The following is a 144,179-nucleotide window of genomic DNA, read 5'->3' on the forward strand; positions in this document are numbered from 1 at the left end:
GTGAACTCACATTACATAAAATCTTTATATTTGTACCAAGCTTTGAAATTTCCCAAGCATTTCCATACGTATTTTCTCATTTAATTCAGCAATCAACACTGTGTGGCTATTGGTAATTCTGTTTCACAGGAAAAGCAACTGATATTCAAAACTCCTGAGAAAGTTTTTCTCTTTCCGTAACTCTTGAAAGTGTGACAGAACTTTCAGAAGGTGTGAAATAAGTTACACTAGCATTTCTTCCTTAGGCGTCCCACGCCCCTGGAGGGTGCAGATATATTCTGCACCATCCAAGAGATCTTTACGAGAATACTTAAGTCTTGTGGCTTTACTTTGGTGATGATACAGTAAACATGTTTTAGATTATCTGGATGATCACCTTATAACCAGACTCTTACATTCATGACCGTGTTAGTACCAAGTGGCGGCTTAGAGTCACAGCTTTTACTTTTACTGTGGTGTTTCTCACGCTGAGGTGCACGGAACCATTCTAGGGGATCCGTGAGGTCTCACACTGACTGATCCTAAGCAAAGCGTGACAAAGGAAAAAAAAGTGGACACGGGAGTATTTGCAGAAGACTTTCCTCCTTCTCTTCTTCTAAAAGGAGAATGCTTTGTTGTTGAACAGGTAACCTTGGGGCTGTGAGTTTTGTTGTATTGATCGACATGAGGATACAGAATTGAAAGAAACTTAAAATAATTTATTCCTATTTCAAAGAGTAGAAAGCATTATACTAAAGGAAAAGAACAGATCCAGAAAGAGAACAGAAGCAGGTAGGGAGGAAGAAGGATATGGGGAGAGATGAGAGAGAGAGAACAGCACAGGAAGATGGATTGGGGGCTGCTGCTCTGTCTACCACGTAAGAGAAAGAACAGAGAAGAAATGATTCGAACAAGTGTGCTGCGTGTTATGAATAAAAATCTACTTTGGTAATTATTACAGACTGTTTTAAAGACTTAAGTAGCTTTGCAATTGCTTTGGATGTTAGACAGGTATCTGAATGCAATACAATGCTGATACAGCACGTGAAACATCCTAGCTTTATCTAGATTATTTTACTAGTTAACTTAGGTTCTTCTGTGTGTTTCAGAAAATTGAAAATACCAGTGAATTATGATAAATATTTACCTACATTTTTGTAAAGGCAGACCCAGGTCCATGGTCACTGGGGATTCAGGCCTCTATTTTGTGGTTCTGTCATCCTAAACATGTGGTTTCCACCTTATGAGCCAAGATGGCTGCCCCAGCTCCATCTATCACATCTGCATTCCAGCCTACAGGAAGAAGAAAAGTGGGAGAAAATGCAGCACAGGATGAACATTAGTGTATCTTGAAGAAGGTTCCTGGAAACTGCTACGTGACATGCTTACATTCCTTTGGTTAGTATTTAGTTCATAACTAAACCTAGCTGAAAAGAAAGCTAGAAAATGTAGATTTTGAGGGACCATGCGCCCAGCAAATAATCATATGACTACAGAAGAAGGGAAATGTATACATTGGGATCCATTTGCAGCAGCTCCGTCACCTGGGCCCCCTTAGCACTCACGTGTCCCCTTCTTTTCTCAAATAGAACGTTGTCTTCCTCTACATGACAAGCAAGCAAACAAAACTGTGTCCCACACGTTCTGAGCTGGTTTGCATCAAGTGTGTCTTTTATTGTCTATGTTCTGATGCTCTGCCACCTGGGCCTTGCTGACCTGGAGGGACTGCCCCTCCCAGGGCAGAGCCAGTTCCTAGAGACAGCAAACAATCGACCTCCAGGGAGCCTTTCACATGCAAACCGACCAATCCAGCCCCACCCACCGCCTCCCTACAGGGATCTCACAGTGGGGCCACCATCCCTCTGCCCTGACACCCCAGGGCCGGTACCAGACAACTAGGGACACCCTCTGCCCCAGAGCCCACCGAATAATTCAAACTGGCTAATCCTCAGCCTGCGCACCCTGCCTCGCCTGCTCCTTCCCGTGGAAACCACCATGAAGGTTCTGGCCCACAGCTGGCCCTTCCTCTGCCTCCCGACTGACCCTGGGGCTTTCTGTGTGGCCCCGTGGATGGCGCGCCCTCTCCTCTTGGGATCTGTGAGTAACAATCTGTCTTTTCAAGGACAGTTGTCTGCTGGTATGTACGCCTCACCATACCTAAATAATGATAAAACCTGTATTTTAAAGCATAGTCCAAAGTCTAACATCTCTGAGCGGTGCACAGTCTTTTTCCTCAGGCCAGGCACGCGCCTCCTGTTCTGGGGACCTATGAACAAAAGATGGAACGTCTCCCCCAACATACACAACACACAAGGGTGAGCAGGAGCATGGCAATCTCAGTACAAATTCTAGCAAAAGACTCAGTCGAGGGAGAATGGGAAGCGCCAAGCTCCGCTCCTGGAGACAGAGAACAAAAGTTCCCTTCTCTGCAGAAGGGTGTGTCCCCTGGTTAGCCCGGCTGGCAGACCCTGCTGCAGAGATAAAACAATGCAGGCAACGAAAGATCCCTCTACAGTAATACAGCAGAGAGAACACAACTTAATATTGAGTACGCGTTAATCCATCACACGCATGGAAGGGAGAATGAAAGTGTCTACAGAGTCTAGGTTGAATTTCAGACATTCTCACAGAAAAGTAGGGGGAAGAACGGTTAAGACTCCTCTCACCTGCTGTGATCGTCTCCAGTGCCCCTCGTGAGGGCCTTGGAAGTTAATATTGGAGCTAAGTATGTCCAGGTCCAGCCAGCCCTGGCGGTCTCGTGGTTAAGATTTTGTGCTCTCACCGCCATGGCTAAAGTTCACATCCCCATCAGGAAACCACACCGGGATCTCAAATACCAACAGGGTCACCCATGGTGAACAGGTTTGAGCGGAGCTTCCAGACTAGACAGGTTAGGGAGAAGGACCTGGCCTCCCACTTCTGAAAAAAATTGGCCATGAAACCCCTGTGAATAGCAGGACAGGGTCCCCAGGAGTCCAAGTCAACTCATTGGTGCTAACAGCAAATTCACCATTCCAAGGACCAGAAGGCTCACAACCTTGCATTATGAAATCAAAAGTTTGGACCGCTTGCTGGGCCTATTCTGTTTTCAAGGAGACACCCTAAGCAGGGTGGAGAAGCATCGTTCTCCCCTTCAGCCCCTTTTCTGCTCTCTGGGTGCGATCGCACGTCCCCTGTGCTCTGCGCTCCCTGATCTGCCTCCAGGGCTGGGCGCTCCCGGGCGTGTTGTCTTTTATGGCTGCCTCTGAAGGGGGCGTTGGAGAATGCGCCCTCCCACAGGTTGCACCTACTTCCAGCTGGGCCAGGTTTGGGGTTCTGAGAGCTGCTCAAGGATTGAACAATTCAGGCTATTTCAGGCCAGCTTTGTGGTTTCATAGTAATTCAATCTCCTTAAAAGTTTGAGCTTTCCTCCTATTTGGCTTCAATCAGTTTCTTGTGCAAATAACCACAAATGAGTATCTGTCTAGACAAAGTTTTGAACCTGAAGACTGAATTAACAGCCTGTGTGCTCTGCCCTTCTATTTCTCTTCTGACCCAATGGCAGCTCCCTTGAGGTCATCTGATGTTATAGGCTTAAGTGGGAAGACAGAAATCTTAAAATGACTTTGCTGCTGGGGAGGCTCCTATTGGCCAGCAGCGATAACCGAAAGGAAGTTGCTTAAAAAAATTTGTGGCCACAGGCTGTCACTTTCAAGTCTGTGCTCATCATATTGTAGGTTTGGGCTACAGAAGCAGTTTACATTTTCAGTGCAGAAGGTCTAAATGATGAACTCTCAGGGAATTTAGGTTACAGAACACAGGCAGAAAGAGTCTCACTTTGGGAAGTTATCCTCTTCATTTCTGCCGGTGGATACACAAGCTATAACCGGAGTTAATTTCTCTGGTGTAGGACGTTGTTGAAAGTGTCAGAAGCTGCTAACACTGCTGAGTATTTGAAATCTCTCCTGGTGATACGCCCTTGAATGGCATGAGTGTAACCTTACAGGCAGGGCTGGGACTGGCGTGAGGTGAGTGAAGCGCTAGCCTCACATGCAGAATTTAAAGGGGCACCAAAAAACAGCCCACCTCAGTGATAAAACAAATAATATTTTAATGCAATATTTTTAAAAAGTAAGTTCAATGCAAAAAATCTATGATGAACAAAATATTCATGTCTTAGATGAAGACAGGATCAAAATTGCTGATTTCCCCTTCCGATTCAGGCTCCAATATGGCTTAGCAGGGCATTGCTCACAGTTGACAGTTTGGCCAGATATTTTACAATTGAAGTAACAGGAGTTGCCAGCTTTCCAGACAGCAATATTGAGTCTTCACTACCTCCTGCCACACAGCTTTCAATAAACCACCTCCGGAGCCCTGCTCCTGGTACCAGTTGTGTATTAGCTACTAAGCTACTAAGGAGGTAACATCCAAAGTAGTAGGACCTTAAACAAAACAGAAGTTTAGTTCCCTCTCAGAATAATGTAGGCAGAGCAAGGTTGGTGTGGTAGCTCCATGATCACCAGGGACCTAGTGACATCCCAGCCAGCAAGGTGGACGGTGGAGAAGAGGCCAAGCACGAGCTCATGTTGACTCTGAGGAGCTTTCCTACAGACTACCATGCAACACATGTGCTCTCCTTCCACTGGTCAGAACCAACAAGGCTACGTCTAGCAGCAAGGGAAGCTGGAAAATGAGGTCTTTGTTCTGGGTTGCCATGTATCCAGCTAAAAATGCTATTGCTGTGGAAGAAAAGGAGCTCAGGCACTGGGACAACCAGCAGTCTTTCAAATAGGGAAGAACCTGCTGCTTCAGGTTCATCAGGGTTCCTATAGGAGAGGTCTACCACTATGCCGGCCCAGGAAGCACTGTCACTCCCAAACATTTTGTCACACTGTGCCTTTGACCATAGTTTTCATTAGTTAGCTCTGATTTAGATCTATTAATATCTAATTCTAACTATATTATTAAACCCATGAAGTGAGAGAGATATTTTGAAATATTACCTGATGCTTCCTTTCCTCCCTAATATATCCTCCTACCCAATCAGCTACCCATTTTTCAGAGAAGGGATAAAAACAGTAGAAAGCAAATGCCAAGAATAAAACTCTTGCCTTTTGAATTTTGAAAGCCTAAGGCTCCTGATAGATTTGGAAGTCTCCATCAGCAGCCAGAGCTAGTCTGTCCCCAGGGGTTCCTCTGCTCCTAGACAGGGGCACATTTTCCTGGACCGAGGGGAGGATGAAGAGCCAGAGGTGAAGCAGGAGAGTCAGATGCTGGTGTGAGCTCCTGAGAAGGGACCAAGAGTGGTGGGTGGGGAGTCGGGGATAGGATCACCTGGATAAGTTTAGGATCCGGGAACAGAAGACATTTGTGTCTTCAACTCACAGGGAAGAGCCCAGGAAGCCTAAAATATATCTGCCATGTAAGATGTCTGGGACAAAGAAATGCTTTCATGGTATGACCAGTATTTTAGTCAGGGTTCTTCAGAGAAAAAAAACAACAGAAGAAATATAAATATTTATGTTTATTGTATATATATTTATAAGAGATTTATTACAAGGAATTGGCTCACCTAATTATGGAGGCTGAGAAGTTCTACAATCTACCACGTGCAAGCTGGAGACCCAGGCAAGCTGGTGGTGGAGCTCCAGGCCAAGTCGGAAGACCTGAGAACCAAGAGAGCTGACGGTCTAAGCCCCAATCTGAAGCCAGAAGACTGACGTCCCAGCTCCAGCAGCCGAGCAGAGAAGGATGCCCTCTTCCTCTTTTTTGCTCTACTCTGGCCTTCAACAGATGGGACGAGGCTCAGCTACGTCTGAGAGGGCCATCTGCTCTACTCATTCTGCTGATTCAAATGCTAACCTCTTCCAGAAACACCTTGACAGACACACCCAAAAAGAACTTTTAACCAAATATCTGGGCATCTCATGGCCCAGTCAAGCTGACACATAAAATTAACCATGACAGCTAGGGCAAAGAATCTGTGTTTCCTGTAGTCAGACGTTCAATTCTATGTGCAACAAGATGCCATTGGAGAGTTTCATCAGGGAAACACAGGATGTGATGGACGCTTAAAAATGCTCACTCTGGGACCGGCCCCGTGGCCGAGTGGTTAAGTTCGCACGCTCTGCTGCGGCCGCCCAGGGTTTCGCCGGTTTGGATCCTGGGCGCAGACACAGCACCGCTAGTTGGGCCACGTTGGGGCGGCGTCCCACATGCCACAACTGGAAGGATCTGCAACTAAGATATACAACTATGTACTAGGGGGATTTTGAGAGATAAAGCAGAAAAAAAAAATAATAAAGACACATCTCCTGCTTGAAAAAAAAAAAAAGCTCACTCTGATGGTAAAGAAGCTTGGTCATGTTTAAATGCTGCTGGGAAAGACTGTCCAGAGGGAGAGCTGAGGATCAAGGAGTGAGGGGACAACTGAAGCAGATGTGGCAGGCTGGGGACGGGATCAGAAGCTAGAAAGGGGGTTAGTCTTGGGCAGAAGTGGGAACATGTCTTTCAACGTGAAGAAAAGGGTGGAAGAAAGAAAGGGGCAGTAAACTCTAGGAGTTAGGGGAGTTCCTGAGTATAGATGTGCTGAGCGGAAGGCAGAAGGTAGCAAGGTCTGGGTTTGAGGAAGGGGTAAAGTTAGTGGGAGTGGGATATAGGAGAGAGTGATGCCCAGGGGCACACGAAGTTTTGCAGGCCCAAGGGAAATTGGAAGGTAAACGTGAGACAGCTCTGTCTGTCCCTGCCAGACCCTGTGGCTAGGGACAGGTGGAGCGGCGGGAAGACACGGGGATTGACGTGGAGTGGCAGGCACAAAGGAAGGGCCCTAGTTCTCAAACTTGGCTGCACACTTGGGGAGCTTTAAAAATATGTTGATGCCTGGGTGCCACCCCAGACATTCTGGATTAACTGGTCTGGGGTCCAAGCTTGAGGAGCACTGGAGTAGAGGATACTGGCAAAGAATGGCTGCAATTGATGGGGCGGGGGGCACGCGAGGGTACAAGATGGGAGAAAGTAGAGGAGCGGAGGGCGGAGGGATCAACAAACTGGAAAAAGAGTTTTCTCTGAGATGTCCCAGAAGCGTAACCGTAACTACCGCTTTTCTCAATTTCTAGAGCTAAATTCTCCCCAGTCCCTTCCGTGGGTCACTGTTCATCTCTGCAGCCAGGGGAAGATCTCCGTCTGCATTCCGAATAGCCTTTCCCTGAAGGTCACAGGGGCTTTGCTCGCTCTGCTCTACAAGACAGAGCCGTACAAGCCAAAAGCAATTTAGATTTTAGACACAAAATATCTCCTTCCACCTGCCCGCCAGGGATAAACGCCCTCATCTTAAGCTAAGGCCCAGCCCTATCTTCCTGCCCCCGACCCTTTTCGCTGTGCCTGGGAAAGGATTGGGCAGGCCCGAGCAGTAGGGGAGCCCTTTGGAGAAGATGCCATTGAACAGCTGAGGAAGTGTTGGGGGGAATGCTTTAGACTCCCACAGGGCTGATATAAATTGTGTGGGCCTGGGGACCGTGTTTCAGATGTGGCCATGTTGTCTTTAATTGTTCTAAGCTTTAGAAGTCTGATTGTGAACCCCTCAGGGAAGTTGCCCTGGCCCCTGGCTAGCTCCAGATCCAGGTACCTGGGTGGTTTGACTCCTACAGAACAGTGGTTCTCAAACTTGAGTGTGCACCAGAATCACCCTCGGGGATTGTTAGGGTGTGGACTGCTGGACTCCAAACCCAGAGTTTCTAGTTCCGCAGGTGGGGCCCAAGAGTTTGCATTTTTAGCAAATTCTAAGGTGAGGCTTATTTGGCAGGTCCAGGGACTATACTTTGAGAGTCACTTTTGAGAAAAAAATGACAGTTGGAGGATGGGGCAGGCAGAGAACGGATTCTCTTCCACCCGAGGGGCCATCCCCAGTTTGACCCATGACCACCATCACTCGACAGCACAGTTTTACATGCCCGTGTGCAATACCGAAGGCTCTTATTCCTCAAAGTTTCTAAAGCTAAAGGGCTTGCTGGTGGTGATGACACGAGGAGCGGAGCACCAATGGGACATGGCTAGGGTACACCTCACCCACAGCCAGCATCCACTGAGTGTCTGCACGGGCTGGGCACAGCTCTGGGAGCCGCATGTATATGCTCTCTCTTATCCCTTCCGTGAAGGGGGTGGAGTTTTATCCCCACTTTACAGATGAGGAAACAGCAGCACAACACATCTGAGTAAATTTTCCAAGGCCTTCAGCCAGTTAGTGGAGGAGGGGCCCTGAGCTTGGGCAGATCTCCTAACCATTGCCCCCCACCAACGCTCACTCAGCGGCCACCCTTTGCTCCTTTCACTTCTGTGGGGACAGAGAATCCTTCAGGGAAATTCCTGGGACAGAGAAGCCATGCTCTTGCGGGAGGCAGTCGAGGCAGGCCTGTCCTGAGCGTGGCGGAGGGCACCCCCCTTCCCCACACCCCCATGCCAGGTGGCTCGGGGACAAGCCCAAAGTTCAAACCTCCAGGGCTGCCCACTTCCTTCCTGATGGAAGGTAGAGAGTGCTCTAAAATGAAGGTTTTATTATCATCCAGGTATGGTGAGGTCAAAGTTCAGCAGACGACAGCCACTGAAAAGACAGCTTGTTGTGCTCACTGACCCAAGGGGCAGGGTGTGCCACGACATGAGGGGCAAACGGGACAGCACCGGGGGCGGCCAGGAGGCAGAAGGAGACGGGGCACTGCCGTGAGAGCCCTTCTTGTGGTTTCTGTGGGAGTGAGTGTGGCAGGGTAAGCAGCCTCAGCACTGGCCAGTTCAAGAAACTTCAGTGGGCCCAGAACAGAGGGGCTGTTCCAGGTTGTCTCTCCCGGCCCTGGGGTGCTTAGGGCAGGGGGTAGTGGCCTGAAGTGTGAGCGTTTGATAGGAGGTGGTGGCAGGCGGGGCTCTGGTTTGTGTATGATAGGCACGCTCACAGACCAGTCTTCCACCGTCTCCAGGAACTGTCTGACCCTGGGAGGGACAGTCCCTCCAGAGTCAGCAAGGCACCCAGATGTCAAAGCATCAAACACAGAAACTGGAAAAGATGGTTCTTCTAGACAGCTCGTAATGCAATCCAGAAGATTGCATTATTGAGTTCTCATTCCAGCACCCCCAATACTGTTTTGTCTCCAGGGCTGTTTCTTTGGGGAGAGACTTATAACCAGAAAATGACAGAACGAGGAGGGCAGCCACAGTTAGGTATAAGTAAGACCTAAAGGGTATAAGCTTGAGCAAGACGCTCTTTTAGCGGGGGTGTTAAAGATGGCATCTCACCGTGAAGGTGGGGCAAGAGGAGACGAGATCAGGTTTGCCGAGGCTGAGAAGGGGGCTGTGAGCACAGAAGATGATCCAAATACACCCCTGGGTCAGGTTACGTAGACTCATGTGACCTTCTCTGTTCGCCCCCAGTTTCCACTTTTCTCAAGTGACCTATGTATCGGAAGTATCTGGGGGTTTCCTAAAATTGCTGGGCCTTGCTGGAGCAAATCTCTGCTCTGTGTCAGAACCCGTGAGGGCTTGTTAGCACAGGTTTCTGGGTCCCACACTCAGAATTCCTCATTCAGGGGGTCTGGGGTGGAGCCTGAGAAGTAGAACCTGTTCCTAACAATTCTGGGGCCACAGTTGGGGAGCCACTGACCTCGGGGCCCTAATCCAGTGGGTCCAAAGGGCCCCAGGCGGTTTGACACAGGTGATCTCAAGTCCACGCTTGGAGAAACACGGCTCTGGAATGCAGTGAGATCTGGTGTTAGCGTCCGAAGGTGCCGCCACAACGCTGTGGAGAATCGAGAGGAAAGTCGTTTGGCCCTGCTCAGGAGGCAGAGCGGCCACAGCACGGTGGGGGCAGCAAGGTATTTCAGAGGAATGGGAATCCACCCTTCGAAAAGTCCTTCCTCCTCTGGCCTGGCTGGAGACACCTCTTCTAGTGTTCACCCTACAGATTCTGGCTTTCTCCTTTTTATCAGGGAAGGTGGTGTTTTCTGAAAAGAAGATACCCATACGGCTAGGCCAGACCCTTCTGTCCTCGCCGGGTGTTGGGTGCTGGCAGGCCCCCCTTCTGGTGAGCCGTGCAGCCCTCCAGCAGGAGCGTGCGGAGCCTGGCAGTTGCCTCCCACATGCGCCCCTGGGCTCGGGTATTCTCCCGCCAGCAAGACCTGTGGTCCGCTGAGCGCCTTCTCAGACCCATGGGCTCTGCACTCCCTTCTAAGGAGGGTGGTGATCTTCCTTAATATTCAGATGTTTTACAGGTTTGACTGGAGTTTAGGTTGGAACAAGAATGTCTTTCTCAGTGTAGAGACTGTGGGACATCACATCAGATGACAGTATTCTATCCACATCTCAATGGTCCTTAACACTGTAGCAGGAACCTCTGACCGCCAGGTGAGGGAGGGAGAGACAGACAGCAGAAGCTGCTGAGGAAGCCAAGGAGCTCTGAGAGAGGAGGGCCGAGCCAGGAGGGCCCCCTGGCCTCCTTTGCAGTTTTGTGTAGAGTTGGCCTGGACTCGTCCCTCTAAATCCATCTTGGTAGCACCATTGGTACAAGTGTCTCATGCTGTTAAACGGTGCCTGTAGCCTGCGTTTTCTGACATAGTTCTTATTTCATGTGAGTTTATTGTTTTCAGAAGAGACAGTTCACTAAAGGTATGATTCAAGAGGCCCTCCCCTAACAAAGGGACATCCCCCACGGTGTGCAGCCCACCTGCGCCTCCTGTCTGCACCTCGAGGGACCACCAGCCTCAGCAGGATAGGTGTCGGCTGTCCAGCCCCCAGTCTCCTGCAAACAGCCATCTGGCCGCCCCTTGGGGATGGTCCTGTGTAAGGGGAACTTGTCCTCAGGTGGGACTTTCCCCGCGGCTCCCGGGATGCCTGGCCCTGTGAGGAGGGACGCATCCGGAGGAGGCCAGAGTGGGCTCCCCAAAGTGTGGGGCCTAGCTCAGGGGCCCCAGTCGCCGGGGTCTAAGAGTTATACCTTAAGAGAATATAGTTTTATTCTAATATTTTTAGGGCTTATCCAAATGGTAGAAACAAAACAAAACTTGCCAGATCGTCTGGACTCATCTTGAACTTGAAAAAAGATGAGATCACCACAGATAGAAAGATTATCCCCAAACTGTGAGCCCTCCTGCTGCTAGAAGGCCCCAGACCTAGCCCTATCCCCCGGACCCGGTGCTGTGGAAGCATGCGTGTGGGGTCAGAGCTGCAGAGCTCCTGCATCCGAGGGTGCCCTTGCCGTGGGAATCTCACTCTTTCAAGGAGACTTGGCTCCTCGTGCTTCAAAAGCTGCTTGGAAAAATTCAGGCAAAGATGAAAGCAAGCACCACCTTCAAACTTCAGCGTGCCCCTAGCTTTTTCACATTTGTCATGGCAGCTAAAAGGTTCCGGGTTAATTTTTTAAAAGGAGAGAATGGAGGGAAACTAATAACTTTGTTTTGGCCCTGTGATCTATAAATGCAGGTAACGAATTGAGATCAATTTCCGGTGCAGGAAGAGTTGAATGACACAAGCACTAAATGGAAAATCGGCTTTCTACTCACTTTCTGGACAAATGCATACTTTAGTCTCAGAGAGCTGGACTAGCAAACTCGCCATGGTGGGTGTCAGGCCAGAAAGCTGTTTGTGCAAGGAATCTGAATTTCAAAGGACAGCGTTGCCTGGAGAGATGCCACATAGAACAATGTGGGTTTAATTAAGGTTTAGAACCCCGATTTGCTCACTAGGGGTTGAGGGGAAGGCTCCAGGTAAGGTTTTGTTGGTAATAGACTATTGACCAATGGCAGAGGAAGGGTGGCCTATTTCCATATATTACTATTCGTGACCTCAGGACTAAAGGCATCATGAAGATAGCGGGCGCTATCTCTGTCAGCCTGCTGTTTCTGGAGGGCAGGGCAGTTTGGTAGGTGGATAAATAGATACTTTTTGTGTTGCCTTTTTCTCCTGGGCCTGATGTTCTGTCAAACCAAGTGTGGGAAATACTTCTCCAGGAAAAGGGAACACTTTGGTGAGATTAATTAACTCAACTGCCAAAGACCCATTTGTGGCACCAAGATATGGAGCCAGCGCAGACCCTGCTGGAAGAGGTGCAGGGTGAAGGTGCAGAGGGGCAGGTGGCTCCCAGAAGGCTGTGCGGGCTTCTCAGCCTGAGCCAGGTGCCCCGGCTTACACTCTGTCAGGAAGGAGGCTGGGGGGTTCCCAGCATATCCCAGCCGGCCTCGGTCAGACTAGGATGATGTGACGCCAGGATTCCAGGGTTATGGGTGCTGAGCTGTCCCTTACCTGCTCCCCAGGGTGAGGCTTTCTAGAAATAATGGAGTTATGAAAGGTGGCATCAGAAGACCGGGCCGGCAGAGGCGCAGTTTCGTAGGGTGGGGTGAGAGCGTCTCTTCAGGGGCCTCAGACTCCGATTTCTCCATTTCCCTCTCTTTCCAGTGACATTCTCTTCCACCTCCGCCCATGCACAACAAAACAACTTCTGGTGCCCAGTGCTTTCTCCCCACTTCCTCTTTCTAAAATTGCTCTCGGAAAGCCTCTACTACCAGTAATTCAAAGTTTGGGAGGATTTTAATTTAGAAATTATCTTCCATTTTTTAACATATGGATGTCCAGTTTTCCCAGCATTATTTAAAAAGACTGTCCTTTCTCCATTAACTCGACTTTCTTTCTTTGTCAAAGATTAGTTGACTGTCTTTGTGACAGTCTATTTCTGGGCTCTCAACTCTGTTCCACCGCTCAGTTTCTCTGTTCTTTCACCGGTACCATGCTGTCTTGATTGCCACAGCTTTACATGAAGTTTAAAGTCAGTAGCGTGCATTCTCTGACCTTCTTCTTTTTCAATATTGTGTAGTCTTTTACCTCCCCATATAAACTCTGGAATCACTTTTTCAACATCCACAAAGTAACTTGCTGGGATTCTGGTCATGATTGTGTTGAATTTGTAGATCAAGTTGGGAAGATCTGACGTCTTCACAATATTCAGTCTTCCTATTCAAGAACATGGAATCGCTCTCCATTCATTTAGACATTCTTTGATTTCTTTCATCTGGGATTTACAGTTTTTCTCATATAGATCCTATAAATATTTTATTAGATTTATGCCTCTTTCATTTTTATTTGGTGCTCATATAAATGGCCATGTGTTCTATTTTTTAGGGCAGTTTTAGGTTTATAGCAAAAGAGAGAGAAAGGTACAGAGATTTCTCGTATGTCCCCTGCTTCCACACATGCACAGCCTTCCCCATTATCAACATCCCCCACCAGAGTGGTGCATTTGTTACAACTGATGAACCCACAGTGACACAGCATCATCACCCAATATCCCTAGTTTACACTACACTTCATTCTTGCCATTGTCACCTACGGATTTGCACAAATGTATAATGGCGTATGTCCGTCACTATGGTATCACACAGTATTTTCACTGCCCTAAAAATCCTCAGTGCTCCATCTATTCATCCCTTCTCCCCACCAACCTCCAACCTCTGGCAGTCACTGATCTTTTCACTGCCTCCACGGCTTTGCCTTTTCCAGAATGTCGTATAACTGGAATCAGTATGTAGCCTTTTCAGATTGGCTTCTTTCACTGAATAATATGCATTTAAGTGTCTTCCATGTCTTTCATGACTTGATAGCTCATTTCTTTTTAGTGCTGAATAACATACCATTAACTGGATGTACCACTATTAATTTATCCATTCACCTATTGAAGGACATTTTGGTTGTCTCCAAGTTCTGGCAATTGTGAATAAAGCTGCTATAAACATTCTTATAGGGGGTTGGGCCAGTGGCCAAGTGGTTAAGTTTGCGCACTCTGCCTTGGCGGCCCAGGGCTTCACCAGTTTGGATCCTGGGCATGGACCTGGCACCGCTCATCAGGTCACGCTGAGGTAGCATCCCACATATCAGAAGCAGAAGGACCTACAACTAGAATATACAACCATGTGCTGGGGCTTTGAGGAGAAGAAGGAAAAAAAAAAGGAAGATTGGCAACAGATGTTAGCTCAGGTGCCAATCTTTAAAAAAAAATTCTCATGCAGTTTTCTGTGTGGACATACATTTTCAGCTCCTTTTAGTAAAGATCAAGGAGTGTGATTGCTGGATCATATGGTAAGATTATGTTTCGTCTTGTAAAAAACAGCCAAACTGTCTTCTGAAGTGATTGTACCATTTTGCATTCTCACCAGCAATGAATCAATGCCTGTGGCTCCACATCCTCACCAGAATTTGGTGTCATCAGTGTTCCAGATTTTGGCCATTCGAATAGGTGTTTAGTGATATCTTGTTGCTGTTTTAATTTGCATTTCCTTGATGACCTATAACGTAGAGAATGTTTTCATATGCTTATTTGCCATCTGTATATCTTCTTTAGTGAGGTGTCTGTTAAGTTCCTTGCCTAATTTTTGTTTGTTCACTTAGTGTTGAGGTTTTTAGAGTTCTTTGTATATTTTTTTGGATAACAGTACTTTATCAAATTTGTCTTTGCAAATATTTTCTCTGTCTGTGGTTTGCCTGCTCATTCTCTTGATGTTGTCTTTCACAGAGCAGAAGTTTTGAATTTTAATGAAAACTAGGTTATCAATTCTTTCTTTCATGATTCATGCCTTTAGTGTTGTATCTAAAAAGTCATTGCCATACCCAAGGTCATTTGGGTTTTCACCTATGTTATCTTCTATAAGTTTCATGGTTTTGCATTTTACATTTAGTTGCGGAATCCATTTTGAGGTAATTTTTGTGAAGGCTGTAAGATCTGCGTCCAAATTCATTTTTTGCCTGTGGATGTCCATTTGTGGAAAAGATTATTTTTGTTCTATTGTATTGCCTTTGCTCCTTTGTCAAAGATCAGTTGACTGTATTTCTGTGGGTCTATTTCTGGGCTCTCTATTCAATTCCATTGGTCTATTTGTCTATTCCTTCACCAACACCACACTGTCTTGTCTACTCTAGCTTTATAATAAGTCTTGAGTTTGGGTACTGTCACTCTTCCAACTTAGTTCTTCCCCTTCAATTTGTGTTGGCTATTCTGGGTCTTTAGCTCTCCACATAAGCTTTAGGATCAGTTTGTCAATATCCACAAAATAACTTGCTGGGATTTTGATTGGGATTGCATTGAATCTATATAGATCAATTTGGGACAAACTGATATCTCGACAATATTGAGTCTTTCTATCCATGAACATGGAATGTCTCTCCATTTATTTATTTCTACTTTGAAACTGTTCATCAGAGTTTTGTAGTTTCCCTCACATAGATCTTGTACATATTTTGTTAGATTTATACTTGTGTTTCTTTTTTCTTTTTGGTGCTAATGTAAATGGTATGGTGCTTTAAATTTCAAACTCCACTTGTTTGTTGCTGATATATAGAAAAGCAATTGACTTTTGTATACTAACCTTGTATTCTGCAACCTTGCTATAATCATTTATTACTGCCAAGAGTTTTTTTGCTGATTCTTTTGGATCTTCCACATAGATTATCCTGCCATCTGTGAAAAACAGACTGAAGAGAAGTCTGATGTAATTCTTATCTCTACTCCTCTATAGGTAAGGCCTCCCCCTCCCCCCACCCCTCTGGCTTCTTTCAATATTTTCTCTTTATCTTTGGTTTTCTGCTGTTTGAATATGCTATGCTTAGGTGTAGATTTTTTAGTATTTGTCCTGATTGGTGTTCTCTACTCTTTGAATATATAGTTTGGTTTCTGTCATTAATTTTTGAAAAATCTCCACCATTATTATTTCAAATATTTCTTCTGTTCATTCCTCTCTTTCTTCTCCTTTTGATATTCTTGTTATGTGTATGTTAACACCCTTTGTAATTGTCCCACAGTTCTTGGATATTATATTCCTTTTTTAAATTATTTTTTTTCCTCTTTGCATTTCAGTTTGGAAGATTTCTATTGGCACAGCTTAGAGCTCATTAGTTCTTTCCTTGGCTGTGTCCAGTCTATGAACGAGCCCATCAAAGGCATTCTTCATTCCTGTTACAGTGTTTTTGATTTCTAGCATTTCCTTTCGATTCTTTCTTAGAGCTTATTTTTCTCTGTTTACGTTAACCGTCTGTTCTTGCATGTTGCCCACTTTTTTCCATTCGAGCTTTTAGCATGTTAATCATAGTTATTTTAAATTTCTGGTTTGATAACTCCAAAATCATTGTCATAGCTGCATCTGATTCTGATGCTTGCTTTGTTTCTTAGGAATTTTAAAATCTTTTAGCATGCCTTACAATTTTACTTTGAAAGCCAGACATAATCTATTGGCAATAGGAACTGAGGCACAAAGACCTTTAATGTGAAGTTTTGTGTTTATTTGGCTAGGAGTTATTTTGTATTTAATGTAGCTGTAGCTATCAGAGTCTTCAATTTTCTCCAGTGTCCTTGTGTCCTCTGTTGTCTTGGGGTTTCCCTAGAAACCCCTTCCTAAATAGAGTCTTAGCCTTCCAGTTCTCTCAGCTGTAATCCCCTGTTGATATACAGAAGTCTGTTGATTTGGCGCAAGGTGTGGTGGGTCCTGTGATTAACACTCAGTCTTTTAGCGAGTCTGTGCCCCTGGGCTGAGGCCTCACAAGTGCATCTCAGTTTTTTATTCCCTCTGAGGTGAGACAGGAAGGCTGGAGGGGGTTGGAGGTGGGTTTTTCCCCTCCCTCACATTCGTTAAGTCTCTGGTAAAGTAGTTTCCTTTGAGGGAAGGCCTTTCTTCCTGAGAACAGATCTCTCTGGGCATATTTCAAATGGTTACTTTTCCCCTTCCCCTGTTGGAAGCAAGAGCGGTTTTTGTTCTGATCTTTACCCAGAGAACCTGGTGAGGCTCCTGGAGGTAAAACTCATGAAAGGGTGGACACCCCTCCCCCAAGACTGGGCCCCCAGGAGTTTTCGGATCTCAAGCTAGTCCACACTCAGCCTCAGTCAGTCAATTACGGTTTAAGTTTTCCTGTCCATTAGTTTCTTGCTCCAGTGGCTTCTGCTTCCAGTAAGTTATGATTCTCTGTATTCAAGCTGTGATTTTCTGTATTTACCTGTTTTAGGGGCAGCATTTTGCTCTGTGACCTCAATTCTCTGATAGATCTAAGAAGAATTGTGGATTTTCAGTTTGCTCAGCTTTTTTCTTGTTGTGAGGTTGGGAGTGATGGCTTCCAAGCTTTTTACACGTTGGAGCAGAAACCAGAAGGCTAGTTAACTTTTGTGTAAGACATGAGATTAGATGTTTATTTTTAGCTCATGGATGTCCAATTGTCCAACACTGTGTGTTGAAACCTACCCCTTCTTCATTGAATTGCTTTTGCATCTTTAAAAAAAATCAGATGGCCATCTGACAGTACCTACATGACCACCCTCCAATAAAATCCTTGGGCACTAAATCTCTAATGAACTTCCCTGGTAGATAACATTTCACACAGCAACTTGTTACTGGGGGAATTAAGTGCATCCTGTGTAACTCAACTGGGAGAGGACTCTTGGAAGTTTGCACTTGGTTTCCTTCAGAATTTACCCCATGTACCTTTTTCTTTTACTGATTTTGATTGTATCCTTTCACTGTAATCCATCATATCTGTAAGTATACCTATGTACTAGGCACAAAAGACTAGATTTTATTTGAGATATATATATATCTCAAGGCATACAAAATTTATATATATAAAATATTTATATAATTTATATTTCTCTATATAAACATGTATGTAAATTTGTATATATAATATTTTCCCTCTCTGTGGCTGCCTTAGTGGTGTCTTTTGAGAGAGAAATTTTTAATTTTAATATAGTGCATTTTTTCCTTTATGATTAGTGCATTTCCTGTTCCAATAGGGAATCTTTGCATGAGATCATGAAGGCCTTCTCATATATTATGCTCTAGAAGCTTTAGTGTTTTAACTTTCATGTTTAAATATAAAATTCTCTTGGAACTGATTTTGTGTATGGTGCAAGATAGAAGTTGATATTTACTTTTTTCCATATACATATTTGATAGACCTAGTAACATGTCAAAGACCATCATTTCCACACAGCCATGCAGTTGCAGCTTTGTCATATACCAAGTATCCTGTAAATGAGTATTTGTTTTTTGACTCTCCATCCTATTTGATTGGTCTATTTGTCTATTCTTGCACCAGCAGTAGTACCACAATATCTTACCTACTGTGACTTTATAAGTCTTAATAGCTGATAGTGTGGGTTTTCCAGCTTTGTTTCTTGATAAGATTGTCTTAGTTATTGTTAGTTGTTTGCACATGTATGTATAATTTTAAATCAACTTGCCAATTTCCCGAATAAATGAAAGGATAAACCATGTTCATGAATTAGAAGACAATATTGAAAAGATGCCGCTTCTCTTCAAACTGGTTCATAGATTCAATATATGCACTTAAAACTTTAAATATCCCTCTTATTGTGGCTTTAGCTGTATCTCACATGGTTTGACATGTCCTACTTTAATTGTCAATCAATTAATAATATTTTCTAAATTATTCTGTGATTTCTTCTTTGACCAATGGATATTTTTAGAAGCGTATTGTTTACTGTATATTGAGTATCAGGGATTTTCTAGTTACCTCTGTCTTTCTTGTTTAATTCTAATCTGGTCAGAGAACGTATTCTGTGTGATTTCAATCCTCTGAAATTTTCAGAGACTGTATGGCTGAGATCAACTTTGGGAAATGTTCAAAGTGCACTTGAAAATAACATATTCTATGGTTATTGAGTGAAGTATTTCACATGCATCACTTACATCAGCTTTATTAATTACATTGTTCAAATCCTTTACATAATTATTGATATTCTTGTTTTCTTGTTCTATTAATTAAAGAGAGATGTGTTAAATTCTCTCACTGTGATTATGAATTTATGTATTTCTTCTTATAATTCTCTTGATTTTTGATTTATGCATTTTAAACCTATATTTTTAAGCACATTCAAATTTAGAATTGTTGTGTCTTCCTGAGGGATAGATCCTTTTATCATTATTACATATTACTCTTTATCTTTAGCAATGCTTTCTCAGATAAAATCTACTTGTCAGACAATAGCATAGTTGCACTTGCTTTCATTTGATTAATGTTTGAAAGATGTATCATTTTACTCTCAAACATCCTGGTTCTCACACCTAACCATGTATTAAGCTGTCTCTCATAAGCAGCATGATGTTGCTGTTGTTGAAAAATCCAGTCTGACAATCATTGTGTTGTAACTGGAGTATTTATTCTATTTATATTTAAGATGATTTCAAATATATTTGAATTTAAATATACCATATACTGTTCATTTCTATTTGCTATGCTTTTAAATTTTTCTTTTTCTTTTCTTGACTTCTTTTGGATTAATTCATTTTTATTATTATTTATATTTCTTTCTTCATCATTCTCTCTGTAATGGGCCTAGAGATTACAGCATACAGCCTCACCTTATTATAGGTCTAATATAACTTATAATTTTACTAGGTCCTGAACAACTCTAGAACTTTACAGCATTTTAACTCCATTTACTCCTTTCCCACCTTTTGTACTATTTTATTCATATATTTTAATTTTGTATGTGTTTTAACCCCCTAAAGACATTGTTGTGGGCTGAACTGTGTCTCCCCCCTCAAATTCCCATGCTGAATTTCTAGCACCCAGTGCCTCAGAATGTGACTGTGTTTGCAGGTAGAGTCTCTAAAGAGCTGATTAAGGTTAAAGGAAGTCATGAGGATGGGTCCTAATCCAGTATGACTAGTGTCCTTCTAAGAAGAGGAGATTAGAACCAGACACAGAGGGAAGACCAGGTGAGGACCGGGGGAAGGCAGCCATCTACAAGCCCAGGAGAGAGGCCTCAGAGGAAACCACCCTGCTGACGCTTTCAGCTCAGACTTCCAGCCTCCAGAGCCGTGAGAAATAAATTTCCATTGTTTAAGCTGCCCAGTCTGTGGTATTTATTATGGCAGCCCTGGCAAAGTAATACAGACATCGGAATCATTACTGTTTTATTCTTGTATTTTCTCTATTCTTCTTTATTCCTTCCTACATCGTTCTGCACCAATCAGGATGATTTTCCTCATTCACGGTAAACTTCTTTAGTATTTCTTTTAGAATCGGTATACTTGTGACAAATTCTCTTAGTTCTCGTTTGTCTAAAAACATCTTTACTTTGCTTTTAAGTTATCAATTGGGAAAATGTTAGTTAACATTAACAATATCATTTTTGAATAATCGCTTGTGCCAAGCACTGTGTTTAGTATCCTATATTACTTTTCACTAAATATTTACAACAGTCCAATGAAGTGGATATTACTTTACACTTTACAAATAAGAAAACTCCACTTTACAAGATTGCTAGAGATTTTCAATGTTACCCAGCTAGTAAATAGCAAAAGTTTGCCTTTATTTTGAAAGATATTTCCACTGAATAATGGACTCTAGATTGGTAGTTATTTTCTTTTAGAGTTTGAAGATATCCTTCCATTATCTTCTGACTTCTCTTGATCTATTGAAAAGTCAGCTTTATACATTCACACATTTCATATACACATATATGTGCATGTATATAGCAGGATATACAGGAATGTGTAATAGTTATTGCTTCAGAAGAGGCTAGGGGAGAATATGTTTCCCTGCCTTTTCCAGCTTCTAGAGGCCACCCACACTCCTTGGCTTATGGCCCCTTCCATCTTCAAAGCCAGCAATGTCTGGTTGAGTCTTTCTCATGGTGCCGTCTTTCTGTTCTGAATTTTCTGCCTCCCCCTTCCCTATTGAAGCACCCTTGTGGTTCCACTGGGCCCACCTGGATATCCAGGCTAGCCATTCTGTTTGCTGATTACCAGCCCTAATTCCACCTGCACCTTTAATCCCTCTTTCATGCAATGCACCACACACAGGTTCTAGGGGTTACCACGTGGGAGTCTTTGGGAGTGGGGGTGTGTATCAAGACATTATTTACCTTTCACAGTTGCTATAAACCATGTATATATTTTTCTTTTCATGTCCTATGCCCATTTTTCTTTTGTATTGATAGTCTTTTCTTGTTGATTTGAAAGAGCTCTTTATATATTCAGAGAAATACCTCTTTGATTGTGAAATACTTTCTTTTCTCTCTCTTTTAATCAGCTTGTTATTAGTTTTTTGCCTTAAGGTTATGGTATTTTTTCTCCCATGGAGAAGTTTCAATTTTTATGACAGCAGATTTATTTATCTTTCTTCTTCATTTTTCTGGGTTTTATGCATACCTTATAAAGAGCATCTCTCCTCCCCAAATAAGAATTCTCCCAAGTTTAATCCTAGTGCTTTCATAATTTCATTTTTGTTACATTCAAATACTTGATCCATGTGGAATTTTTTCCTGATACAAGAGAGGCATCTTTCCAGATGATTAGACAGTTGTAACCAAACCATTTCTTGACTTTCTGTCCTTTTCCAACTGATTTGGAATGTTGACTTTATTGCATCAAATTCCCATGCGTATTTACATCTATTTCTAGATCCTCTATTCAGTTCCATTAAGATGTCTATTTCAGTGGTTCTTATTCAGGGACAATTTTTCCCCATCCCCCCGGGGACATTTGGCAAAGTCTGGGAACATTTTATATTTTTGTAACTGAGGGGAGAGGAGTGCTACTGGGATCTAGTGAATAGTGGCCATGGATGCTGCTCCACATTCTACGATGTGCAGGACAGCCCCCCACAGCAAAGAATTACTGGCCTAAACTGTCAATAGTGCCAAGGATGAGAACTCTACTGTTTCAACCACTGCAGGTTCTTGAGAATGCTTATGCATATGTAAATAGGCTAGTTCCTTAACATGACACATGTTTTCCCCCCAAGAATTTTCCTCATTAGTCTTGCATGACCCCCTCCTTCTCTCTACCTGCAACCAGGAACATGAAGATCAGGTTTTCTAGCTCAGGACTTCTCTCCCTCGGCGCTATTGACGTTTTGCTGTGGGGCTGTCCCGGGATTGTAAGGTGTTTATAGCAGCATCTCTGGCCTCCACCCGCTGGATGCCAGCAGCAGTCTCCTCCCCAGTCATGAGATTGCCGGGGGTGGGGGAGGGGTGAGTACCCATGATTGAGAGCCACTGGCCTAGAGAAAAAAAGAGTCTTGTTGGTATTTTTGTAGGGTTCACATTAGTTTTATAGCTTAAGGAGAATGGAGATCTTTGCAATATCAAAGCTTTCCATCTAAGAACACTATATGTTTTTCCTGTTATTTAATGTTTCTATATACAACAGTAGAGGACTCTATAAAACCATGCACATTTAAAAAAGCTAATTCCTAGATGTATCATTTTGGTTGCAATTATAAATAGACAATTTTCTTCCATTATATTTTCTAACTGGTTGTTATTTGTATCTGAAAACTAATGATTTTGCTTCTTAAATTAGTAACTGGCCATCATACTGATATCTCTTGCTGATTTTTCCGTAATTACTTTTAAATAAACTCTTTTGGGTTTTCTAACATGCAATAAAAAAATCTGAATCTAATAGTTTTACTTCCTCTTTTCCTATTTTTGTACCATTTCTTTCTTTCTTTTGTGCAATTTTATTGTCTGGTACTCCCAAAACACTGTCAAATAAGAGTATGATGCTGACCTCCCTCTGCTGTTCCTACTTCAAAAGATAATGGATAATTATCAAATTTATTTTTCTATGTGGCAATTGTTTTATTCAATTCAGTTCTCTTCAAAGTAAACGTATGGAACAACTTCTCTTGCAAGGTTTAAGAACCTTGTGGAGTTTACAGCCTAAGGGGAAGTATTTCCTTTAAGAACACAGAAAATTTTCTGAGTCTATTTGAGCGAGGGGGCAGATAAGTGATTGAGGCTTTCTGCGTCCGATGATTCCTCCGAGATATTGGATCAAGGGCTAGTGATGCAAAGAAGCAGGAACCCTGAAGAGACAGCCGTTTCCGAGTCAGGAGGGGTGGTGGCTGGCCGTAGCCTCCGGCACCGGGTCTGGGGGTCCACTGTTGCGCTCCCTGGGGCAGCAGTGTCCTCACCAGCCTGTCTTGTGATATGACCGTGGAGCCTCTGAGCCAGATTCTCCAGGCCTTCCAGCAAACCAGTGACTACCCAGTGGCCTTTCAGCACATTTTTTTTTCCTGTTTAAATCAGCCAGAATCGGTCACTGTTACATGCTAATAAAAGCCCTGACCAATACACCTTCCATGCCCTCCATCCAAATTATGTTCCCTGTTCTAGGTTTATAACTTCTGCCCTTTTCTTTCATCTCCTCTGTAATTAAGTCAATGTGATTGTGCTATCTGTCTCCCCACTGACAAGTCTCCACGGGACAAGGTCCTGTTTGGTTTGCCATTGAACTTCCCACACGAGTTCAATCAAGTAAACACCTCATTAGAATTAAAGTCTTAATAACACAGGTGAGAAATACAAGGGAGAAACTTCACGCTAAGCATGGGTGGATTTGGCAGACCATGTTCCTTAAGATGAGCTTAAGAAAGCCTGCTTCTTCAGGGGCCGCGAACCATCTGTCTACTGGAAGAATCGCGATTTCATATATCTCTTGTCCATTGTTCCCCCAAATACACTTAGATCGTATGTCCTGGTTTTGATGCCCTAAATCCTAACTGCCTAAAAGGATGGTAATTATAGGTCGGTCCCCCCAAAATACCTTGCTGGTTCCCCTTTTTGTCAAATTAAAAGTCACCTGCCCAGGTAGACAATATCTTTGTTTTGCTGGGATCCACTAGGGGCCACGATGGAGTCTGAGTGACCATAGACTGTGTCCTGGCAGCACTGTGTCACTTCTTTGCTCTCCTCAGGAGATGGACGATGGTTTTCTGCCTGCTCAGAGAAGGACTTTGTTGTCAAGCCACGGCTCTCAGCAGTAAATGACGACAGCTACGACGGACCGTGTGTCTGGGCCCATGACAGATGGCTTCCATGTAAGCTCCCCTCCTGACTGTAGGTCTTCAGACTCAGACCTCCGTTCTTCCTTTGCCAGCGCTGTGTCTGGGCCTCCCGCAGCGCTTGGCTCACAGGAGGTGTTCAATAAGTGTTAGTAGAAGGGATGATTCCATTGGCTCCTTCCAACATCCTTTAGATGCTTTGCTGCCCTTGTTTTGCTGCTTGGGAACAGACTCAGAGAGGCTAAATCATCTGCTTCAAATCCCACAGTGGGTAATTGGCAGAACTGGGATTCAAAGCCACATCTGACTCTGGAGACCAGGTTCTTAATGTCTACACTCTTCTGCCCCCGTTCAGTGTAGTCTGTGTGGCAGACACAAGTCCCAGAGGAGGCATAACCAGAAAAATCTGGGATTCAGATCAGAAAGCTGAAGTTAACAAGAAGCGGCACAAGACGAATGAGATTAACCACACGGGGCGGTGGCGTGTTGCTGGGAACAGTAGTGAGTTGTCCAAGTTTCCGTAAGGGAGGGCAGAGTGCATCCTAAATTAGGGTGCAGGAAACAGTTTAATCAAAGGGGCTGTGACGACTAATTTTATGTGTCAACTTGGCTAGGCTATGCACCTAGGTTCTGATCAAAGGTCAGTCTATATATCACCATGAAAGTATTATTTTTTAGATGACATTAACATTTAAATCAGTAGACTTTGAGTAAAGCGGATTACCATCCAAATTGTGGGTGGACCCCATCTAATCAGTTGAAGGCATTAAGAGAGAAAGACCAAGATGTCCCCGGGAAGAGAGAATCCTGCTTCCAGGTGCCTTCAGACTCGAGATACCTATCAACTCTGCCCTGGGCCTCCAGTCTGCCACCTGCCCCGCAAATTTCAGACTTGCCAGCCCCCACAATTCCATAAGCCAATTCCTTAAAATAATTCTGCCTCTATATACACCCTATTGGTTATGTTTCTCTGGAGAATCCTGACTAGCACAGTGACCAGAGAGTAGCCTCAAGAAAACATGCCTGGAAGGCAGAGACTGAAAGAAGACTGTCTCTGTCCCGGCTCAAGTGTCTGGTCACGGCCTGAGATCCTGTTGTGTGATCCAAATCAAAGGGTGGGGACTTCTGGGCACATACCCTGTAGGGAGCCAAAGAACGTGTCTGTGCGTCTCTGCCGAGGGGGCGGGAGGCTGCTTCTAGCACCGTCCCTCCAGGGTAACACTCCTCTCCTAGACTGGTGAGGCCGCAGGCTACCTGGAGTCGGTGGAAACATCACGGAAAATCCCCCGCTCTGCTCTGGGTTTGGTTCATCCAGGGACGTTTGGACTTCAATTTGGTTCCCTGAGAGCGCTACACCTGGACAGATGCCGCTCGTCAGCTCAGGTAGCAAATTGGCCATCCCCTGAATTATTCAGCCTCTTCTGAGTTTGGTCAGCAGAGTCCTCCTAGGTCAGGTTCCTGGAACAGATGTTCAGAGGAGGATTTGCACTCAAGCCATTACCTAGAAAGTGCTGCCAGGGAGAGCAGTGAGGGAGTGGGGTCCGCAGGGCCAGGAAGGGGAGGAAGCCAGGCAGGATGTGCTCTCAGGCCAAGTCCACCCAGAGCAGCTTCAGCCTGCTCCTGCGGGAACCCTGGAGGGTAGGTCACAGCTCTGTGTCTCCCAGCCTGAGCAAGGGAGCTGAGCCTGCTGGTGCAATGGTTAGGGGACACCTGTCCAGGGCTTCTGGGGCACTTCCAGCTCTCTGCATGCTGCAGGGCGGAGAAGCTGAGTCATCTGAGGGCAGTCCTGCTAGCAGGAGCTGCAGGTGCTGGCTGTTGAAGCAAAGGCACACTAAAGTGGGGCGGGGGTGCCCCCCACAATGGATCCAGTGGGATCGGACAGAGCACTGACATGTGCTCTACAGTCGTTTCCCAGAGTCGATTTGCCAGGTTCGACCTGTGACCTTGCAACGAGCCCTGTGAGTTCTCACCCACAGACCTGAGGAGACGGGACCCACAGGAGCAGACCCCACATTTGCCCTTCTCCCCTGGTCCAGCCTTGCCGCGTGTCCTGAGTTCTCTCTGCTCTGGGTGGTACGGACAGAACCAGATCATCAACTTCTCACATAGATGGAAATGATGCCGCCAGGCTGTTGGTCATTTGGCCACTCATTTACTTATCACATTTATTGGGCAATGACCAGCAGCCTCAGCACCCTGATCGCAGTGGGGAAGAAGACGGATGCAGTCCCTGACTTGTTGGAGCAGTCTAGAGCTGTGCAGCCCCATGCGATCACTAGCCACATGGGACTATATAACCTAAAACAATTAAAAATAAATAAAATGTAAAAATCAGTGCCTCAGTCACACCAACCATGTTGCAAGTGCTCAATAGCCACATGAAGCGAATGGCTGCTGTGCCGGCCAGCGAGGACAGGCCAGCACTGACGGCCACAGGCGTCAGGGGGCCCCTTACTGTCATGTGTCTTCTGACGTCTCACAGAAGATGTTTACAACCCTGGTTACATCCGGCCTGATGACGTTGCTGGGGGTGGCAGGAAGGGCTTACTCCTCCCAGCTCAGAGACTTACCCGATAGAGGACAGAATTGAGGTCCAGCGTGCTCCACTCACAGTGAGTCAGTGGCGGTGGCAGAGGTGGGCCCTGCCTGCAGATGCTCTGACTCCGGGCAGAGCGCTACCTGGCTGCACGTCAGGAGATGACGAGCTCTCCGCAGGCAGTGGGCTTCCTTTCAGCACGCCAACCTGGGGGCGGCAACACGTCGTCAGGTCCTCCTGTAAGGCATTACGTCTAGGGGACATTTGGCACCTAAAAATATTATATTTTCTCCAACACAATGTAGTATATCTTTTTTTTCTGTCCTCATATTTTCTGCATCTTCCTTTTACTGTTAAGACCAGAAGGCAACATGTTAATATAAAATAACCGCAATAGTAATAACAGCAGACACGTGCAGTGTTTACTAGGCCCAGACACTCTTCCAAGCGTTTACACACGTGAGTGCAGTTCATCTTTGCAACAGCCATGGGAGGCAGGTACGATAATGATCACCAAGAAGGAGAAAATACAGCCCAGGGAGGGCAAGTCTCCTAGTCGGCGAGCGGCAGGCCCGCTATCTGAACCCAGCCCCGCTCCGTCACACCGAAGCCCCCAGCACGCTGCCTCCGCCGTGGGGGCACACTTACATCTGTAGTGACTCCATATTGTTAAATACAAATACATTGTGGATTTTGAGCCCTGACATGCACTTGTTTTCAGAGGTGAAGGGTCGTAATGAGTACTAGACATACGTATCGTCTAAAGCCTTTTGAAAAATGCCCTTTACATAATAGGTTTATACAATTGATAGATTCTTTTTATTTCTCATTATAAGCATCCATAAATAGTCTATAGTGCCTAAATGGAAATCAGTTCTTATGTTTCTGGAGCTTCCATTGTTAACATTGACCCCTCCCAGAGCATCAGCCGGGGCTCGTGTCAGAGAACAGAAACCTCTCTAGCTTAAGCAGGAAGGGATTGGTACGAGGTCTGAGATGTTTACACAGTTGTTAGGGCTTTCTGTGGAAGTCTCAGAGACTCTCGGCCCCCAGACTCATGTTTATAGCTCTGCTGTGAGTGGGAGCTTTTCCACCAGGGCCACAGAAGGCAAAGGAACAGAGTGCTGGCCTCTGCAGCAACCGGGAAAGCTGAAGGGAGCTGCTAAAACAGGTTGCTGCTAGCAGCCTCTGCCAAGATCCCGTCCCAGATGGATGCTTCACACCTGCCTCTCTTTCTACTTCTCCTGGCTTCCAATTCAAATTTGGCCTGAGTGCATCAAATTGGCAGGTCTTAGTGGCAATACAATCATGGAAATGCAACTTTTACATCTCTGGCCTTTGTAGGATTGGTTGGCACACCCCAGGGAGCCGGGATGGATGCAGAGAGAGCTGGTCCATGGTACCCACAGCAGTCCATCCCTTGGGCTTCTCAACATGCATGTGCACCCTCCCTTCCGTGGTTGAACTTCTCATCAGTAATGATAGCACATTTTCCTGACATAATGTGACCCTTCAGGTACAAACATTTCATCTTTTCCTCAAAAGAGGAGACCCCGGCTCCTTTCCTGACAGTCTTCGGCTTCTGGCGATGTTCTCTCCTCTTCCAGTTCAGTCCCAATCTCATTTTGATTTCCTGAAACTTGAACATCAAAATATACAGTTAACAATCGACAATATACTCTATGTAAAATAACAGAGAAAAGAGTGAGGGGAAAAAGGAATGTTGGTTAGTATGCATATGTCTGTACCTAACAGAAGTGAATAAAATGCATGAGTAGTTATTACAATATTAGTCTTCACAATGGGCCAGAAGGCCACAGTTGGTATGAGTAAATCCCTCTCCTCTACTATCCATTCTATGTTTCTTTTGCCCTCAATCAGAGTCTCCCTTTGTTGGGATTCTTTACCTGTAGAGGTGACGAGAACCTTCATGCACGAAGGGTCTGAGGTCTGGTGGATCTAGATGACTCCGTTGCAGATGGCCCTTAAGAGTAATAGTGAGATTGGCTATCCTACTTCCTGTATTCTGGCTTTCTTTAGTCACTGGTTCAAGGGACGTCCTGCCTCCCCGGGGAGCAGTGCAGCCTCACAGAGTATTGTCTCTCACCAGGTGCTGTGAGCCTTCCATAGGCCATTCTTCTAGACTGTTCTTCAAGACTGGTTGCTTCTGGGTGAAGAGAAACACAGAAAGACCAGTGAGCCCCGTGGACAAAGCCGTTGACTGTCTCCTTTTGGTGTGAAATGAAATTCCTTGGTCAGAAGTAATGTTGAGTGGAACATGCGATGAAACGTAATTCAAAAAGCCTGTTGATAGTGTCTTTGGAAGAAGTAGAGAAAGGCTGAAAAAGCAAATCCATGTTTTAAAAGTATCTACTCTTGTGAGGAAGGAACACTGCTCCTTCATGATGAGAGGGGTCCAATGTTAGCCATCTGCTGCCAGGTGACTCTCTGCTCCCCGCAGGAATGGGTACCTGGAGAGATAGCTGAATGGCATCCACAGACTGGGCCATGCTAGCTACCTCTGCTGAGGGGCCTTTTGGTGAATATCACATGAGACAAAAGTCTCCATGCTCTGGAACCCTCTGAGAGGTCCATGCACAAGTATTTTTCATAAACATCCTTGTCGGTAATTCTCTTGTTTGGAGCTTTCCATGCCCTTGAGCACCTGGCTCAGCAGTCAGGCACTGCTTACAAATCAGCATAGAGCCACACATCCAGCCACTTCTCCTTCCAGATAAAGTGGACAATCAGATGTATCCCAAAATTCTGCCCTCAAGACAGCTTCTCCTCCCCACTGGGCTTCAGGGCCATCTCTAACTGAGGGTGTAATGCTGTGGTGGTTCTCCTCTGACTAAAGTCCACATATGTAGAACTACCTGCAGACTGAGGTTGAATTACTTTCTTGCTCAGTCATCTGGTCCTATGGAGTGTCACATGAGGCCATAGCTGTAGGTTGAAAGAAAGGTGGTGACACTGCAGGACTAGATGGCATGGGAGCAGAAGCCACTCATGAATGCAAATTACTTATACTTTCAGGACTTTCTCAGGTCCAATTTGGATAGTTCACTGCTACCGATGATGGAGCACTTCTGGACGTGAATGACGGGTGGATTGGTAGGCCAAAATAACAAGTTCATGACACTTTAAGTTTTACATGCATTCAGACTCTAAAAGGTACTGGAGCAATCCAAAAGCTCTTCCTCAACGGGACAGACATAGATGTATTCCAAAACGCGGGACCTGTGTTGTTTTCCTCTATCAGGTCTTGCTACAGGCTCTATATTGCACTGTGTTCTATCATAGACATTCTGAGGTACTAGGTCTTAAGTCCCAAGTGACAAAGCTGGGAGAGATTGCTCTTGCTTTGGGCCCTCAAAACTGGCTACTGTGTGGTTACCGAATAAATGACTTGCATCAGTACAACCAAATTTGGAATAAGCTATCTCTCTCATACAAAGATACTCACCAAGCTTTGCACCTCTTTTTAATGATGGGGGTGCAAGGCACAGAACTTGTATTTAGTAGCAAAGGAGATAGCCTATTGTGCCCCAGATTGTTATCCCATACACTGGAACTTGACTCAGCCACCAGACTCTAACGTTTTTATGGAGCTCGTCTCCCACTTTCCAATATGCATATATCATATCAAGGTATCTGGGTACCTGCTACTTCCTTCTCATTTGTCCTATCAGAATGACATAATCGATGCAGTGGATCAGTGGCAAAATGTTCTGCAGACTAAACATGATGCAAAGGCATTGAACTGATGGAGCCTTGAGTAAGGCAGTGAAAGTGCATTGCCATCCCTGCCAGGTGAAAGAAAAATGTTTCTGATATTCTCTGCTTACGGTAAGAGAGGAAGAAGTATTTTCTGGATCAATAGCTGTACACCAGGTTCGAGCAGTTATATTAATTTGCTCCTGTACATAGTCCGTATCTGGAAAGGCATCTGCAGTTAGAGTCCCCTTTAGATTGACTTTACAATGGTCCACTGCTGTTCTCCAAGACATTCATCTGTCTTCCACACAGACCAAGGGGCATCGGAAGATGATAGGAATCCTCTCCTGCATCTTCCAAGTGGTAATCTCTGAGATCTCCCCTCGGGTGATGCATTGCCTTGGATTGGTTATTTTAGTTGGGAAGGGTAGCTCCATAGGTTTCCACTTGGCTGTTCCTCCCTGTCTTCAGGGAGACATTGTGGGGATTCTCAAGCACGTCTGTTCCAAATATGAACTCAGGAACGATGGCAATAACCACAGGTGACTTCAAGAATGCACTGAGTCCACAGTGGGACAAACTTGATCTGAAACTTCTTTATCAGGTAAACTTTTTAAGGCCCCACCTCTATCTGGTAAACCATAGTGGCATTTCCAGGCCCCAGATGTTCACACTAGCTTACAGCCAGGATCCAGTGACAGGATAGTTAACTTCATAATGGCCAGGGGCCCCTTTTCAAGATGGCCAAAGGGAAGACTAATATTGTGCACTTGTGTGTTGTTGCAAAGTCTTTCTTCAAAGGTACCGCATGCCCTCATTTTGTGTCTCTGAAGTGACCCTGGGTTGGGTGAGAGGCCACGACTCTGCAACAGTAACTCAAACCCTCAGTGTCAGTCTCACGGCCCCCACTTATCAGGCCAAGAGGTTTCGTTGGCTCTTTGTTGTTGGGGTTTTTCTGGTTTGTTTTCGGTTCTATGAATCCGGCAGAACCTTGGCGGGTTGCCTAGAACTATCTCATTTCTAGGGACCTCCGGACCACAGTCCCTTTGCCATGATTTTGGGGTAAAATTTATCAATATGGGTACACTTATTTGAGATTTTTGATTTTTGAATAGCTGGGGATGATTCTATTTTCTTGTTTGGTTGACTGAAATGTAGGTAGCTTGCATGAAATTAAGTGAAGATGCCAGAAATGCTTAGATATGTTTAAAAGAAGCACACAGACAGGGAGATACGGATTTATTAAGCTGCTCACCTACCTTCTGACCATGCCCCCAAGGTGGCCCAGAGGAATATGTTGGTGACAGAGATGCCAACATCTTTATAGGCACTGTATTGGTTGCCCACTGTAGGCAGGGGGAAAGTGGTAGATTGCTACTTCTGAAATGGGCTCAGTGATTTCAGTGGGGTGGATGGGACCCCCAAGACAGAAGCAGCAGAGCTTAAGTGCCAGAGGCGAAGTGCTGTGGCTCCTGGAAAGGTGAGCAGGCCTGAGCAGTATTCTGAGTGACTTGACCTGCCCTCATCTTTGGCAGAGGATGATCGATCGTGGGGTCTCTCCCTGTTCATAAACTGCCAGAGAAAATAATGTTGCCTGTAATTTATTTCCACCTCAAAATGAAAATAACCTCAACCTCTGGTTCATCTTTTTCAATGATAAACCCTGCACAACACAAGGCTGCAGGTTCCTTAGAGCAGAGCTGTCCAAACTTTTCTGTGCATTTGAATCACCTGGGCAGGCTCTGACTCAGCAGCTCTGGGGCGAGGTCTGAGATGCTGAAGTTCGCACGAGCTCCTAGGCAATGCTGATGCTGCTGGTCCAAGGCCCACATGTTGGAGGAGGATTGAGTGGTGAGTCCTGCTTCTCCTCCCACCCAGCCCTGCCACTCTGCCTTAACAGAGCAGCTCCCCAATTTTATGGGAGTCTGATCTTAGATTCTATTTAAAACAAAAACCAAAAGATCTGTTTTCTAATTTAAAACAGATCTAATTTTTTAAACAGTTGGTATAAATATTCATAATAAAATTTTGATAAAAAAGAGACAGATGAGCAAGTAAGTCCAGGTCTCGTTGTTAAGGGGTGGGTAAGGAGTTTTAACTTTTGCAATTCTTCACAAGTGTGATTTTAATTTATTCAAGCAATAATTTTCACAAGCTATTCTGTGCAAAGCACCGTAAAGGCTGAATTTGTCTAGTATCAACTTCTGCAAAGTGAAATCCTCCAGCTTCGGCCCTCCTGACCTGGGCACCGTGTCCTCTAAAGCTGTGGTCACTTCTCTCCCCGGCGGGGCAGCATTTGACACGTGCACAGGTGCGCTTACGTCGACCTGGCACTTCATTTCAACCTCCTCCTCTAGGGAGAGGCCATCGGTACCCACGGCCTGGGGAGCCACGAAAACATTTCAGGTGGAGTTTGCAAGGACCCCTTTGGTGGAGGGAACACATTTCTTTAGATGAAATTATGAGGAAAGGCAGGAGAAAATGGCTTTCAAATAGACCTATCACCTGGGCATTGGATGTGCATCTAAATTTTGATAAGTGCCAATGCCTTTCAATCCCAGAGAGGCAGAATGTTTCCTGCTGGTTCACCTGCCAATGGTTGTGGCTCCTAACACATTAATGTTATGTCTTTCCGCCTCCTGAAATTCTTTTCAAATCACACTCAGGATTCCATTCTAATGTCCTCTGTGATGTCGTTTTCGACAACCCTGTGCTTGTCAGAAATAATTGATCTTCACTCTGCCCTCTTGAGTAGCTATGCAGAGGTTCCCAACCGACTTCAGATATTAATAACAGATATGTATATATATATATATATATATAGAGAGAGAGAGAGAGAGAGAGAAGTAGTTTTTACAAGGATATTAGAGTGTAGTCTTTAAGCCAAACAGATTTGGTTAATACCTGTTCACGCTACCTGATAAAATACATGTAATTAACTTATGTATACATTTTATTGGTGCACTGTATGCTTTTTATTACAACCTTTAACACAGTCAGTCTTCTATAGGATACTATTCTTTCTTATAGGTTGTAAGCTAATAGAAGAAAGGGATTACTTTTGTTTGTTCTTCACATTAGGCCTAATATATTGAATTGTATCTACAAGCTGCTGAGCAGTCCTGTGAAACCTCCAACATGGTCAGTGAAATTTTATTTATATATGTGTGAACACCATTTTCTGGGAAGAGGGTCCACAGCTTTCTTTAATTTCTCAAAAGAGTCTGAGAGCCTGTAGAAATTAATAACCATTGGCCTAAAGAATCTCATAATGAGCCTGTATATGAAGCAGAATCTGTTTGTAATACATGTGGGTTTGCGGTGCTCATTGTGCACTGATTTGTAGGTTTTTGGATTTGGTTTTTCTGGTATTTGTTGTACTTGAAGTGGGGCACATGAAGACAGCAACTCAGCTATTCTGCGCTGGGGGACATTGCCACTCCTTCCTTGGCTGGCCGTCTGCCAGGGGACTTTTCAGTCCTCAGCGCGGCCGCTGGGAGGTGGACTGAAGCAGGAGCCCACGAGCCGACGGACCCACAGTATTAGCAGCTCCAAGACAGCTTGTTTGGAGGGGACTTGAAATTACTGATCCAAATGAGGTTTGGGGGTTATTGGCGGGTATCAATTATCCGTGACCTTACAGTCCCCCACGGCTACCAATAACTTCACATTGCCTGTAAGCATAAACGATTTCTCTCTCTCTCTCTTTTTTTAAGATTTTATTTTTCCTTTTTCTCCCTAAAGCTCCCCCGGCACATAGCTGTGTATTTTTAGCTGTGGGTCCCTCTAGTTGTGGCACGTGAGATGCCACCCCAGCTTGGCCCGACGATTGGTGCCATGTCCGCGCCCAGGACCTGAACCGGTGAAACCCTGGGCCTCCGAAGCAGAGCATGTGAACCCAACCACGCGGCCACGGGCTGGCCCTGATGATTTCTTTTAATTAAATGCAAAGGGTCAAATTCATAAAGACCGACCAGCCCCAGAAGTCAGTGCTGACCCCATCACCTGGGCTGGGGTTCTGCCCTGGGGAGGAGTTTTAGTTGGTGGGAAGCAGCAGAATTTCATTTTGCTATCCCCTGATCCATAATGGCGTGGAAGTACCTCGGGCTGTCTTTGGGAGAATGTCCCCGAAAAGCACAATGTTGCTCAACAGGAGGGCACCGACATCTCTGTGAAGGACAGGGAGGAGAAGAGCGAGGTGTGTGAGGTTTGAAAAACTCCTAGGGGGCGGTCATGTGTTCCCCTGCTCGTCCCCACCCTACACCAAGAAGAACTGATCCGGGAAGAGTGAAATACTATCTGTGAGGCACATTGTGCTTCTTGGCCGGATGCGTCCTTCTTGTGCCGCGGTCGCCCGGCTGGCACCCAGCAGTAGACTCTACTTGGTGCAGGGTCCGCGACTTGCACAGTCTAACGTTCCCGCTTCCTGGGTTGGTCTTCCCCTTACGTACACCTGCCTGACTCTTCCACTTGCGTGGGGTATGAATTCAGACAGTCAAATGGCAAACAGTGTAACATCTCAAATGATGTTTCTCCCTGGAAAGTAGGAGTATTTTTTTGGAAGGCTCTCTCATTTGCCTCATTTTTGTTGATTGCTGAGTAACAAAACCCAGCTACCTCATCTCCTCTCATGCTGGAGTCTGCTCTCTCTGCTGGAGTTTTCTGTCTCTGCTGAGAGCAAAACAGCTCCGGGAGCTTTTCCAAAGGTTCTGGTATCTCAACAGGCAAAGCCAGGGACTTGACGCCGTTCGGCTGGGCGTGCACCGGGAGAATTCGCCCCACTAGAAAAGGAGAAGGTTTGCTTAACAATAGAACTCTGTGTTTCCCGTTAACTTTCCGGAAAAACAGAAAATAACAGCAAGCTTGGCTCCTTGAATGCAATACCACACTACCACCCACAGCATGGTATACAACATTATTTAGTGCCTTTAGGGCTTTTTATACTGTTTTTGTAAGAAGGCTCAGAAAACCATATAAATGAAGGCACACACGCATCCACAAAGAGCTATTCCTTACAGCAGCAATGTTGGATCTTATAAGCAGCACAAGGCCCAGAGAAGTTAAATAACTTGCTCAAAATCACACAGCCATCAGAGAGACAGCGAACATATTTCTAACTGTGTTTGTTTTCCTCAGGCCTACAGTTTAGCCCTGGGTGTTGCTACTTTTGGCTCTTTTTCCTTTTAATTTTGTTTTGCTCCCAAAAAAAAACCCAAGAAAAAGAATGTTTACACTGAGAGAAAATAATGATGTTTTGTCACTTTGCTCACAGATCTCCAAATCCGAGGGGAATTCTGAGTGAGTGAGTGGCAGGGCCGGGAGCCATGCCCGAGGGCCACGAGCCTGCAACTCCTCCTTCATGCCAGAAGTCGCAGCGACCTGTCATGCCTCCGGCCCTCGTGAGGCCACAGGGCCAGGCACACATTCTCAGCCCCACCAGGGTAGTGCCAGCAGAGGACAAAGGCTCCCATTCAGAGTGAACTGCTCCAGCCGCAGGCCCCGAGTGGCCCCTCTGAAGCTAAGCCACCTTCCTCCGTGCACCCCGCTGCCTTCCGCCCAATTCCAACAGCTTCTCTGAAATCAATCAGGTCAAGGTCAAACGGCCAAGGTGAAGCCAAACCCAGGGAAGCAGATTTAGAGAACTGAACAGACACCTCACTGCCAGCTCACAGTTGTGACTCAGCAGAAATTCTGGAATGAAGAGCCAGATGTAAATGTTTGTGGAAGAGAAGAGAATAGATGCTTGTGGAATTGGCAGTGCATGAACAAACGCCACACTGATGAAGGAGTGAGCGAGTGGGTGAAAGGCTGGGCCCTTCGCTCTGCTGAGCGGCTCTGAGGAAACTTCCTTTAGGTAAGGACTTGGGGGGGATTGGTTGGAGGATGCTTAAAAGTAGGCGCTGACATCCTCGGGGGCCTGGCGGTGGCATTGCCTCCCTCTGCACCACACCCCATGGGGTTGAGCAAACCCTGTGCAGCTGGTTTCTGACTTTGGCGGAGGAGGCAATCCTAAGTAGACTGCCTTGGAGAGGGCTCGTGGCTTCCAGCCATCAGATGACAGATAGAAGCAGAGTGGAGAAGGCGGGAAGAGACGGCTGGCAGGCGTCCAGCCCTGAAGTCGCAGCAGCTAATGATGGGCGGGGAAACCACCTTGCTCCCCGGAAGGAGATGCACTCCTGAAGAGGTTGCGGGGCGTGTCGGTGCTGAGGCCAGGACTGAAGGAGCCCAGGCAGCAACCTGGCTCCTGTGGCCCCACGGGGAGGAAGAGACGTGGGCGGCAGAGATGCTCATCTTGCATTCTGCCCAAATGAGAGCATCAAACATACTCTGCTGAGAACACAGAAGAAGCGAGGGGTCGTAGGGAACCCCATACGGGGTCCCACATGGGTGAGGCAGAGCATTTGGCTTCTGCAGGGCAAAGGAAAACTACTCATTCTGTCCCATTCTGACCAGCCGGCTCAGGGAAGGAGGTGGGGAGAAGCATCACAGAACATTGCTACCTTCTACCACGTAGAGATTCCTTCGGTTGTTTCTTTTAACCCTCCCCCTTTGAAAGTGCAAATAGCCTCTTTAGAAAGTTACGTCAAAGCCTAACTCAGTCCAGATGCCCACTTTGCTTTCCTTCAGCACTCCGGGATCACACGCTCCACTCACCAACATTTACTGGGAATTGTTTGTGGGCAAGGCCTGTGCCAGGTGACAAGGCCAAACAAAGATTAATAGACAATTACTAACACGGTTGTTGCAAGAGTCAGACTTGAGTTTAAACTGTAATTCTGGCTCTCTGCCTTTATTTGGCAAATCTCATCTGTAAAATGGGTATGACAATGACTGCCTTGCAGTGGACACGGGGATTAAATGGTATTCTCATATAGCAACCAGCACGGTGCCCGGCAAGTGACAGGCAGTCTGTAGATGAAGTTCCCCTACCTGTCTCTCCCCTTGAGGGAAGTGGCAGAGTAGCTTGGTGGGAAGGGTGGCGGTGGAGACCACTACTGAATCCCAGATCAGGATGGGCATCTGTTCAGCAACATGCAAGCAATGTGCTCTAGGATCGCAACAGGAGGAGACGGGGGCTGCAGAAAAGGAGCGTTTGAACGGCACCTTGAGGGGAGAGATGGGTTGTGATCATTGAGGGGTAGAGAAGGCAGCATCCCAGGCTAACGGGATAGCACAGACCCAGCTCCAGGAGCCTCACAGCCTGCAGCCTGCTCTGAGGATGGGACTGCCCTGGTACCTGATGTGGCTGGGGAAGGGTGAACGGAGGAGGCAACGGGGCCCACCTAGGGTGGAGCCTTAGGAGACCCCAGTATCATCCCAAGGGCACATCGCACAGGCCTTCAGGGCTTTTCCAGGAGCAGAGGCTGTGCGGGGCCTCACTGTCTGCCTGAAGGCTGTTCCCAAAGCCCGCACTGAGGAGACGTTCTTCAGTGCTCCAGGCCTGTGCTGAGGCCCTTCCTGAGCGCGTTTGCTGCAGCTTGGTGGTTTAATTGGGCTCTTTTGTCCACTGACCAGCTGAATCCTGAAAAGTATTAAAAGAAATATATTAAGCAACGGCTTGAAGCAATTCCGTTCCTTTGGGCATTAGTCAGACTCTCGATGTACAATGTCAAGTTGTGAACACGACCCAAACTGCAAAGATATCAAAGAGGACAAGTGGGACACAAAAGAGATCAAGGACAGGGGATGGTCCTGGTCAGGAAAGGCCAAGAATGGAGGTGACCTGGGAGGAGAAGGCTGAAGATCAGCATCATCATTCTTTTCTACATAGACAATTCTCACTGGATTAGAAGGGATTTTCTTCCCTCTCTTGAAGACTAGAGAAAAGTGAAAGTCAAGCAGCATCGATTGGGGCTGCCCACGGGGTCCTCCTTTGCCCCATCTGCCCTGACCACCACGACAGATGAGTAGACAGCGGTTTGTGCAAACTCTCGGCACTGTCTCTAAGTCCGCTCGTGAGACCAGGATGGAGCACAGACAATTGACAGGGGTGTGAAGTTAGGGATGACCTTGAATTGGCTCTAACGAATCCTTTAAAGACTAAGGCATTTGCGAGCTTCACATGAGTTCCGTCTTCACTGCTCTTCGCAGCACATCACTTGAGGCACACCAGGGGGCTGTGGCGGAGAAGTGTTGGTTTATACCACTAACTCTGAGCATTCCTGAGCAGCCAGGTCCCCCAGGGAAGAGCACAAGGCAAGACCCCAAACCAGGAGACATCATGAGGGCACTGCCTGGTGCCTGAAGGCTGGAGAAGAGAGAATCTCAGAAAGGGAGGTAAAAAGCGGAAATCGAGGCCAACTGAAACTTCCAAGTGTTACCTCGTTCTCCTCCAGACTCTGGTTCTCAGTGCATTTTTACAAGCAGAAGGGTGGAAGAGGGTGACCGGGGCCAGAGGCAAATGTGGACTCATTGCCCAGTGTCTGATGCATAGTAAGTGTTCAGTAAGTGTGTGCTGGAGGCATAATTGCCTGGGAGTCAGCTGGAGGCTGATTTTTGCCAATTCCCTTCCTCTCCTCCTTCATTCCCCTCCCCATCTTTCCTATGAAGGAGGGAAGAGGCTGGTGCACTAGTCCCTAAGTAGGAGAGTCCCTTTTCCTCACTTTAATTGTTGTGAACTGCTTCTGGGGAGCAATATTCAGAAACCTAGGGCGGCTTTAGCAAGAGGCTGGCCCCAGGGGAACAGGTGTGCCCTAAACAGAAGGTGTGCAGGAAGCTGCTTCTGCTCTGGCACGTGATGGAAAGCTCAGCTGGCTGGATTTATGACAGCCTGGGCCCACCGGGGAGACCAGACGCTGGCACATCCTGTGGGCATCGGACCGGCCCTGTTCCTGAAGAGCCTGTGGAAGCAATACATCGATTAGCGAACCGAGCAGGAATGTGCAGTTTTCATTCAGTATTTCATCCTCACCACCGGGGAGCTGGTACTGTTAGTCCTGTTTTACATACGAAGAAACTGCGATGCCGTGAGGCTGGGTCAGGCGGCTAAGAATGACAGAGCCTTGGTTTCAATGCCCCAGCTTTCCCTCACCCCAGGCTACTTCTGGAGAAACAGCCAGCCTCGGTCTGGGGTGTGTTAGATCAACGTTCCCCAAGAAAGCCCCTGGAGCATCTACTTCAGGACCACCTGCGGAGCTCATTAAAAGCGCAGATTTCAGGACCCTGTCCCAGCCATGCTGGTTGAGACTGATAGAGGAGAGGGCTGAGGGGAACCTCTGGCTGCAGTTGGGAACGTGGCTAACAGCTTCCCCAGGATGCCCCAGCCATGAGATTCATTTCACTGTGCTTTCAAAGAGGCCTTAAAGGAGGGATAGCAAATTGACAAAGTTGCTTCTCCAGCAGAAGATTCACGAACAGGAAGTAATTCAGTCAAATCTAGGTCCATTAGCACATGTGTTGTGTGGCCCCTTCTAAACAGATGTGTTGATTCCAATGTGCCTGCCATTCTCCTCTTGACCCTGAATGCAAACAGAAAACCAGAGGGTCAGGGGTCTGAAGCAGGTTTTGCGGAACCTCAATTGCCCTTGTGTCTCGGCTCCACTTCACTCAGCTACTACAAGGGGATTTCTAACCTTGCTCATGGAGTTTCCGCATCAGTCAGGATTCTGTAACTACTGGAAAAACCCTGCCTCAAATAGGCTTAAGTAATAAGGAGAAGTATTCTCTCCAGCACAAGGAGCTCAGACTGGGTCTCCAGAGTTGGTTCATTCAGTCGTTTCACAATTTCAGAACAGGCCAGCTTCTTTCTGCTCGGCCGTCCCCAGGGTGGGCTTTATCCCCAGACTGGTGGAAAGACGGGCTGCAGCAGCCCAGGCATCGTAGATCCACAATCTCCATATAAGACAGCAAACTCTCCCAGAAGCCCCCGGCAGAGGTCCCCTTGGGTCTCAGACTAACAAGCCTAACAAACCCATCTTAAACCAGCTGCTGGCAAAGGAAGAGGGGAACACCGCCACTGGCTTTGACCTCTCAGGATCTGCCTGTGGGCCAGGGCCGGAGTCGAGGCTGGGGCCTCCCCTGAAACATGCACAGATGAGGAAAGAGATCTTAGCAGCAAAAGCAGGATTCTGCTCCAAAGGAGGACAGGTGTGTACAGGAAACAGATGTTGGACAAGCAACCAAACTGTGAAGCCATAGCTTCTTTTCTAGAAGGGACCTGGTCTGGAGAAGTGACTACATGTAGGAAATCCCCAGGGCATCTACTACCCTAAAGAAGAGGACAGGATTTCTGTGCCCACCACTGATACAAGTGAAATTAAGCCTCCTCTGCTCTCTGCTCCTCTTGCCTACTTCCCATCCCAGGATGGGCGTTCTGGAAGCAGACACAGGCAGCGATTAGGGAGGGCAGAGAACGTCAGAGGGAAAGCAGCAGAAATTTACCTTTTGTTTGTGTCCCACCAATTCCTTCCAGGGGATAGCCATATCCTATGTTGTCCATACGAGGTAAACTTTTGACATCTCTGAAAAATAAGGTGATCTCCATGGAGCCTGGAGCTTCTTTCTATTGTAGAAAACCAAGCAGAGTGCCTTGAACGTGCAGATACTCGACAAAGATTTGTTGGATGAATGAACAAGTGGCTGGATGAATGGATGGGATGTTCGACCAGCACAGCCCCACGTGCTTTCCCCTCAGACTCCTTGCAAATGATGATGAGTGCTCTAAAGAATGCTGCTGGTGAGGTCAGCGGCAGAGCTGGGACTGCGGCCTTGCGGAGCTGTGATCTGGTCCAAACCCTCAGTGCATTCTGGACACGGTCTGCGGGGACTGCAGCTGAGGTCAGCTCCTGGCATCAGTTCAACCGTACGCCATGGCGATGAGGAAAACAATGACCGGTCAGAGCTCTGTCTCGACAGGCGCCCTCTGTGCACGGGCCCTCTGCACTTGTCCAGGCTAAGCTGCCCCTCCAGGGGCCTCCAGGCACCCACACTGGGAGTTGGTTTTCAAGTCTATCTGCTTGACCCAGTCTCAGGGCTTGGTGAGTCCCAGTGGAGGGCTGTATTTTTTTCTACGAGCTCTAATATACGGAGTGAAACTCCCTTATTTAAATTTAGATAAATTTTTATTAGAAAATATTTTTGTTGAAAATATTTCAGAAGTCCAAAAACAAGGCGTCAGCAGGGTTGGTTCCTTCGTTTTTTTTAAAAAAAATTTAATTATAGTGAAATACACCTAACAGAAAATTAACAATTTTGACCATTTTTAAGTGTACGGTTCAGTAGTGTGCATATATATATACAGTAATGTATATTATATACATATAGCATATATATAATATATATACGTGTTGTTGTTGTGCAACCAATTTTAGATAAATTTTTGATTGAGGTATAATTACTACAGAAAAGTGCACAAATCCTAAATGAACAGCTCGATGAATTTTCACAAAGTGAACATTCCTGTGTAAGCCAATCCAGATCAGAAAACAGGATATTATCAACACTCAAGAAGCCCTCCACATGCCCCTCCCAGTCACTACCCACCCACCTCCAAAAAGTAACCATGATCTTACTTCTACGGCCATAGAAGTGAGTTTGCCTGTTATTGGACTCTATATTAAAGGAATTAACACAGCATGTGCTCTTTTATGTCTGGTTTCTTTTGTTCAAAGTTGTGTTTGAGAGAGTCCTCCATGTTGTGGTAACAGTTGTTTGTTCCTTTTCATTGCTGTATAGTATTCCATTGAATGAATATAGAACACTTTATGCATTCTGTTGTTGATGAACACTTGGTTTGTCTTCAGTTAGGAGCTATAATGAATAAGATTCATTATGAACATTTCTGTGCATGTCTTTTGGTGCACATTTGTAACACAAACCTAAGAGTAGAATTGCTGGATCACAGGCTTTGCATGTGTTCAAATTTAGTAGATACCATCAGAGAAATTTCCAACGTGGTTGTACGAGTTTACATTCTCACCAGCAGTGTATTGGAGTTCTAATTACTTTGCATCTTTACCAACTGTTGATATAGTTTGTCTTTTTAATATTATCCATTTTGGCAGGTATGTGGTGAAATCTCACTGGAGCTTTAATTTACTTTTCCCTGATGAACAGTAATGTTGAATACTTTTTCACATGCCTCTTGGCAATTTGGATACCTTCTTGGATGAGGCAACTGTTCCAGACTTACCTTTTTTAAAAGTTGACTTATCTGTCATTTTCTTATTGATTTGTAGGATTTCTTTATATATTCTGGGCACAAGTCTTTTGTTGAATATACATATCGCAAATCTCTCCTCCCACTCTGTGGTTTGTCTTTTCAATCTCTCCCCTAATAGTGTGTCTTTTGTTGATCAGAAGTTCTTAATTGTAATGCAGTCCAGATTATCAGTCTTTCCTTTAAGATCAGTGCTTTTGGGGCTGGCCCAGTGGCATAGTGGTTAAGTTTGTGTGCTCCACTTTGGCAGCCCAGGGTCTGTAGGTTTGGATCCCAGGTGTGGACTTAGCACCACTCCTCAAGCCATGCTGTGGCAGCATCCCACATAAAATAGAGGAAGAGTGGCAATAGATGTTAGCTCAGTCCAATCTTCCTCACAAAAAGAAAAAAAAAAATCAGTGCTTTTTGTTTGTCCTGTCTGAGAAATATTTGTCTATGGCAAGAGTCATGAAGATATTTTCCTATATCATTTTATAGTGCTTTATTGTTTTACCCTTCACATTTAAATCTACAATCCACCCTGGAATTGATTTTCATATGGCATGAGGTAGAATCATTCTTCTTTTTTTAAACTCGGCATTGCTTCTTTCAAAAACCATTCATTATAATGTTTCAAGCTAAATAATTTGGACATGCCAGAGAAGCCTGTCTTTCAGGGAACAACCTTCATATTTATTTTCTCCCTGGTTTGAGCAAAGACTTTTTACCCAACTTGTAAAAAGAAGAAATCGAGATAAGCTAAGCTCATTTGATCAACAATTATGCAAGCGTTAGGGAGCGGTTGGTGTGCCCCAGAACTTCATCCTCATGAACAGGGTGCACTACTCTAGTTCACGCTCTTCCTGGTGTTTATTTTTCTAAAAGTGAAAATAACTATTTCCCTTTCACTTGAAGTAAAATGCCTGGATCTGTGAGTTCCCGACTTGCTCTACAAAATTTAAAGAGCTGTGGGTCACCTGCCTGTCATTCATCTTTGTAACTCACTCTTACCTGGCTCAGGATGATGCGTGGTCTCTGGTCAGATGACTGTCTGCTGCGTTGCCTTTGATCAGGGGCTCTTCTCCTCAGGTTAGTTCACTCACTCGCTAGGTCATCAAGCTGTCTTCTGCATAGCGGAGGAAGCCCCTCGTCACACCGTGCTTTAGCCAGGATCTATCTCAGCGGTTGAAGTGGCTGGTGACATCCTGTGAGACAGAGAGCTGCTCTGAGTGTGTGTCATTCTCTCCTCTCTCCTTCAGTACGGCTTGAACACCTTTGTCCCCCCGCCCCGTTAGCCTGATGGACTTGGCGTCGTATTGTTTGTGGGGCGTCACTTCTCCCTTGGTGCACAGTGCCACACTTTCTCTTTCTCCCTCTGTTCACTTTTTATGCCCACTATACATAATCTTCAATAGCTTTATTGGGCTGCCATTTTGTTTTGAAAGTGATCTTGCTCTTTTTAAAGAGTCGTTTTATCTTTTAGCAAAAACTCATCTTTTTAGAGTTTTAGGGCTTTTGTTATTAGTTTGTTTGGTTCCATGACACTCTCCCTCCCAAAACAAGGGCAAAAATTTTACAAGGCGTGCTTCTGAAAAAGTAACATTAAATTAACTTGGTTTTGAGAAAAGGTCAAGAAATTTGCAATATCACAGCATAATGTAATGGAAATATCACTCGATAGGAGTCAGCAGAGTTGATGCTAGTCCCAGTTCTGCCATCAACTAATTGCATGCCCTGACCTTACTGTTTTGGGTCTCAGTTTCCTTGTCAGTTAAATGAAGGAATTGGCTCTCTGAGGGCACTTTCAGCTCTCATATTGTGGATTTCTCTGCAAATGGATACAGTCGAGGTTAAAAAGTCAGGAGTATGAATCAGCCATACAGGTTTAGTTTAACTTTCTTAAGGCTTTATATTTTTTAAATTTATATATGGAGACATTCTTTTTTTTTTTTTTTAACAGGAGAAAATCAAACACATTTAATAACAGGTATACATGGGAGTAACCCAGGAAAACTGAGTAACTCACCAAAATGGCTGAAGCCACCACCTTACATATCGTCTTCAGCTAAAGACAAAGGAAGATGTTGTGGGTAGTGGTTTGGGACTTCAAAGGGGAGGAAAGCAATTCACATCGAGATGGAAAAGCAAATGTCTGGTAAACAAATGTTTGCTAGGCCATCTGTGGACAATGAGAGAGAACTTTGATTAAAAAAAAAAAATGGGCCTTGCTAGGTGTCTTCCTGTCTACCACACCTAGAGTTATCTATGGCAATAGCTTTCCTGGAACAGGCCTTCTATTTAAATTTCTTTTGGCAGTTGAGGGGAAGGTCAAAGTTCCTTTTTGAGCCTTTTGTTCTTAAAGATAATCAAGCCAAAGAGACACATTTTGGAGTGGCAAATTCTGATGCCCCACTTCAGCAATATCCATGTACAATTCCTGTGGTCACAATGACTATTTTCCAAAGTTGTTGTATTCATTTCCTAGGGCTACCATGACAATATACCACAGATTCTGTGTTCTGGGGACCAGATGTCTGAGATCAAGTTGTTGGCAGGGTCATGCTCCCTGTGAAGGCCATAAGAAAGGATGTATTGCATTCCTCTCCTAGCTTCTGGTAGTTTCTTGGCTTGTGGCAGCATAACTCCAATCTTTACATGGTGTTCTGCTGTATGTGTGTATGTCTCTCTGTCCAAATATCCCATTTTTTTTTTATTAATGTTATGATAGATTACAACCTTGTGAGATTTCAGTTGTACATTTTTGTTAGTCATGTTGTGGGTACACCACTTCCCCCTTTGTGCCCTCCCCCCACCCCCCCTTTTCCCTGGTAACCACCGATCAGATCTCCTTGTCAATATACTAACTTCCACCTATGAGTGGAGTCATATAGAGTTCGTCTTTCTCTGACTGGCTTATTTCGCTTAACATAATACCCTCGAGGTCCATCCACGTTGTTGTGAATGGGCCAATTTTGTCTTTTTTTATGGCTGAGTAGTATTCCATTGTGTATATATACCACATCTTCTTTATCCAATCATCAGTTTCTGGGCATGTAGGCTGGTTCCACATCTTGGCTATTGTAAATAATGCTGCGATGAACATAGGGGTGCAACGGACTCTTGAGATTTCTGATATCAGGTTCTTAGGATAGATACCCAGTAATGGGATGGCTGGGTCATAGGGTATTTCTATTTTTAACTTTTTGAAAAATCTCCATACTGTTTTCCATAGTGGCTGTACCAGTTTGCATTCCCACCAACAGTGTATGAGGGTTCCTTTTTCTCCACAACCTCTCCAACATTTGTCACTCTTGGTTTTGGATGTTTTTGCCAATCTAACGGGTGTAAGGTGATATCTTAGTGTAGTTTTGATTTGCATTTCCCTGATGATTAGCAATGATGAACATCTTTTCATGTGTCTATTGGCCATATTCATATCTTCTTTTGAGAAATGTCTGTTCATGTCCTCTGCCCATTTTTTGATCGGGTTGTTTGTTTTTTTGTTGTTAAGCAGTGTGAGTTTTTTGTATATTATGGAGATTAACCCTTTGTCAGATAAGTGGCTTGTAAATATTTTTTCCCAATTTGTGAGCTGTTTTTTTGTTTCAATCCTGTTTTCCCTTGCCTTGAAGAAGCTCTTTAGTCTGATGAAGTCCCATTTGTTTATTCTTTCTATTGTTTCCCTCAACTGAGGAGTTATAGTGTCTGAAAAGATTCTTTTGAGACTGATGTCAAAGAGTGTTCTGCCTATATTCTCTTCCAAAAGACTTATTGTCTCAGGCCTAATCTTTAGGTCTTTGATCCATTTTGAGTTTATTTTGGTGTGTGGTGAAAAAGAATGGTCAATTTTCAATCTTTTGCATGTGGCTGTCCAGTTTTCCCAGCACTATTATATGGAGACATTCTTAGAAGAGAAGTCACTCTTACTAAATTTCATCACAGACACACACACACACACAAAATGCAAAGTAATGCAAAGTCCAAGTAATGGCTTACTCAGACTTAGTAGTATTCAACATAATGATAAAAAGCCAAGTACAAAAGGTCTTTAGATAAATTTTTGGCATTAATTTCAAATTTGATCTATTAATTTATAGTGCATAGAATCCTTTAAATGTTGAGGAACATTTCAATTTTTAAAAATATTTCACTTGGGTTTGTTGAAAATACATTTTGAAATTAGATGTATAGATTCCACTATTATTTCCCTCTTTTGGTAGGTAGTTTAAAAATATATACATTTTCAAGCTCTGGTGATATACGTTTCCGGGGAGTGTTTCCTATGTCAACACACAAATACGGGTCATTTTCTATGCACCAGGCATTGCAGAGAGTCAAAGACACAATATAAGACATGACTGTTGTCTTTAGGAAGTGCACAAGCCCCCTGGACAAATAAGACTTAAAGAGGTGAAAAGGTAAACCACAAGAAAAATGTAAATAATGATTAAAGACCAGGATTCCCAGGCATTTATTTTTTTTTTTTTTAGAATCTGATAAAGTGATTCTCAAGTTTATCGGGAAGAAAAAATGGCCAAGAACTGCCGAGAAAAACTTGAAAAGAATAATAAGCAGCGATTGGGACAAGGGAGTGCTTATGCCACCAGGTATCCAAAAGAAATATAAAACTATTGCAATTACAAAAAGTGCAATGGGGGCTGGCCCAGTGAGGCAGTGGTTGTGTTCATGCACTCCACTTCAGTGACCTGGGCTTTGCAGGCTCAGATCCCAGGTGCAGACCCAGCACGACTTGTCAGGCCACGCTGTGGTGGCGTCCTACTTAAAACAGAGGAAGACTGGCACAGATGGTAGCTCAGCGACAATCTTCCTCACAAAAAAAAGAGAAAAAAGAAACATTCAGTGGTAAACTGGACCAACAATATGAACAGGGAAAAAAAAATAAACAGTAACCCTGGGAAAAAAAATTCAACTCCACCAGTAATCAAAGTGTGCAAAATCAAAATAGGCAGATATCATGTGCACTCATCATACTCGCAAAGAGGAAAAAGAATGTGATGTGTTGTTGGTGAATTTGTGCTAAAATATGCACTCACTGGTATGTGACATTTTGGTGCACCATAATAAACCAATGAACGTCCAGATTTTGAAAATTACCAAGTAAATGCACACAGATATCCTTATTCTTCAGCCTCCCATCTCCATCATAAATGCTCATCCCATTTTTGCCTCTATCCCTCCCCAGCCTACCTTCTCCTTACCTCATCTCTAAACCTAATCCCATTCCTAAGCCTCACTTCATCTCTCACTCTTCACTGTAACTTCTACTCTTTTTTTTTTTTTTTTTAAAGATTTTATTTTTTCCTTTTTCTCCCCAAAGACCCCCCGGTACATAGTTGTGTATTCTTCGTTGTGGGTTCTTCTAGTTGTGGCATGTGGGACGCTGCCTCAGCGTGGTCTGATGAGCAGTGCCATGTCCGCGCCCAGGATTCGAACTAACGAACACTGGGCCGCCTGCAGCGGAGCGCGCGAACTTAACCACTCGGCCACGGGGCCAGCCCCTGTAACTTCTACTCTTAAACTTGTATATGCAAGAGCCTTCCTTGCAACATATATTAGTGAGCCTTTGCTGTGTAACAAACTACCCCAAATCTTACAGCAGACATTTAATTAGCTGAAGATTCTGTGGGTTAGCTGGGTGGTTCTTCTCATCTGGCTTGGCTTGTCCAATTCCTGCTGGGCTCTGTCACGTGTCTGTGGTCAGCTGGTGAGTTGGCTGGCCACTGGATGATCCAGGGTAACCTCACTCACAGGTCTGGCAGTTGGCAAGCTGTCAGCAGGGGTGATATCTCATCATCCACCAGGCTAGCCTGGGCTTCTTTACATGGTGGCAATTGTAGGGTTCCTAAGAACAACTAGAGAGCCATCCCCAGTGTGCAAGCACACTCAAGTCTCTGCTTGTGTACACTCGCTAACATTGCATTGGCCACAGCAAGTCACACGGCCCTGAGGGTTGGAGAAATAGACTCCCTATCTTCTTTTTTTTTAAAGATTGGCACCTGAGCTAACAACTGTTGCCAATCTTTTTTTTTTTCTTTTCTTTCTGCTTTTTCTCCCCAAATCCCCGTAGTACATAGTTGTATATTTTAGTTGTGGGTCGTTCTAGTTGTGGCATGTGGGACAGCGCCTCAGAGTGGTCTGCTGAGTGGTGCCATGTCCACACCCAGGATCTGAACCAGCAAAGCCCTGGGCTGCCACAGCGGAGTGCGCGAACTTAACCACTCAGCCACGGGGCCGGCCCCCTAGACTCCATATCTGGACAAGAGGCAAATACTACGTGGGCAGATTTTGCAATCTGCCACACAACATTATTTAATAATGAACTTTAGAAAATATCTAAATGTCCAAAAATAGAGAAATGGTCAACTAAAACATAGTTCAATCTTACAATGGACAATGCATGATATTATAGGAAAAAATTTGATATATGAAGATGACTTATGAAAATACAAAACAAAATGTGTTACATAAAACCACTTCAGTGAAAAAAAAATGGGAAAAATGACCAGAAGGACAAAAGCTAAAATGTTATCACCCCTATGGCTGGATAGAAGGGTTCTGAGAGCTCTGTTTCCTTGTACTTCCCAGTTTTCTGACTTCTCCAACAGAGCTAGTGAGGTAGTGCTGGGCGGTGGTTACAGTAAAGGTTGGTGTGGCCTCAAGCTCCAGCTCTGCCCCTCATTACCTGGGGGACCACAGGGAAGTTACTGAAGCTCGTCAAGCCTCAGTTTATTTATCCATAAAATGGGGTGACAATAATGCCCACCTTGCAATGCTGTCATGAGTATTAAATGAGATAGTTGTGAAAATAGTTGTGAGATAGATGTGAAGAGCTTTGCACATAACAATTGGTCAAGAAACAGTACATCAAAATCCATTATTTTTCTAATTTAAAGTAACAATAAATATTGTTTTTAAACCATAGTTTGAAAAACATAAATTTATAATAGTATTTGTATTTACTTAGCACCCATTGATTGGGGAAATACATGATAAAAAGGGTCAACAACTTTTAGGAATGCTTTCTATTAGATTTGTATTTTGTTAATCCCACTAATACCAATATGAAAAATCGTGGTACATATGACACATGAGAAATTTTTACTAAGCCCACATATGATGTGCACCGTGCAGAGGGCTCAGAAGCCTGCCAGTGATTTTTGTCTCACAGGCTGGGAGCCAATTATTTGAGACAACAAAAAAAAATGATGTAACAGAGCAGAGCCTGATCAATTGCCAATTAAATCATCTAGGCAGTAAATGGATAATGCTGGTAGTCTAATACTTTTTCAACTACACTGAAGGCTTTTTCTCCATTACTAATGGCACCAGGAATTTTTACGAGCCCCTAAATGTAACCAGCCTGGTTGATCTTCCTGGCTTTCCTTTCTTGGTTGAGACTCTGTCCCCGGGGGGCTCCTAGGAAGCACTGACCTCCTGCGGTCGATGTTTTTAGATTTTCCGAGTTTGATTAGTATGGAGTCCACAGCAAACAGCCCAGCTTATTTTGTCCCCAGCATTCCTCCCAATGTCCTTTGCTCCCTGAATCATGCTAAAACAAAACAAAGTGCTACGTGGGTGAGATGCTTGCTTCTTTCAGCAAACCATCCAAAGAATGCCTGTTGACAACAGTGTCACCGTGGAAGTTCCTGAGAAGGCGTGCCTGTCCTTAGTGACAGGAACGTTGGCCTGTGGGACAGAAGCCCAGCCCTTCTTGCCTTTCAGGGCACCTCCTCTTATGACCATTCCACAGGTTTTCTACTTGCTGCACTAAAACAGTACTGCCCTCTCTTTTCTTTGGATGAATCTGATAAAACTTTATGATTTTCCCTCTCAGCCTTATCATTCTGGACAGGAGAGGCCACATTTGTGTTTCCTTTTATAGAAGGCTGTCCCTCATTTGGATTCTCGTAGATCCCTCTACTCCGACCTTCTGGAGAGCCCTGGAAAGTGTCACCCCACCTAGTGTGATAACTATCGCGCCGGCAAAGCTGGCTTTTCTGCATGCACCATATCCTGACGGAGGGTTTTGTTCTCTTCCTGATTTGGGTCACAACTAGACATTGAGGAAGCAGCTTCAGGAAAGACTCTGCAAGGCGCCAAGGTCCTCTTCTTAGACAGCTGTGAACCCAACCCCGCGTCATGACACCCTGGGTGGTAAGACCTGGAGTAGTACCTCCCACTTGTCCCGGACGCTCGCCGCTCGTTGCTTCTCTCCTGCTGGCTGGTGACCCCACTTGCTTGTCCTCGTGGGCCTTCCTTAACCCCGGAAAGCCCGCCGCTCTCTCTGTCGGAGCCTTTCCTCTGCGCCCTCCCTCCGCAGGGCGGGGGATGCAGGGGGAAGCGCTTCTGGTCCTAGACCTACTTCCGGGGAAGGAACAGCTCTGCGTAGCCGGCCTGCCCTGGCCTCGGCAGCCCCGGGTGTGAGCGAGCGTGTCCTGGCTCCCTGTGACGAGCCTGCAGAGCCCTATCTGCCTCCAGAGACCCTCCCCCGCGTGCGAGCCTCCCGGAGCCGCCTGCGCAGACTCTGGGTCGGTTCCCCGGGGCTCACAGACGGCCGGGGACTCACGGGGCGCTGCTCTGCCCCAGCACAGCCAGGGCTCCAGCTCTGCCCCGCCTCGCAGCTGGCGCAGCCCACAGAACTGGGGCCACGGCCGCGGCCACCACCGCCCCCGCCAAGGAGACGCCGATCACACTGGTGCTGCGCTCAGCTGTACCAGGGCTTGAGGGCCAAGTTCCCACAGGGCAGTGCTCCCTGTTTAGCCATCTGCTCCTGCTGGCCTCAGGGGCAAACTTTGTTAATTCACCCCAGCTCTGGAGAATTGAGGGAGAGAATGGTGCATTCCTTCCACAAATTGCCTGTATCCTAGATTGTTCTAGTGCTTGGTGCTGCAGCTCTGTAAATTCAAATAAACCCGAAGCCACGTTCCTCCAGATATACGAAGACATCAGGGTGGCTGGTCAGGGTAAATTCCAGTATTAGCAATATGCTATGCCTAGAATTAATTTTCTTCTCTGATCTTTGTGATCTGGAGTTGTATAAGATTCTAGACTCCCAGGGCCATCACACACAATTTGCGCGTTATACACTGCACAAATCCCAAAAGAGACTAAGTGGTGCCTGCTGGAGGTGTTCAGTGCAAAACTTGCACAACTGTTCACAGTGGTCCTGAGTGCTTTCCTAATGATGACTGCCCTCTCTTGGACTCTGCTGTCCTCACTACAATATGGTCCAGTGCATCAGACCTGCTTACCAATCCTTGACCCTCAGGAGGGTCAGAGATCCACCTCCACAGGTGTACTAATTTGCCTTTATAAAAATTTGCAACAGCAAAGAAATACAACTCTAGTCACAGCAGCATTTGAGCCCCAACCATTGTCCTTGCAAAGTATCCTCTTCTACTTGCAAGAACCTCCCATCTCTTCAGATGCTCAAACAGTTGGGAAGAGTGGAGACCAGTAAATCTCAACAATGAATAAGTGCTCCTCCCACCAGAATCCTGCCACACAGCTCAGAACAGGAAATAGAGTCATCGCTAGGGTCACAGCCCCCGGTTTTTCTTGACGTCAGCATCTCTTCCTCTGCTCCCTGGATAGAGACCATCTGTCGAAACTCCCTCCTCCGTCTGTGTCTCCTTTTGTCACTGCTCTAGGGACAGCCAGTGGGGCTCTAGGAATAGCCTCTGCATCTCCATCATTCCTGCAGCTCTCGTGGGCTTTGCGTCTCAGCGGCGTAGGCCATCTCTGGTCACTGCTTGGGCTGTATGCCCACACTTTAGGTGGCTGCCACTAGGGGTCTGCACTTTTTTATTTGTTTGAATAGAGTCACAGTCGGGCTATCTTCAGACAATGAGTTACTGAATAGGGTTAATGATCTAGCATCCACAGATATTCCTGGCACAGTGCGTGGTGCCCACAGAGAAACAGGACTTCAAAGAGTTTATGAGGCTGCTCAGACACACTGGTTGAAAGTGCTGGTGAACAATTAAATCTATATATAGAACTGACCCGGATCCACCCCTGACTGCAGGCTTTGATATCACTCTTTTGGGCATTTTGAAGTCCCAGGCCTCATTCATCACTTAGTTCTGCTAAATGTTAGAGCTGCTTATAAAGAACTAACGCGGTACTTCATTACAGTCTCGTCTGATTTCAAGGCAGCAACAATTACATAATGACCCGGCCCCAGAGCCTTACGGTGCAGCGGGTCAGATTCCAGCCTCAGCTCCTCCTCTAACTGGCTGTGGGTTGCTTCACCCCTGAGTCTTTGTTTCCTCATCTCTAATACAAAAGGACTAGGTTAGCAGAGAGGAGAGAAAACTGGCTCTCGAGGAGGGCAGAACTAGGTTTGAATCCCAGCTCCTACCACTTTATAGCTGGTCAAATTGTTTAACACTGAGCTCGCTTCCTCTTCACTACAATGGGCAAGTCCAGCCCCGGCAGGACGGAGAGGACTTCACGGGAAGAGCGATGCGCGAGACACCAGGCAGGGGCCCAGTCAATGCCACTTTGCCTCTGCTCTCTGAAGATCGCGTCCAACTTTGTGAACAACTGGATTTAAATCTCAACAGTCTCAGTGAGTGCAAGTCACGTGGTGTCTCTGAGCCTCAGTTTCCACATCTACGTAATGGTATTATTGCTACTAGGACCAAGTGGAACAACTCACAAAAGACTGTAGAAATCAGAACGTGGGGGTAAATTCTCCAGGTTACACCTGGCTGTAACTACCTTTTGCCACCGCACCCCCTCACTGGACCCTCCACCACACCCCCTCCCTGGACCCTCCACCATACCCCTTCCCTGGACCCTCCACCGCACCCCCTCACTGGACCCTCCACTACACCCCCTCACTGGACCCTCCACCACACCCTCTCATTGGACCCTCCAGTGGATGCGGATGGACTGCACCTTCTCAAACGGCTCACATTTATGTTTCCACTTCTCAGCCTGCCTTCTCAGCAAGGCATTCTAGAAACAGTGGGCCAGTCACCACCCATCCCAGGAGACTCCCAGAAACCAGCTGTCAGGTGAGTAAGGTTTTACGGATAACCCCTCACCTCAGGTGCCTCAGCAATGAGGGCGGTGGAAGCCATCACAAGTCCAAATGAACAGATGATCCTCCTGTTGGAGTCCCAGTGGCTGGATACTCCCGCTTCTGTGCAAGGCAACTCCCATGAATTCAGAGTCACCTGCTCACTGGCTTTCAGAGGGCTGGGGAAGGGCATCATTTCCCAGATTTCCTTCCTGGGTCTCTCAGAGACTCTGTTCCCTGCCACATGTGGCCATCTTCCGTGATGGGACACGCACACCTTGCATTCATACTCACTTCTCCCTGCTTCTCTCTTCCCGGCCATGTAAATCTCTCCATTTCCTCGAGTCTTTCCCATCCCATCAACTACCCCTTTAGGTCTTTCGGCTCAGCAGCCAGGAGCTTGACACTAGCACTTTGGGTACCTGTATACACATTCTCATAAATGGCTAATTTTAGGATAACAGAATCAAGTGTATCCTTCCCCTTGCTACACACCAGACAGATGACCAGGAAGGCATTTAATTAGATTGAGTAGACTTTAAAAATGGTTTTTCACTGCTGGGATCTATATGGAGTATTAGATGTTCCCTAAAGAATAACATTTTATAATTGTAAAAACTCTTGGTGAAAGTACCCTATGAACTTTCTTAGAAGCCCCCCCCAAAAAAGGATGTGCAAGATGAAAATGTTTTCTAGATATTTATGAAAGCCTGTATTAATTATTCCATCTAGTCTTCATGGAAATTGGTTCTTGTCTCTAATAAAGAATTGCTCACACTCTCGGCCCAGGGCTGACGACTTTGGCTCTACTGATGGATGATCAGAGAGAAGGTCTGTGTACGGATGCAGTGATACTGTGACAGGGTGGACGCCCCCCACTGGAGGCTTCGCTTCTCGGCGGGAGGAGGGGCGAAGGAGCTGCCTGGCACAGGCTGGGCTGAGCAGGCTCAGGGCGCCCCCGGGAGAGGCAGCCCTGGAGTAGACAGCAGCTTCAGGAGCCCGTGGGCACTACAGTTCAGAGGCTTTCACAAACTGGAGCAGGTCCTGGGATGGGGAAAAGGATGGTAAAGGCTCTGGATCCTGCTCCAGAGGTGGGAAGTGGACCTGTCTATGCAAAGAAAAGGAGTGTTGGGCACACAGCAGTCACCCAGAAATGGGGCCTTGTTTGGGGTTACTCTTTAAGCTTGAATGGTGACCAGTGGGTGGTCATCCATACTGAAGCAAGTTTGGGGTAAAGAGTCTCCTAAAGAGGAAGCAAGTTTGGTAGACTGGCTCGTGTTTCAGGATTGGTCCTGCCTCAGGGGGCGCGCTCCGGGGTCGATTCAGCTCTCCGCATGCCTGCGCCGGGGTGAGGACCTTTACACCTCCGCCTGCCAGGCCGCCTTCTCGTGGGCTTGTGGGATTCCCGAGACAGTGTAAGGGGCTGTCAACATGCGGTAAGTGGGACAGGCTTCGTGTCAGGCCCCGGGAGGCACCCTCTCATTGGGCACTCCGCGGGCGCAACTGGTCTGGCTGCCCTCGCAGGACATCCTGCGCGACCCTTGCAGGCAGGTCGGCTGGCTTGGCCCCTGGGAGTGGCAGGCAGTGAAGGCTGTGATTGGGTGAAAGGCGGGCAATGACTCAGCCCCTGGCCCGGCCCCTTGACCCTTTGCTCACCTCACGGGCTTCCTGGCTGCTGGGGATGAGCGGGACTCAGGCAGTGGAGGGGGCGGCTCTGCCCCCCCTGGGGCGTCTCCGTGGAAACACCTCGCCCCTCACGGACTTTAGTCCACTCTCTCCCCTAGACTTCGCCAGCCTCTGTGTTCCTCACTGTTCCCTCTGTGTCCCCGGTTTCTGGGAGAAACTCCACTCTCCCAAACCCCACCCCTCACCTTTGTGTCCTTGCCCAGGGCAAGGATTGGAAACCAAAGCCAGAAAAAGATTCACAGGCTGGTTTTCTCTTATGCTGCATCTCATTCCACCCCTGGGGCAATGAGCCCAGGAAGCTAGCTGACGGAGACGCTGGGGAAGATAGTTGGTTGCTATTTCAAAAATATTATCCCTGCACACTTAAATTAAGTACTGCTGTGTGGAAGTGCCAGGCACTTCACAAACACTGCCTCCTTCTATTTATTCATTCAGTCAATTACTCTTTAAGGAGTATTTATTTTTTCTGTCAGACATTGTTCTAAATGCAACAAATGAAACAGAAAAACAATGCAGCGTTTATTGTGAATGCTAAACTGTAGGAGTGAATGTTAGTGTCTATATTTTTACAGATGAGGAATTTGGGACCCAGAGAGATGAGGCCACGCAGGATTCACCCCAGGGTCCATTCCAGAGACTGAGCTCTTTGCCCCACAGCGTGCTGCTTCCCAGGCATTCGGGGAAGACCACAGCGGAGCCAGTGGCTGGGGAACTGGCGACAGGGCAGCGTCCGAGTGGGTGCAGAGGAATGTCAGGGTCGCCTCTGATGAGCTCCCAGACTTGCAGTGGGTGGGAAGTGAATTAGACAACATCTCAGGCCGTCTGCACTCTGAGAGCCTATGGCTTCTACTGACTGACCTCAGGGAGCAGGAGTGGGAGAGTCAGCTTGATTGGAAGGAGGAGGGGAGAAAAACTGGGACTGTCTACAGGGCACCCTCCAAGAGAGGGTGGAGGAGCATGGCGCCGGCGTTACCCGCTCCCGAGGCTCCCAGGTCACTCACTCCATCATGACATGCCTGTATGGGTGAGGCCCCACCCAGGAGGTGGAGCTGGAGGGAAAACAGTGCCTGCATTGGAGTTTCTCCCCCTCCTGCTCAGAGGTCGCACCTTGGCTGCGCACTGGGGCATCTGGGAGCTTTGGAGAATAGGATGCCTGGACCTAATCGCTCCTATCATCAGAATGATTCCCATATGATTGCCCTGGGGACCAGGGACAGAGGTCAGTATGTAAGGAAATGCTGGGTGCCACTGCAAAGGAGGCGCGTGGTGAGAAGCACAGAGGGGCACAATGAACTCAGCCTGGCAGAGTCGGGAAACGCCTGGCTGAGGAGGTGGCACCGGAGCTGTTGCCTGAGGCGTGGGTAGGCACCAGCCAGGCGGGGCAGCAAGGAGGGCCTGCAGACAGGAGGGACGTGTGCAATTCTTTGAGAAGGAGAGCCCAGTCTGCGGATCGGCCTGCCTGACTGCAGCAGGCACCCCTCACTTTGCATCCTGAGCTCTCTGCCCCTCCGACGCCACCCTGGGACCCCACCGCTCCTGCACCTTCCTCCTCTGGCTCTCATCTTCCTCACCCGTCCATCTCCTCAGTGGCCCCCTGGCACCCTTTTCACCCTTCACCCTGGCTCTGAGGACATTTGCTCGCCTCCACAGCTCCCTGATCCTTAGCGGCCACCGTCCCGGGCGCTCGGGCCTGGGATCTGCTCTTGAACTACCACATCAGCTGAGCCAGTCAGCCCACAGGCCGCTGTTTTCCAGTCGGCCCCACCCGGTCCTGGGGTCCCAAGAAGGAGCCTCGGGGCCCATGAAAGCGGGAGACACTAAGAGGGCTGTCTTTGGGTCCCATGTCCCCTCCCCGTTTAATCACTTATCAGTTTCATATGTGGTTGTAGGATCCCACGTGAGGCTTGATTTGAGAATAAAAAGGACCCCTCTGCTAAAGGAAATAATAACAGCTTGAGAGGTGATGCAGCACAGAGATTGAGAACACGGACAGCGATTTGAATTCTGGGTCCACCACTTGTTGTCTGAACGACCTCTCTGTGCCTCAGTTTATTCGTCTCTAAAATGAGGATAATGGCAGTACTCTCCTCCCAGGTTGTTGGGAGGGCTGGGTGAGTTACTGCATGCCAACTGCTTCGAAGGGGGCCTGGCACCCAGCAAGCTGCTTATGACTCTCACCCTTGCCACAGGCAAGAGGCCCCTGTGGGGTTCTGAGCAGGGTGACACCATGATTACATCGTGTTTAAAAAGTCTCTCTCTGGCAGTGTAAAATGGATTGGGGTAAGGGTCTTTAGAAAACTCAGAGAGATTATATATAGAATTATATATATTATGGCAATGTAAATGGGAAAGCAGAAAGGCCTTCGGGCCATGGTGCTGAGACGAAGCAGGACCAAGAGACCAGCTGGCTGTCGGGGAGGCTCAGAGAAGAGTTGGGGGGATACTCGTCCCCTCTCGGGTGAGCAAGCTGTGGATGTTTGGGAAGAGAAGAGGGCTTGTGGGAGGGTAGTGACCATGAGGCGCTGCAACTGCTTGGTGCAGGTGGCCACTTGGGGCGCTGGGCGCCCAGATCAGCGGCAGGAGAGGGGGCTGCACACATAGCTTTAGGAATTGTCAGGGTGTAGTAATTGAAGATTTGAGAGTGAATGCGGTCAGCAGGGGCAGGCTGGGGAATGAGAAGAGATGAGCAAGGACTGCACCCAGCGGGTTGTCGGGAAGGGGTGGGGAAGAGCTGCCGGTGAGTCCGCGCCGCGAGAGCACTGCTGGAGCCCTGGCTTGTCCCTGCACCTGTCTGAGCGCCTGAGGCTGCTGGGCAGGGCCAGCCTAACTGAGCCACGCAGGTCTGGGGACAAACACTGGTGCCGCTGGTAGGCTCTCCCTAGGGCATCTCCTCAGGTGGTCTGAGAAGCCACGAGCCTGGCCAGAGCTCACAGAAGTGGGGCCTGGCCTCCCGGAGCGCAGCAGCTGGTGTGAAGAGAGTCCCTCACCGTGAGACATCTGCAGCATGCTCCCCGAACACAGCCAGAAGGAAATCTGCAGGGAACTTGGGAGGATGTTAAATTAAGTAGGTGGCAGACACTATTTGATGACACTCCATCTCAGTGACAGCTTAGCACACAGCAGAGGTGGGATGAGCAGATGGCCAGGAGAAGTCTGGGCAGGGGGCAGGGTCTGTATGTCAGAGTGAGCAGGGGGCTGAGGAGTGCACCCGGATCAACCCCTGTGGCTCTAGACTGCCTCTCCTGTGGCCCCCACGGCTCCAGGCCTGGTGCTGGGGACTCAGTGGGTGTGCAGCAAATGCTCACGGAACTGGACTGAATGGACGCTGCAGGCAAAATTCAAATGCCTCTGGCTTCAGTTACGCGAGACCTGTCACGTGGAAGGGGCTTGTTTGCTTGAGGTTTTTGAACGAACATTGGTGAATGTTCTGAATTATTCCCCTAGTTAGTGCCACACTTTGGACTTGCTTTTTGGCTTAACAAGAGTTCACTGAAGGAAATTCTCTGGAAGTGCAGCGACAGGGCCCGTTAACAGCACTGTCAAGGCCCATTTTCCTGAGGAGAGTGAGGAAGAAATGCCAGCCCAGTGTCACATTTCTCAAGCTCTAGTGTTTGGGGAGGAGTGACTGGTGGCAGCTTCTGGGTTCCCGGCAGCAGGATTTGGGCCCAACTGCACGCAAGAGCCCTATTCTGTCAATAGTGTCCCTCAGCAGCGCCTGCCCAGACTTTACAGAGAAACAGCCCACAGTTGACTGTCCACGCAGGTGCTCGGCATAAAACAAAACGCTGCTCCATCCTCCTCCTGCTTCCAGAAGGGAAAGCAACTGGGAGTGGGTTTCTCAATGCTTCAACACCACGGTTAATGGTTCATCCATAGAGGAAAATTTCGTTTCAGAAAATTTAACATTGCATGTTGCAGGCAGGGAATAATGTGAATACACAGGTTCATTCACTCATTCCTCTATTGATTTGTTTATTCATCAGTCCATTCAATGAACACCTGTATGCTAAGAGAGATGAACAAGGTGAAATGTCTAGAAGAACTGGGAAGCGGCAGGGTGAAATATATGTGTACACACCTCTGTAGTGTAACGTGGGAGGTGCAGGGTGGAGGTACATACCCATGTAGACAGAACGCAAGTCGTGAGGACAGGATCTTCGTGTCTGTCTTGTTCACTAAAGCCCAGAGCTACTGGGGCTCGATGCATTTTGCAGAAGTTCTTCTGTTAGATCTTTCTATTGCGAAGATGCTCATCTGTTTGATTTGAAGCTTCTATTATTCTGGAATAATATAAATATATACTTACCCAGTAACCCAGATGAAATAACTTTTGGGCTTTTGATGGCTAAGGGAGTGAGAGGTCAGGAGGAGCAGTAAGGGAAAGATATTGCTGTACTGAAAATTTCAGAATGGGTAGAAACTTTTTACTACTCAGACCTAGAAAGAAAAACAAGAGTTATATTTAAGAATATTCAGTAGTAGTTAAAACATAATCAAGAAAGTACCAGACTCCAGGTATTTGTATTCTTTTTAATGACTCCCTGGTGTAGCTATACCTACATAATATAATTAAGTAATGTTTAGCTAATAACTTGATGATGTTACTTTTTAAAAGAAATGCCCTTCACTGTGTTAGCAAAAGCCCCATTCTGCCAAACTAGAATCATCTTGACAATACCTATGATTTTTGAGTACCAGTTGGGCATCAAAAACTACTCTAACACATTCATTTCATTTTTCCAACAACTCTACGAAGTCTATGCCTTTATTATCCCCATTTTATAGTTGAGGAAACTGACCTCAGAAGCTAAAGGACGTGCCCTGAGTCACATAGATCATAAACGGGGGATCCAAGCATTTGAACTCGATTTAATGCCTCAGCCAAACTCATCGCTAACTCTCTCTACTGTTGTCTGCAGAGGACGTGTGGAATCCTTAGCCTGTGGAGGAATACCTGACATGGGTCAGGGTGGCATCTTCAAGATTGGAAGGGTGGGCCTTGGAAGACATTGCCCACCTTACTTTTTGGTTAGACTTTTTTGTTTGTTTGTTTGGGTTTGATTTTTGAGACCTACTTTGTACTCACTGAGTACAATCCTGGTGGGACTATTAATCAAGGTGCCCTCTGCTCCCCCAACCAAAGGATGACATTTGAGCTGAGCTGGTCATTTACTTCCTTTCTGTGCAACTCCCAATGGTGAGCAGAATGAGTAACACAAAGATGGAATATGGTTGTACCTGGCCCGCAGGGCCTGAGGGACTGTCCAGTGGTTTCAAGCATTCAAGCATTCAAGGTCCTCAGAGCGCCAGCGTTCCTGTGGGTCAGCTCTCAGTCACTCAACTCTGTGAGCTAACACAGCTTACATTTAGAGTTGGTTAACAGAGCTGGTCACTGTTGCTGGTGATCCAAGAATGCCAACTTATTTCTTCTTAGGCAGAAGAGGGATCAAACTCTTCCATATGGTTCTAGCGGGACCAGCTAGGACCAATGGACTGTGCATTGCTGGGAGGCTGATCTTTATTCAGAATTGGGCGCAGGGCTAACAATGGAAGAAGTAGCCTTGGGAAGAAAACTCCTGCTCCTGGAGATGTTCCAGCAGAAACTGGTGTAGCAGAGGGATTTCTCTTTTGGGTGGGAGCTTGGACTAAATATCCTCAACACTTTTTCCAGAAATGACAGTCTACCATTCCATATGGATTTTCTTGATCCTCAGGACAGCTAAGGATGATCTATGTCCAAGCTTACCCTTACCTCCTCACGTGTTAACAGGAGCACCTTTCATCCACCAACATGTAGTAGTGATGATATATGACATTGATTGGGGGCTTGCTTGTGCCATGCACTATGTTAAATCTTGAACAGCTTCTAAATAATTTAAGCTTCATAACCACCTATGAGATCCATAGTATTATTATTCCCGTTAGTTAGATGGGGAAACTAAGGCACAGAGAAGTTAAATAAATGCCTGAGGTTTCAGAACTAGTAAGTAACAAAGCAAGGATTAGAATCCAGGCAGTGTCATGCCCTTAACCTCAAAGCTGGGGAGCAGATGTGGTGGTAAACCTGTGCTTATTTCCAGGCATAACCTAGCAAAGGTAATATCCAAGCCCACTTTGTCCACCAGGGCCTCAGAATCCTTACTTTTTTGGGATGGGTGTCACACGTCATAAGCTCTGGATGGAAACTTCAGCAGCAGTATAAGCTGATAGTCCTTACTTGGCGCTGGGGGTGGGGTGAGGTTGGGGCAACCGTGGGCTGCAGCTGACTGTGCACGTCTCTTCGCAAGTCTGTGTCCACTGACCTCATGTTGGTAGCTTGAAATGGACCATGGGGAGAAAATTTGCACCAAGAAAATTGGCAAATGCTATAAATAGTTATGCAATTGAGAAAGGTTTTTCTCAACTTGTGGTAGACCCAGCCACAATATAGACAAAACAGATACAATAACAGTGTCATGTCTTGATCTGACCTTGGGCTGTCCGGGGTAAAAGGCTACCTCCTGCAAACTGCCCCTTGAGGCGTTCCCCGCCTCCTCTCCTCTGGAGAGTCACTCCTCCTGGCAGACGGCTGGTGGCTCACCGCCCAGTTAAGGCACACACGCAGAGCCCTGCATCCAGCTTATCTCAGCAAACCCTGGAGGAGGCTCTCTCTAGAGAGGGATCTTATTATAGCCACAAAGAGCCACATGGTGCAATGGGGCTTGTCACCCGGCCATGACTCAGGAGCTTTGGGTTCAATTCTGGAACTCCTGATAATATGTTTGGTGACCTTAGGCAAGCCAACAAACTAGTGTGGGTCAATTTCCTCCTCAGCAGAGCAGAAACATCAACACTCACTAAATATTCCGGATAGCTTATCAGACATGTTCCATAAAGCAGTCTGCTTGTGTAAAAGTCAACCATCAGAGTCCAATTGGGAGGGCCCACCAGATGGGGTCTGGAGGTTGCTTGGTCGTCTATATCCTGAATGGGGAGGGGTGGGGTGGAATGTACAGGAAGGGATAGGGACAAGGAGGGACCTATAAGGAAGAGGGTGCTTTAAGAGACTGATGACATGGACGCCTAGAATGTGAGCTACGGAGCCGACTCTGACTCCTCAGTCCCATTATGATGAGTTGGCTTCCCTGGACTCGCTGACCAAAGCACGTTACCTGCTTGCTCCAGATAACAAACCACAGATGCACCCAAGGATTACACTGGGCCTTGAACGGCCTGTTTGCACTTACAGCCATCTCCCCTTTCCCCTTCTCTGCTCTGTGCAGAGAACTGTGTTCCCCACCAGCTGGGCAGGTGCAGCCAATGAGAACAACAAACAAGCGATTAGAGGGTGGGGGGAGGGGAGCCACAGCACTTTTCCCTCTCTCTCTGCTTCCTGTGGCTGCATCCTTTTCAGGCTCCAGTCCCCACTGAACCCAGACTCTGAGAACTCCACCCCCTCCCATTGGCCCCCCAGCTCTAGGGGTGGTAGGAGCTTCCTCTGTGGCTAACTTGTCCCCAGATTGCTTCCCGGAATTTCTGTCGCCACGTAACCCATTCCCAAATCAAAGGCCAACCTTGTGAAAGATCTAGAGCAGTTCCTGTTTCCTGGCAGACCTGAGAGAAGAAGGACTAGTGGTAAAAGGAGTGTGGCTGATGAGTCTGTGCAAACTCATTGCTACTGTGGGAAGCAATTCCTTTCAGCTCTAGCCCAGTGCCCTGCACATGGTAGGAGCCCAGTAAATGCTTGTCGTATGAACCAGGAGCAAATGGCCTATGTTAAGATTTCTAACTCTCAGCAGGCTCAATAAATTCATGGCTCTGGGCTCTCCACAACTGGACTGTCTCGGCTTAATTTCTTCTTCACATGATGGAACAAAGAAAAAAAGCAGGAGATTCAAGTCTTCAGGTGAGAACTTCTCTTACATTTCAGCTTTGAGCGCATGCCAGATTTATCTTGCTTTTGCAGTAGAACTTGGGTCATAGAGGCAACACATAGGCACCCCAGGGTGCAGCCAGGAAAAGGTTCAGACAAGTGAGGGGTCCTGAGTGCTGAGGAGCCTGAAGGAAAAGGCCAAACTACTTCCCCTGGGGCACCTCTGTAAAGCTCTTCTTCTCTTCTTGATGCTGCCCCATCCTGGCAGACTGAGAAGCTGTGCATATGGCCTACCTCCGTTGGTTCCCTTCCCCTCTGGCTTGGTATGTGGTCAATGAGGAGATCTGGCAGGAGATTGGGGTAAGGGGGGCAGAGTGAGGTTGGTGCAGTGGTGGGCTGGAGCCTACTAGTACCAGCTCACTAGAGCCAATTGTGCACACCTCTTGCCAATTCTGCATGCAGTGACCTCAGGTTGGTAGCCTGAAATAGGTCATGGGTAGAGTACTGACATCAAGAAAATAGGCGCCTCTTTCCGCCATCTTTCCGTGCTGCCACAATGGTGCGCATGAATGTCCTGGCTGATGCTCTCAAGAGCGTCAACAATGCCGAGAAGAGGGGCAAACGCCAGGTGCTCATTAGGCCGTGCTCCAAAGTCATTGTCCGGTTTCTGACTGTGATGATGAAGCATGGTTACATTGGCGAATTTGAAATCATCGATGACCACAGAGCTGGGAAGATTGTTGTGAACCTCACGGGCAGGTTAAACAAGTGTGGAGTGATCAGCCCCAGATTTGACGTGCAACTGAAAGATCTAGAAAAATGGGAAAATAACTTGTTCCCGTCCCGTCAGTTTGGTTTTATTGTACTGACAACCTCAGCTGCCATCATGGACCATGAAGAAGCAAGACGAAAACACACAGGAGGGAAAATCCTGGGATTCTTTTTCTAGGGATGTAATGCGCATGTGCAAATAAAATGCCTCAGCGGACTATGAAAAAAAAAGAAAATAGGCAAATGCTACACATTGAAAGAATTTACAGAAAGTCAGCTTTTAAACAGTGACCAGCATGGCACAGGGTTGGGATATTTATTCTGCTGGCTTCTGTCTTGTGGAGTAGCTTCAGGCTGACCTTGACTGGGAGTCATTATTCTTCTCCGGGTAGCCGTCTCTGCACACTTCTCTCCTTCTGGGGACTGCACTATCTCGTGGTTACCCCACTTGCCCCAGCTTTGTAACTAGCACCTTACTGAGCAGTCCTCAGATTGTCTTCATTTGAGTGGGCCATTTTTTTCCTGTGGAGACCATGGTCGATACAGTGGGGTAATAGATGAGTCATAACCACCGGCCAGGTCATACTGGGTGTGAGGTATGATGGCTAATCATGCCTCCAAGTGTGATAGTTCTAGAACTTGAGCCTACTGCCTCAAGAGAGCTAGAAGACAGCAGTAACCTGGAATGACATCCAAATTCTCTGTTTCAAAAACAACCCTTCCTCAATATCTTTGCTCACTAATGCCTCCCTTCCCTGACATCTCCCCTAATCCCAGAATGTAAAAAAAAGTCCTTTTCAAAAAATGACTTTGGAAACCCTCGCCTTCCACTGCAGATCCTGAGGAAGAACCTCCACAATGTGGAGTCAGTGGGCTCTTGTTTGGGCAGCTGGTTCGGAGTGAAAGCCCACACCAGTGGCTCTCAGCTCTCACTGCATGTGACAGTCACCTGGGAGCGACGGACAATCTGATACTTGGCCCCCAGATCAATTAAATCAGATTTTGATAGACAGGAGCTGTGTGAACTTGAGAAATAACCTCTCAAGCCACTTTCCTCATCAGGAAGATGGGAAAGCCATACCTGTCTCCTGGGATTGCTGGCAGGATTACATGAGAAGTAAACAGTACCTGGCATCAGCCTCCTAGGTCACCACTCTCTGCCTCCTTCCCTTAGCACTCCCTGTGCTGTCCTAGGACAGAGAGTACAGAGCAGGTCACTGGGAAGTCTAGACAAGGGGCTCCTAAAGAACGGTCTCAGGATTCTAGCATCACCTGGGGACTTGCTAGAAACCCGAATCCTCCAGCCTCTTCCCAGATCCATTGATTCAGAAACTCTAGGGGTGGAGTCCAGCAGTTGGTGTTTTAACAAATCTTCCAGATGATTCTGATTCATGCTAAATCTGAGGTCCAGGAGTCTAGATGCCCCTCTCTTTATCTGCTGGTGACCTCTGGAATGGTCAGCTGTACTCTTCTCCCCTCTTTGGCCCAGCTTTGTCCCTTTGGCTGTCTGGACTCTCCCACTCCACAGACACCCCAGGCCTTATATTCTTACCATGAAGTTTAAGACCACCCCTGCTACCAGCACCTCTCACCAGATCCACAAGGGTTGTTTGGCTTGTCTTTGAGCATGGATTGGATCCCAGTGTTCACTGCCCATGAAACCAGGGATGGAGGCAAGCACAGAGATGGAGTCTCCTCTTCCAACAGATCCAGTGCCATCACTTTTGGGAAGAAATACTTCCCTGTTTTGCTTTTGAAGTGGCTACTGTGTACAAATAATGGCTCTGTTGATTCTCTTTCCTCATCAGATGAGGACTCCTAGGTTAAAGATATCTGCCCTGGGAGATAGAGGCATGAACAGAGCCTTTCCTCCTTTTAGCCCGTTGGTATATGTGTGTGTGGTTGCCTTTGGGGTCAGTGTGGGTGGGTGGTAGGATCTGAGGAGGGAGAAGGGCAAGACTATCTCTTTGTAATAAGCATATCCTCCCACCTCCCAGTTCTGCTAAAAGGTCTGGTTTAGAATCTTTGGACCAAGAAGGGTTACAGCAGGAATGTGTTGCTATGGAGATTTCCCAGCCCGGGATGCTGGACTCCATCCGTGTGCTCATTTCTCAAGCCCCGGAGGGAAGGGCCTCTCCCCCGTTACCCAGTGCCCTCACAGACAGTTCCCAACTGGAGGGAGGCTCCCCTTCCCTTGGCTGCCAGACTGGGTGTGTGGTGGAGATGCCATGAACCCTGACAGGAGAATTACCCTCCTGTTTGCTTAGATGCAGGCATCGGGCAAGTGTAAATTTTGGCTTTGGAGAGAAACTGATTAGAATTCTGACAGGAATCCAGTGTCTTTGCCTGGCAGGCTCTTGACCTTACAAAATGCCTCTTGCTTTCCCCTAAACTATATTCACTGTCTATCTCTGTGAATTTTATTGATGATCCCACACATACATGAAAAGGACTCCAGGATTTGGAGGACAATCCCTCATGCAGTGGATGCAAATTATCTCAGACTCTTGCTTACTAAACATGAAATCAACCCCTCGGCCACTCTTCATTTCAAGGCATCTTCCACGGGCAAACTTGGCAGCTGTGACTACAGGTTGTCCAAATGAATGAAGTGCTCCACAAAATGAGTGGCTGAGAGTATTGAAGTTTCCCTCTGCTGGGCAGCCTGGTCCATCTCAGCTGTCACCAACAGTTCAGCCACGAGCTATCTCTGATTGGTACATTTTAAACTACAATGTGATAGATGGTGATGGTGTCCGAGTGGAATTTGCAGATGGCCCTAAAGCAGGAGAATAGACGATGGAGGCTTATGACCTGACAAAAAGTGCTCTATCATTTTGGGGGTAGATAAAAATATTGCAGCAGCATTTGCACACTGTAGCACAAGCGGGAAATAGACAGGCCCGTTACAAACTGATCATCGGAGTCTCGCCATGCCAATTCACCCTTCAAATCTTTACCCATGAAGATTCTTCACATGGAGTCATTTTCTCTAAATGTTTTCACATCTTAAATATATAATATAAATCTTCACATGGATCTCTATGTCATTCATCATGCCGTTAGGAGGATGATGATGATTATGGGGTAAATTAAAGGCCATAATCATAAACCACGTCTAGATATGTACGAATCACTGTGGTGAAACTGCTTTATGGCTCTGTATAAAATCCTTATCAAAGTCTATTTAAATGTGTTTTAAAAAGTAATGTTCTGGTGCAAACCGAGATTTTTGTAACAGTAGTTAACGGAAAGCACTAGTGTCAGGAAAGAAACTGTTGCTATGGGGACCGTCAAAGGAAAATTTGGGTTCTGACCAGGCCTTCCTAGTTTGGTCAAAGGCAAGAGGCCAAGAAGGGTGATCTTCTCCACTGAATTAGAATAGAAAAGGTAGCGAAGAGAAGATGGTTGGGTGTGGGGGACAGCCAGTGCGACTCAGCTCTTTCTTTTACTGCATTTGCCAGAAACACTGGGGCAGGGAGCTAAGGAGGAGGTGCCGTCCCTTACCCTGGCAGTGTCTTCTTTGTGCTGAGAAAACAAGAGCGCAGGTTGAGTGGCAAGAGTCCTGATCGCCACTGGTCGAGGGTCAGACCAGGCCAGTCTAGTTTCTCCGGCTGAGAAGTTCAAATCGGTGGTTATCAAAGTGGTAGTGAGGCCTCCAGACACTTGAAGCCCCTGGTCTTGCACATGAACTTGGGTTTCACATTGAGATAAGCTATAAAAATATATTCTCATTAAGCTTTATGATTAGGAATAAGAGAAAAACAAGAATTAGAACAGTGAAAGTTTCATGAGGAAGGTTCTAATTATATTTGCCTGTGTGCTTTATTTAGTTCTTACTTTATATATGAATATTTTATAATACAGTGTTCTTTAGAAAAACTTGACCTTAGACAGAGAGAAAAGAATGTTATAGATGTTCTTGGCGCCCTCGTGTTGATCCCCTTTCTTGGCTCCGTGCCATCACTGCCCACCACACCCGTCTTCCTATCCCTCCTCTGGGTGCTGGGAGTTTGGCTTCTGATTGCTCTTGGCTCCTAGGTGGCCCCTCACTGGGCAAGTTACACCCCAACCTGCAGCCTACACCAGTGACTGACTGTCAGGGGAGGGTATAAAAAGCCAATCCCCTTGGCTAAGTGGGGGACAAGGCTGGGGTGAGGTTTATGCTCCAGAGCTCCCCACTGCAGTGGGAGTCATGGCCCTCCCTGCTCATCTCCCCCCTCCCGATGCTGCTTCCCTCACTCACTTATAGTTCTTCCTAGAGAGCACACCACAAAAAAAAGCGTGCACTGAATCCCTGTCTCAGGCTCTGCTTCCGGGGCCCCTGACCCAAGACAATAACTGCAGAGCAAATGCAGTCCCTGTGCTGGCCGGGCTCAAGGGAAGGCACGCTGCCCGGCTGCGCACCCTGTCACAGAAAACGCGTGACCTTGGAGCCCTAACTTTGCCAGTGGAGTCTGATATAAAAGGACAGCACTGTGTTGCTTACATTTTGAAAACCTGAAATATTAGATTACCAATGGAAAATGAGGAAAGGAGTAAAATTTGTCAAAGCGTGATCAAATTTTAAAGTTTACGAATGTTAAGTAAACCGTTTTTACGTGGCACAGCAACAGACAATTGGAATGATTTGCAGTTAAGACTGGATCATGTTTGGGGGGATATATTCACCTACTTCTGTTTTGTGAACACTGATATAAACACAATTTAGAATTCGTTTTGGTTTTATGAAATGATTGAGACCCAATACAGGTCCTAATATTAGTGTGTTAAGGACAAACCATTGTATTTATCACGTGGAAGCTGAAATCTAAGTGTTGTGACCACCGGAGAAGTTGAGAGACAATACCAACGATTTGCATAGCTGCCCAGCTGCCAATGGAGAGCTCGTTACCCAGTGAGTCAGGCTGGGCACTCCATATGACTTGTTGATCAAACCGGCCCCAGGGTCAGATCACCAAACCCCACAGGCGGCACGTCATATTCCACGGACCCCGGAACAGGCACAGCACAGCTGGTGAACGTCCCAGCCCAGCATTTGCTGCTTTGTGACCTGGGTCAATTACAGAATCACTAAACGTCAGGTTTCTCACCTGAGAAACAGGCACAGCACTGCCTGTGTCACTGGGTTATCCAGGGTTTAATACAGTCACATCTACAAAGCGCCCAGCACTGTGCTCGGAGGAGTGTAAGAGGGCAATGCATGCTGACGTTCATCTGAAAGAAGGCTGCACTCCTGATTTTTGAAATTCTAAGAGGATATTTTTATAGTAGATTTTAAAAGTAAAAGCTTAACACAGATCACAGCTGAATATGACCTCTGCATTATTTCAAACTTTCCTGATCTTGATCTGTGTACATTAGTATATGTTTGAACACAGATGGACTAGCACACACACGGTACCTTACCTCCTGCTTTTTTCCCCATTTGGCACTATTTTGCATATCCATGTCTATGTCTTGGCATAGTCTATAAATGTCATTTTTATATTTCATCCCTGAAGGCGACACATATAAAACATCACCAGCTGGGGGAGGTACTGACCCATTATGTTAATATTTGCCTCCAGAAAGCCCCAGGACTCCCCAAACCATTGGGCTCAACCTTCAGCAAGTCCCTCAATACCTACTAGCAGCCTCTGTCTACCTATCGGTCGGCCTGGGTTGGTCCTTCACATGTCTGCCCTCCGGGTCTCCTTGAGGGGCCCTGTGTTCTCCTCTGTCTACACCCCTCTTGCTAAGACTACTTCGTTCTTGACGTCTCCTTTTAGGATAGGGTTTCCCAACCTCTGCGTTATTGACATTTGGATCAGATAGTTCTTTCCTGGGAGTGGGGACTGTTTTCTGCATCGTAGGATGTTTAGCAGCATCCATGGTCTCTACCCCCTCGATGCCAGTAGCACCTCCCTTGAAGTTAGGACAATCAAAAAGGTCTCTAGACACCGACAAATGTCTCCTGGGGGCACAACTGGCCTGGGTGAGAACCCCGTTTTAGGATCTTGCATCATAAAGGATTCTGGCTTTGCCTGTTTGCTCATCTGTAGGCCCAGAGGTCCCTGGCTTTGCCCCTGCATCATTCTAAGACCCGCAACATCCTTTCCCCTGGAAGTTTACTCATCATCACAGAAATGAAATTCTCTAACTGATGTCTGAAATTAGGCATGACGTCTGGACGAAGCAGGATGATTTCTACTCAGTATAATTACAAGTAGGATAAGAAAGGCAATCGAGTATAACAGAAAGTCCTTTACTGTTCCAGTCTGGGTTATCCATCTGTCAAATGAAAGCAGTAACAGAGGAGCCAGCCTAAATTTGAGGGCTGTGTGATGATTGGTATGTTAATTGCTTGACTCATTCATTCGTTCAACATTTATTGAGACAGCAATTGTGTTTGGCACATGGATGGAGAGAAGTTTCAGACAAGGTGTCCAGCTTCAGGGGAGAGACAAACACCCTAAGACACAATGCTTTCATTGACAGATGAGTGGATAAAACATGGTCTGTGCATAAAATGGAATAGTATTCAGCCGTAAAAAGGAAAGAAATTCTGACGTGTGCGACAACATGGATGAACCTTGAGGACATTATGCTCACTGAAATAAGCTAGTCCAAAGAGGACCAATACTGGATGCTTCCACTTATATGAGGTTCCTAGAGTAGTCAAACTGATAGAGACAGAAAGGAGAATGGGGGTTGCTGGAAGCTGGGGGGAAGAAAGGGGGAGGTATTCCTTAATGGTATTACAGACTGAATTGTGTCCTCAAATTTGTGTCCCCAAATTCCTATGTTGAAGCCTTAAGCCCTGATGTGACTGTATTTGGAGAGATGACCTTTAGGGAGGAAATTGAGATTGAATGAGGTCATAAGGGTAGGGCCCTAATCTTATAGGATTGGTGTCCTTTTAAGAAGAGGAAGAGACACCAGAGCATGGGTGCTGTCTCTGCCCGCCTCTCTCTCCCTCTTGCTCTCTTCCCCTCTCTCTCCCCACACATGAGCAGATTTTGAAAAGGCCGTGTGAGGGCACGGTGAGGAGGCAGCTGTCTACAAGCCAGGAAGAGAGCCCGCACCAGACAGCAGCCCTGCCAGCACCTTGATGCTGGACTTCCAGCCTCCAGAACTGTGGGAAAATAAACATCTGTGACTTAAGCCCCCAGGCTGTGGTACCTGTCACGGCGGCCCTAGAAGGCTCATACAGGTGGATACAGTTTCAGTTTGGCATGATGAAAAACTTCTGAAAATGGACAGTGACGCTGCTTGTACAACAGTGTAAATTGCTCAACACCAGTGAATTGTACAGTTAAAAATGGTTAAGATGGCAAATTTTATGTGTCTTTTACCACAATAAAGAAACCGCACACACACAGTGGTACTTGCCATCAGAGGGGTATGCACAGGACATCCTGAGCTCTGAGAAGGGGGCTGGCACAGCTTGGGAGGGGCATGGCGGTGGCTGAGGTGGGAAGGAAAGAGAGAGGCAAAGTGGGGAAGGACTTGTGGACCAAAGGGCCAGCAAAAGCCAAGGTACGAAGGATGAGAGAAAGGGTGACGTGTGTGCTGTGCCCTACAAGCAATTTGATGTCACTGGAGCGTGAAAGGGTAGGGGAGATGGGGAGGCAGTAAAGGAGACTAGTGAGAGAGCTAGCAGTCATGAGCACGAAAGCCTTGAATGCCATGGTAAGAAGCCTGGACTTCATCCTGCAAGCTATGGGAGCCTTTGAAAGATTATAGATGGGGGAAAGAACGTGGTCAGATGTGTGGTTAAGAGAGATGATGTATGTGAAAGCCCTCTGTAGGGTGTAAACTCCTGCAGAAACGTAAAGTTTATTACTGTTGTTATTGTACAGCAAAGCTGTAGGCGACGTGTGGCATCTGGTGAAGCAACAGAACGTGGGGTTGCAGGAAGTATCATCTAGGTTTCCGTGGATCATAGAGGCGAGGGTGGTAAGCTCACGGTGCTCACTGAGAGACGGCTCAGGCGCAGGTGGAGGCAATGAAGAGAGGGCCATAAATCTGGGCAGCAGACAAGGAGAGCAAGGAGCTGTTCGGGGACAGCTGGAGCGAGCCATGATCCAGGCCCACGCACACTGGGTGTTCCGCAAGGCAGGTGGGGCTCACTGCCGGGGCTGTGGCCCTGCGGGAGGCTCCTGAGAATCCGCACAGGAGGGACTGAGACGCGGGGCTGCACCAGGGCAGCAGAAACACTTCAGGGCGGGGCGGAGGAGCGATGCAGGATGGGCTCCCGGGGCTCCCGAGGCCCTCTCATGAGAGGAGTCGGAACTTTCAGAGAAGTAAAGTGTCTCATTCTCCAGCATTTATTCAGAAGACGTGGGTCAGAAGTTCTTATACTCTCTCAGGCGGTGTAAACCTCCCCTGGGACGACAGGGCTGGGGAGTTAGGAGAAGCCTGACTCTGGGTGAGGGATTTGTGCCTTAAATCTTGTAGGTGATCCAGATTTTTGTGAACTGAGCCTTCTCTCCGCTCCCCCCCCCCCCCCCCCCCCCCCCCCCCCCGCCCCCGGCCTTGCATTAGACTCTCCAGGCTAAAGGCACTTCGTTCCTGATGGATTCTTCACTCTGGAGAGTGGTGTTCGGGCATTCTCTGCATCCCAAGCTTCTCTGTAGCCCTCAGGACACAGACACACGGACACACACACACACCTGCCATTTGAGGCTGACGGCTCTTAAAGGAAGCCTGGGGCAAATCCTTCCAGGCCATGAGCAATCATTTCCCAGCATTTCTGTTTTGAAGGTTCAGACTTTCCTATTTGGTCACACCTGGAGTGCGTTAAGCTCAGAAACAAAATAATAAGAATATCATGAAGGCGTTTCACATCTTTCCTCTAAAACTCCAATACTAAGGACTCAACAAATATTTATTTGGCACCTATCAGCATATCACCATGTGGAGAAACATTTTGTTTATTTTTACTCTGCCTGTCTCTAAAAAATATTTATGGTAACTTTACAAAGACACAGAAGTAGAAGACAAGGTTTCCTGTTAGGAACAGTCTCTTTGTCCTTTGACTCCCTAGTGCCTGGCACAGCATGTAGAACATACTAGACTCTCCATGAGAAACTCTTTCAAAGAACAAATGAGAAATATAGAATCAATTCAGCTAGGCAGTCAGAACATGAGCACAGTAAAATAATTATATAGATATAATGGATAGAGTAGGGGAGGGTGTGAGCAGAAGGAGGTGGGGCCAACATTGATGCGCCCCTGCTGTGCGCCCAGCACTCAGACATCATCTTTCTCCAGTGAACCTAAGACCATTGTTACAGAAGAAGAAACAGAAGGTCAAAGAGGTTTGTGTCTGGTACAAGATCACACAGCTAGTCACAGAAGGACAGCTAAGTCAGAAGGATGACTAGTCACAGGAGGATGACTCGGCAATTTAAGTTCAGATTTGTAGGTCGCAGAGTCCTTATTCTTTCTTCACTGCTTTGCTAAGTGCCATCAAAGGTTTGCAGATTGCAAAGAGACTCCCAGGGGGCTGGCTGTCTGGGAAGGCTCAGGGGTAACCGCAGGCCCTCCAGGACCCGTTCAACTGACCTCATCATATCAACAGAGTAATTAAGAGTGGCTTTTCAGGAACTGAGACTCCTTGCCCAGTTCAGGCCAGGTGAGACAGCAACCCATCAACTGGGCCTGTGCAAATGCTGGACAAGTGACCTTTTTGATGTCAAGGAGCTAAAAACTCCACCCTCAGATCATGGTAACACCGCCATTTTGTGAGCATGTGTCCTATGAAGAGGAACGAAGCTTGACTACGCCTGCGCAGATCGTCAATTGCCTCACTTCTCCTTACCTCCAACCATCTATCTCCACACTTCAGACCACCCTGCCCTTCATCCCATAAACTGTGCCCCAGCCCTGTGTCGAGAAGACAGATCTGAGGGCCTATGCCCCAGCCTCCTTGCACATGGATCTAGCAATAAAGCTGATTTCTTTTCCCAAAAGCCGATGCTGTAATAACTGGCTTTTTTGATGCGCATTGGGCAAGAGGACCCCAATTTTGTGCAGTGACACAGGGACTGAGGAAGTGGCGTGAAGGAGAGGAGGGGCAACAGTGCCAGCCGGCTGGAGGAGATGGCTCCCCAGGGGAGCAGTAGAGGATTGTCCTGAGAATAAACCAAATTGTTACAGCCTCAGGAGAGAGGCCTCATGTCCCAGACCAGGGCCGATCCCAATCCATGATGCTTAGGTGGTTGGGCTCCATAGGGTAGGCCCTTAAACGCCAGGCTAAGGGCTAAACTTTATTCTGTAGCAACAAGAGCCCATAAGATTCAGGCCTGGTCAACTGCAAAATCATTGTAAGGGGAGACCAGGAGGTTAAAGAATAAATAGAAAAGGCATGGAAAAGCTCAGGTTTCCTTTGCTGAGGATGAGATCAAAACACAGTATGCTCCTTCCCTGCCCACTTCCTGGCCTGTCCTGGGCAACGTGGGATGCATGAAGAAAGAGCACGCCCAGCTCTGGCCTCCGGAGGCTGCCTGGCGTGATTCCGTGACCCTTGTGTCAGCCCATTCTACCGTTTCCAGGCACAGCCTGCTTCTAGTGCCTCTTCTCACGCATCCAGGGTGACTCAGCGTTTGCAGAGTGACATGAAATACGATGGAAAATAACCCAGCTTCCTTCTCCCACAGGCCTATCCTGGGCTTTGGGCTCTGCCCCAGGATAACCAGTGCAGGTCGCTGGGGGCTGGCCTTGCCCGGGGCGCACCAATCCCTGCACCAATCTAAAGAGGCTGAGGAGGCCAGAATGGCAGCAAGCTCACCTGCCGCCCCGCTGGCCAGTCTGCAAAGTCCCTGGGGCTCCTCCTGGTGGCCTGCACCAGAGCTGGGGCCCCATCCCAATGAAGCCCTGGTGTGGACATCAATAAAAGGATTTGCTTTTCAGTGACAGCATTGCAGATAAGGTGTTGGTTTGGCCATCTGGTTTCAAAACTGACTTAGAGACGGTCTCAGGTGAGCCAGCGCTTAGCCGAAGCCCAGAGAGGCTGGGTGCCATTTTTGGGAGCGTACCTCAAAGAGCAAACGTTTCTCAGGGACTAAAAAGTATATAGTGACGTGCTGACTTTTCATCTGAAAAGCTCGTTCCCCTTCCCTCATCTGTGAAATCCTCCTCTCTGCTCTGGGGCATCTAAACCAGGACAAACAAAACCTCTGACCGCCAGCGCCTCTCCTCCATTTCTCCCACTCCCTGTTCTCACTCAACCAGTTCCTCCACTCCAGGCTCTCACCCGCTCAGGTGTTTTCACTCTAACACAACCCTCCTGGCTTCCTTTTCCTTCTCTCGCACCTGGGTCCTTTGATGAGACCCTTGGCCACAGCGCTGCGCAGCCCGCCCTCCCCGGTCCTGCGTGCACCCCGCTGTCCACGCGGCGTCTCCCGGCGCGCGTGCTCCGTATTTGGTTACGCGCAGTCAAGTGCGGGGAAAACCAGGGTGGCGTCGAAGGACTATCGTTTCTGGTCACAAGTTGCCCCCACCTGCCAGCAGTCCTCTTCCTCTCCCTTCCTTTCCAATAGTCGTGGCACGGATGACAACCCGACGCCATCAGGAGCACCCTGCGGTCGGGTGGTCGCGCGCAGACTTCGGCAGGCGCCGCGTCTCCGCGGGCAGCTCGCTGGGGAGGGGCGTCTAACACAGACTGGGCAGAGACCGGGTGAGCAGATGGGGACCGGACGGCCGAGCACCGGGAGATCCCCTGTGGGACACCCAAGCTATGTGGGAGGACTGTGAGTGTCCTGGGCTCCCGCCCCCAGCCCCTGCAGGTGGAAGCCGAGCAAAGGAAATACCATTTTGTTTCTATTCTTGTGAAACTATTCTTATCCCCTAGACGTGAGGCCTGGGGAACTCAGAAAACACACACCGTTTAAATAAGAGGCTCTTCACAAACTTGAAAAAAGAAAATGACCTTCATTCTCAGAAAAAAAAAAAACCCTCATATTCCATATGTTTTTAAGAGGAACAAACTGGTGATTTCGTCTCTACATTGGAAGTCAGAGAGTGACTGGGAATCTTTGTAAACTGGAACCTGTGAGTGAACATGGGGGTGAGGTATGGAAAAAGCCAATAATTGACATTTCTCTATTTAATAAAGCAGTAATGTTTTTATAATTGAAATACGAAATATGACTAACCTAGGCAGATCCCCATTACCTCCAGGACAGGCTAGATTCCTCAGGACAGTCTTCAAGGGCCTTAAATATCTAGGCTAAGCTGCTTTGTCACCCATCACTGGCCACGTGCCCCAGGGCTCTGTGCTCCAGCACACTGGGGAAAGGCCATGACGTTTTCTGCCTCCCCGCCTGTAGAATCCTTCTCTCCTTTCCAGGGTTATCCTCCTCCAGCACCCTGTTGTCAGCTGGTGTTATGAGCTGAGTGTTTATGTTCCCCCAAATTCACATGTTGGAGCCCTAACCCGCAATGTGATGGGATTTGAAGGTGGGGCCTTTGGGAGGTGACTAGGTTAGAGGAGGTCAGGAGGATGGGGCCCTCATGATGGCATTAGTGGCCTTATAAGAAGAATTCTGGGAGATCTGGCTCCCCATCCACACATGCATGGAGGAATGGCCGCATGAGCACACAGCGAGAAGGCACTGTCTGCAAGCCAGGAAGAGAGGCCTCACCAAGAGCTGGATCAGCTGGCACCTTGATCCAGGACCTCCCAGCCTCCAGAAATAAATATCTGTTTAAGCCACCCAGTTTGTGGGGTTTTATTATAGCAGCCCAAATGGACTAAGACAGCTGGCAAACACCTACTCAGCTTCTAGGATCCAGTTCCATTACTGCTTTTCCCCACAGCCTCCTCAGCACTTCCAGAAAAAGTTAGTCCTTCCCTTTCCGTGACGGCAGAGCACTCCGGCCCCAGCACTTCTGCAGCTCTCACCTGAGTGTATCAGCCCTATGGATTTGGGTCTGTCTGTCCCCTCAGGCTATGAGCCCACGGCAGGGATCAGGTCTTACTCATCTGTGTCCTCATTCCCCCACCCAGCCTACCACTATCCCCATCTCTGTGTCTGGTATGTAATAGTGACTTGATAAATTAGTCTTTCGAAGAAACGGTTTCTTTTTATGTCGCTGAATTTCTTGGTCATCATTAATATCATCACAGAGATAGCGTTCATTATCAAAAAGAATAGAAATTGGAAATATAACCATCATTAAATAGTATTTATATAGTGCCTATGGGCATAGGACCATAAGAGTTAAATGGAATGTAATTCACACATAATCCCTGGTATCATGGACTTTGTAGTCTGGTCAGGGTGGCAAGACCCAGACCAAGTAGAACCATGGGATTTTGAGGTTGCAGGGTCACAGTTAGAGAAAATAAAACAACAACAAACCAGTGTCCAATTGATTTTGAGTAGCAGGTACCTGCTCCAGGGCTGTCCCACACAAGGACCTCCTGCAGGATAGCTGTCTTCCCAGCATGGCTGCTGCAGGCCTGGGGGAGGGAGGCTCCCCTGGGAACATCTGCAGACCTCGGGGAGTCCAAGACCGTCTCAACGTCAAAGCGAGGGGGAATGGCTCCCCCCTCATTGGGTTACACTCTGGCAGAGGGCACGCCGAAGTGTCACAAAGTTTAATGAAAGTTTTTGAGTCTTGTTCTCTGACCTCGGAGCCCAGACACGAGTCCAGGGAGCTTGGCCGGGGATGGATTCAAATAAGGGCTGACGCGTAACCCTCAGAATCCCTGCTCCTCTCTAGCGAAGTTTCGTTCCTGGATCAAGATAGTCACGCCACTTCTCGTTTCCTGACAGAATTCTTTCCAGAGAATTTCTTCATTCTCCTTTGTCAGTTCAGGTCTTCCAAGAAGCAGATGCTAAGAGCAGAGTAGACGTGCAAGAGATTTATTGGAGGAAACATTTGCGGTACAGAGGAGGAAGCAGGAGGGGCAAGGAGGGCCTTCACCCTGCCATCCCAGTGTGATGCCTGAGAGAGGAAAGAGGGAGGGAGGATTGGGCGGGAAGAGCCTCAGAACTCAGAGCAATCCTGAGGGTCCCAGTGGGGCCAAGAGAGAGTTGCTGAGCCTGAGCTGCCCAGATGAGGACTCCCCTGGAGGGCAGGAACGGCCTGGCCCTGGTCCCCCTCCGGGCAGCCCAAAGAAGTGTGGCCTGGAGTGACTGCCATGATGGACCCAAAGGGGCAGCACCTGGAGGCTGTCAGCCAGCTGTACCCCCTACAGAAGGTTCTCCTGGAGGAAGTTTTGAGCGGGGCACCTCCATGGCTGCCACACCCTTGCAAAGAGAATTTTGTGGGATTACTTCCTGAGCTGTGTCCGATTCCCAGCAGTGAACACAACTTGACTTCCTTCCCAGGAGGAAGCAGGCCCGCGTGCAAGCAGGCCTCTGCCAGCTTTGGCGCCCAGCTTAGCAAGCATGCCCTGGCGTGCCTCAACTCTAGCACTGGAAAGCAGTAAGGGATCATTCAACTGCAAACAACGGGTAGCAGGTATGAAGTTCACAATCACAGATGTGCAAAGATAAATTTAGTTATTTCTTAGGCATTAAATATTTTCTCTGTCAGTTCACGATCTCTATGCCAGTTTGGGGTCATCTTACTTAATTCAGGATATTCCCTGGGGCTCACACATGTTCCACATCTTCTCATTGTGGCACTGGAGGAGGATGGCATGTCTGGTCCATCGCCTTGCTCTGGTTTCACTGGAGATGTTCTCAGACCAGCGGACCTGGGGTCATCAACCTCTATCTTAGCTGCCTCTCCTGCTGCTGCCCAAGGTCTGTGGCTCCTATCATCCACCTCACAGCCACTACTACAGTTACCAGTCATGAACCCAAGGCCGTTTCTGATCTGTCTTTCTTCTCTCTACCTCTTGCAAGTTACCTTCTGCATCATGTTGGGTATGCAGCTAGTCTCAGGAAGGGACCATGACCTTAGGCAAAGCAGCTCTCTCCAGCTGTATCATTTCCGGAAGACAGCTGACAGCTGAAGACTGTCTGCTGGTTACACTTCTAGCAGCTGGACGAATAAATCCTTCATTCCTGAAAGGGACTCGGAAGGGATATCCCCAGTGTGAGTATACTTGTGTGCAAATATTGTGAGAGCATTGACCACTCTGATCTTCCTCACATCCTAGGAGGATGTGAAAGTAATGCAATATGAAATTAATATTAATGTTAATTTTGTGTGTGTGTGTGAGGAAGATGAGCCCTGAGCTAACATCTGTTGCCAATCTTCCTCTTTTGGCTTGAGCAAGATTGTCGCTGAGCTAACATCTGTGCCAGCCTTCCTCTATTTTATGTGGAATGCCACCACAGCATGGCTTGACGAGAGGTGCTAGGTCCACACCTGGGATCTGAACCTGTGAACCCTGGACCACCGAAGCAGAGCATATGAACTTAACCACTACGCCACTTGGCTGGCCCTCACTGTTAATTCTGACTTTCAGTTCAATTCCTCTCCCTTAAGGCAGTATGTTCATGTTAAAGTGACCGTTCACTCATCCAAGACTATTTACTGTCATGGGAGATTTCCCAAGCCTTTCCTGCCTGCTTTCACTTTATTTTCTGCTGCCCCCTTCTTGTTGACACTTCTGCCACAGGCTGTCAGGGGAAATCAAGAGCACTGAAATGCAAACCAGTCCATGGCCAGCTCTGGTCAAAGGCTCAACCTATGGGAATCGGCAGCTGCGGTATTGGCTAAATTGGTTTGGAAGGATTTCCAATAGCCTCTTTTTCCTGTTTCCTTGGATGAAACCTAGCATTGTCTACATGCATAGTTACAGCATCTGCTCAGGGTGTTTTCCCAGCATTGCTGCTACGGAAGCATGAAGAGTCTCCCGTGATAGCTCCTTTGTCACATACCTCCCACTCTGACCATAAACACCCCCAAAAGAGAATTTATATATTTGGACAATGTAAAATCCAACATAGGATGCACACTGAGGTTCTTCGCTAATTCTCCAAGGAGTCCACGTAACAGGGCTAACCAATTCTCTGTTATGGTAACATACGGATGAGTCATAGCCGGGAGAATCTTCTAGGATCCCCTCAGAGCTGCAGAAGCGGGAAACAAGCCCGGCGAGGGCTCAGGGTCTCTTAACATAATGCTCCTCTTGTGTCAGACCCACGAGGGGCCATGCCTCTGTGACATTTCGGCTCTAGAAATGTTCTTCTCCGTTTCCAATCTCCGTCACAAACATGTGAACTCCTAAAACTCCCATAACTAGTGACTCGTTCCCCTTGGCTAGTAACAAGAGTCCTTCTCTCATTTTATCTTTTTTTAACACGGAGATTCCCTAGGTGTTGCTTGAAGTCATAGATTGTTAGAGCTAGAAGGAATCTTGAAGATAACCCAGTTCTGTGTGCCCATCAAACTGGGCACAGCAGTCATGGTGGAGCCTGGGGAGGCCACTGGATAAATGGCCATGGTTTGGAACAGTGGCTTTCCTGGACTCTGCAAAGGAAAATTTTCCTTCAACTGGAGTGTAATTTAAAACATCATTTTTATATTAAAACAAACAAGGGTACAATGTGGTGCAGAATGCCAAATTTGAGTGAATTTTTAAAAGAGATTGTGATATCTTGGCCGATTCTGGACAGCTACCAGTGTATGAATTCACTCACACTGGCTGTAGTGGGTACTCCGTTGGAAAGTTTGGGAAGGCACTGCTTTAAAAAGAGCAAGCTTCTACATGCTCCAGCAATTCCGCTCTGGGTGTTAGGATTTTGACACCATTTATGATGTATGTGTTTTTTCCACACCACCAAGCAATTAACTCAATTCTGACACTATCTACCTGAAGATAGCATCAGCTCCCACAGGTTAAGGGCTCGGTCCTACACCACTGCCCTCCACCCCCTGCTTCAGACATCAGTCGCAAGTCCAGGTTGTTACCTGTCCTTCTGACCTGTTGGCTATAGATTGGAGGTTCCCATGACCCCCTCGTGGGTTACATTAATTTGCTAGAGCGGAGCACAGAACTCAGAGAAGCATTTTACTGACTCGATTGCTAGTGTTTTACAAAAGATAAAACTCAGGAACAGCCAGATGGAAGAGAGGCACAGGGCAAAGTATTACGGGAAAGGGCTCAGAGCTTCCATGCCCTCTCCAGGTGCGCCATCGCCCCAGATCTCCAAGTGTTCACCAACCCAGAAGCTCTCTGAGCTCTGTCCTTTGGGGTTTTTATGGAGGCTTCATTACATAGGCATGGGTGATTAAATCATTGACCATTGGCGACTGAGTCAACCTCCAGCCTTTCTCCCTACCCCAGAGGTGAGAAGTGGGGAGCTGAAAGTTCCAATCTTCTAATCACATGGTTGGTTCCCCTGGCAACCAGTCCTCATCCTTTGATTACCTAGGGGCTTTCCAAAAGTCACCCCATTAACGTAACAAAAGACACCTTTATAGCTTTCTTCTCTTAGGAAATTTTAAGGGTTTTAGGAGCTCTGTGCCTAGAACAGGAAGGAAGACTAAATACATATTTCTTATTATATGTCACAATATCACAGTATTTACCCGGAAGAATTGAAAACAGGGACTCAGATATTTATACACCCATGTTCATAGCAGCATTATTCACAACAGCCAAAAGGTGGAAGCAACCCAAGTGTCTATTGATGGATGAATACATAAACAAAATGTGGTATATATATATATATATACAATGGAATACTATTCGGCTGTAAAAGGAAGGAAATTCTGAGACCTGTTATAACATGGATGAACCTTGGGGACATTATGCTCCGTGAAATAAGCCAGTCACCAAAGGATCAACACTGGATGATCCCACTTATATGAGGTTCCTAGAGTAGTCAAATTCATAGAGACAGAAAGTAGAATGGTGATTGCCAGGGGCTGGAAGAGGGGAATGGGGAATTGGTGTTTAACAGGTACAGAGTCTCAGTTTTGCAAGAAGAAAAGAGTTCTGGAGATGGATAGGGGAGATGGTGGCACAGCAGTGTGAATATACTTAGCAGCACTGAACTTTACATTTAGAAATGATTAAGATGGTAAATTTTATGTTATGTACATTTTTACCGAAAGTTTAACAAGATGTGGGAACAGTCCAGACAGAAGTGGAATTTCAAGATCAGGTCATCCCACCCACTGTGTCTATTCACAGGTGATGGAAGCTGAGGTCACACAATAGCAGTATTTCCTGAGTGCCTGGTTAGTTAGTTCTGGAGCCCAGCCCAGGCTTTCTAAGCTCTGTGTCAGTGCTCTTTCCTCTAAACCCCACTATTTACCCTTGTTCTTCACCCTGGTAGGAGGGATGCAGGTGACAAGCGTAGTCAGTCCAGGTAAATGTTGCAGTGCCACTTGTACCCCCTTTTGATTCCCACTGCCACTGTCCTAGTCCAGGTCTTTACCACCTGAATCACTGCCTCATCCCTCTAATTGGTCTCCTTCACTCTCACAGAATGCATCCTGCATGCATCGCTACTAGGTAGCGCTAACCACGTCGTTCCCCTGCCTCCAAATCGTCAATGGATTCCCATTTTCAAGAGCAGAAATGGCAAAAAGGTTTTGACTTAAATGCAACTCAATCAATTGGGAATGGGCCTGTCTCAGTTTGGGTCCTCCCAGAAGCAAATACCAAGACAGGATTAAAGGTGTAGGAGATTTGGAGGTGAAATACCCATGAAGGATAAAGGAGTGGGAGCAGGAGTCAGTGGGGAAGGCATTCAGACCACAGTGCAGGTCTGATACCTGTGAAAGGGGAGAGGGAACGAGGGTCGGACAGGAAGAGCCTCTGATCTCAAGCAGTCTTTAGCAAGTCCCAGACAACTGGCAGGAACTTCTTGGGCCAAAGCTGCCCATGGGGAATCCCCCCAGGACAGGAATGGCCCAATTCTAGCAGCCCTGCCATGCTTAGTCATTGGCCAGGAGCAGCCAGAGCAATTGTGGCCGGGTGTGAACCCCATGAAGGGTCCATGAAGGATCCAAATATGCAGCTGCTAGAGAGCGTCAATCAGCTGTGCTCTGCATGGAAGTTTCTCCTGAAGGCAAATCTGAACAGGTACCTCCTTGGCTGCCACGAGACACTCTGTATTTTCGTGTTTGTATGCTGAGAAGCATCTGAATTCTGAGGCCATACTCAGGCCAGGAGAAAGTGGCACGATCAGTTACTGGTATTTCCCTGGGTGTGTGTGGTGGAGGTAGGTGTAGGAGGGGGTTGAGTCCATGAGCAGTGTATCTGGCAACCCGTCTCTTAACCCATTAGATAGAGCCAAATTCTTTAGTCTGCCAAAGATCATCCATAACCTGGGTCCTGTGTCCAGAGAAATGCTATGTAGCCTTCAAAGCAAAAGCCACTTCCTTAAAACCTTCCTTTTGTTGTCTATCTTTCCTCGAAGTCCCACACCCTCTGAGCTTTTCTTATTGTGCTGTATTACGTACTGTAATTACATGCTGAGCATGCTGTACTATGCCTTGTATCTTCAACGTGCATGAGCTCTAGCTCCTCCTCCAGACAGCTCCTGTGGGCCAGCACGGCGCCATATTCCTCCTGGCAGTGCTGTTTTCGTAATGGCCTATTCTGTTACCACATCGATGGCATTGATGTAGGGTCTAGTCAAATTAAATTAACTTTCTCATAGCAATGGACTCATCAGATGGGAACATCGAGTTCAATGCCTGGGCTGATGCATGGGCCTCTTCCAGCCAAGAATACAGAGCGTTTCCTTATGTGTTCGTGCCACCAAGCAGTGAAAAGTTACGCTTTCCTCTTCCTCTGCGTGTTGATCTGTAATTCCGATTCACTTAGGGGGTGGCTACAGCAAAGAGTGCCATGGTTCAGTAAGAACCGACCCTAGGAGAGCCACTTTACAGCTTAACACAACATAAAGACCAGTTAAGTGACTTTTAAAATAACATTTTAAGAAGCCCTAGCAAGACCTAAACAGTATATATTCAACATCTCTTCAGGAATGAATAAAGCAAGGAATGTCAAAACTGGAGGATAAGGAGAGGGAGGGGTGGCAAGACTCTGAAGACAAAGTTCACTGCTCCACGGTTCTGCCCTGGGCCGGCGTTGGCCCCAGGATGGATCCCAGTTGTTGGATCCGAAAGTAACATTCTGTTAATTCATTTCCTCTTCCACAGGTCACTTGCTCTTCTGCTGAGGTTTCTTACAAGATTCCATCTCCCTCTGCTCTCCGTCAACCCATTTCCGTCATCGCCACGAAATAGATCACTCTAAAATGGGAATGCAGGAGACTCTTACTAACTGTGCAGAAATGGGTATAAGGAACTAGCTAGTTGTTTTCCCTTTAAAAAAAGAAAAGAAAGAGAGGAATAAAAAAGAGCCAGAGCCACTTCAGGAAGAAATAAGCTATCTTCATGGAAGCATCAGATAGAATCTAGAAATAACATCCAAAGTGGAAATTTGATGACTGTCTTATTCAAAATATTTACTGTGACTGAAAATACACTGTCAGGATATCATAGAGCAGACAGTTGTGGGCTGAGGGAAAAATAGAGCTTCATGAACAGGAAAAAATATTTTTAAATGATATATTTTTAATAAAAATTGGGCGCTCATGATTTGTCATTGAGGCGTGGATATTAGTTTGATCCAACTGCCCTCATTCGCTCCTGTGATGTACTTGGTGTTTCAAAGGATACTCACGGGGATGCCTGGCATCACTCCACAGACTCATGTATAAAAAAGGAGCACAGAGCGAATGCCCTGCCAGCACCCCACAGTGAGGAGCCCGAGGCAGGGGTCAGGGCTGCCTGGGATGTACCCATGGGTTGGTTTGGGTTTCTCCTGCCCGTTTCTCAATGTGATAAACAGACAGCACCCTCTGGGTTGCCACTACAAATGAATGATCCGCACCACCCTACGATGATGTTAACAGAGCCCTCTCACATTCCATAGAGCAACCAAGCCCCCTGGAAAACCAAAGTTGGCTCCTGTGGTTTCTGCAACCCGGGAAGCCCAACAGGTGTGTTCTTCTAGCCTCAGGCCCACACTCACACTCCCCTCTCTGCTCCAGATGACCCCTGTTGTCACCTGCTTCACTTCCCCAGGGGTCAGCGCAGCAAAGGAGCAGGAATCCAAGGATGTCGCCCAATTCTGTTGATGAGTGAGGCAGATGTGGCCCCCTAAGAACCACACTGTGCCCTTTGCTGTCACCCTGTGAGTTCCCCTTTTCTCAGGTACTGTCTGTTGGGCTCCCTTGATGCCAGGCAATGCCTCAAGGACCCAATGGGAGAGCTGGGCTAGTCCCTGACCTCAAAGGAAAACCTAGATGAGAGGGACAGAGACACAAGAGAAACAGAGAAAGAGAGAGGCTCACAGAGAGACAGTGAGCTGGAACGCTAGGGCGACAGAGGGAGAAAGCTATAAAGAAGGGGAAGGAGGAAGAAAGAAGTAGAAGGAAGAGGGGAAAGAGAGATGGACAGGATTTTTTCCCTTTTTTCTCTCTGGTGGCTTGAAAGTTCCTTTAAAATGATGACTCATTCTCCTCCTCTCTGAGAGCAGCTGCTGTGATTAATCAGCCATGAGCATTTGCAATGTCAGTGGTGAGTCCTGGGCTCTGCTGGCCCTGACGAGAATCCTCCGGAGCAGGTGGGAAGAACAGGCTGCTTGTGTCTCACTGGGCGAGTGGGTGGCCCCTGACGTCCACTGTATACTTAGTCACCTCTTCTTGTAGGCAGGTGACAGGCCTGGGGACTAGCAGCCACAGTACACACAGTTAGGAAAATGTTAAGGAGGAGGTCTCCCCTCAAAGGCAAACCCACCACTCCCGGCTGACCCAGCGTTCTCATCACAAGCCCTCCCTGGGGCTCCAGTACCCAGAATCCCATGACTGAAATACAGGATGGTGACTGAAGATATAGAGAAGGAAGCAATCCTCCCATCTATAGTCAAAAGTGGAGGCAAGGTCCTGATGGAAGATTTGATCTTGCATAGATAGACCAAGGTTTGAATATTCACTCATCTGCTTCTGGTGTGACCTTGTATGACAAGTCACTCAACCTCTTGTGACATCTGTGTGAAGAATGATAACGCCTATGTAATAGGGTTGCTGTGAGAATTAAGGTGCTTTGAAATTATCAGTGGAACCCATTAGTGCAAGACTGCTTTATCTGGTGGCTAAAAGTGACCAAGACCAAGCTCTGAGGGGCTGGGCTGCAGCATATTTGAATGCTGTGGGGCTCTGCAGAGCGGTCAGAAGCTGATGCCCCTGACTAGGGAGATGGTGTGTTCAAGGTGCTAAACCAGAAAGACACCTGGAAGCTGACATAGATTTCTACAGCCAAAAAGGGAGGACTCTGCAGCTTTCTCTGGAAGCCAATTTGTAAAAGGATAGATTCTTGGAATGACCAGTACCCGGGTTACCTGCTTATGACAAGCTCAGTTTGAGGAGCAGTCTGATGACAATCAGTAGACTTTAATTCCTCTCTGCATATGGCCAACACTTCAGAGCTTCGCCTGGGAAGCCCTCAGGGTTTACTGATTTCTCGCTGATCCTTCGTGAAGGTATTTTCTGTTTTGCTGATATTTTAGCATTTTAAGGACTCTTTTGCCAATTTTATTGAAGTTACTAACCTATAGAAAAATTTTAGCTTTTTATAAAATTTCTAGCAATAAATTTGGAATGTCTTCAATAGATTTGGCAATTTCTAATAGGTTTAGTTGACTCGGTCTTATTTCAAGGATTGTCCGTTTGCTGCCTCAGCTCCGCACTGCTGTGGCTGGAGGGTGTGCAGCTGGGAGGAGGGAGGCCTGGAGCTCAGGGAAAGGGGGCCAGGAGCAGGGAGACGGAGTGGAGAATTGTGCAAGACACAGCCAGGCTGCTAATCCCACAGACAGGAGCGGGTCTGAGAACAGAGAGGAGGAGAGACTGAGAGGCAGAGAGAGGGCAGAGAGAGGGCAGCGAGGCTATGGCTGAAGATCCGAGGGAGGGGGAGACTGTGCCTGTGCGAGCCAGCCTCCAGCGAGTTCCACCTCCGACGTCACCTCTGCCCCGTGTTGTCCTCTCCCACGTTGGATACAGATGGCCTGTGTCCCCAAGAAGATGTTGCAGCAATGACACTGCAGTTTCTACCTGCTCTCTCTTGGATCACTCGCTCTAGGACAGCCAGATGCCGTGTTATGGGACACCTGAATGGCCCTGGGGAGAGGTGCACATGGCGAGAACTGAGGCCTCCTGCCTACAGCCATCTGAGTGAAGATTTGGGTCGGATCTCAGCCTATTGATAGTGGTGCTATCAGCTAGAAAGGCCTGGGCCACCCCCCTGGGCCCACACTACTTTGGGGAACCCCCCAGAGTTTCCCCAACTGGAGCCAGTGTTGTGGCTGGCCTGGCCCTTGTGGTTCTTATGATTGCAAGAGACTCTTCAGCAACAACCTTCAGGGAACTTTGGAAAAACAAGACTTACTGCTCACAGGTCCTGGTGGGTGCGTGGCATGCCTGGGTCACACAGCAAAGTTGTGGGGACAGACAGAGAGCACAGACCTGGGCTTCTGCCTTTATTGGAGTCAAGGTTGGGGAGCTTGGGGTTTCACAGGTTCATTCTTTATGGGTGAATTTAAAACATGAGAGCAGGATTAAAGCACAGGAAGGGAAAAGCCAGATCACTCGAGCGGTCAGTTATCTCTGTTACTCAGGGCTGTCTAAAGGGGGAACTTCATGGGTGGGTGGCCTGGCTCTTTATCTAGTCATGTGGTTGGCAATGTGCTTATTCAAGGTGGATCTCTTAAAATGAATGCCTCGGCAACCAAAAGCTTGATGTCAGGCACTTAGGCTACAGTCAAAAAGCTAAGTATCAGGCGCTTCCCCTAGGTGAGCCGTCTGGGAAGTAGATACCCCAGCTCCAGTCCTCAGATGACAAGTTATCTTGTCTATAACCTTCAAAGAAACCCCAAGCCAAAATCACCCAGCTAATCCACCCTGAGTTCCTGCCCCACAGGGACAGTGTGAGATAATAAATGGCTATTGTTATTGTAAGCTGTTACCTTTTGGGGTAAGTGGTTATATAGAAAGACAGAGGAGAAGGTAGGAGAGCAGACAAAAGGGAGACTGAGGAGCAAAGGAGAATTTGAGGGCCCCAGATCCCAGGTATCCTGACTCCCCATGGCGCTCTTGGGCCAAAGCACCTGTAATGAACTGCTGTAGCTTCATAGCAGTCAAAAAGAACTTGTATTACATAAGTTGGGAAATTTGACTAATTGGTCATTATGGAAATTATCCTTTGCTGAATTGACTTTCAGTGAACTGATTTTCTATGAATAACCTAGAGTAGAATACCTACAGTGTCTTTATACTTTGGAATCATAGAACCAGGATTTTGGAAAGCATTTGAATTGAGAAATGTTAAGTTGGGCTTGATGAACAAGTATTAAGGTAGTGAGGAGCTGAGATGAATTTTGGGAGATGTGTATCATTTCTCTCTCAATCTCTCTCTGTCTCTCCTTCTCGTCCTTTCCCCTTCCTTTCCCTCCTTCTCCTTCTTCTCTCTTTCTTCATGTATCTGGGTCATTGTAAAACAAATGTAATGAATTCCCTATCCATTACACTTTCTAATTTCTGGTAATCTGTGGTTACGTTTAGGAATAAATTTACCTCTATGGGATGACGATAAGAATGTAATTTACAGACAGACTGAAAAGAGAAATTGGGTTCATAAACAATGTCTCCACAGGTCCTTAAAAGATGACAGTGCCACTTTCACAAAAATGTGGAAGCCGACTTCCCCTTGTAAATACCCAGTGATTGCCAGCAAGCAGGCCACTGCAACTGGAGGTTTCTGCGGAACACAGTTTGAAAACCCCTGCTTCACCCACCGAAGATGAGGAAGATGGTGTTTCCTACACGCCTTGTGCCACCCTTGGGGCTGATGGTGAAAACACAATCTCCTTAATCCTCATGACCGTCTTCTTAGGAGGGTGTTACTGACCCCATTTTAGACATGGGGAGATTCCTGCTGAGGTACGTCAAGTAAATTGCCACAAGTCACCGAGCAAGTGAGAAGTGGGACTATGACTTGCACCCTGTCTTCTGTGGCTCGTGGTAGGCCATGTGAGGTCGGGAGCGTCTTGGGGGCAACGCTCTCCCCCATCAGTAAAGTCCTTGTGAAGCATGTACAGGGTGGCTGCCAGGAGCACGGCTGACCCCTGCGGGCCTGGGAATGTCTAGGGAGGAAGAGCAGCTGAGCTCAGAGCTGCGCTAAAGCAGGAGGAAAGTCTATGAGCTTCACGATTCTGCTTAGGTATCAGCTCTGAGAAGTCTTCCCTAAAACCACAGGCTGGGCCCAGTGCCTCATTCCGGCCCCAGTGGCTCTCTTAGCATTTGCCACCTCATTTTGAAATTCTCTCTGTTTCTGTCTTCCACTCTGACCCCCAGCTCCTTGAGAGCAAGGCCATGACTCAGTCTTCCTGGGACCTCCACCCAGCACCGAGCCCAGGGCTGACACGAGGAAGGCGCTCACTAAATGATATGGAGCTGAACTGGGCTGCAGCAGGGCTGAGAGGAGCTAACTCACGGGTCCAGAATGGGAGCACAGAGCTGCCGAAATTGAGGGCAACCGTGGCTGCCCCAGCGAGGCGTCCAGCGGGGGCTCCAGCAGGCCCGAGGGTGAGCCAGGGAAGGCGAGGGGCAAGTGGCGGCTCTGTGTCATGGGTCCTGGGGAACCAGTATGCACACTGGGAGTGTTTAAAATCCACACCCATGTACCTGTAGTGAGTCAGACTGAGCCTCCTGGAGGCCCCTCCCGATAATGAAAGAGTCACCTGGGGCGCCCTGGTTCATGAAATCACGGAGGCCCCTGACTTAAAACTCCTTCTAATAAAATGCTACCAGGGTTTTCAGCTCTTGAATGCCAATAAAAGGGCGTCTGTGCTGCAGAATGCACACCTGGTGTTTGATATCCAGTCTCTGGCTGCCTGTTAACCAGCCAGAGCCAGGCAGCGCATCCCGACATTGACAGGTGCAAAGACTTATAGAAAGTGCCGCCTCCCAAGGCTTATGATCTGGTTACAGGGAGAAGACAATGGACAGAACAGGAATAGAGGATTGGATTCAGTTCCTTCTTCCTTCCTTCTCTCTCACCTTTCTATTGCTTTCTTCCCTAGATGCCTTCCTAACTTCCTTGCTTTCCTCCTCCTACCTGTCCTCCTTCTTTTCTCATCTCGGCTACAAATTTTATGTGTAGTCATTCTCCTCATTTCATAGCATACCATCTTCACGAGTCCCTGAGTTTTTATTGTATTGTATTATATTTATAATATATTTTGTATGTCTTCCCTCCCCCAGAAGGGACCTATTCTAATGTGCTTAATATATTTTCTTAGGTAAGGATGATCCCTGAAAAATATTTAGGATTATTCTACACGTCAAGTGGTGTTACAGGTATAATTTTCTTTCATTAAATACACCAGTCTTAACTGCACAGTTTGATGCAATCTTGATAAATGTATACGTAAGTATAACCACCACCTCAATCAAGATATGGATTTCATCTCCCCAAAAAGTTTCCTCATGTGCCTGTTGAGATTTCTACACCTGCATTAGTTTTGCCTGTTGTTGAAGTGGAATCATACGGTGTGTAGTCTTTAATGTCTGGCTTCCTTTACTCAACAGGAAGTTTTCAAGAGTCATCCATGTGGTTCATTCCTTTTGTTGCTGAGCAGTATTGCATAGAATGAGTGAGTATACTTTATCCACTCATCAGTTGATGAACAGCTGGGTTGGCTCCACTTTTTGACTATTATGAATAAAGCCTCTATGACAATTTGTGCATAAATCTTTATGTGGACATACATTTTCATTTCTTTTGGGAAAACACCCAGGAGTGGAATTGCTGAGTCATTGGGAAGTTTATGTTTAATTTTATAAGAAACAGGGAAACTGCTTTCCAAACAGTCTGTGCTGTTGTACACTGCCACCAGGGATGTATGACCACTCTATTCTTGCAGGTGTGTAAGAACTTCCCATTGTTGGGGCCAGCCCTATGGCCTAGTGGTTAAGTTTGGCGTGCTACACTTCAGTGGCCTGGGTTTGGTTCCCAGGTGCTAACCTACACAGCTCATTGGTGGCCATGTTGTGGTGGCAACCCACATGCAAAATAGAGGAAGATTGGCACAGATGTAAGCTCAAGGTGAATATTCCTCAGCAAAAAAAAAATAAGAAAAAAAATCTCACTGTAGTTTTAAATGGTATTTCCCTAATAACTTATAATACTGGGTATCTTTTCATGTACTGTTTGGCCATTTGCCTGCCTTGTATTATAAAGAATCTAGATCTTTTGTACATTTTAAAAATTGGGTTATTTCTATTTTTTTGTTGATTTTTAGGAGTTCTTTACATATTTTAGATATGGATACTATAAATATTTTCTCCTAGTCTGTAGCTTGCCTTTTCATGTTCTTAATGGCATCTTTTAATAAGCAGACATTTTATTTTAATGAAGTCAATTGTATAAGAGTTTTTTGTTTTATTTTGTTTTGTTTTATGGTTGGTGCTTTTTCTGTACTACCTAAGAAATCTTTGCTTACATTCTCCTAAGGTCATGAAGACATTCTCCTATATTTTCTTCTGGAAGATTTATAGTTTAAACTTTTGTGTTTAAATATATGACCCATCTCTACTTAGTTTTTATGTGCAATATGAGGCGAGGACTGAGGCTCATTTTTCTTTTCATACCTGTACCGTTTGTTGAAAAGACTTTCCTTTCCTCCACTGAATTTCCTGAAGCTTGTGTTTATAATTTACATAAATAGTATTGTGCTACAATTTCCATTGTGTTTCTTAATTTTTCACTTAACACAATGTTTCTAAGATCTATCCACACTGCTATATTCAGTTGTTTATTTATCCATTTATTCATTGATTTATTCATTCAACAAATAGTGATACAGTGGAGAAGAAAACAGAAGATGTCTCTATTCTCATGAAGTTTATAATCTAGTGAGGATATTGACCAAAATATGCATATACATTACACACACACACACACATACAGGCAGTGATAAGAGCTGTAAGGAAAAATAAAGTAAGATAAACAGAAAGAGATTTAACAGGCTATTCAAGCAGGGTAATGGGTCAGGAAACCTCTCTCCAGGACTTGACATTTGAGCAAAGGGCTGAATGAAGTGAGGGAGGGAGCCACGGCTTTATCTGGTCTTGAGTTAAGCAAATGCTTCTGGAAAAGCTAAAAGATCAGAGTGAACGGAGAGCAGGGTGTGCAGCGCTGAAGGACAGGAAATTAGGTCAAGGACCACTTCATGTAGGACCCTAAAGGCCAAGAGAAAGACATTGGGTTTAATTTTAAGAATGCTAGTAATCCACTGGAGGGTTGGTTTGTTTTTTATAGATATTATTTTCAAAGTAGTTTAAGATTCACAACAATTGAGCAAAAAATATTCAGCAGAAAAATATAGAAAGTTCCCACATACCCTCTGCCCCTGCACATGCAAGGCCTCCGCCATTGTCAACATCCCAGACTAGAGCAGTCCAGGGGTAGGGCCAGGGGGTATATGGGAATTCTCCGTCAATGATCAGTTGACTGTACTTATGTGGGTCTATTTCTGAGCTCTCTATCCTGTTCCATTGACCTCCTTGTCTATTCTTTTACCAATACCACACTATCTTGATTACTGTAGCTTCATAGTAATCTTGAAATCGGGTCGTGTCAGTCCTCAGACTCTGTATTGGAGGGTTTTGAGCAGGAGAGTGACATGATCTGATTTATGTATTTAAACTATTTGGATACTGTGAGAAGAATGGGGGAGGGTGGCAATGATGGGAGCTGGGAAAGGAAGAAAATTAACAATTCAAGTGAGCAGATAAGAGAGAATGGTAGTAGTAGTGGCTTTATTAAGAAGTAGTCAGATCTAACAAACTTTTAAAGTAAAGCTGGTAAAATTTGCTAATGGATTAAATATGGGATGGGGGTGGAGAAGATGAAGAGTCAAGGATAACACTGAGTGTTTGAACAATGAAAGAAATGGAAGGTCTGTAATGAATTATCCACGTTCCCGTCAAGGCCAATCCCTCCATTTGAAGCCTGGATCCCATCTCCCTCATCTACTTAATATTCCCTTCTCTCTCTTTCATCATCAGTTTTTCCCTCTCTGCTGGATCTAACTCATCATACTCTGAGCATATCGTTAGTTCTCCCTTAAAATCTACAACAAAACAACTTTCCTTCTCCTTCCTAATACTTCACTTCTCTTCTTCTTTTATAGCAAAACTCCTCCAAAGCATTGTCTGTACTCACTCTCTCCAATTTCTCTCCTTTCATTCTCCCTTAAACCCACTTCCAGCATGGTTTTTTCCCAACCAAATACACTTTGAAAGTAGAGCTGATAGAATTTGCTAACGTAAATTGTTCCTTTTCAAGTCGCCAATGACTTCCATATTCCTAAATACAATGTCAATTTTCAGTCCTTATTCTACTCCACCTATCATTTAAAATGGTTGGTCTCACCCTCCTCCATGAAACACTTCACTTGATGCTGCTCGCTCCGTGTTTTCTTACGCCCCACCTCTGGCCGTGTTGGAAGTCTCCCAGGCCCAGTCCTTGGACCACTTTTCTATCTACATTCCCTCCCTCTGTGAGCTCCACCAGCCTCATGGTTCTAACTCCACTTATTCATTGATGACCTCCTAGTATTTATCTCCAGCCTGTCCCTCTTTCCTGAACTCCAGACTCATATATTTAACTGCATCTGCAACATCTCCGCTTGCATGTCCAATAGACATCTCAAACTTAACATGTCCATGAACAAACATCCAATCTCTTCTTCCACACTCACTCCATATAGTCTTCCCTGAAAGGACAATTACATTCTTTCTGTCATTCAGAACAAAAATCTTGGATCCTTCCTTAACTCTTTTTTTCCTCAAACCTCACATCCAATTCATCAGGAAATTCTTTTGGCTCTACCATTAAAATATGTGCAGAATTGAACTACTTCTCCTCACTACTACCACCTACATCAAAACCATCATAATCTGTTGCCTGGTTTTGCTGTAATTCTCCATGTATTTAGGTCTTGTGTCATGTCCTTTAACAAGGTTTAAAACATTTTTTTAATAAAGTTGTTTTTTAACTTCTTCACTAGGTCAATTCCTAGGCATTTTCTCATTCTTGTTGCTGTTGTAAAATGTATCTCATTTTCTAGTAAATTTTCTAGATGGTTATTTTTGGTACATGTATGTGTAAATTGGTCTTATATTCAACTACCTTGCTGGACTTTCTAATATGCTAATACTTTGTCTACTGAGTCTGGTAGACTTTCTATAAAGATCATTAGGAAATTAGTGATAGTTTTGTCTCTTCCTTTTTAAGCCTTACATCTCCTTTTTTTCTTGCCCTGATGCATTTTCTAGCAGCCACATTAAATAGTAAAACAAACAACAAAAAACTCAAATGAAATTAATTCTAATAATACTTTTTATTTAACCTAATATATCCAAAATAATAGGATTTTTCCAAGTTATTTACTCACCCTTTCTTCCTATATCTTCCTGGATTTCCTTTCTTTGCTGGGGTACTTCTTTGCAGGATACTTTTATGGTACGTTAAAAATTATGAAAACTTATATCATTGAGAATATCTTTATTTCATCCTTATATTTAAAGAATTGTTTAGCTGCATTGTCGTCTGTTGTTATCGCCATCCAGTCGATCCTGACTCCTAGCGCCCCTGTGGACAGCCGAGCAGAGCCCTGCTGGCTCTTTCTGTGCCATCCTCTCCCCTTCTTGCGCTCTATCAGACAATGTTCTGCTGCTCTTCACAGAGTTTCTGGGGCCAATTTTTTCAGAAGTGGGTGGCCAGGTCCTTCTTCTGTTTAGCTGAGTATAAAATACTAAATATGAAGTTCTTTACCTTCATGTTTAGAGCTCTATTTGCTTCTTTCTCAAATCTGACTATATTTAATAGTCTATTTTTTCTTGCTCATTTTGTGATCCAATCTTTTGTTTTTAAAGAGATATTCATAGTTATTTTACACTTTGTTTCAGATAATCCCAGTGTCTGAAGTCTTTGGAGTCTAAATCTATTTTGGGTTGTTCCCTCGAACTCTTATTTAGAGAAGCTTGCTTCCTCATGATTTTGGTATATCTATATAATTTTAAATTGTAAGCTGTTATTTGGCTAAATTTAATCTGTAGGAGAACTGAAGGGGCTGAATCTGGGATGGTTTCCATCAAAAAAATTTGTGTTTGATTTTACTGGGTACCCAATGTTGCTGTATTTGGAGCTATTTTAATTTAGTTATAAATTAGTGTTTCTCTGACCACTTAGGAAGTATAAATTCAACACCAGAGCCAAGTGAGGAGAGGCCAGTGGTTGCAAAATCACAGAAAATTGTCACTGGAATTCTTTCCTCCTGGCATCAGGCTGGAGACAAATGTGGTTTTTGAGTGATTCCTTCACCTTGGGGAAGTGGATTTTTTTTAAAGCCAACTCTTTTGCTAAAAAGGTGGCCACTTTGAGAGCCCTAGCTTCATAGGAAGATTCCAATGCTCCTCTAACTTTGCCAGTGCCCAAGGGCTAGCACCCCACTCCCTGTATGACAAGCTGTTAATACTCAAAGTTCCAGGTTCTTGGGATCACCATTTTCCCTAGAACATTCATTCATTCACTCATTCATTTGTTCAACATATGTGTTCTCAGCGCTTACTCTATTCCAGGGCTTGTGCTCAATCAGAAATAAAACAATCAGAAATCCCCTGCTGCCTCCTGGAGCAAACATCCTAATGAGGATGCTTCTTTGTGTCCACCTTTGTTAGCTACACTTGTTTCAACTCTCCATTTGTTGAGAAGGGGGAAGTGTGGGCTAGGCTTACTTATGGCTTATGGATTCAGCGTTGTATTTTAAAACATTTGAAAATTTATCCAGCATCAAAATGTTTTCTATGGGGACTTTTCCAGAATATCTAGTCTGTAATACTTCTGGAAGCAAATATTTTATTTTTCAAACCCAGTGACTTCAGTTGATTCTCATTATTCTACCTTCACGGTTTGAATATCATTTCTTAGCTGCTTGAAGATATGTATAAGCTTATTTAAATTTTTTGCTCTGTTTAGTCTGTTAATTCTTGTCTGGTGTTATTTGTTCAGTTTACTGTGTTGCTTTATGGTATTTGCATTCTTTAAATATCTCATCATTTTTCCCTCTGAACTCGTATATCCCTGGTTCTGCCAAAGCTAGTAACTGCCCTCCTACCATAAATAATTAGATCATTGGAAAACAAAATATATTAAACAAGTGTTTTCAGACATCGGACAAGAGGCAGCACAAGACTGTGAAAGAGGAAGGAGGGAAACAAGTGAAGTCAGCCCTGCCATTGTGCCAGCTTATGGCCTAGAGACATATTTATTTTTAAATAGATTTCAGAGCGCAGAGAGAGAAAACCCCAGAAAGCCCAGCAGTCTTGCTGAGTGGAGATAGAGATCAGCTTGGGGAGGCAGAGGCAGCTAGAACTGCTGGAGAGATGACATAGAGGAGGCAACCACATGGGGCAAGAGCTCCATAGGGCAGAGGAGTTCCATGGAGTCTTTGACTGCAGAGTGATCTGAGCACATGTGGGAGGAACCTCCATGGCGCTAAAGAAAGAACCACTGAAAAGCAATAGGCTGAACCATTCCCAGAGTTCTTGCAGGGCTGGGAAGAGTTACAATTCCACCGATTATGACAGACCTCATCATACAGAGGGCATCGGGCACAGTCCTTAGAAGGGCCACACCTCAGTAGTGAGGCTAAGTTAGCCCTAGACCAAAGGCCATTCTGTATCAGCCCTAGCCTCTAAAGCATCAACCTGATCTGCAAGCAACTCAACTGCAAGCCAGAACACAGACCAGCACTCTTTAAAGGAATCCAATAAAGTCCAGCATTCACCAAACGAAAATTCTTGCTGTTCAACGTTTTAAATTTGTTTATAATTTGTATCAATACCCTTTCTTGAAATATACAGTTTTGAGTTATAAGTCAATAAGGTTAATTTCTCATGCTAGAAATTGAGAGAGATTAGGTGCCAAAATACTCAGCACGATACTTATATTTTTTAGTATTGTACATCCCAGAAACTAAGAAAAACGTTTGAAACCAGTGCTTCTCAATAACTTTGCTCATTGTCATCCCCCTAAGGAGCCCTTTGAAAACTATTTTTTTTGATAATTGCTCCATCCCTGTGAAATTTTAATACCACACTTGTACTGATACCTTTCATATGCTGGCATCTGTATATGTATATCTATGCTTTAAACATTAAAAGAGCAAGATTCTTCTGCCCCCTTGGGGGCAATATCACCTCCATTGAGAATACATGTTTTAGACCTAATGTAGTTTATTCCTTCAGTCACTTCAAACATTGACAGTAGGGCCTTTATGGTTATTTGCCTGCATTTCTATCTTCTAGCAACAATAAATTAGAAATTAATTTTTTTGTGTGTTGCTGAGGAAGATTAGCCCTGAGCTAACATCCGTTGCCAATCTTCCTCTTTTTGTATGTGAGCTGCTGCCACAGCTCGGCCACTGACAGATGAGTGGTGTAGGTCCGCATCCAGGAACTGAACACAGGCTGCTGAAGTGGAATGCACCAAACTTCACCACCAGGCCAGTGGGGCTGACCCAGAAATGGAAATTTTTAAAAATCATTTAGCATCCAAAAACATGAAATATTTAGAGATAAATCTGACAACAGATGTTAAAAACTTGGACACTGTAAACTACAAAACATTGCTGAGAGAAATTAAAGATATAATTTAATTGAAGAGATACATCATGTTTACTCACCCATAGGAAGACTTAAACATTGTTATGATATCAGTTCTCTCCAAATAAATATATAGATTCAATATAATTCCAATCAAAAGTCCAGCAAACTTTTTTGTAGAAATTAGCAACCTGTTTCTAAAATGTATGTGAAAAATAAAACATCTAGACTAGACAAAACAATTTTAAGAGATAAGAAAGTTGTTACACTGCCTAATTTTGAGAGTTAATACAAAACTACAATAATCAAGACAGTGTGGTAATTGTGTAAGGACAGACATATGGATCAGGGGAACAGAATAGACAGTCCAAATATAGACCAATCACATTTGGTCAGTTTCTTTTTGGCAAAGCTGCCAAGGTATTTCAATAGGGAAACGATAGTCTTTTCAACAAAGGTGCCGAAATAACTGGATATCCATATGGAAAAATATGAACCTCGACACTTGCCTTACGCCATATAAAAAATTAACTCAGAATGGATCATATACCTAAATGTAAAAACTGAAACTATAAAATTTCCAGAAGAAACTCTTTGCAATCTTGAATTAGGCAGAGAATTCTTACATATGACCAAAAGAAAAAAAAGCACAAATGCAAAAGAAAAAAAATGATGAATTGGACTCAAAATCAAAAACTTTGAATCTTTGAAAGACATTGTTAAAAAATAAGAAGACTTGGAGAAGATATACATAATAAAATACTAATATTCAGAAAATATAAAGAATTCTTGCAACTCAATAATAAGAAGAAAAACAACATAATTAAAAAATAGGAAAAATATTTGAACAGTCACTTCATCAAACAAAATACACAGTGACAAAAACACACCAAAAATGCTTAACATTACATCATTAGTCATTGGATAAATGCAAATTAAAACCACAAATATATTGTAATAGACAACTATTACAATGTGTGAAATTAAAAAACAAAATAAAACTGACATCCCAAGTGTTGACTAAGATATGGAGCAACTGGAACTCTCAAACATTGCTGCTGAGACGGCACAACGGTACTGTCACTTAAGACAGTAGTTTGGCAGTTTTTTATAAGTTAAACCTATGTATTCCGAATGACTCAGCACTCTGGCTCCTAGGGATTTACCCAAGAAAAAAGGAAAAAATTGTACAGAAGGGCCGAGAATAGCTTTGTGACAGCCAAAAATTGTAAACAACTGCAAAGTCTGTCAACTGGTGAATGGCTAAGCAATTTTGGTGTATCCATACTATGTGATATCCCTCAGCAATACAAGGGCACAAACTACTGATACACTCAATGACAAGAAGGAATCTCAAACGCGTTGTGCTCCATGAAAGAAGGCAGACCCAAAAGTCTGCACACCGTATGATTCTATTTATTTGAAACTGTAAAATTGTAGACAAGGCAAAACTATAACGATAGAAAACAGATCAAGCTTTTTGGGCAGGGGTAGAAAGGAGTCGGGGACAAGGGAGGGGACTTCTGTAAAGGGCCACTAAGGAACTCTTTGAGGTGATGGAGTCATTCTACATCTTGATTGATTGGTGGTTATACAAATGTACCCATTTGCCAAAACTTCAATAAATTTTATTTTGTGTAAGCTATACCACAACAAAGCCGATTTAAAAAACAGGGCCCGGCTTCTGCGCTTCTTCCTGAATTTAGGAATTACTGGTAGGGGTAGCAGTTTGGAAGGACCTCCCGGTTTTGCAATATGGGCTCAACAACTCCTCCTGACTTATTTCCCACAGGTAAACCTGCCACTAGGGCACTTCTGTCCTCCAAGATCTGCCCCATGGAAAGCAATGACTCGCCCACGGGTGGCAGCCAAGAGAGAGGACAAAAAAATGTTCCGGCGTCTCCCGGTCCTTCCACCTGTTGTTACTCGTTCACCCCTTCCCAAACCGGGCTCGAGGACTTCCCTAACTTTATCCTCTCACCTTTGACTAGCTCTGAGCTGCTGCTGCTATTTTTCTCACTCCCATCTCCTCATAAAAGTGTGAGTACTGTTGGAGAAAGAAAGGGGACAGGAGGATATAACTTGAAAGCTTTCCTATAACCCATTCCCCAATACCAAGTGTTCTCCCACCCTAGGGTTCCCACTGTACCGTGGGCACTCTATTTCTGTTTTCCCAAAGGTTACCTACAATTTCTGCACTAGAGTCTGGGCATCATTGGCTATCTTCTGGCTTCCGGTATAGAGTTCCAGGGAGACAGCCAGCACATCCACAGTGGATGTGCCCATCCACAATCATTGAAGTCAGTGAATTTCAGATTAATTTTTAGCCTAGAATCTTTTTGTTTGAATAAAACCTGGATTTGGATTATAAATATACAAAACAGTCAACGGCAGCTCTGCTGGAAGTCAAGGTGGGGCTGGGTCTCTGAGTGCTGCCCCAGCGGCAGAGTTTAGAAAAGTCAAGAAAGGAAGAGGAGGCCACCCAGGCTCAGTGAGTACTGGAGTAAAAGGTGCGAGGACAGAGAGGTGTGTGATGTGGTCAGGACGAGCAGGCCAGTTTGGCAGAACAAGGGTAAGTGATGAAGTTGGAAAGCTGGGTTGGGGTTGGTTCATGGGGACTTTAATGACAACGTAGGAATGCTGGACAGTCAGAGCAAGAACAGAACTTACAGCTTAGCTAGTCCAGCTTGCTCTTTTACAGTTAAGGAAAGAGGCCAGGGACTGTGAGGGGCTTGCCCAGTGTCACGGTGACTTAGTGGCAGACCTGAGACTAGAATTCTGTTCTCTTGACACTCAGACTAGTACTCAGCGATGACAGCAAGGTCTTCTCATGGCAGTGCAGACTGGAAGAGGCAAATTTTTCTGAAAATTTCTATATGTAGAGGAAGGAATATGAAATGGTGAGATCACGGGAAAATGACATCCCATTTGGGCCTTTGCAATCCAATGTGTAGGAGGGGCTCCTCAGATAAAGTAGATTCAGCTATTGCCTTTCCAATAATTCTCACACAGGCTTCAAGAGGGAACAATCAACCTGGTCACTTCCCTATGCAGACTGCTTCCTGCCTCAAAAACAGGTGAATATCCAGCCTGGAAAGCACTTCAGCCTTGAAATATGCAAACACCCACTCAACCTCTGGTCTCTGTTCCTTAATGTCAGGTTTAGTTGATTGTGCAAAGCACACAAACCTTCCACCATTTTGATAATCAATAAATTGCTGTAGTAGAACACTTGCAAGGGGTTCTCTTGCTCTGTGTCTCTACTCTCTGACCATTGGTTTTTTAGGTCATAAAGAGGGAGGGAAACAGAGAAAGAGCTTAAGAAATTATTTTTCATTCTCGAACTGGGAGCCAAGTAATTTATCCTATTAATTGTTCTGGAACATTTCATTCTGCCCTTTCTCTTCCAACACAACAACCTCTTGTCACAAATCACTCATTGTGATTACACGCCAAATTCCCAGCCTGGCCATTAGTGTCAAATAATAGACTATTAATAGACTTATATTAATTGCACATTTATGGGATAGGCCAAGAATCCTGACTGGGTCTCTGCAGGTCTGCTGTAGAAATGAGTCTGGAGGTGGAACGGACTGTCTCTTGACTCGGAGCCAGATATCTGATGGATGACTTTAGCAGACAGTCAGCTTCTAATCTTTGCTAGCAAATGCATCTCCACTATCTACCCATTGATCTGATAGCAATGTTGAAAAAAACATCCTAAACTCAAAGTTTTAACATTGGCTTTTTCAAATCTTTGGACTGATTGGAGAAATAAAAATGAAATTTATTGTGAAAGCAGCAAGTATGAATGGTCTGTGTGTGTACACGTGTACTAGGTTTATTAGATTAAGAGCAGCAAGCCTAAACACACTTTGTTAAGATACGCTAATATATGCCCTCACCACCCACAACACACTTTTTCCCCCAGTATGAAACATGAAAATATAGTGTAAATCACTCTGGAAATGTGTGGTGGAAGGAAAATGTACACTTAAATGAAGATAATCAACACATACTGAGTTCTATTTTTCTAAATGCTTGTGAATCTTTTGCATTTCTTCCATATAATTCAGTATCAGAGTTAATGACATATCCCAGTTTCCTTTGGTACAGAAGCACCTCAATTGCTGAAAAGTTTTGCTCGCTTCAAGACTGCTTATCTGCTGCAATAATTACCAATAAACCTCTCTGCATGAGAAATAGCAGGGCTGAACGACTCTGTGATGAATAAAGAGAGTAGTCGGCTCCTCTTCATTCATCTTGATAATCTTCCTTGCTACGTAAACAGTAAGACACATTATCAAGATTCATGTTCAGGTCAATTCTCAGCTCAACATTGATTGCAGAGAAATTCTACCCAATACACTGTTTTATTAGAGCTGAAAGGCAACAACAGGAAAATGGCAAAAGACCATGGTAGTCTGAACTTGTAAGTGAATGTGTGGGTGGGAGAGAGAGAGGGATGGAAAGAGAGAGCAAAGGATGTCTGTGGGAGCAGACATATCCAGCGGTGTGTCCAATAAACACCCTTCTGAGATTGGTCAACCCACTCGCTTTCAATTGTGCTCCTCAGAATCCGTGCTAACCTGAGGCAACAGACTCCGGGCATAAAGAACAAATTCCAGAGCTATGTTTCAAGGACTTCCTATTTTAGCATCCTAAAACTTAACAAGTATTAAATCAACGTGACTACTGTAAGGCTACTGAAGGGCTGGGGTTAGGTAGTGACTCTAAAAATATCCGAGAATTGATAGGATCATATTCCCAAACAAGTCCAGACTTCTCTCAGCTATGCCCAGTGAGAAGAAAATCCTCAGTGTAGGAAAATAATTCACAGGCAGGCCCCTGGGAGACCCTGTGATGGCTGAAACGTTTCCCTCCAGGGATAGATGTAATGTGTTAATGCTAGAGAACCAACCAGAACGGATGAGATCTGCCCGTCTGGTCCAAGCCCAGAGGAAACCAGACACTTCCCAAGGCTTCTTTCCCCTTAGGATTGCATCAGTCTCACTGTATGGGCTTATTTTTAAACATTGGTTGAAAATGCAATAGCCCAGCTGTTCAACGTCACAACAGAAGGTCAATTTTATACAGTTGTTCTTCCTTGAAGAGCTTAAGTTAAGTGACCCAAAAGGCCAACTCTTCCAACTAATGAAGGAACTTGTTCCTGGAAAGTTGCCATTTTGCTGTGAAACTTATGTTTCCTCGTTTTACTAACGCAAACTTTGGAAATGTTAGTGTATTTAATTTTCATAGTTTTGGGGCTTGGATTACTAGGTATAAGCACGTCTTTATTATTGTTAACAATGAACTGAACCTGGATAATCTGCTGATAATTCCCAAATTGCACAGAGCCCAAATCTAGCCAACCAAAATTCTTTTAAACATGGTTTAAAATCTCTTAAAAATGGTCAGAAATAGCATCTCCCCTGTGAAACAGTCAAAAGAGTGGCCATTGCAGAATAGGACGGTGAAGAACAGAGAGAGCCAACACAGAGCCGGGAGCCAGATGCCCCTGGGTTCAAATGCAAGCTCTGCCACTTCTTGGTTTAGCTGAGTGACCTTGCCTCAGTCTTCTGCTCTTTCAAACAGGGACGGAACTTACTCCGTAGGATTGTTGTGAAAACCAGGTGAGTTCACGCGTATAAAGTTTCTTAGAAAAGTGCGGCACGGTGTCTGCAGTCAGCTCATCACAAAGTGACAGGCGCTCTTTTCGTGTTTGTTGATCCTCACCACATTCCTGAGAAGGAAGGCTCGTTTCATAGACGAGGAAGCCGAGGCTCAGAAGGGCTAAGGGACTCACCGAGGGTGACAGCACGAGAAAGGCAGAGCCCCAGTGTTTGCGGGTCGGCTCTCCTGCGCAGTCTCTGTCTATAGCAGGTATTTTCGGTCACTTGTTTTTGAGCTAACCAAAAATTTTACTTTGAGTGCATTGAATTATCCCTGTTTCTCTCCTTCTTTTCATCCCTTTTTCCTTTCCCCCCTTTGTCCTTTCTTCCCACAAGTATACTTTTAGCATCTCCCATGGGCAAAATGTTCTCTCAAGCCTCATGAAACAATTACACATCATTAAAACACAAAGCAGGTCTCCAGGATGGCCACATGCCCGCCCCCCACTCCTCCTCGATGTGGCCTGAGAGCTTTCAACTCCACTTTTCCTTGGGCCTCAGGCAGTTAGTGGTTCCCCAGCAGGCGCCATCCCCACGTGGTCAGGAACACAGAAGTCACCAGTTTGTTCACCTGCCACAAACGGCTCTGAAACGAAGCTTTCCCGACGCCCATGCAGAAGTGGGTCTCCTGTGTGCCAGAGGACATCTCCCAGCCACCGTTTTGTCCACCCCCTAATGAGTGTATCATTCTAAGGAGACACAAAACCCCTGTATCGTTGTCAATACGCCCCAGACAGTGCTGGCTTCCATGTCACATTTTATTCTTTTCAAGAAAGACAATGCATTAAATGCAAGTGCAAATGGAATTTTAAAAATGTGTGTAACCGCTGCTTTTTCTGTAGAAAAAAAACAAACATGAAAAGTATTCCTTCATCAGAAAATATGCTCAGGGCAGCATTGGTTCCCTCTCCTAACCAGCACTCCAGCTCCAGCATCAGTTATGGCTCAGAAATCTAACCATTTGATGCTGGCAGGACCTTGACTTCAGCCTAGCCAAAGTGAATTAAGCTCACCTGGTTTTGCTATGCATGTGTGCGCATATGCACCTGTGTGTGTATGAGCATGTGATCACGTGAGTTTTCCTTCCAGGGTGGTGAGCTGCAGGGACTGGACGTATATTATAAAAAACCTGGGTTCTCATGGGCAGAGGGCTGCCTGGACATGCAGTGTTCATAGATGTGACTTTGAACCCCAGATGATAGTTTTCCAAGCTAATGTGACTAATGTGCTCCTTGTAGGTGACATTTCCTGCTGTTCCATGTTCTCGAATAAAGGCAGACACTGGCTGAATCAGAGGCCTATACGCCCTGCCTCACAGCCTCCAGCAGGGCTGGGGTGCTGACGGGGAGGCAGCCAATCACAGCCACCACCTCCCACCCTCACCCCTGCTCCTCAGCTGCTGTATAGACATGTGGTGGCCCGTTCTTCAGAAAGGAATGCCACCCTTAGGGGATTTAGAGCTGGATTTTTCCTCCCTCCCTCTCACTTGGAGCCCCAGCGGATGTCTAGCAGGAAATGGGCACTGGGGCAAGTGGCTGTGCCTGGAGATCAGCCAGACCCAAGCAATCGTAGATGGCTCAGAAGGGTGCAGGAGCCCAGGAGTGGAGTTTCAGAGGGCTAGAGATGAAGGGACCTTGAAGATGGACTATCCTAACCCTTCTGTGTCCCTGAATACGAACCGAGGCGTGGCAGCTTGCTCTCTGTACCTCCTGATCCAACTGACTAGCAACAGAGCAAGCTGAACTTATTTCAGAAGGTTCTATACAGAACTAGGTGATTGTTTAAAAACATAATGGGTGTGGAGGAGAAAATGGGTGAAAATGCTTTTGCTGAGTGGGGAAGAGAAACAACGAGAGGTTTTTAAAAACAATCCCCAAAAGCTCAAGGACAAAGGTGTGTGGTGAGGGGTCTGTCAATCTCGCCACTGGGGTAAAGAGATCAGAACCCCAGGCTCCATTCAGAAAACTTTCTGCAACCCAAATCTGCTAAAATGCCAGCTATCAAATCTGCTGCCCAATACCATCGCCTGGGAACTTAAAAGAATGCGGATGCCCGGTTCCATCTCGGAGAATTAGATTCAACAGAGTTGAGGGGGCCTGGGCGTGGGGACTTCTCAGAGCTCCCCAGGAAATTCTGATGTGCACTGGAGTTTGGGAACCGTCGTTAAAACCTGTGCTTCCCTCTCCCCTTCTTGTCTTGTCACCTACCAAACTTCCAGAGCTTACCCTCCTCCAGACCACAGTTATGCTTACTGCCCGTGGGCTCCCAGGCACATTCACAGATGTGGCCACACAGATGTGGTTCACTTTCCTGGGCCTGAGCCCTGCTTCTGAGGGGATCGATAGATGTGTCTCAGGGAAAGTGATCCTTGGAGAGATGCATGATGACTCCCTGAAAATAGTCCTTCTCTTTGAAACATAGACAAGCAACCTCTCATTGCTCTAAAGAGGGGAATAAAAAAGCATACTCACTTAGCAGTGTGAAATTGTGCTCTCACCCTTCGACCCTCTCTGCCTGGCTGTGCTGTTGCAGGTTGATTGACCAGCACTACATTCCCCCAACCACAGAAAATAAAGGGAGGGACAACATAAGGAGCAGCCTTCAAGTGAGGGGGCACATGACCAGGTTTGTTTTCAGGAAAATGACTCCAGTGTGTTGGGTGGATGATGGATGATAACAAGGAGACCAGAGTCAGGAGGACCAGTTTGGAGACTGTTGGTACAGTAAAGATGAAAAGATGGCAGCCTGAGCTAAGACCGGGATCTGGAGGACAAGACAGATATGAAGACTTGTCTGAAATAGAATCAATGGATTAGGTTTGGGGGAGGAGATGGATTTGACAATGGAAGAATTTATGGAAATTTTAATGTCTAAGTCAGATGACTGAGAATGTTATGATCCAGGAAATGTTAACAAGCACTGACCTAAGGAAACTGGCAAGGAAAAGTGCCACTAACCAGGAGAAAGAGATGCCTTAGAAACTGGGCGATATTTTGAAGCTTCTTTTTAAATGCCCCTGCTGTTGACCTGGGAATTTTATGTATAACTCTGACAGCTGTCAACAAACTAGCCTATGCCAGGAAATGAGGAGAAAGAGTGAAATAACTGTTTTTAATGGTTTCTGGTTTGACACTCCACAATAGGGCTTGTGTCTTTAGCTAAAAGGAAGAGTTGCGTGGTTGTGAAGGGGAAAAACGTGAAATCAGCCCTGGACTCTACTCATAAGTCCTTAAAATCTTTCTAGTAATAAAGAAAATATTCAATAAATATGAATATCTATAAATAGCTCTTATTAATATTACTAAATTAAGTAAATAGCTATTAAATAAATAGGTTTGTAAAGGCTTTATAATTATGGTTGTAATAATGGTTAATGTAATTTACCAAGAGGCAGAAACTATTGCAGTATGCTTGATTCCTTAAAAGGCATAGGAATTTGGTAGGAAATGCCAAAACACTGTAATGATTTTCATTACAACCCAAGAGAACAGTGGGGGTATTGCTGTCAAACGTTTAAATGAGGCAAATAAAGTAGGGAAATAATTCCTCTTATTTTACAAAATAATCTTTCTTCTGATTGTAAAAATAACATGCGGTCATTGTAAAAAAAGTAAAAAAGAAGTAAGAAAAGAAAATAAAAGCCAACTGTAATCCCAACAGCCATAGATAATACTTACAAACATTTTGATGTATTTTCCATTTTCTACTATAAATAAATATTCCTTTTTTTTAACATATCTGGGATCACATTGCATATAATATTTTGTATCATAAATGTTTTTACTTACTATTATAATTAAGGAAGTTCTCTTCATTATCATCATCAAAAACATGATGGTAATAACTCTTTTCTCTTCTTTTTAAATACTCCTTTGGTAAAACTATTGTGGTGAATATAAAATATATTTCGTATGTTCTCAAGATATATCATTAGTTTTATATTTAAACACAATCACATAAACTTGGCCTTCTTGTCTCCTTCTTGTCTCTTTTATGTAGATCTTTCAGTAGAAGATCTCTTAAATGACCTTCACTTAACTAACTTTCCAGATCCATCGACCCTGTATTTACGCCGTCCGTGGGCATGTTGAATCCTTGCAGCTAGCAGACTGCTGCAATACACAGACACACTTCTGCCCTCACCAGTTGGTGTGTGTGCTCACCAACAGTTGGTTGAGTTTGTTCCCAAACCTGTTTATGACACTTGTACATATTATAATAATTACACAATTTAATTATACATTATGCAACCCAATAAAATATTAGTGTGAAAGAGTTGTTATTTCCATGAATATAAAGCAGAATGCTTTGGAAATATCTATAAAGGCAAGTCACTTATAGTATTTTTATTTAAAAATAAGTGTGGGCAAAAATCCATCATTTCTATGCACTAACAATCTATAATTCAAGACCAAAATTTGTTTTTAAATAGCATTTATAATAATTAACAAAAAATGAAATGTTTAGGTATAAATCTAACAAAAGACATACAGGTTGTAAGCTGAAAATTAAATGCACTGAAGAAAGAAGTCAAAGAAGATGTAAATAAAAAGAGAGACGTACTATGTTCATTGATTAGAAGACTCAACATAGTAAAAATGTCAATTTTCCCCAAATAGATCTGTAGATTTAAAAGCAATTCCAGTCAAAATCCTAGCTGTATTGTACACAGACAACCTGATTCTACACGTTAGATGGAAAGGCAAAGACATTAGGATAGCCAAAGCAATTTTGAAAAAGAATAAAATTACTGTGATACTGATGAACAGACAGATCAATGAAACAGAATAGAGACTAGAAATCGACTCACATAAGTATGGTCAACTGATTTCTGCCAAAGGATAGCTTTTCAACAAATGTTTTGAAACAACTGTATGTCCACGTGCAAAAATATGAATTTTGACCTGTATTCCATATCTCATACAAAAATTACCTCAAAATGGATCATAGATCTAAACATACAATGTAAAAATATAAACTTCAAAAAGAAAACATAGGAGAAAGTTTTCCTGACCTGGGGTTTGGCAAAAAGACATGACACCCAAAAGTATGGTCCATACAAGAAAATATTAAGTAGGACTTTTGCAAAATTAAAAACATTCACTTCATGCAAAACATTGTTAAGAGAATGAAAAGGTAAGTTACAGGCTGGGAGAAAATTCTTGCAAATCACTTATTGACACGACTTTATTTAGAATATATAAAGAACTTTAAAACTCAACTATAAGAAAGTAACAACCCAGCTTAAAAATAGGTGAGAAACATGAACTGACACTTTTCCACAGAGGCTGTAAGGACAATAAATGAACACAGGAGAAGATGTGCAGTGCCGTTAACTGTCAGGGAAACCCAAATTTAAGCCGTAATGAAGTACAACTACATCTCTATCTGAACAGCTAACATTAAAAATACTGACAACATCAACTGTTAGTTTGAATAAGAGCAACCGGAACTCTAATATATTACTGGTGGGAATACACTTAGGAAATTGGTTTGTAGTTTTTGATAAAATTAAACATATACCTAATATATGAGCCAGCAATCCCACTCCTAGGTATCTACCCTAGAGAAAGAAAAACTTATGTTCACACAAAAACCTATATGCAAACGTTTACAGCATCTCTATTCATAATAGTTAAAACTGGAAACAACCCAAATGCCCTTCAACAAGTGAACGGATAAATAAACTGTGGTACACCCATACAATGGAACATTACCCAACAATGAAAAGGAATAAACTACTGAAACATGTAACGACTTGGACAAATTTCAAAAACATGCTTAGTGAAAGAAGCCAGGTTCAAAAGCTGATATATTCTATGATTCCATTATACAACATTCTTGAAAAAACACGACTATAGGAATTAAGATCAGATCAGTGGTCCCAGGGGTTATGGGTTAGGAGAAAGTGTCACTATAAAGGGACAGCATGTGGGGAATTTTTGGGTGGTGGAAGTGTTCTGTCTCCTGATTATGGTGGTAGTTACATGAATCTATGCATGTGCTAAAACCTACAAAACTGTATATCAAAACAAAAAAAGTCAATTTTGCTGTATGATAATTTAAAAGTAAATTTTAAAAATTAGGTGTCATCAGGACAACTAAGATTAGAGGAAATCTAATCTCACAAATCGAGAGGCTTTCTGCACTCAGATTCTTTTGAAACTGCCTTAGGTTCTAGCTCCACTGGAAAGATGCTGAAATCATCATGGAGAACACATTACAGGCAGGATTTATTCAAGAAAATAATGCAGAACTCCAATCACAGACCGTACAGAAAGAAAAGATCTTGGCCTTACAGCAAAAGATTACTGAATGCATGTTTACATATTTTAAACTAAAATAGAGTATTATCATTTTTTAGGATTCCCTACAAACTTTTATAAACCACCTAACTCAGGTTATGATCTCATTGGACAGGAATTTTATGAGACCTTTTATAATACTTCACTTTTTTAAAGTATCTAACTCATAGTCTAGTCATGTGAAATACTTCATTTTGGAAACAATTTCTTTACAGTATTTTGTCACATCTTACCCTTCATCTTCAGACAAGGAAATCTGGATTTTAGGTATATACCATATGCCCCTGATGCAAATGGATGTCACTGATAAGACATAATATTGTTCGAGAATATATGGTCATGGGAGACAGGTGGGGGTGAAGACAAGACAGTGTTCATTCCCAGTTTAGTGCCTCTGCTGCTGGGCACCGAAGCCAAGACAATGACATTATGATGACTTATTGATCTAAGTTCCCGATAGTAAACGGTCCTCAGTAAGACCGTTCTCTCCACCCTCTTCCCATTAAATTATCACCTAGTGCTCAAGCATTTAAATTGTGAACACAAATTAGTATACTTTTGATCAAATCACTAGGCTGAACAGAAAGGAAAGAAAATCTTTAAATGTGTCAAAGATAGAGAAGACGTAGTCACTTGCAGTCTTCTTCAAAGTCTTGCCCACTCCACACAGCCAGCCGCGGGCACCAGATCGTCTTTGTTGTAGCTGTTATAACAGCAAAGCCCAGAGGATGAAGGTGGTGTTTCCATGGAAAAATTCATTCTCAGGAGATTTATGTTTTAATGAATCCCCAAAAAATCAGTCAAGAAATTGAGAAAACTGGAAAACAAATCTAATTCTCCTGCAGTTACTAAAACTTAGCAATCTATGCAGAGATGTTACTTTTTCGAAGTAATCCTTTGACGTCAAGCGAGAGCTGACGTTGGGAGGCAAAGGTTAAGGTCAGTGCTTCCAGGAACTGGGACAGGAACACAGTGGTCACGATCTCATCCATCAGCTGCTGTCGCTGTTGCTTTGTGTGTGCCTTCCTGGTTTGTCTGCTGCTGGTGGTGAGTCATCTGAGCAAACGAAATCAACATTGACCAGTTTGCATGCAGTGTGTACTTTACAAACCCCGTGAGTGGTGTTCCAAGAAATCATAAGTTTTAGAAGCAAAATTACTTCTTTAACTGGCAATTTGAAAAGTGATTCTGTGTAGTGTTATTAACCTCGCTAATCCAAGTGTTACATTATTCAAATACTATATCCAATATTTGCTAGCACTTTCCAGTGTTTGAATATTTGCTGTGGCTGCACTGTCTCAAACAGAAGCCATTGGCCACATGTCTGTTGAACACTTGAAATGTGGCTGGTCCAAATTGAGATGTGCTAGACCTCATAGAATGAGTATGAATAAAGAGAGGCAAAATAGCTCATTAATAGTTTTTATATTGATTATAGTGTCATATGATAACATTGTAGATATATTGGTTTAAATAAAATATATCATTAAAATTAATTTTAGGGGCCAGCCCCGCGGCCGAGTGTTTAGCTTCTCACACACCACTTCAGCAGCCGGGGTTTGTCAGTTCCGATCCTGGGCGTGGATCTACACACTCTCATATCAAGCCATGCGCTGGCAGCATCCCACATAGAGGAACCAGAATGACCTACAACTAGGATATACAACTATGTACTGGGGCTTTGGGGAGAAGAAGAAAAAAAGAGGAAGATTGGCAACAGATGTTAGCTCAAGGCCAATCTTCCTCACCAAAAAAAGAAAAAGCATACCCTAAGAAAGAAAAAGAAAAAGAATAATTTCACCCGTTTCTTTTTACTTTTTAACATGGCTGCCAGAACATTTAAAATTACACGTGTCTCACAGTGTATTTATTTTGGACAATGCTGGTCTATAGGTTACAGTTCTTTGTAAACATAACAAAACTTAACATTTGTTTATTTACGAACTTTCTTTTAGATGTTCATAATAACAAGTAAGGATCACGAAGACTGCTCGAATTATTTTAAGCATAACATAATTTCCGGAATTGCGAAATCCCGAAGATTACTGTCTGTTGCGAGCTTGGAAACACCAGTGGAGGGCGCCAGCTCTGGAGTGTGGTGTTCCCGCTCCGGCCCACTGCCCCAGTTCCTCTGCTGCTGGGCTCGCTCGTGTGTAATGTGGGCATAATAGTAAACCACATAGCGTGATGAATATTTTAAAAACTAATACAGGGCACCATTCCTCCCCCTGAGCGTCTTCAAGGTTCCGGGAAGCCCCACTGCCTCCTGGCCTCTAGGACTTGGAGCCTGGTGCTTGCAGTGTCCTGCCTGTTCCTCTACCAGCCAGATGAGGCTCATGCAGCCTGAACGTCCTTACTCCGCTCCTGTAAGGCAAGCAGTCAACAGTTACGGAGCACCAACTTAAGCCAAGGCACTGTTCTAGAAGCTTTGTATAGTCCATGAAGCAGGTAATGTTATTACTGCCTCTACTTTACAGACAGATGTATTGAGGCACAGAGAAGTTAATTAACTTATTCTAGCTGATCCAGCTTGTGAGTAGCAGAGCCTGGATTCAAAGCAGGCAGTTGGGTTCTAGAGTCTGCGGACTTTTTCCTCCTCTCCTCCCATGTTTTCCTCCCTTTCTGCTCCCCCTCCCTTTTTTCTTCTCCCCTCTGCTCCTTCCTCCCCCTCCCTCCTCCTTCCCTTCCTCCCTTCCTTCCCCTCTCTTTCCTCCTCCCTTCCTTCCCCTCTCTTTCTCTTTCTTTGAGACTTCAATCTCAGCTAAGCGTTCCCTAGCTCAGGGCCAGTTGCCCTTTGTGGTCCCTGCCAGGATGTCCTTCCATAGGTGAATGGATAAACAGTGGGACATCCAGACAATGGAATATTATTTAGCGCTGAAGAAATGAGCTGTCGTGCCATGAAAGGAAACTTAAATGTATATTCCTAAGTGAAAGAAGCCAATCTGAAAAGGCTACACTCTGTGTGATTCCAACTATATGACGTTCTGGGAAAAGGCAAAACTTTGGAGACAGTAAAAGGATTATGGTGCAGGGGATGAACAGGTGGAACATGGAGGATTGCTACGGCAGTGAAACTATCCTACAAGGTGCCATAGTCACAGATCCCTCTCATTGTACGTGTGTCTAAACCCATGGAATGTACAGCAGCAAGAGTGAACCTAACGTGAACCACGGACTTTGGGTGACGATGATGTATAGACGTAGGCTCATCAATTGTAACACATGTCCCACTCCGTGGGGGACGTTGATAATGGGGGAGGCTGCGCATGTGTGGGGGCAGGGGTTATATGGGAAATTTCTGCACTTTCCACTCAATTTTGCTATGAACATTAAACTTCCCTAAAAAAAAAGTGTGTGTGTGCACGTGTGTAAAATATGTCAGTTGGTGATGTGTTATAGAAAAAAATGTAAGCAGGAAAGAAGATGAATAGTGATGGGGATGCTTTAAAAAGACAGCTCAGTCAGAAAAGCCCTCTTTGAGGAAGTGCATTTGAGCAGAGACCTAAAGGAAATGAGGGAGTAAGCCACAAGAATATCAGGAGGAAGAGAATTCCAGGCAGAGAGAACAGCAAGTGCAAAGATCCTGAGGCAGGAATAAGCTGTGTGTGTGTTCCAGGGACTGCAAGCAGGACAGCGCGGCTGGGGCTGAGTGTGTGAGATAAAGAGTGGCAGAAAATGAGTCTGGAGAAGCAGGCAGGAGCTAGAGCCCGCAGGGCCAGCTGGTGGCTATACTATGAACTTTTGTCTTCATTCTTCTCCTGAATGACATAAGACATTCTTTCTTTAGTTAACACCTTACGCTCAATCTTTCTGTTCAAGGCGAATGGCTCTCATTCAGCTCTGATTCATCACGTAGCTATTCTATAGTCTAAAATGAAGAGGCAGTCTTCCTTTATCCTTCTTGGAGGTCACCTCCCCATCATCTGCCAGTTATAGGATGTTGGGTGGTTGAAGTAAGACAGAACTCAGTGGAAGTGATATATTAGCTCCCGTATATAGAGAGAGTGTGAGCATTATTAGAATTAGACTCAGTGACACAAGGAAGCCAGGAAGATTTTTATTTTTAATTAGCAGAGATAAGTCATTTGTAGCTGACTAAGATTTCAATAACTCTTTTCAGTAAGATCGTTGTAAGAGTTTGGAGAAATTAATCCTTTGAAAGCTGGGATTTAGAACAAGAAAAAGAAAAAAGACTTCCTTAGCTCTAGCCCTGCCATTTCCTGAATAATTTAGTGCAATATTCTGTTGGCTCAAAATGTTTTCAGTTAAGAAAGACAAAACTTCCTGCCCCAGATTAATCAAAATTCACTTTAAGTGACTTAAATTAGCAACAGGAAAGGAAGTTTCCTCGACTTGAAAATTAAACTAAGCAACACTTGGTTTATTATTTTGAAGTGCAAGGCAAAGGAAAATTTAATAGAAATTTCTTAATAAAATAGCATGTGCTTTAAAATTCCTATGGCAACATTCGCTACCAGGAGTCATATTCGACCAAGCATCAGGCAGTGTGGTTCAGAAGACACCTCCAAGAACATCCCTTGGTCCCCGTGTGAGGTAGACAGGTCATGATTTTGCCCTCTTCCCTTGTCCAAGGGAGAATATGACTTGCTATTTCCCCATAAAAGCTATTTTTCAGTAGCCTGTACCCATCAGTTCTTCCCTGCCACATGGCTTTGTGCATGCTGTTCCCTCTACCCAGGACACCCTTCCATCCTCTCTTCATTTAGCTCTCTCCTACTGGTCTTCAAATCTCAGCTCACCATCACCTCCCCCGGAAGGCTTCTCCTGACCTTCCCCAGACGACAGTGCCATTGTCCCTCTGTTTGTAGCGCTTGTCAAAGTGGCATTTTCGGGGCAGAGCCCGCGTCTTCATTGCACACTCCGCCCCTAGTGAATGCTCGTTGAACGAATGGATGATGTGAGGAACTGGTGCAGCCGCTAGACGGCATTTGCTGTTGAAGTACTTGAACCAGCAGATGCCAAGACACGAAGGCGTCTCGCTGGGAAGTCTGGCTTTATCGTGACTAAAGATGGATCCTCGACTTGTTCCTCTGAGCAGACGATTCCGCTTTTCCTCCAGTCTTTTAATCCAAGGTTCAATGTTGTCAATGCAAGGGAAAAACTGCTGATGGCTCATCTGGTTCTGATAAAAATCCCCAAAAGCCAACAAAAGGGGACTTCCTAGTGACGCTGGATGTGCTCATCCACCAGGTCAAGTCTGAGACCAGCTGTGGGGCAGCCCGGACCCCCTCTTCCTCATCACCTTCACCGTGGGAAGCCCAAAACTAAAGCAGAGGGGGCTGAGGGAGACAGGAGAGGGGGGAATGGGGAAGACGGAGAAGCTGTGGAGAGAAGAATTACAGCTGAATGTGGTTCTTCCCCAGGGATTTTCATAGGCTGACTGGCGTGCGGGCACCCCCTCACCCGTTCACTTCGTGCACAAAGAAACTCATCTTAGAACGACGACCCTCTGAAATGTTTCCAAATGTAAATGTGAGGATTTTAAAATCCCCAATAATTAAAAAATAGTTGCTGTACATGAAAATAAATGGAACACTAAAGCAATAAAGCCAACCAGAGAGAAGCCAATTTAATATCACAGCTGGGGCCCATCAGAGCCTCGGGGAGGGGCTGGGGGCAGAAGGCTTCTATCTGGTCCAGCATTTTCCCAGCTGTGGTCCATTGACCATCAGCATCAACATCAACGGGGAGCTTTTAAAATCAGAATTTCCGGGAGTTGCCCAGAGGTCCTTGTTTCTAATGTGTTGCCCAGATGATTTTACGAACTCTCCAGTTTGAGAACTGCAGATCTAGTCTGGCCCTCTTGTTTTATAGATGACGAAGATTAGGGTGTCCCTGGGAAGATTAGAGCATCCCTGGGAAGATTGGGGCGTCCCTGGGAAGACTGGGGTGTCCCTGGGAAGATTGGGGCGTCCCTGGGAAGATTAGGACATCCCTGGGAAGATTAGAGCATCCCTGGGAAGATTGGGGCATCCCTGGGAAGATTGGGGCATTCCTGGGAAAATAGGGTGTCCGTGGGAAGACTGGAGTGTCCCTGGGTAGATTGGGGCATCCCTGTGAAGTTGAGGTGTCCCTGGGATTCCCTGGCAGGTGACCAGCATGGGAGAGACAGAGGCACCGACCAGGGCCTGCCTCTGGATTAGCATCAGACCCAGAGCTGTTAGAGCTAAAAATGAAAGCGTGCTTCCTGCAGATCTGCAGGATCCGCTTCCTGGCCACACCATTCTGAAATCCCTGAGACTATTAACGTCTTCGCCACTGGAACTCATCACAACACCAGAGGCTGGGATCACAGCAGCTCTCCAGCTAGAGGTGACTGGGGTTTTGAAAATGTGCTGCCCAAGTGTTCCTTGATGACCCAGGAAACCCTGGGTGGCAGGGCAGAGAGGAAACTCCCTTGGAGCGAGCTCGAAACACTAGGTGGGTGTCAGGCCAGGGACAAACAGCCTTTGGGTAGCAACTTCCTTCCGTATTCAAAACAGCACTCACCTCGTCATTTGTCATTTCGTGAGAATGGTTTTCACATTTACTGCAAACTTTCACAGCCCACCTGGAATGTCACTAGCGTTTTAAAAGTTCAGGCCCTGTCATGTCTTCAGGGTGTGCAATCCCCACAGAGGCCAAAAAAACCACCAGCGCTGAAAGGCTGCGTGATCAACGCAGGCAGCAAAAATCCCATGGCCATTTAGAAAGCAATTTATTTTTTCCAGGACTGAGAGCTATGATTCCCGAATGTAAAGGCCTAAGCAGGAAGTATCACTTCTTCATCATGTGGGCTCAGGGGGAAGGAAGGAGTTACTACTCACTAGAACTTTCCCGTCTAAAGCAGGAGTTTCACTGTGAAGATGAAGTGGAGAGGCCTCCCCGCCGGAGCTGAGCTGGGCGCCACTCTAGGAAGCACAGTGGACACCCCACAAAGGCCGCTGTGGTTCCCCCCCACCCTTCATCACCAGTGCAACCGGTGCAGCAGACCAGGACCTGCTTGGGGCTGAGGAACGCAGCAAGGCAAGTGGATTTATTTTAGTTGAGATGAGATTACAAGTGGTGGAGAGGCCTCCCGGGAGGCAGTCAGCCCATAGGTGGGAATGTGAGCAGGGGCTCCCTTGTCAAGCGCAGTCTGAACAGCTCAGTGCAACGTGCAAGCCAAGCGCTGCTCACCCTTCTTTCTGAGAATGGATGATCCCCGGCTGGGATTGAGACAGCCAGAGGCGGCCCTTGAGCCTCCCAGCGAGGCCATTGGACCTGGAAGCCGGTGCTGTGGGGGGCACTCGAGCCGAGGCTGTGGAACTGGTGGGAGGCCACTGTGGGAATTCTGGCCTCAGTCAATGCCCTCCTTTCCCCGGCACCCCATTTTTCTTTCCATTCCCATCCAAACAAAACACCCTAAGCACCCACATTGTGTCCCTTTGTCCTATGTTTCCAGTTCTGGGACCTCAATTTTTTTAAATTTTAGTTTAGCGTTAAAAGCATTTATTAAGACCCTGGAACGACTTAAAAGATGACAAAGGCTGATGACATCTCGGTGGTCTGCAGTGGTACCGTGACATCCATTTGGTTAAGAATGTCTCCCACCTTGCTCCAGAGCATGAGTTCTGAACGAGGCTTGCACGAGAAAAATAAGCTCTCCCGCTTCATAGCGCCTCCCAGTCTGAACCCCTCCCAACGCCACAGTGACCCACGCGATACCTGGACTGGGGACATTATAATGAGGACAGGCGGAAGAAGTCACTCAGTCTTGGTGACCTCCCCTCGGGGGTTATCCTTGGCTCTCGTCCCACGCCTCCTCCTTAGGAGTAGTTGCCCTGGTGAGACCCTCCAGCCGTAAGCCCTGAAGGAATCAGAACCTGTTCAGACATGGGGACCAGTGGTATCACGTGAGCCCAAAAAGTCACGTTAAAAATTAAGAGATCAGATGATTAATGCAATTAAAACAAAATATTCTAAGACAAAAGAGCATGCGACGAATCAGCATGTAGCCCTATATAAGAAAATTCAGGGGTCAGGAAAAACGATACAGAAGAAATATTCACCTGAAGGGTTTCCCCACCACTGAAGCACAGAGCCCAGAAAATGCCCCCACTTCCACTGAGTGATGGTTAACAACTGTTCTTCGCGGCAGTTTGCTGCTGATAGTTATAACCCTCCCAAGAGGGGCCTTGGATGCCCCAAGGCTTCACAATGCTGTGGTGGGATGACAGGCAGGGGGCGTCTGCCGGCTCGGACCTGTAAATACCCCACTGTGGAACTAATGACGACCAGCTGGCCTGAGGCTTGGCCTGGGCTCCTGTGGGTAATACAGCGACCGCCTGACTTTTCTCTCTCTGAATTTCACTGACTAATTCAAAAAAATATTTATTGGGTCCTATTTAGTGAGGTCTTTTGTGCTGTGTTGGGGACGTCTTCTCTTCCCCGGGCTGTTTTCTCCACAGTAGCCTGCATAACCTGGGTCCGATTGCTACAAACCTGGTGGCCTGCTCTAGTTTGCCAAAATCCCAGACATGAAAGTGCAAATGTCCACCGCTCCGGTGCAGAAAGCAACTAGACAACAACATACTCTGGCAGGGCGTTCCCATTGCATGGAGGAGCTTAGAGGCACTATTTTTGCAGTTCCCTCTCACCACGACTCACTCTGGAGCCCATCCTGGTCCCCGAATCCTGTCTACACTCTCCAAAGTGGGTTCAGGTAGATCCCACTAAGAGGGCGAGCATTGTCGTTTGTGGGATGCGAGGTGCTGTGCAAATGACCCAGAGAACCCAGTCTCCCTGTCCTTTCCCACCATTTCCGTCCTTGTGAAGTCAGGATGAGGTGAACATCCAGAGTGCAGGAAGGATAAAAAATTATGCCTCTTTCATCTTTCATTGGTCCCTGAATGGCCTTGAATGCAAGTCTCAAATATAATGAAAACGGATTTTCTTGTTCTTTCTGTTACATGATATAATAGTATATCTATACAAGAGATTTCATATTTTTATTCTAAGTATAATACCATTTAAATCCTGTGACATGGGCTATAGTTACACAGTAAGTGGCAGAACCAGGACTCAAACCTGATCCTATAATTCCAAGACCATTGCTGATAGAAAGACTGACTTCTTGAACTAAAATGGATCTGAAGATTATCATGGCCGAACTTCAGGCCTTGAAGAGGACAAGCACAGGTGTGGGGCCCGTCCTGGAGGGTGCAGCGGGGCTACGGGGAGAGACAGCCTCGTCGGCCGAGGGCTGACGTCCGAAAGACACTCAAGACCTCAGCAATGACTGCCAAACAAATGTGGAGGAAACCAGCCCCCAAAGAGGACTCGTTTATCTGACAAACATCCTTACTTTTACACAAAAATTGAAAGTGGATTGACTCTATCTGGAATAAGCCTTATTTCAGGAAATTTCCTACCTATTTATGATAATTCTATGGCAAATGAAGTGCACTCACCCTGGGGCCACTTGGTGAGATTGTGTTATGGAGCCAGCTTTAGTGGTTGAAGGATGGCCCTTCAATGATGCATTATTTAAGCTAAAGGGATTTTGAAGGCCCTGTTAAACTCTTGACAATTTTTTTTTAATTGAGGGTGGTGATGGTTAAATGGAGATTTGAAGTGATCTAGAAATTATGATGCAGAGAAAATATGACAGAACACATTGAGATGCCCTCTTGCTTCTAGAGCTATTATAATCTGAGCAAAAGTAAGACCATTAAGAGGAGACTAATTACTTTTCCCCATGGAGAAAGAAATGACAACTATAATCCAAATAGTGACACCTGAATCAAGACATTCAATTTTTTGTTTAATTTTAGCATCCCACACTCAAGTTCAAATACTGTTATCTGAAAGGAGATTAGAAGGCACAAAATGGTCATTGGAGAGTGAAGTCCCAAATCCTGCACACTGCTTTCGCCCTTTTTAATGTGAATTTCTCCAAGTTTTTTTTCATGTTTTCCCATGTTGTTAATACAAGAGCATGGGTATAAGTTAACCTTTTATTGATGGATCAGAGTTCTTTTTCAAGTAAGAATATTGAATTGTGATGTACATAATAATGACTTTGGGGGCAGATCGGGAGAGAATGGTCACTCACTCCGGCCTCAGATGCTTCCAGAGCGCTGTGCTCTGACCACCCTTTGTGCCTTGCAGACATTTTCTAAGACTGAACTAATCTTCTGTGTACACATCACCCTCTCTTTCACTCCGTGTGGTACGTTTGCTTCCAAATGCAAATGCTGATTCTGTATCCTGATTTACCAGGCTGAACACACTACAAGTGACCCATAATCAGTGCCCAATTAATATTTGTTGAACGAATGATGGGAGACCCCAAAGGGGGCTGTAGCACCCAGAGCAGGATCTGGGCAGCTACTCTGCTATTGCTCTCACCATTCGACTTCTGCTTCCCAGCTATGCTCCAGAAGGTACCCTAGTTGCACTGTCTGGGCTCCAGAAAGATATACTTCTTCCATTTTTATCAAACACTCTTTTTCTTCCCCAGGCTCATGAGCCCTCTAGGTGAGTTAAACACAGCTTCTCACTATCTCATTACCCACACCCCCTGCTAAACTCCGCTTGTGGACTTAGCTCAAATGTCTGTCTCAGGGGCTCCCGAGCCCAGGCAAATCACAGGGTGTGCTTGGAGCCCCCGGCTCCCCAGCTAGCTCAGAGGCATTCTTCCCAGACTCTCCCTAGAGGGCTTGTTAAAGCATGAATTGCCGGGCCCCACCCCAAGAGTTTCTGGGGTAGGTCTAGGGAGGGGCCCTCGAACACACATGTTAACAAGTCCCCAGGTGACGCTGTGCTGAGGCTGCAGCTCTGGGGACCCCACTGGAGCAGCTCTGCTCCACCTTGGCCTTAGGGGCCTGGGGTGGAAGTCCCAGCTGTCTCCAGCGAGTTCGCTCCACTGCATTTATAAATCACTTTCCCCACTTCAGAACATTTCAGTGCCTTAATCCACAGCAAACCCAACCCCTCTAAGCAGCCTTAGAAGCTGAGGTGGCCTTTTCAGGCTCCTGCAGGATCTGACCATCCCCCGAGTGTGCTTGGTATTTTGCACATCTAAGAGTTTGAGGCTGGCCCAGCTCACACTCAAAGTGTGGACCTGGAGATTGAAGGTGACTTCCTGAGGAGCCTGTAGCCAGTGAGTCAACAATGGCAGCATTTGGCACTGTGCCCAGGCAGCCTCGTTTCTAGAGAAATCCCTCTCACTCAATTAAGGAGCCTGTCACCCATGAGACACAGACTCCCCGAGGAGCCTGGATGTTATCTAGGGCCTGCCTCACTAAGGGCTGCCTTGTTGAGAAGAGGTCACAGAATGTGGCCCAGACCCCTCAGGACCACAGAGAAGCCATCTGTACTACAGGTGACCCAGGAGGCGAGGCCGTCAGGATGCTCAAATAAACTCTCTCTCTCCGTTCTGGCTAAAGCCTCCAAGACCACGTCCCTCCACCCCCTAAATGACGTGAGTCTGGCTGTGAAGCACCCACTCGAGTCCGCCAGCGTCAGCCATTCCCCACAGAAGGGACCAGGGTGAGAGCAGCCAAGAGCCAGCGATTCATAGGAGAGAAATGATGGAGTCCCACAGATCCCCTCACTTCTCATCCTTCTCTGCTCCACGGCCAAAGGGGCAGGCTGCTCCCCCTCACCTTAAGCCAGGCGGCCAGGCCTCAGGAGCACCCATGGTGTTAGGCTGCAGAGGGACAGCTACGGGCTGGTGTCCTCATAGCCCTGAGGCTCGGAGCCGAGGACGAGTGCCACCCACAATAGGGAGTGAAGGTGCTGCTGCTGCTTCTTGGGGATCAGATGTGAGCCGGTCTGGAGGTTGCCTGCAGGGGTGGGCAACCCCCAGCGGGTGGACACCAGAGCACTGAAACAGCTTCAGAAGCAGCCAGCTAGAGGAAGGGGCGTCACTTGCACCCTGGGATCGGCAGCAGGGACTGGGCGCGGGGAGAAAAGCAACACCTCCCCACAAAGGACGGCTTTGGGCGTCTGCCAAGCCCAGAGGACTTCAGAGCAGAGGGTGCAAGGCCAGCCATGGAAGGCTCAGTCCCCTCCTAGCAGAGGTGGAACCTGGAGGAGTCCTAGGCACAGCCTCGTGGGGGACAGGGCGAGGAAGGGAGAAACCTCCCAGATTCCCTCCCCCGTGCGGGCTTGGGAGGAGGAAAACATCACCTACAAATTAAGTTTGGAGTTTTATGCATTAGACTGACTATTTTAATCACGGAAATGAGACAGTTCTTGCAGCTGGAGGCACCAGAAAAGGCTTGGGACCTGCTGAGATTTGATCCAAGTCCCAGGAGGGGCCCCCAGGACCAGCGGGAAGAGTCCAGCTTCTTGGGGACAGTGGCCTGTGGAGCCCAACTCCTTCCTTACATCAGGGGCACTGATCTGTTTATAAGGTTTCCCCACTTCTAGAAGCAGATTTCTTTCTTTTGATAATCAAACCTCACATTTTTGTGCATTTTACTCTATTCCAGGAACTGCGCTAGTCATTCAAACGCACATTTTCTAATTTAATTCTCAAGCAACCTTATGAGGTGCGGTCACCTGTCTTACAGACGGAATGTGAGGCAGAGTTGTTCAGCCACTTGCACGGTGAACAGTGCAGCTGGGTTAGAACCCAGGCCGCGGGGGCCAGAGCCGCAGCTTTGAATCCTCTGCAACAGTGGTTCTCAGCCAGGGGCGATCTGCCGCCCCAGGGGTCAGTTGGCAATGTCTGGACATGTTCCTGAGTCACATCTGGGGTTGGGGGCGGTGCATGCATCTAATGGGTCAAGGCCAGGGATGCTGATGAACATCCCACAGCACACAGGACAGCAAAGGATGATCCAGCCCAAAAGATCCATAGCACTGGAGTTGAGAAGCCTGCCTTCTTCTTTTATTGTTTGACAAATTATTCTTTGGATTATAAAAGTAATATATCATTATGAAAATATCAGTCAGTTCAGAAAAAAAGACAGTAGGACATGAAAACTACCTGTATCTCATCACCAGAGACAACTACAGTTAATATGGATGTTTATACTCGTTCAGATGTTTTCCTCTGTGGACACACACACATCTTTCTTTCATGCTCTCTTTCTTTCTTTATGTTTTTCCTTTTTCAAAGATGGAATCATGTCGTCGATGCTGATCCTCAAGCCAACATTTTTACTTAACCATATATTGTACCAAAAATACATATTGTAGACTTTTTTCCATGTCAGTAAACACAGGTCAGTGGTAACTGATTCTCAAAGAGGTCATTCTGTCCTATGGCAGGAGTGTTGTTGGAAGTTTGTGGGTGCTTTTTGTTTGGGGGGATACTGGCATTTAGTGGGTGGGGGTCCAGGATGCTGAGCACCCTATACTATGCAAGTCAGTCCCTCACATGGAGGAGTATCCCTCATAATTTTGAAATATTACCCTAGACATTTGTGTAGTTGAAAAGCCTGTTTAGAATAATCTGAGCTAAGATCCAAACTTCATTTTAATTTAATTTTGAATAGTTTTTGCATGGTTTTAACATACACTACCCATTCCAGGAATATGGACAGATACCAAGCAGGGATTGTACTTTGCTTTGTCATCTTGGAGAGTCCTGTCACCAACAGCAATGCAGCTACTGAGGTCTGCTCTCCCAGTGCACGCAGCTGGGGGTCTGTGTCCGAGTGGGACGGCATGGTGATTCCACACACGGGGACCACTTCAGGATGGCCCCCAGGACACTCATGCCTCTGCATTTACATGTGGAAACACTTCACTATCAATTCCTCTCCTTTTATTTCTCTTTTATGTTACAATTAAGGCAATATATTGATTTTTTAAACTTATGTGTTTGAGTCATTGTGTCATTATATTGATTTTTAAAAAATTGTGTGTGTAGGTTATATCATCTGTGAATTTCATTTCAGGACTGTACAGGGAGCACTATAAAAATTTATTATAAAGAGGGGCATTGGGTCGGACCGAGCTGAGAACCTCTGATTTTTATCATTACACTTAATATAGCCTCATTCCCGGGCACATCTGCATCCTGCTTTATTTACGGATCAACCACTGAGGGATATGGAGGTGTTTTGGTTTAAACAAGCAACACTCTGATGAACAAACATGTTTATAAATACATCTCTGGGCACTCATTGAATTATTTCATTAGGAAGAAAATTTATAGGAGTGGAATTGCTGAGTCAAAAGGTCTGCACATTTTCCACTTCAGTGTAGCTCTTGCAAATTGCCCACTAAGAGAGTAGGAGCCACAGCTGTGTGCGGCTTTCGGGGGAGGCGGATGTGTCCGGCAGCAGGCACAGTGTGGGGCTCGCTCCCCATCCAGCCCCCAGCAACAAACCACATCTCAGGAGCTGCGTCTTCCCCAGCAGCGGTAACAGGGCCTCCGCGAGAGTAGGCCCACGGTGCCATGTGGGTGTCCTTCCTGGCCCAGTGGCCCCTCTGGCGTTAGCAAGCATCCTCTAATAAATTCCTTTCCAGCATAAACTGCCACGAGCACATTCTACTGTTTGTAACAAATATTCTTGACTGATGCAGAAACCTAAGTTAATTTCAAATGACTTTAGTTCATTTTAATGGTATTTTTCACTTGAACCTTGTTATGTGTTAAATTGGGTCCTCTAAAAATTCATATGTTGAGGCCCTAACCCCCAGGACCTCAGAAGGTGACTTTATTTGGAAACAAGGTCTTTGCAGATATAATTAGTTAAGAAGAGGTCACACTGAAGTGGGGCGGGTGCATGCCCAATCTGACCGGTACCCTGACGAAAAGGGGAATGTGGACATAGGCACTCACACGTGAAGACGGAGGCAGAGACTGAGGGGCTGCTTCTACAAGCCAAGGAATGCCAAAGATTGCCAGCAACCGTGCGGGGCCTGGAGCGGAGTTCCCCTCCCAGCCCTCAGAAGACGCAACACTGCCAGTGCCTTGAGTTTGGACTTCCAGCCTCCAGAACTGTGAGATGGTGAATTTCTGCTGTTTAAGCTGCCCAGCCCGTGGTACTTTGTTACGGTAGCCCTGGAGAACAAATGTAGACTTCTCAGCTTCAACCACTGCATCCGTGACCTCCCAACTGCAGGGGTTCCGTCACCGCTCAGCAGAGCTGTTGGACGATGGAGCCTGAGGCAATCCCAGGAGTCATTCGGTCCACCCTCCTCTCTGACAGACAAAGAAGTAAGACCCAAAGAGGCCGCGTGACTCGTCCAAAATCAGACAGCCGGTTGGCAGCAGGGCCTGGCAGAGAAGCCCGTTGTCTTGTAGGTTCTGCCTAACATCCTTCCCAGCGGGATGGAACTGACAGGGGAGCAAAGCTCTGGAGTGGGTTTGGACGGAAACGCCTCTGCAAGGCCACAGCTGCCACGTCATTGTTTCCCAATAGACTCACCGGCAAGTCTCTACAGGCACAGAGTACTGGCCTCTCCCTGCAACCACCGAGTCACGTTTCTGGGAGTGGGATCTGAGAAGCTCTGTGTTTAAAAAGCTCAGCCAGCTTTGGAAACTCTTGTGCATTACCATACTCCACGTCTGCAAGGGACAGGGGATGGGGCCTGGGCCGTCTAGCAGACGGACCTGGGTCGAGGGCTGCCAGCTGTGTGACCTCAGGCACATTATGAAATTCTCCAGGTCTCAGCTTCCTCATCTGTAAAAGGAAAGTAATACCATTTACTGCCTCATTAGGCTGCAGAGAATTAAAAGAGAAAAGTCATGTACAGCACATAGCAGGGTGCCTGTAGTAAAGACTCATTAGAATTCAGCTATTACTAAATCGTTATTCATAAACAAGTGAGCACAACACTTACGAAGCCTGATCTTTGGGCCACACTCCTCGCCAATGTCAGGGGCTGGGTCTCGCCCTGTTATTTTCTCCTCTGATAAGGCTCAGGCTGTTCTCCCTGCCTGGATATCTTTCTCCACCTGTCAACATCCTGCTCACTCTGCAAGGTCAAGTGCCACCTCCTCTTGACACCTGCCTTAATCCCCAGAGTCAAGTGATGGCTCCCTTCCTGCGTCCCCAGCCCCTCGTCCAAGCCTCAGTAGGCCTTGTCACAGGCTGATTGGTTGTGGTGTTCATCGTTCCCGTCTGTCCCCAGTGAGCACTGTGTCTGGTGCAGAGGAGATGTTCAGGACACGTTCCCTGAATTGGATGAAATACCCATGCCCGTTCTGGTCCCAGCAAAGCCCTGCTGGACTTCTCTGTGGGTCGTGAGTCAGGACTCTGGGTGATGGTGATTCAGCGACAGCGCCTTCTATATGAGGACAAAGGATGACCAGAGGAAATGTTCCTGTCAAGGGAGGCATTCAACCTCAAATGTAATTACTAGGGGATGGCAAAAGGATTCTGGGTCAAGGGTTTCTGAAAGACTCTTTCAGAATCTGCAACAGGCTGCAATGGGAGTCTGGTCGTGATCTCCAGGGAGTCCGCACGGCCCATCCTGACTCTAACAGAGCGGAGCAGGCCAATTCCCCGGAGGAACGAGTGGCAGTTAGGGCACAAAAACATCAGCTGCGTGCAGGGCTATATTAATCATGCTTGCTGCTCCGTGAGGATGCCATTTCACAGGATGCTATCGGTGCCTAGGTTTCTTATCACAGATGTTTCAGGGTATTAGGTCAGGAGACAAGAAAGAGGGAAAATTGATGAATGGTGTACTGCTGAGTTATTTTTCTCTTAAATATCTTCTCTTTTTCATCTGTTATAACATCCTGACCCCAAAGGAAATTTCTTTCACTCTCTCCTCTTAATGAAATGTGGCTGCACAGGTTTTCGGTAGACAATGTCACCCACGTGGACCACTGTGAACAAAAATAGAGGCAGCTCTGAGGGGTCGAGGAATGGATGACACAGCTGATTAAAACCCACCGGAAATCTCCAAGCTTCTGTTTACCATAACTTCTGACTTCTCTCCCCACTCTCCCAGGTTTACCAGCACTGTCAGTGATTTAGCAAATGCTGAGGAACTTGGGGACTTGAAATTTTCCTTCCATTGTGCAGGAACCTAGTAATCGCTGGAGAGAAAGAGGTTTTCCATTTCTCTCCACAGATCCTCTTCCTCCCGAAACCCAGTCTCTAAATGGTGCTTCCTCGTGCCCCTCTTTCCACTCTAGACAGCTATCCTTAATAATCGCCTGGTCCTCCTCTGTGGTGGCTCTTAATGTTATTCCTTTCTGTCCTCCCACTGTCCCCACTTTAGCCTAGAATTTCATCACTTCATGCCTGCATCTCTGCAACCTCCTTCCTGCTCCCAGACTTCTCACAGGCAACATCAGCCGTGAATCCACATCAGACACCAACAAACTACTCATCCTCACAGTTAAAGCCCTCCACATCCTACCCCTCTGGGCCGTGTCTAATATTTCTCTCTCCCTCCATCATCCACCCATCCATCTCACTCCTATCTATCTATCTATCTATCTATACATCTCCCTCTAGTCTCACACACAGGTCTTTACCTGAATCAGGACCACGTTCCCTCTGCCCCTAGAAGACTTCTGTTCATTCCTGAAGCCCTTCCTGTTTTTTCTAAGTCCTACAAGATGCTCCTCAAATAAATCAGAGCTCCATGTCAGCAAATTTAGGGAACGCTGCCCATCCCAGCCCCTCTTAGGGTTCACAATGCACATCTATACTTTAAAAGCCCTTAGAAGTCTTATAGCCAAATATGTGCTGTTCTCTCTACCTAGAATACTCCCCCAAGCCTTTTCCTCTACTCATCTTTTAGGCCCTGCTTAAACGTCACTTCCTCAGGGAAGCCTTTCTGCCCCTCCTCCCGACCTAGGTGAGGCCCCGTTACAGCTTCCGCAGCACCTTCCGTCCCTCCTGCACCCCAGCCAGCCCATTTATAATGGTTGTAATGTCTGCATTTCCCACTGGAATGCAAGTTCCCCAAAGGCAGGGACCACCATTCTTTCACTGTGTCTTGTCCCCAACACACAGCACAGTGCCTGACATACAGTGGGCTTACACATATTTATTGACCAACTAAAGAAGAAAAATGTGACTTTGGGAAACGTTGCACCAAACAAATATTTTGACTTGGGAAGTTTCTCCCTTGTTAACTAACAGGCTTTGCCTGCCGTGACACACATTTGGAAGGTGTGTTCCTTTCCCTTTGCCTGAAATGCTTCACCTCCTTGACAGGTAAGGAATCCTAAGCATTGTTATCAGTTAGCACTCTTTGTTGAGAGCCATAGAAAATCCAACTAAAACTAGTCTGTATAATAAAAGACACTGAAAAGTCTAGGGCTAGGACTGGCTTCCAGCAAGGGTCTATGTAGCAAATCAAATGATGTCGCTAGTGGCCTGGTTTCTCCCTGGCTCCCTCCTGTCTCTCCGATTTGCTTTCCCGGCTCAGGCTTCCACCCAGCACCCACACCCTCCCTGCAGCAGCCCCAGGCTCCCTGTTTGAAGGAGAAGGGCAGTCTCACGACCTCGCCCCACATCAAGTGTCTTCCTACATGCAAAACACAGGAAGCTTTTTCTCCCCATGAAGTCCCGGGCATGTGTGGTCTTCTTGGCTCTGAACCAGTCCTGGTTTAATCCAATCACAGCCCAACTGGACTGAAGCATCAATTCCAGGGAGATGAGAAGGGGAGAGGAGAAGTTTGTCAAAGGAAATGCAGGGTTCTGTTTGGAAGAGGAAGCGACTGCAGGGTGGTCAACAGTCTTTCAAGGCTGAATTGAAGCCTGAACTCCTCCAAAAAGCCTTCCCTGGGAGCTCCAGACAACTGCGAAGTCTCCTTTCCGTGATCTTCCATATTGTGGTTATGATCTGTACCACAAACTTTGCTCCTTTTACATATGTGGTAGATTGTCCTCTAAGTGACTTGGTTACATAAGCCTGTCCTCCTGCTATAAGAGTCACGTATTTCTGCATGACAATTTACCCTCAGATTTAGTTGGGTTAAAATAATCAATTTACTACGCTCATGGATTCTGTGGACCAAGAATTCCCAAGGAGTACACTGGGGATGGCTTGTCTCAGTTCTACGAGGTCAGGGGCCTCAGCTAGGAGGGTTCAAAGGCTGGGAATGACTCAACGGCTGAGGGCACTAATCCTCCAGAGGCGTCTTCACTCACATGTCTGGCAGTTGATGTCAGCTGTCAGCTGGCACCTCAATGGGGCTGTAGGCCAGGACTACAAAACATGACCTCCTCTTGTGACGTGGGCTTCCTCACAGCATGGCAGCCTCAGACTTCCTACACGGGGGCTGAGGGCTCCAAAGGCAAATCTTCCAGGAAACCAAGGGGACTCCTGCCTTTTAGGACCTAGCCTCAAAAGTCACAGTAGTTACAAGCCCATCCAAATTCAAGAGGAAGAAACATAAGGCCCACCTCTCATTGGGAGGAGTGTCAAATCATGTTGTAAAAAGTGTGTGGGCTAGGAAGTATCATTGTAGCCATCTTTGGGAAATACAATATGCCACACCCCATTACATATTTTGAGTATCTTAAGGGCAGGGGCTCTTTATAACTACTGCTTAAACTAGCCATTAAATCTAATAACAGAAATAACTTGCCAATTGTATGTTAATTTAATCTGCAACAAAATCAAATAAACCTTTCTTAGGTTTTCTATTTCAAATGTTTAAAAGGTTTTGCTTTGTTGGAGTATATATAAGAAAAAAGCTTGCGTGCAAGATTCACATAGAGAGGGAGAAGCCAGGGGCAACCACTTGACTTGAAATAGTAATTGGAAGTAGATTTGGTCTTGGGAAGAAATTGCCTCTAGGAACCGTCCCAACAATTTTCCAAGCTCTGCTTCAGAATCCTCACCCTCAACTCTAGAATCCACGCATATCAGATTTCTTAGAGATTCTCAAAGCTTGCCGCAAATTCACTTTCCTCAGGACCTTTGTGATTGCTGCTTCTCCCAACTGGGAATATGTCTGGTTCTAATGAAGGTCAGCTTAGATTTCACCTTCTCCAGGAGGCCTTCCTGGACACACTTCTCTTTTCTACCATCACAAAAATCCCGTCTTTTGGGCATTGCCTGCTTACTTCTTTGTCTCCTCCACTGAGCTATAAGCTCTGTGAAGACAGAGACAAAATCCATCTTGGTAACCATTATATGACTGTGACTAGCACACAGGAAGTCCTCCAAGAATACGCAGCAGATGCTGCCATGGCCCCACCCACAGCCTCTTGTCCTCACCATGTTAGTCCAGGCTGGCACAACTTCCAGCTGCTAACACCTCCACTCCCTTGGCTGAGCACTTTCTCTGGCCACCAATGGGGGCTTTGCCTCCTCCAGCGGCACGGCAGAAGTTGCAGGAAGTCACGCTCCCTGGGAGCAGTCCTCCGTCAATGATTGATTGAGTCAGTGTACAGACATCCCAGCTCCCTCTCCCCCGGAGGGATAACTCTGAGGCATGTGCTCTACATCGGATCCCAAGGTCCCAGCATGACTCAGCGCCCACAGTGGCTGCAGACTCCACAATGCACCCTTTATTAGCTGCCTTCCTTTCTCTGTCTTACTTCTCACTCCATAACCAGGATTTTCTTCAGCTTCCCAGTAAAGGACTTGCTCTCAAATCCTTGACTCAGGATCTGCTTCCCTGAGAACCTACACTAGGACAGAATGCTTGTTGAATGAATGAGTGAGCCTCTATCTTAGTCCCTGCCCACCCTCTCAACACACCACAGCTGATGCATGAGAGCTGATGCCAGCAGCCGTGCACATTCAGAGCCAGGGAGAGCAAAGATTAGAGGGAAATTTCGAACCTTCACTTCTATCTCTACTGACATTTGTAATTGAGACACGCGCACAGGAACATTATTTTACTTAAAAGTGCAATGTTGAGAAGTGGCACTGAAAGAGATGATTAAATCAGTAAATAATGTGGCACCTGGGAATGAAATGAGCTCTGGCACAGAGCCAAAGGCTGGCTAGATCAACTGCCAGACAAACACTACTACTTGCTTTTCATCTGCTTGGCGCTTGACAGGCATTACATGACCTGCCCTCCATCCTGCAGAAGTGGAGACCAAGAGCCACTCCAGTGGGTCACCCAACAATGGAGCGGAGCAGATGCTGCAGGTGGGGACGGAATTCGGGGCTTCTCCCCTTGCTCTCCTCCACAAGCTGTTATCACAATCCGGAAAGTGATGCGTGATGGATTACACGCAGCTCTGGGGTCAGCAAGGTACCTCGTCTCTTATTCCCTCATCACACTTCCCCTTACAATTCTCTATTTTTCTCCCTCCCAGTTAATTAATAGGTGTTTGCTGGCATGGGAAAAATACTAGAAACTTGACAAGTACGAGGCTTAAACCTGCAAGGGGCCCTGAAAGGTCAGAAAAATCAATGGATAGGGATTTTCTCCTTAGGCCACAGCCCAGCCCCATCTGTGAGGGGTAAGTGGGGGACAGAAGGGAGAAGTGAGCCCTAGGAGAAACGAAATTTGCACTCCCCCCTCCCCAAAGAAATCATCTTTAAATTGAACGTTAAAAAAATCTAGAAGGGGTAAAGAAACCCTAAGAAATCTAAGAACTCAAAGTATTGAGAAAGAGGGAGCTGTTTTGCCAACTGTAAAGTGTGCGTGTGAGCACCTGCACGTGTGAGCATGGGGGGTGTGTTTCCCACGTTACTTGAATCTGTCCCCTCCTTTCTGAGGCTGATTGACAGGTCTCCTCGCTTCCAGTGCCTTCCTCTCCATTCCACTCGCCTACGAAATTTATCAATCCCAATCCTACCACTTGACTCTCCCACCTAAAACCAGTGGCTCCCAGTTGCCTCCAGAGGGTGCATGGAAATACCGGCAGAGCCCAGGAAGGTGCTCTGGAAGCATAAGGGAATGGTGGGGACTGAGGCAAAGGGAGCGCCCAGGCCTGATTTAGAGGAGGCGGCTGGCCATAACCCAGCGCCAGCTCATTGCAGGATCCTGAGTCCATCCACGTCAGATCTTCCGATTCTTCCAAGAGGTGCTAAAAACGTACTGACTTTTAAAACTTTACGAGTTAAACAGAACAAGTCCCTAGGATTAGGAAAAAAAAATCATCTTGTGGCCACCAGCTTGCAAGCTCCCGCCTACAGGATCAAGTTAAGCCCTTTAGCATGGCATCCAATGCTGGTCGTGGTCTTATCTATTCTTCTTTCTGTCCCAGTTGTCTGGAACTACTTGTTAATACCTTTGTCCCCAAAGCCCCACAATCCCAGAAGCAGCTCTAGTTAATATAGAGGATTGAAAGGGGAGGGTACACGCTTGTCTTGGAGTCCACAGAGCAAGCTCACCGTTTTTGCTTACATTGCTTATTTAAGGTGCCTCTGAAACGAGCTACAGGAGATTATGGGGGGCACCCAGCCCCCCTCGGGCTCCTTCCTGGTGCACATTCCCCTCTAGCTCACCCTCTGAAAGTTTAAAGACCCTGTTTCCTCTAACAGGATGTTCTGCGCTCTTATCCATCCTCGAAAATTTGTATTCATTGTTCAGAATTCGGCCCAGACCTTGCCTCCTCCTCCCTGAAGACTCTCCAGAAAGAATTACTCCCTTTGACTTCGGTCCCTGCACGCGTACACACTATTATATGTGTCACAAGGCGGTGTATATATTGCTTCCTGGGTTCGACCCCAGTGGACTGTGAACTGAGTTCCCGCCGTGTCTTGCGGTCCTCAAGGTTCACACAGCCTTTCTTCTACTTCTGTAATCCGACATCTAGAATCATCTATCAACTTCGACGAACGGGCTAGACATTCAATAACTGCTTGTGGAAATGAAACCAAAAGGAGAACCGAGACTTCACGTCGCCAGACTCCTGACTCACTTCCGCCCGGAGTGCAGCCTAGCCACCTGCCTAACCCACTTACGGGGCCCCGCGTCTCAGAGGCCCGGTTCCGCCCGCAGATTTCGCGCGGGCCACCTGCCGCGGGGTCGGGACTGCACCGGCGAGCAGGTGGCCAGCAGAGCGCAGTTATGCAGGGCCGCGTCTGGCCAGGTTGGAAAAGGGACAGCTTTGTCAGGATGCCTGGACCGGCACCTGTGCCGAAACAGAAGGGAAAGGAAAGAATGCAGGGGCTCACCGGCGGGCGGCGCGCAGGAAGCCCGCTGCAGAGCGGGAGGGGCAGGACCTGGGGGCGGGGGAGGGGGTGGGCTCCGGGATAGCCCGGGGGATTTCTGGGGAGGAGGAGTCAGGGGAAAGGCCTTGCACAGGGGCGATGAAACAAGCTTCTATTTTTGGTCGAAGCCAAGGGGAGTGACTGTACCGAAATGCCCCGGCCTTGTGGGCTGAAGGGGGGGTGGGCTGGAACACTTTCCCCCATCCTGTCCTGGGCAGAAAGCAGCAAGGAGACGGGGTGCCCTCTGTGTTGTGGCACCAGCTGGCGAAACCCATAGATAGGCATCCCTCATCCCCAAGTGCCTGGCAGGTGAGCAGAGGAAGGAATTCTGACTCCCAGTCTGATCTGCGTCCTGGACTTGATGGAGCCAGACAAGTCCATAGGAAGGAGGGGGTTACCCTGGAGTCTTTCCCGGAATCACGGCGCGGGCGGAACTTCCCCTGGGGAGGTGAGAAGTATTTGGAAAATGTTTCTTTGAGCAGAAAAGGGATCTCGTTGTCACCTTTGATATTTTAAAGGGAAGTCTTCTTTGTGCCAGGGACTTTTTTTTTTGGCGTTATCTTATTTTTATTTTGCATTTTTTTTTAAGATTTTATTTTTTTCCTTTTTCTCCCCAAAGCCCCCCGGTACATAGTTGTATATTCTTCATTGTAGGTCCTTCTAGTTGTGGCATGTGGGACACGGCCTGAGCCGTGACTCCATGAGCGGTGCCATGTCCGCGCTGAAGACTGGAACCAAGGAAACACTGGGCCGCCTGCAGCGCAGCACGCGAACTTAACCACTCAGCCACGGGGCCGGCCCCTTATTTTGCATTATTTTAATTATTTTTATTTGCATTACTTCAGTTAATCCTCATAACGCCGCTTGGGGGTAGTGTGTAGTACCACTTTCAACCAACAGAAACTCATATTTGCCCCTGGAGCCGGCGGCTGCTGGCTGGAGCCGGCACCCCCGCAACAGCCCCTTTTCTTGCATAAATTCAAGCCTCGGCTTGGCGACCTGGGAGGGAGAAAGAGGTTGGGGCGAGGCGGAGATCATGAGGAACGGCGGAGAAGGTATCAATAGTTTGCTGCCTTTTCTCCCTCCAAGTGCTTCAATCCGATTCGGGTGTGGTTAAGGGTCCGAGGCTTATTTGATTTTTCAAAAATAACTCAGAAGGCCTCGAACTGGGCAGGGCTGCTTGCTGCATTTAGGGTAGAGAAGACCATTCTCTTTGTATACATAGAAACGGCACTGGTCTGGCGCTCACAGGATGGGAAGGTTTAAACGAATCCCCAAAACAGCAGTGTCGCGTGGTTGTGGGAACCCAGCGAAGGGCTCTCCTGGAGGCCTAGCGGAAGTGAGGGGGTGGGGACAGATGCGGAAGAGGCAACAGGGCGCTGCTGTGATGGAGCGGATGACAGACTGGCTCTGGGCCTGTGAGGGGGTTCTAGGGAGGCACAGAAACAAGTAGGGGACACTGTGAAGGGGGTCAGTTTCTGGCAGCCAGACCTGGGGGAGCTCAGGCACTATAATTTGTCATTAAAAGTAAGTGTGAGTTATATTACAGACACAGGCCCATGAGGTCACCTGGGCACCTGGATCACACCGTGATTATAAAGAAAAGGAAACAGGTTGAGAGAAATTAAATTTCACACAAAGGCAGAGGAGTGGAGAGCAGTTGGTATTCGAAATCAGCTCTTGCTAATACTCTGGGAGAGCACATATGTGAGGACCAAGAGCCTTTCATTTTCATCCCAGACCCACCTGTTCTTTTGTGGCAAGTTGGGCAATGGTTTGAATGTTTGGTTTTTGCCTTGGCTTTTCCATCTTTTAGTGAAATTCATATGGTATTTATCCCTGATAACTTTACTAAAATAGAATCCGTATGATTTAATAAGGAAATATAGAAAGTCAAGCTTGTCTGGTAAAAGAAGACAATGCCTTTAAAGGCAAAGCATCCCATTTAAAAAAGTAGCTGGAGAAAATACAAGCTTCCGTGTTACAGAGAAACAATAATTGTTTGTTATGCGAGTTGGGTAACTGTTGAGGTTTGTGGTTTGTTTTGTTTTTAAGAGTAGCACTCTGTTAACACGGCAATACTCCCCAAATTGGTCTACAGATTCAACACAATCTCTATCAAAATCTCATCTGCCTTTTTTGCATAAATTGACAAACAGATTCTAAATTCCTATGGAAATGCAAGGGACCCAGAATAGCCAAAACAATCTTAGAAAAGATCAAAGTTGGAAGACACAGACTTCCCAATTACAAAACTTATGACAAATCTACAGTAATCGTACTCGCATAAGGATAGACATATACTGAGAGTCCAGAAATAAACTCGTATATTTATACGTAATTGATTTTTGACAAGGGTGCCAAAACAATCCCATGGGGAAAGAATAATCTTTCCAACAAACGGTGTTGGGATGACTGGATATCCACATGCAAAAGAATGAAGTTAGACTGATATCTCACACCATATACAAAATTAACTCAAAATGAATCAGACATAAGTGTAAATGCTAAAACTATTAAACTCTTAGAAGAAAACAGGACTAAATCTTTGTGACCTTGGATTAGAAATGACACCAAAAGCACAAATAACAAAAGGAAAAGTAGATAAATCAAACTTTATCAAAGTTAAAAACTTTTGTTTCAAAGGACACCCCCAAGAAAGTGAGAAGACAACCCACAGAATGGGGAAAAATATTTGCATATCTTATGTATGGTAAAGGTCTTGTATCCAGAATATATAAAGAACTCTTACAACTCAACAATAAAAAGACAAATATCTGAATTTAAAAATGGGCAAAGGATTTGAATATACATTTCTCCAAAGAAGATATACAAATGGTCAATAAGCACATGAAGAGATAGTCAACATCAGTAATCATTAGGAAAATGCAAAGCAAAACCACTTCACACCTACTAGAATGACTATACTCCAAAAGACGGACAAATAACAAGTGTTGGCAAGGATGTGGAGATATTGGAACCTTTATACATTGCTAGTGGGAATGCAAAATGAGTTTCCCCTTTGGGACACAGCTGGGCAGTTCTTCAATAAGTTAAACACGGAGTTAAACAACAATTCCACTCCTAGGAATATACTCAAGAGAATTGGAAATATATATGCACACAATAAATGTTCACACAGCAGCATTATTCACAATAGCCAAAAAGTAGAAACAACCCAAACATCCATCAACTGATGAATGGATAAACAAATGTGGTATATCCGTACAATGGACATTATTTAGCTATAAAAAAAAGAAGTACAACATAGATGAACCTTGAAAACATTGTGCTAACTGAAGGAATCCAGACACAAAAAGCCACTTATCATAGATTCCACTCGTATGAAGTCTGGAATAAGCAAATCCATAGAGTCAGGAAAGTAAATTAGTTGTTGCAGGGGCCAGGGGGAGGAGACAATGGGAGAGTGACTGCTAATGGGTGTGGGTTTCTTTTTGGGGTGATGAAAATGTTCTGGAATTAGATAGTGGTGATGGTTGCACAACTTCGTGATTATATTAAAACTGTAAAAGAGTGAATTTTATGGTATGCTACTTATAGCTCAATTAAAGAAAAAGCTCAGATGTGGGTCAAAAACAAATAACAGAAGAATAACACTTCAAGAGGTATGGCCTGGGAGTGCAGCCATCAGCTCCTAAGACATGAGCCCAGACTCTCCCCAGAAAAAGGGCTGGCCTGACCCTCAAAGAGAACTGGAGGCAGGACCCTCCACTGTCCCTCAGGCTCAGGCAGCGAGCACGGCTCCTTACAGCTGGAATAAAGAATCTCCTCCAAGACTCTCAGCTGTGCTCCCCAGGGCCTCTTCTGCGCCAGGTGTCACAGCCGACCCTCCCACGCTACTACAGCCCAGAAATCAGCTGTGTCTAATCCAATGGTTTCCTCCCCGCTACCCAGCTCCAAACCTGAATGGCCTTGAAGAATTCAGACTGTAAAGGAAGCAATCCAAAGTTCACAGATAGGACCATTGCAGCAGTTTTTTATAACACTGAAAACTAGAAACAGCCTAACTATCCAACAATAAGGAATTGGTTAGGAAAATTATGGTGCATCCTTAAATGGGATATTATGGAATTACTGAAAGTAATGTCTATACATAATTTTTAGTGACATGGGGAAATGTGATAATGGCAAGCAAAAAACACAACACAACATACAAAGTCATATGGGAATTATGTTCTCAACTGTTGCAAAAATATACTTACCTTAAGAAATATGGGGAGAAATATTCCATGATATTAATAATGATCATTAGTGGGTGGATATTTTCATTCTAAAATTCTCTTTTCAAATTTTCCACAGTAAGTATGGAATACTTTTGTTATCAGAAAAAAATAAACATTTTGGGGAGAAATTCTAGGTGGCAAGATGGAAGAGTTTTAACAAAGGCCTGGACACACAGAGGAGATGAGTGGGAAGACCTCATCGATCTCACAGCCTGTCCTACTGCATCTGTGGGGAGAAGCAAAAGTGGGAGGGGCGACACCAGCTTGGACGTGAGCAGTGTCCATGACAGGGCTTGAGGTGGTAGCTTGTGGTTCCAGGACTCCTTCTGCTGGGGGAGTCTGACCCAGTGTCGCCCATGGACAGAGAAACTATGGATGTAGTCAGGCACCAGTAGCTCTGTGACTAGGCTGATTACTAAGATTGACGATCAGGACTTTTAGAGTTTCTACAGTGATTTCCTATACGTTATTTCTTTTGATCCTTATAGCAACTGAGATAAGGACCATTATTACCCCATGGCATCAACAAGGAAAATGAATCTGTATTAGTAAAGGTAACACTAGATGCAGTAACACCCAAAATTATCAATGGCTCAACACAGTAAGTTTTTTCCCTAGTCACAGAACAGTCATGTCCACAGACCACTTCTGGTGTGGTGGCCTTTCACATGGCATTTGGGGACCCAAGTCCCTTCCACCTAGAGGAGGTACTCAGAGCCTTCTCTTCCCCTCCAGCAGGTAGGGAGAAGCCTGTGGAGGTTACAACTGGCCAGGCCTGGATGGGGCATATGTGCCTTCCATGTACATCCCATTGGCTAGAATCAGTCCCGGGACCGCTGCTAGCTTCCCGTGCCTAGGAAAAAGGAAGCTATCTGAGGGAGAGCTAGCAATCTCTGCCAGAGTCCAAAGAGCATAAAGTCATTGGCTGAAGGTCACACAGCTAGTAAGAGACACAGCAAAGATTCCAAATCAGGGCTGAGTCTCAGTGTTGTCCATCTTGAGGCTCTGCCCTCTTCCAGACCCTCGAAGTCCTTTCCCCTCCGGAATGTTCTCCAGTCTCCTGCTACTAGCATCCATCTAGGGCACTGAGGCTGAAGTGGTCATTGGGGAGGGTAAGAAAGCCTGATGAAAACATGTTAAATATAGTTTTGAGGCTTCCCAGACCCATCAATAATCCTGGTGCAATCTTTTCTTCCCAGGTTTTTCTGCTTTGATTAACTTCTGCAACTCCCCATGAAACATTAAAAGTGAAGCAGACACCAGTTTTAAGGCTGTTTTCATTACTGTGCTTATGACATATGCCATCATTTATGGGTTGTTTTTGCAAGGCTTCAGAGGCTCCTCCCTGCGTCTCGGCCACTCACAGCAGTCCGATCTGCTGCCTGGCGGGGGACGGTGCTCGGCTCTGCCCCTGTTCTGATGGTAAGGAATGTCGTTTACTAAAAAAGCGGAGTATAAACATGAACTTGATTGACTAATCATTATCATTCAACAGAGTGTTAATGATTCAAACATGATTTAAAGAAATACAGATTCCTAGATGTGCTTATTTATTCACAAATATTTATTAAAAGAAACAAGATGGGATCATAATATTATCTTGACACTTCGAACTCATTTTCCCATCTGACAGTCACGTGAATGCTGCTGGGATGGGCTTTCCCGTTCGCTGTGTGTAGGTGGAAGCTGGTATACTGGATGGTGAGTGATGGACTTGGGTTCACCTTCTTGCCAACCTCTTGCTCCTGGCTTTTAACCCCTTTGAACCCATTTCCCTGTCTGTAGAATGAAGAAGGAGTAAAAGCTAGTACAAAATAATATTAATGCTTACTTCTTAGAGTCTGGGGGAGAATTGAATGGGTTAATAAATTCATAGCATCTGGGACATGATTACAATGACTATTTCATAGCCTCAGACAGTAATCTTCTCAAATCCAGACAGTTGTAGGGCTAGGGTTTGCGCCTCCCAGGCCTGAATCTTTCTCTTACTTCTTGCTGCCTTTTATATTCTAGGAAACACGAGGAATCAGGCAGGAAGACACTATACTTGACGAGCTCATAGTTCACAGGTAAGGGTCCTTTCCGTTTAATTCATAAACTATTTCAATCACTGTCTAATCAAACTCCACTACTTTTTAAATTGTTCTTTATTCCAACTTCTTGAGTTGATAACTTAGTTCATTTATTTTCAATCTTTCTCACCCAGGATGAATGCTTATTGGAAATACTGGAATTTCTGGGGCCAGCTCTCTAAAATGCAGTAAGAATTTATCACGGTCTCCACCCACCTCCTGACAAGGGCTGGAGGATATCAGTATAGGAGGGAGAGAACGTGCCACCTGGAATCAGAGACCTGAGTAGCAGTCCCACCACACACCAACTGTTGCACTTCATGCAGCTTCTCCGCTCTGAGCCTCGGGTTCCTTAACTGTGAACTGGAGATACCCATGATATGCCGACTTCCCTCACCATCCTGTGAGATCTGATGGAGTGGAGCCCACTGCAAATTGTACAGTTCTGTGTGATTGCTTTTACTATCCAAACCACAATCCATTGCCCGGCAGTTCTTCAAATAGGAGACAGATTTCTTTCCCTTGGCGATGATCATGACTAATATATTCCGGGATGTGTTGCATTTTCCTGGCCTTAAAATAAAACTGAGCCAAAGAAGGACGCAGACGCGGTCTGTCATTCAATTTGGGACCATCTCCTATATGCAAGGTTCTGCGTGAAGTGCTCGAAAGCAAGCGAGGATGGATAAGGTTTAGTGCCTACCCTCACCCAGTTCACGGTCTGCAGGACACCAGCCGTTTATATAAAGTGTTTCATACCTTAAGAGAGGAACAGATAAACTGTTAGAAAAGTTGAAAGAAGCAGGGGTTACTTTCAGTTTAGTGAAATCAAGGAAAGCTCCTTGGAGGAGAGCCTATTTGAAATATGTCTTAAAAGTAGGCTAATATTTGGGCAAGTAAAGAGAACCACTTGAGTAGAGGCTTGGAGGCAGGAAACTGCGGGCTGTGTATGGAGAGGAGAGGGGGTCCTTTGACTTGACTCCATCAGCTGGGACATACAGAAGAAGGTGGGAAACAGGGACAGAGAACAGGGAACTTGAAGGTTGGACTGATGGCTTGTGTTTTAAGCAGGAAATAGAGAACTGATCCAGCAGGAGGTTACAGATGACCTGGAGTGGATGGAGATCGAAGGCAGGCAGAACATTTCTGAGGTCATTGCAGTGGTCCAAATGTGAGGAAATTCTGAGTTAGGACTGCAGCAGCAGAACAAGAAGATATCTTGTAGGTGTAGAATCCAAAAGACTTATCAGAATAAAGAATATCAAAGATCTGGGACTCTAAGAACTGATGAGTAAATTAGGATTTGTTTCAATGTTTTAAAAGCTCCACAAATTCATCCATTCAACAAATGTGGGTCAGATGTGTGCTACGGGCTGAGAATAGAGCAGTGAGCAAGACAGACAGGATCCTTCGTGGGAGTGAGACCCTAAATAGGCAACTCAGTATGGTAATGAGGGAGGAAGTAAGAGAGCACTATGACGGAATGTTCTGGAGGCAGGACTGGGGTGTAGGGAAGATACTCAGGTAAGGGGGTGACATTTTGGCTGAACCTTACCTGATAGGCATAAGACAGACAGGGGAAAGTTGGGGGAAGAGCAGTCTTTGCAACTTTGAATCCAAATAACTTTTTGGGGAATTATCTTTTGGTGTTAAGACATGAGCTCCTGCCTGCTATAGCCCCCAGACAAGGGACAGTCTGTCCTGCAGAGTAGATGACCTCACTTTTCTCTTGCATGTAATAGATTTTCAACCCCTAACAATGTCTTCTTTCTCCCAAAGTGGCTATGGGCCAATTTCCCATCTCTTCCTCCAAAGAGCTGAACTTAGGATGTCCAAATGAGTTTTTATTAAGCTTCTCTAAAAGACCAGCTTTATAGATAACATTTAGCACCGAACAGAAGTGTCCCAGAAGTTCACATACATTGGATAATCAAGACTCGTCCATTGATATATGATATAACAAATGTCCGCACTCCATTTATTAGACCACTAGACAGTTTTCACAAAAAGGCAGGTGAATTTTTAAGTCCAAAGGGTGAGTCAACCCATCTGGTATGACAAATGCTGTTTCTGGCTTTATTCCTTGTCTGAGACCATTTGCCAAAACCTTTTTCATGAATCAGTAGTTAAGATAATCTAAGCTGTTCCCAATAGATTCCGTAGTGCACTGGTTCCAGGCATAAGACATCAATTTGGTTAGGTTATAAAATTTAATATTCTATAATCTGCAGAGAATCTAATTCATGTACCATCTGGTTTTGGAAGAAAGAGCTCTGGAAAAATTCAGGGGCTTTCAGGATTAACATTTCTCATCTTCTTCCTGATCTCACTCAAGACCTTTCCACTCACACTCAAAGGTCAATAATCTCTCAGGGGTATTGCCCCTTATTTAAAAAGTGGTAAATTCATTCCACCCGGTTCACTTTGTAATACGTCCATGCATTTTCCTCATTGTCTTTCCCTGGCTCCAGCCTCATGAAACGTTCCCTGCTCCACAGTTGAAGTGTGTGTGAATTGTGTGGTGTGGAAACACACAATTGTGTGTGAATATAGCATCAAGTCACAACCTGGTCAGTCTCCCTAAACCTCTTTTTGATTTGATTTGATACTTGGTAACCTGAAAGGTTTACAAAGCACCCTCACTTAACGTCATTTCGCTTTGCTCCCACGCTGACCCTGAGAACAGCCCCATTTTACAGATGAGGCCATAAAGCCCATAAAGGTGACTTGTCTGAGACCTGGGATCCCTGGTCCTCAGTGTGAATCCTCCCCAGTCTGCATGCCACTGCAGGGTACAGTGATGTTCCCTAACCCCTGCCATCCCAGCCTCTCTACAGAGCTTTCCAACCTCTTCTCTTCTCCCATCTCAAGCGTCGTTCCAATGGACTAGGTGTTGCTGATGTCCTCTGCGCCTGTCATGCCTCCACGGGCCTTATCTGGCCTCCTTGGATCCCCCCACTAGGAGCCCATGGGTGGGCTTCAGGAAGTCTGAGGACCCTGCAAGGATGCAGGTGGAGTTTTGCATGTGTGCTTCTGTGAGTCTGTCTGGGGAAAGAATCCAAAGTTTTCATCAGATCCTCAAAAATTCAATGGCATCCCCCTCAAAAGAAGGGTTAACAAATAATTTTATACATGTCTTCCTTGCCGCGAATGTCGTCTCCACGCCTCTTGACCTATCTCATGCTATGCTTCATAATTTCTCTTCAGAACTTACAACAAAACCAACTCCTGACCCTGGGGCTTCATAGATTTCCCTTCCTGGAATAGTTTAACTATTCTCTTCTTTCCAAATATTAATTCTGAGAGGGAGAAGCCAGAGTATTCCTAGGGTGGCCTTTATATATGCAAATAACATGTGACAACTTATCCTAATTGATAGCAGTTATCTGTAAACCTTAATCATTCCCTTCAGGGTTGATTTAATCCTTCCATTAGCAAAATGCTTCCTCTGAGACGAAGAGCTGAGTAGATATATTTAACTACATCGATACAGTTGTGGTATCAACTATGAAAGGAAAACCACACTGATCTGTAAGGATTGAATAGCGACATTCCAGATGAAAAAAATAAAATCAGTAAAGGGTCAACCACTCCCTAGACACCAAAACAGGCCAATCCCACTGCTTCTGGGGACTCGAGGGCACGTGAAGCTTTGGAAGAACAGATTTGGTTTGGGGAGCTCTGGGTGAGCCATCAGGAGTGGGGAGGGGAGGAGAAGGCAGGAGGGGGCTCCGGCAGAGGATGGTGGGGATGCTGGCTGTGGATTCAAGGCTTCAGCCTCGGCATCCTTCCAGCCTCTGAGCCTTGACACACATTCTCTGACAATTTCTCACTGTATTTGCCTGAAACCTTTCCCGCTCCCTGCTCTAGTCCATGTTCTGAACATGGCATACACTGTCCCCGTCGGAATCTGCTATATTTTCAGTTGCTTCAGGCCACTGTCCCCCTCTTTCTGACCCTGCTGAAGCCAGATTTTCTCATGAGTGATGCCTCCCTTGAAGCCCTCTGCCTAGAGGTGTAGACTGTCTACACCCTGTGTGTCTCTACCTTGGTGCGATCAGCTTCTCCCACCTCCTCAGCGTTAGTCATCAGTCACTATTGTGGGGGACTGGTCTTGGCCACGCCAAGATATGTCTCTTTGGCATGAGGATTATTGGGCTGATTGCTTTTGATAAACTGGACAGGGAAGGAGGCTCTGAGGGGTGGAACTTGCTTGCCCTTTGTTAGGAGACATTTACGTTGTAAGGTAAATCTCTATTTGTAAAGGTGCCTCTCTCTCTGTACCAGGAAGAAGAAAGGGGATGACCTTCTCTCTAGAAACTCTTAATCAATGCCAAAGGCAAGGACTTAAATCTGCATAATAATCTTATTCCTGTTTCTGGTAACCTCCTGTAACTGACTCCCCCCCACCAACATCCTCCTTTGTTGTTAGCTGAGATGATTTAAGGTGGGAGCTTCAGCCATTTTGGCGAGTTGCTCAGCTTGCCTGACCTCTCCCATGTATACATGTTATAAAGCTTTGTTTAATTTTCTCCTGCTATTCTGTCTCATGTGAATTTAATTCATTCTCTGGCCAGACGAACCCACTTTGGGTAGAGGAAATGTCTTTCTGCCCTACACTATGAACCCTTCCTCTTCAGGCCCATGGCATCTGCCTCTGCCACCCTCTGCCTTCTTGCCAGCTGGTGCTTCCAGCACATTCATTGCAGACTTAGGTGCTGCCGTGGGCTGAAAAGTCGCCCCAAAAAGATCTGTCTGTGCCCTAATCCCTGGAACCTGTGAATGTGAAGTCGTTTGGAAAAAGAGTCTTTGCAGGTGTAATTAAGTTAAGGATCTTGAGAAGAGAAAACCATCCTGGTAGGCCCCAACGTCTAATGACAAGTGTCCTTGTAAGAGACATGCGGAGGAGAGATAGACAGAGGAGGAAGAGGCCGTGTGGCCACCGAGGCAGATTCTGGAGTGATGTGGCCACAAGCCAAGGAACGCTGGCAGCTCCCAGAGGCTGGGAGAGGCCAAGACTGGAAGGTCCCGGGAGCACCCGGAGGGAGTGCAGCCCTGCCGCCACTGTCGCTTTGGACTCTGACTACCAGGTGGGGACAGAATAAATGTCTGCTGTTTCCAGCCACCCAAGGTGTAATCATTTGTTACAATAGCCACAGGAAACTAATACAGGTGGCTAACTCCACTCCTTGCATGGAATCACACTACAAGGTAGGTATTGTTACATCCCCCGTGTACAGTTAAGGATGTGAAAGCTCTCAGAGGATGAGCAGCATGCCCACCGTCATGCAGGTGGGAGTGAGGGGCTTAGTGGGACTCCAGTGCAGGTGCCCTGTCTGACCATAAGCCCACATGCATCACCTCTAGGTGACACTGCCCCTAATGAGTGACATCGAGTCCACTTGGACATAGGGTGCCACTAAGTCTGCAATGCCTGCACATGTCAACTATCCAGGTCACACCCTCCATCCTCTTACACCGCCATCCCCAGACCTGCTCTACTGCTGACGTCACCAGGATGCCACTTGCAGATCACAACCCTCTCCCCTTTTAGCCATCTCACATGCTCCCTCCCACTCCACCTAACCTTTGATCTTCTGCCAGCAGTCCTCAAATCAGACTACATGTATCCTTGGGGGTGTGCAGGGACTTTCCAAGGAG

The 144,179-nt window shown here is 46.0% G+C and overlaps 2 long non-coding RNA genes and 1 pseudogene across 6 annotated transcripts; 2 read left to right on the top strand and 1 right to left on the bottom strand.

The window, feature by feature from the left end:
* Nucleotides 1-32,975: 32,975 nt before the first annotated feature.
* Nucleotides 32,976-50,517, bottom strand: LOC123287030 (uncharacterized). 4 transcript variants are annotated; one of them, XR_011505243.1, is made up of 5 exons: nt 50,368-50,517; nt 43,185-43,378; nt 37,321-37,559; nt 36,968-37,141; nt 32,976-34,818 (listed from the first exon to the last, which is right to left on the bottom strand). It is a non-coding gene; the product is annotated as an uncharacterized lncRNA (long non-coding RNA). The 4 variants fall into 4 exon arrangements; XR_011505244.1 differs by having other exon boundaries at nt 33,772-34,818; nt 37,275-37,559; XR_011505241.1 differs by lacking the exon at nt 32,976-34,818 and having other exon boundaries at nt 36,800-37,141.
* Nucleotides 50,518-63,291: 12,774 nt separating this feature from the next.
* On the top strand, nt 63,292-63,749 carry LOC106843232 (small ribosomal subunit protein uS8 pseudogene; annotated as a pseudogene).
* Nucleotides 63,750-132,243: 68,494 nt separating this feature from the next.
* Nucleotides 132,244-139,124, top strand: LOC106843234 (uncharacterized). Of its 2 annotated transcripts, XR_006529901.2 has the most exons (5): nt 132,244-132,650; nt 137,646-137,868; nt 138,080-138,147; nt 138,460-138,515; nt 138,653-139,124. It is a non-coding gene; the product is annotated as an uncharacterized lncRNA (long non-coding RNA). The 2 variants fall into 2 exon arrangements; XR_001401149.3 differs by lacking the exon at nt 138,080-138,147 and having other exon boundaries at nt 132,265-132,650; nt 138,653-139,122.
* The last annotated feature ends 5,055 nt before the right edge of the window (nt 139,125-144,179 follow it).

Source organism: Equus asinus, chromosome 8 (genome assembly GCF_041296235.1).
Source record: "Equus asinus isolate D_3611 breed Donkey chromosome 8, EquAss-T2T_v2, whole genome shotgun sequence".
Taxonomy (NCBI): Eukaryota; Metazoa; Chordata; class Mammalia; order Perissodactyla; family Equidae; genus Equus; species Equus asinus.